Below are 144,179 nucleotides of genomic sequence, written 5' to 3' on the forward strand. Positions count from 1 at the left end.
TCAATGAACCAGCAGGAGCCACATGTCAATGAATGGGGGACCCTGTAGCATTACTCTTCTACAGACACTAGTTAAATGTATTCTGTATTATGAACCTGGCATTTCAGTAGGCAAGTCTGTAAAGGCTCTTTTAAATCAACAGTGGAGGTATTTCAGTTTAAAAGAAATCAAATTAAAAGTACAAATTTGCATAGCATATTTGTTTCTTGTTGTCGTACTTTCCCAGCAAAAAGTAGTGATGAGGAAACAAAGGTAGGCATGGAACCATCACACGTTTATTTTTCTACATCATTTTTCTTCTCACAAATGGAGCTGATTTGATGCTTTTTATTTCTATGCCTTCCACCCCTCCCCAATGCAATGAGAGCAACTTCACTCAAAACTAAAACTAACCCTATAGACAGGTGAACTTTTGATCTATTATTATCCAAAGTCCATTAATTTCTGATTATAGTTTGACCCATGTAACATTTAAGGACTTAACTTAAGCTGTGTGGCTGAAGTAAAATAATGTGTCAATCACATGGTGCCACAAAATAATGACTAGTTCATTTTATACAGTGCAATTTTCTTATTAGTCTTGTGAGCAAGGAATCAGACACGAGGGAGGATTCATGAATATATTTTCAGAATCTAGATGTGGGTTACAAGATGTCAAGCAATATGACAGACTGTTGACATGCAGTTAATTTGCTGACGGAAATTGGAAATAGGTCAGCGCATTTACTCTGTGGACACTGAGTTTTGCAGACAATGCAAAGTGGCATTTGTGAGAGTACGAAGATGCTGCAGAGCAGCGGACGTCCGTTTATTTCAAAGAACACGCAGACAGACTCGAAGCAGAAACGTACAGCAAGCGAATCATCAAGTGGCAGGAGGCCGTAGCAAAGTTCCTTCCAAATTCCTCCAATCCTTGCGAACCATCGAACTTTTGTCCACATAAATTCTGGCAGGCTACATGGGTTAGCATTTCAGGTAGGAAATAATGTCCTTCTCTGATACAGTGCTTTGAATGCAGGACTTCAAGGTTAGCCTTCACCGTATGGCACATGTACTGACTATTAGAAGCAATTCCTTACATCTTTACATATACTGGATATGCTGTTCTGCTGAAGTTGCGTTCATGAATTCCGCTGCAAGTTAACCATAAACCCCAGAACGATATTCAACAAGGAATAGTAAGTTCTCGACCAAAACACTGCAGTCTTTAAATCTTCACAGGTTCCTCTCCGGGTGCTAATGCATGCACGTATCACCCCGGAATTAAATATCACAGATTCCCCGCCTATTCCGCTTTGCAAAAATGAAACACCATAGGTTTTTAGAAAGCAATTCAATTCACCACTTTCAGGCAGCCGGTCTTAATAAGGCTCTGTTTCCACAGCTACGGCAAACAAATCCGAAAGCAACGACGTTTCAAAACCATATTTGGACTTTATTATATCGGTTTTTGCCTTTTGAGAGATAACCTATAAGAGTGAGATGAACTTATGTTCCACCATATGTGTTTGTTATTTTTTTTTCTGCCCCCCACCATTAAATCTGGGTTGGGAGCACAAGCCTGCAGTAACTCATGTTTTATTTATAGAGAGGACGTGTCGGCTCTGCTCGTCTTCAGCTCAGGCTTTTTGATCTTCTTTCATTAGAGGATGTTCAATATTTATCACTGCTGTTTCCCATTATTCTGCCCACGGACAGGTTCAACTCTTTTACCACTTCAGAGCCGGGCAGCCGTCGTGTCTTTCGTAGAATTTATAAAGAAAATGATACCATTATCCCTCTAAGAGGCTCCCGCGTTATTGCATGTTTTTTCGGCCAATTCTTTTAAATCAAACTGACATTTTATGAACTGTTAGGGCTTCCTCTGCAAACATCAGGGGCATACGATTTATTTTTAATTGGTTTAGTTTTACATTCCGTATTCGGTTTGCCCTTATATTTTTGCGTTTAATTTACGGAAGAGGATTAGGTCCACTTAAAAAAAGAAAAAAACTCAGAATTCTCAGAATCATCAGAGCAATTTAGTCTTAAAACTCTCGGAATTCTGGGAGGAAAAAAAGAAAAAAAAAAGTTAAATCTTCTAATTAAAGTCATAACTCTGCGGTAAAGTTATCGGCACATGCAACATGTTCTATAATTATTTGCATATTATTTATATATTTTATTGAAAGTCACTTAATTTCTCTTTGGGATCAAGAAAGTTCTTCTGAGTTTGAATAGATGTGCACAAAAGGCTGGAAAACAAATGGATATTCTCAAATGTGCCCATTTCCAGCCTCGTTTCTCAAAGCTCCAGTTGTTTGAAATGTTCCATTTATTGCCTCTGCCTGCAAATACGCGCAATGCAGCAACATGCACATTCGCCCACAAAAAACTTCAACTCAACAAAGTGCAGAGCCAGTGACTTGCGAGTCATAATTGCCCCATTAATGACTTCAGTTGTGCGATTGTCCTCTGTACGCCATAAAAAGCCTGGAACATCCAATCATGTTTGGAATAAGTCCAGTTTCCTTCCACTCGAGCACTTTGGATTGTTTTGTCCTGGTTGACCGAGAACACACACCCGCATAAAATCAGCAGTGGACGACAAGAATGGATGGATGAACGGCTACGCGAATGGATAAATAGATTAACAGATGGATGGATGAACAAACAAATGGTTGGATTGATTAACAAATGGATAGATGGAGGGATCGACAACCAATGGATGGATGGATGGATAATCAAGCTTAGGCTTGGATTGTTTGATAAATGGGGTGAATGATGAATGTTTAGAGGGATTTTTGATGCATAAGTTTTATTCCCTTGATAAAACTTTGAATAAAGTCTGGAAATACAAACACTTAGTATTTTCTGTTTCCTAATTTTGAAGGAACACTACTGTCAGACGTTAATAGATGTGAATTTCTTAAAATGTGTGTTTTCTTTTCCCCTGAGATGAATACAGTCACTCAAATTACAGGTTGTAGTTTTGTCGTTTTCGATTTCCTTTAGTGTACCGTCACGCTGTTGAAAAAACAAAAACTATTTGAAGCGTTTTCACTCCTTTTTTTATTTTTATCATGTTGAGGCTGCTGCGTTCTATCAAAAGAAAGTTGACATTCGGGTACAATATTCAGGTTCTGCTTGGGCTGCTCTCACCTTTTCCTTTGTTCTGGTGTTTTGCTCTAAGGTCACCTCTCGTTGGTCCGAGCTGTTGCTGGTCAGATAGCCGTGTAAGCAATCAGACCCAGCTGGCAGCCTGACAGCCTGGCCCCCATCAGAGGTCAGGCCTGGCAGCGTGTCACCGAGGGTCCGATGTAGAATAACAGCACCGTGGGAGTGGGTGGGGGGTGCAGGGGTTGTAGATTTAGCCGTACTTTCACAGCTTGGAAAGCGGGGGGGTTTGGTGTTGCAGTTGACCAAAGTGGAACTTTTGAATCTCTCTGAAGTGGCAAAGTGCAAAAAATTGCGTGCAAAGTGTAATGGAAGAGCTTTACCAGAGATTCGCCTTACAGTGGCGACATTTTTAGATCCGTGTTCTCGGCGCGTCTAATCTGGGGTGGTTTTCAGAAGTGGCCATTCTTAGCCTGGATTAAATTATTGTGCTCAGCAATTTTGTTATTAAAGCGAAGGAGTGGGGAGGGGTGGCGTTGGGTGTCCTTGAAGTTACAGTGAAGTACCAGTGAGAAGATGATGAAAGGAGTAGCCTGATTGAATCAGACTGGTCGGATCGCGCAGTTCTAAAAAAACACACAAAAAAAAAAACATGCTGAGTTGTAGCGAGCTGTTTGACAAAATCTCTTGATCTAAAAGAGAAATTTAGTGGAAAAAGCAATTAAATTAGCTGTTTTCAAACACAAAACAAACCCTAACGTGCTTCTTTTCACTCCATCTTAAAAAAAAAAAAGACAAAATACCTTGACTGTGTAACATTTTGTACCTGCCAGCCACTGCAGTAGGACAAATTAGATTTGTCAGGAGTAAAGAGACTGAACAATTGGGAATTTAATTATTGAACAAGGGCGAAACATTTTTATTTAGACAGCAGCAAAGACATTGAATTTTTTATCAAATGGCGTTGACCTAAGGTCGATCTTGAAACATGGCCTCAAATATCATCAAACCAAACGAGAGAAATGTGCATAGAGTTCATAAAAATAAATTCTATGTACACATAAGCAATTAAAACAACATGGAACAACATTTAGAATTTCAAATTTATGAAAATTAGAAAACCCAGAAATCATGTTTATGTAAGTATTCACACCCTTTGCTTATTCCTTTGTTGATCCACCTTTTGGAAGCGAGTAAAAAAAAACCCCAGCAGATTCTTATTTAAAACAATTAAAAAGCGTCTGATGTGGTTGTCTATAGGGCAGTTTGGGGTAAACCTGAAGATCTAAAAAGTGGTGCAACAAATTATTAAAACTAAATTTCCAATCTAAAAGTAGGATGTGGGTAAAAGTGGGTGTGGAGTTCAGTTGTTTGGTTACGGTGATTTTTTTTTAAAATACTTTTTTTGCATTATAATTGCATTATAGCTGCCTCTGTCTTGTATTGATCACATTAACTGAATCTATTGACAAAACAGTTGCAACAGTTTATTTGTTTGTGGCAAGACACATTTCTCACTGTCCAGGGAAAACGGATGAAAAATGTAGCGATTTGGCTAATTCTGGCGCATTCTCAAAACTGTTAATTAGTGTGTGGACTCTCCCTGCCAAATACATTGATAAATTTCAAATCGAGAGTCTAAGAAGTACTGAAACAGTCCATTGTAAGAAATCTAGCTAACTGAGCAAAGCTGCTCTTAAGTAGACAGGCTCAGCTTGTCTGGGTCTGAGTCCAGTGTGGATTTAAGTGACCAGATGTTCTCTGATACTGATGGATGAGTGCTAAGAGGCTAAAGCACCGTTTGTCCAGACTCCCAATGTGTTGTTTCTATTAAATCAAACAAAAAATATATATATTCAGTTCCTCTGCAAAGAATTCTGGGAATGAACAATGAGTACTGGCAGGTTTGGCAGAACTGTCTTTCATGATATTTATTCTTTGCAACACTTTCTTCCTATTGCCAGAAGTTTAAATTTATCAGATGACAGAAAAAGCTTTTTTCCCCCTTCTGTTATCCACTTTTTATTGTTTGGATGGACTGCAATCTGCTTTGTTGGAGTGGCAGCATCCTCACAGATTGAAACATAACTGGTTAAAGCAACTGCGAGCGCGTTCAAATCCTCTCCAGAGTCATTAAACAACAGACCCCAGTCATGCAGCTCAAAGCTGGCCCTCATCACTCCCACTGCTTCTTCCTTCCAAACTCTGATTTAGCTCAGACTTTGAACTTGGCATCAGCACCATGACACTACGGTCTGAGAATCCAAGAGGCGTTTGCGCCAGGGATATTCCCGTAACACAGGTCCAACACGTTGTCGCTTCTAGTTGGTGTTGTAACGTCGTAGCGCTCCAAACTGGGGAGGAAGATGGCAACGTCACGTCTGTTAAAATCCCCCACTAAAAATACCAGCTGTTCTCCCGTATGGCAGAAATCTGTTTTATCGGTCAGCAGTATATTCCGGTCCTGGAACATAAACCGGAATTATGGTGATCTGACGGCAGGTAGTGAGATGTTATTATGACTTCATCATTCTTGTTGACAGCCGTACACAGTTCCTGCCTCTCCAAGCCAATATTATTATTATTATTTTCTGTTAGATAGGGACAGATGTAAGATCAAGACAACCTGATGTGCACATATTAGTGTTTATAGCCAGAGCTAATTAGCAACACCTGCCACTTGAAGAAACTTCAGCAGTTGGTTTAAGTGAAAAGATCAACAGTAAATGTAATAAAGTGATCAAAAGGAGTTATGAAACATTTAAATCTGCTGAATTAAAACAAGTACAATATTTATAGATTAGTACGGAGGAGGCGTGCTTTGGGAGTGGGCAATATGAACTTAGAATTTGATCGCAATATTTTGTGGTACTACTGTGATGACAATGATAATAAAAAAATGCTATTTATTGCTTTGTTTTTAGGTAACTCTACCGCTGTGACTGCATGGCGCCAAAAAACACAAATACTTCTTTAGAACGTCCCAGTCCGAGACGTCATAATCTTAAATAATGGTAATTCGGAGAGAAAATGAATCTCCTAGAATTAGAAAGACGAACGATTTCTTAAATTACACACACAGATGTAACAATCGCCAAATATCGAAAGGTTTTGATTTTATGGTGGAAAAATGTCCGAGTAGATTTAAAAACCGTTTTGTACATTCTTTGCGAGTGAAACCGAACACGGCGTTCTGATTTTGAAGAGAAGCACAAGCCTCGCCAAAGCACTTGCGTCTCCTTCATCCCACCTCTTTCAACTGTCGAAATCGAGTGGTTGCCGCACAAAGGGAGGCTAGACGGAGAAATAGATCCAAAACCCAGCAGTGGATCTCTGATGTTTTGAAAGACTTCTCTCGGATGTTCTTGCAGTAAAGTCCCCCCCGCTTTGAGGCTGAGCAGATTTGGTGATGGCCCCCAGAGATTCAGCTATGCACGACGCTGGAACATTTTTATTCTTTATTTTTTTCCCCTCCTTCAAAAATACTGAATATCAGTGAGTTTTTTAGAGCTCTGATTTGGTCCTGAAAAAAAAAGGAAAAAATGGATGACAGTACTGACTAAATCACTTGCTGCAGTGATGGAAGAAAATAAAAAAAGAGGGGTCTTAGTTGAAGATTACCTGAAAATATGAAGATAGTTCCGCTTTCAACTTTATTAGTTAACGAATATCAAAAATGAAGCTGAATTGCTTTAATCGGTGACGCCTTTTGTGTGAGATGACCTCGAAACAAACCTTGCTTTTGTGTGCGGAACGGGTTTGGTCAGAGTCATCATGGGTTATCAGCGCATATCACTTTGCCTCCGGCGTCAGCAGATGGGTGAAGGAGATGGGACGCGGCGTGAAGGTTTGTCTTTACCTCACGTGAGGTGACTGACAATAACCGCATTTTGGTGCTTTTGACTCCAGTTGTTTTGCGATCATTTCAAATTTCGTCTGGATAAATATCGTACAATTTGAACCATGTGAAAAATCTTGTGGTTTCTGTTAGTATTCATTAACATTTTCATTAAGCTGTCCAAAAATGTAGCAGGTTGTATCCTTAGCTCTAATTACACTTGTATTAAGGCTACTTATACACTATTATTTCATAAACATTTGAAATGCTGAACTCATTTCAACCATTTTTGTGCATTTCATTACAAAACCACACTGCAAAAATACAAAATGTCAGCTTTTCTTTTAATTTATTTTGTAGAATAAACATCTATTTACCCTTGAAATAAAGTAAGTTTTCAGCAAAAACTAGGAGCTTATTTCAAGTAAAAAAAAAAAAAAAAAATCAATATTGATGAAAAAGTAGAGGTCCCACTGGGACATTATTTCACTTGCAATGTGGGAATTATGCAAAGAAATACAAAAGAAACTCTCACTTTGCTTACAGTGGTCTCAAATAAGATTTCCCTGACTAAATCCAGTCAGACGAAGCCCATTCCTGCAGTTTCATGGCCACACCGGAGCACAAAAGCCTTCCCTCTTCGGCTCGGCGAGACAAAAAAGGGTCACTTGGAATCTAATGAAATAGCAATTTGAAAATGACAAATTGAGTCTTGATCCCGAATAATACAATTTGTGCACAAGAAGGCTACAACAGCCGAATGTCTACAGATGAATATGTCGTTTTTTTCTTGTAACCCAGGAGACGCGACAACACCTCTGAGTTGTAGAAAGTCTAGAGGCATTTTCATTTTTTTTTTTTTACAAACTACCTGGTTTTATTCCATGTTCAGTAGGAAAAGCAGTGATTAAACCGAGAACCTGATGAATTGATTCCATTGTAACACTTGCTATTCATTTAGTTAATGCAAGAGAGACAATAATGTAGATCTATAGTGTCAAGAGCATAACCTTTAGATATGTCATGCTGACACAGATATGCATTATATCATATTTTGTGTGCATGGATATTCATCTGTACTGTAAAAAACACTTTTCTTTTGTTTTTTACTGATTCTACAGTTATGACCAGAGTGACTTATGATCTGTAAATAGCATAAACTGGCTGGTCTTTACAGGTTTATGACTATAATGCTTTGTATATTAAGCTTTTATGATGTAATCAGGGGCACATTTCAGATCTTAAGTGCAGGCCATTACAGTGAATTATTAATGCTGTCCTATTTGAGACAGTATGTTATGCACACTACAAATGCAAATCGTTAAAGAGAGGTATTTTGTACGCGACTATGCTGCACTCAGTTGCTGTGCATATCGAAAACAACTTCTTTTGAGTCATGGATGCCTTGAAATTGGCCTCTGTCTCTTTAAGAACCTCCTACTCTTTCCGACATGCCGCCATCAGCATGTCATCATGATCTTTCTCCATGCTGTCCTTTGATGCTGCATACCAGCAATCTTAGGAGCAGCATGGTTTGTACGATAAGCAGAGTTCCTCCACATGTTTGCCAATTGTTGCTGCCACTAGTCTAGTGGAGCAACACTGCAAAAAAGGACATTTTGCCTAATACCTATACTATTTTGAAAAATTCTGAATATTTTCTTTAACTTTTATATTGGTGGCTCTTGAAGCAAAATTCTCTATCATCAATATGGCACAAATTGCTAAGAAAATCAAAGTGTATGTTTAGGATGAGTCTATGTTTAACATCTAATATAGCTTTGAGTAAAAATGTAATTGCAAGCTCTTAAAGAAGTTGATGTGAAAAAACCTCAACGCCCCCAAAAAATCCAAAATCATTTGTATGCAGACAGATGCAGCGCGTATCGACTGCAGATCTATTATGCAACATCGGGGGGAAAAAAATTAAAATATAAGAAGGCTGTCTAGTTACACGCCCTGAATAATATGAGTCACAGCAAACGTCAATGTTCGAGTTCAGTTCGCATGTCAAACATGCAAAGAAAAAAAAAAGAAAAAAACATGAAATATTGGCAAGTGTTGATGATTAGGGTGTCAGGAAAATTGGCAAGCTAAGTACATAAGAGCTTCACTGAAACGTAGAGGCAGAAAAAAAACAAAAATAAAAAGGTTGTAAATCATATTCTTGCAGACAAACCTGTGAAGGGAGACCTGACATGTTGTTCCGCGTGGCCCTTACCCAACAAAACACGAGGTGGGGGGCGGGGGGAGGAGAAACATGTCGTACCGATTGTGACGCCTTGTTGTCTCTTTCAGGTGGACTCAGCTGTACGGCGCCAAGCCGTAAATGAAATGTCAAGGTCGCACGTCACAAGCTCAGACGCTTGATGTTCTGCTCAGGGACACTTTTGCTGTATAAATCTTTTTGGAAACACTTTCTTGAGTCTGCTCCAGCATACATTAAGGGGGGGTGACATCCTCGGCGCTCGCATTAGTCCCCACAGTTTCCAATCAATCTGACTTTGAAACTGGAGGAAGGAGTCCGGGGAGAGTAATCAAATTCCCCACAGAAAGAGCCGCAGATGGCGCTGGCTTCCTATGAGCCGGTGCTGCTAACCGCTGCTCCACCCTCTGTGGTTGAAAAAAAAAGAAAAAAAAAGTCAAACTATTCTGGTTGGAACACCTGAGGACTCCATCTAACCTTTTATTTTTTTTAAAGAGATCAGAACAGATACATGCTTAGACGCTCCTTTGTAAATTTGGAGAACTCCCCCCCTTTTCCAAACAAACGACTCCCTATACATCCTGAAGCACTTTAAAAAATAGTTGATGTGCCGAACCTCTACCTCCACAATTAGTTTTGCTTGATGTGGCTCCCCCTGTGGTATTGATCCAGACTCTGTGAAGGATAAGGGGCCAGTAGATGAATAGCTTTGTCCCGCTTGCTCCATCAAATCCCTTTAACCCCGTTTGGCAAAATTACCCAGCGCTTTTGAGCAATTAAATTACAATTTGTCCAGACACACAATTTCCATCCAGTGTTTGCTTGCTGCAATGACTTGCAAAAATATGTCTGTGGCCTTTTAGGTTACAATCACAAACCTAGAAGTATTTATTTTGTGTTTTAGGAGCTTGACCAACGTAAAGTAGTGAAAAGTTGTAACTTACAGGCACAAATTGTAGTCTTGCTGGTAAGAAGCCAAAATAAACTACAGTTTATTTGTAGATTATTTACTGTTGGTGTAGAAAGAATGACAAAGACCAAAGTTTGTGGTTTGTTGCATGTCAAAATCTAAAGTTAAAGGGCTGTGAATACTTCTTGTCGAGGTGATCTGTGCAAAATTTCAAACCTGCTCTGAAATTATAATTCTGTGCTCTTTAGCAAATTTGTTCTCAGCATCCCTTTTTTAACATTTATGCATTTTTTAGAATCCCGAGAAGGATGAGAAATGCACTTTGGTTTCTCTCCCCTAGCAATATCGCTTCCAGTTTATTTGATTCAATATATTATTCATCGTTTTCCCATTGTCTTGTCACAACATGAGGCACTATAACAGCAAACTTTGTGGGCTGAACCTTCCCCCACTTCTTTCTTTTTATCTTTTCACCCAACATCAGCAGCACTTTGATTAATTTAGCGAGAGCACTTGATGTATTTAGGACAATTGGATGACATTTCTGAGCTACATATTGTCCAGGAAAAACGTTCTCTTAAGAGTCTGTTTTAACTCATGAAATGTGTGAGACTATAAAAACTGATATAAGATGAATTTTGCCTGGACCAGTCAGAAAATAATTAAATCCTTTGAATTTAACATTTACGTCAGGCAATGGTTCTCATCTGAATGACATTTAGGACACCGATGTGGTAAGTAATGACTGGATTGCTAAAAATGCCCATTATTGGACACAATGAAAGTCTTGATAACCAAAGAGGATTCAGATTTTTCCATCTACCTTGAAATTAATGTTCACAAGGAAACATCACGGCAACACTGTGCGAATTTACTGGTTTAGCGAAAGTTGAGAGAGCAAGGCTGATATAGACGGATCAGGAAGTTTGTCTCCATCCGGCAAAACTTAAGATTAGTTGAGAAAAAGGAGCACATAAAGGGGATTCAGCTTCAGAAGGCAAGGAACTTATTCAAAGTGAAACTCCTCCGATGGTATATCGCGGGAACAAAAAGCCAGAATGAGGAAAATTGGATAATGCGGGCATTAGTAGGAATCAGGTAGGATAATGAACAGAGCATATGTGTTGCCAAATTGAAGTGGACAGAAATTGAGATTACTCTCACCGCGTGGACGGTATGCGACTGGATCTGAAATGTCGAAATGACATGTTTTACTGCACAAACAGTAATTGCACAGAGCTAAGCGAGCGCAAAGACGGGCTCAAAGATATGGAGAATGGAGATTGAAATAGGCAATGCTTTCCATGGTGATGGAAAGCATGCAAAAGAGGGATAATTAGGATACTTAGCATGGAGACGGTTAAAAAGAAGGATATGAAGAATAAGTCGGCAAAACAGGCTTCTGCAAAGTTCATGAGGATGATTTGAAATGATGAAGATAGATGAAAAAAGAAACAAATGTGAAAATGTACTTGTAAGGGAGATTGAGGTGTTTGAGTGGGGGTAGAAGGAAATTTAAACACTGTATGAGGTTGTATAAGATAAGGAATTAAGTCTGGAAACAAACTTCAACTGTAAGACGCTAATATTAATATCTGTACTTATCTAGAATGCCTAGAAAATTCTGTAGCAGTGATTCATTAGACATTTAGTTGTCAGAATACTTTATAACATGCCCAAAATATCCACCATGGCCTAATTTAGCCATCATGCTGGAGAGTTAGTCTACGTTTCGTCTTCGGTTTAAATGTAAGTCAGATTCCCCAAAGTTGGATGGGTTCCAAACGTCAAATCTTTTGGTAACCCATGACAACATTTAGGTCATGTTATCACCTTTACAACTTTACAATTTACCAGTTTTCATACTGTTCATAGGACAAATCCTGGCCGGTTAAGTGAACTCATCAAAAGAGCCCAGTTGTTGACAGAAGCTTGCTGTGGTCGACGCCACAAGACCCAAAACAATTTCACAAAGTGTCTTTTTTTTTTTTCTTTTCTTCTTTTTTTCCCAACCAAATCAGAAACCATTCACAGATTACTGCCTCAGTTTGTAACTTTGCAATACTGGTAAGTGGACAAGAAATACTGTGTTTTTTTACAGACTCCCATTAAAGCATCACAACCCGTGACATCGAAGCTGAGCCTGCTCAGCCAAGTGGATGCAGTCGAAAGTTCGGCGCTCAGCAGTTTGTTTTTTGTTGCGTTTTTTTGCGCGCGGCAAAGGTTAATGACTGTATTTAGCAGAGCAAAAGAAACTGTGTTTGCAGTATTAAGCCGTTTCTCTGATTCAGCTCCTTTACTGGGTACAGTGAGACCGCAGCTCCCGATTGTGCCGTTGCATGATTTAATTACGATTATGCTGGAAATAAATCTGTAACCGTCATAATTTGTACACAAAAAAAAAACAAAAAATAAAAACTTTTGATTATACTCACGAGAAGATGTCTTAATATTGGTGCAACTGTCACCATTGTAATAACCACGGCAGATGATGAAAATAAAAATAAGGAAAATAACAACAAGCTGATTGGCATTCAGGGAGGCTCCTCATTTTAGTCATGACAAGAGTGTTGCAAACAAGTGGGAGAAGCACCGCAACCAGAAGGAAAGTGGCTTTTCTTTTTTTCTTCTTCTTTTTGTTTTGTGTGTGTTGTTGGGTTGTTGTTCTCATTGCTGTGCACACGCCTCAGCTAGGCTGTCGGGTTGCATTTGCGTCAGGTCAGGTTGACAGCCTAAGACAAATAAGAACAGTCAAGCTGACAATGAGGGTGGAGGGCCTTCGGAGCGGTGCCTGTGGTGTGAACTCGGCATATGTTATGCTTTTCTTCATAGCCGCTACTTTTACTACATGCCGTTTACTCTAAAGTCAAGTGGCGCTTCCTGCTCTATAATCAGAACCCCGAGGTCACAATTAACCGAATTCAACCGTTGCAGTTATTTGGGACCCACAAGAACGATACTTAAGTCCTTCTGAAGAGCTTAATCTTACTATTAAGGCTAAGAAAGAAAAAAAAAAGATTAAAGTTAAAAGGCTGCAGCTTTCACCTGCCAGTTGGTTAATTTTAACCTTTTTGATGAAAATGAAGAAGAGCCGCCAGTGTTTATGTAGGTCCAGATAAGAGTTGAGCTACAGACTTTATAGCTCAAAAGTTCTTGATTCTTGAGCGTTAGAGCACTGCTGACACTCGTGTTTGAGGAGGAACATGTGAAGAATAGAATATGAAAAAAAACAACAACAAAGACTCAAGGGTTGGTTGAGGTTTGAACTGTGTGTTTTTGCTGAATAAGAAAAAAAAATATGCTGCCGCCAATCAATAACTGAGAAAGGAAAGCACTTGGCTGAAGAAACACTTTTTTTTCGTAAAAAAAAAAAAAAAAATACAGCACTTCACACTCATGTAGATGGAATACAATGAATGCATCACATGCTGACAAAACGCTGAATAAAGAACCACGTGTGACACTGCTCTATACAACAGGCTTAGGACCTCTGCGTACGACGACCTCAAAATAAACGGTTGTTATGGAGACTCGGTGACCCGATGATGTCAGTCTTTGTTGTAGTTCTCCTATGGTGAACATTTAATTTACCTCTAAGACATTAACCGAATTCAAGACTACTAAAAACAGCCACCTGGGCTACTTTGAAGACAGGTTCTCAGTTGTATGTCTTTTAGTCTTCAAGGTCAGTGAACATCAGCACACTATACATGTCAGTGAGTCTCTCTCTAATGTATTTTTACGATCATTTTTGGAGGTGAACCTTCTGCAGGCTATCATGAAATGACTCAAAAATCTGCGCGACGTCCAATCACATTGATGGAGCTCAATATACCTGGAATCATAAAACGGTGCAAGCAGGCGTCGGATGTTTTACTGCAGTTCTGCAGAAAAGGTCAATAATTTTGCATGTATGGTACCTTTGTAGAACCTAAACCTAGATGAATTTCATTTATGTTGACATATACGTACATAACAACCAAATATTAGTGACTGAATGTATTGGTGATGCTACTGTTTTAGCATGTTTTATTGCTCACAGCCCATTATAACATGACTAATTGTTTATTGCGAAGAAGGTAACTGTGACCTTGTTACTCAGGACGCTGTAAATTGTCACTGCTATCCTTATTTATCCAAAGTCTGATCGGCCAGGATGGAGGTTATTGACATTTCTGAGCAGAGTCTTTCAAATATCAGAGCTTGGGATGTTACCAAGTGTCTGGTTGCTGATTTGTTGCAGATAAATAAGAAAAAAATAAATAAAAATGCTTGGATTAGTCTGAAAACTCATTATCCATTTCATTCTGTAAATATCAAATTGAACAAACCTATTCTAGATGAAATTATTGTATTTCACTAGGTACAATCAGGAATATCTAAACATAAATAATTTCAATTCTGCATTTGGGATGCAGCATTCTAAAACGTGCCTCCATTTTATAAAGTATGCTGCTGGTTGTATATTTTGCTAATATTAATGTACTTGTTTCCTATAGTTCCTATATAAAGATGCTAAAGGCTATGCAATTTTTAGTTTTTTTAAGTGACTATAGTTTGATTTATGTGATTCAATAACAGCCTAAAATTAGACGCCATCTGAGAGGGATAATTTCACATAAAAAAAAAGAAAATGCTTGTATGCTGTAAAAAATGTGCTTATGGCCATAAAGTAAATACAGCGTTGCTTTTATTGCACTATTTAGAGCTGGTGAGGCAGCTTCGATTAATGACTGTGCACTCTGGAAAATATACAGCACTCTGTGTTTTTTGTTCCCTCTCCCTCCGACAACACCGTGGGGAGAAGCGTGGGACACTACGTTACAGCTACGCAAATACCAGTTTTTAAGGAAAGGGAAAGGTTTCCGGCGCCGTCCTGGTGCTGACAGGATGCGAAACACAGTAACCCCAACGAGTGACCTCAAGCTGTGATCCGAACAGCGAGCAGTCAGAACCAGCCCTGGAGATACGGGAAAGCAGAATCATGACCAAGACGGCGTGTGGCGCGCGCACGTGGCCGGAGCCGAGAAGATCGCCTGGCAGCGAAGCGTCGTCACAGGAAGACCTTATGTGACGGTTCCACACCTTTTCCTTCGCGAGACGAAACGTGGCGCGATCCGTCAGAGGAAAACGATATTATTAGAGCTACTGCTGACCTGCTTCGCTTCGGGGAATAGTCCAGGCATAAAAATAGGAGTGTTGGTCAAACATGTTGCTTGGCATGAAAATTTCACGGCATCAAACAGAGGCCAGTCTCTGCTTAGATATATATATGTATATATATTTTAAACCCATTCATATTTTAACTTGCCTCAAGCGGAGCAAAGCCTTAAAAAGGAAACCAGTTCTGTTTGTGCTGATGCTATGAATTTGTTAATTAATGCAGTAGGTATTAAATATAGGCCATACATGCATTTTATAGAGCACATACATTAAAGCCAAGAAATATGGGAACAATGCTATTTTCATGGGAACTATTACTTTCTGCATTAGGTATTCATGGTGTTGGCGCAAGGGGAAGAATATCACTAAGACAACCGGATTCCATACTAGAAAAACTTGCTTCTTTTTTTTTTTTTTTTTTTTTTTTTTACAGAACTCTCACTTTAATTTTGGAGGATTAATTAAGCACTCCAAGAAAAAAAGTCAAAAATCTTAGCTGAAAATCCAAACTCTGAGAATGATTTTCCATGTATTGATTTGTATCACATCTATATTCTTCGGTTAAGCATTTGAAATGGTTTTCAAACCAGTGAGCATGTCATTTCGTTTTATGTTAATCACATATATTCAATAAATTAGAATATGCGTTCTAATGTTCTTGTCTGATTAAAGTTATTTTCTCTAAATAACATTTAACCAGGTATTTAAAAATGTTTTTCATAAGCCCACATTTCTTTATAAAAAATTCAATATTTTGTCTGTTTTGTTACAATCTCAAATGTCATATCTCATAAGCTGTCTGGAAAAGAATCAACATAATTAACCAAAGACTTGATCAGTCTCATTTATCAGTGAACTGAGTCACTAAACTAAGTAAACTTTTAATATTATAATCCAATGTCTTAAAAAAGATCTGTGGCAAACTTGAAAAGTTTCTTTTTTTTTTCTAGAGTTTGCTGCTGTGAAATTTTAGAGATTGCTCAAAGGTAGAAAAAAAAATTTGACTCCGGACCACAACACTGTTTTTTGCGCAAGATGAAAAGAAAAGAATATTTGAGATCTACAACTCAGATCCAGCAGGTTGCGGCTGGTACACTGAATGTTACGGTTCATGACAGTACAATTAGGACAACGGCGAGCCAGTGTGGTTTGTTTGTCTCATCTTTCTAAAAGGAACATGACAGCTAAGTCCAAATAAACAGCAAACGCCAGGAACTATATCCAGTGAGCCATGAAGAAAGAGCGGAGGTGTTCGGCAAAACTAAACAGACCATATCAGGAACAATAACTGATTGTGAGGAAAAGAAAAAATAAAAGAGTTAAAGTCACACACGATACATCTGTGAAGGCAGTTCGAAAGACTGTATACTAGAATATGTGTTCACTTCTTACCATGACTCTTTTCTATAGTTCAATTTCTCCAGATTTAAGTTGCCACAAAAATAATATTTTCTGTCTGCAGTGAGTGAAGCCGCGAGCCGGGGTGGGAATCACCACGTAACGCTTTCTGACAGTCTTAAAACTGAATATCAAATGGAGCTCCACACGCTGCGTTCGTAGCCAAAGCAAACACGTTGGGTTTGTGTTTGTTAATCAATAATTCAGAACTAAATAAATCACTTCACTTATTTGCTTATATTTTTCACTTATTTTGCAAGCAACTTGGCATTCCGTGAAATTTCACAGACTCAACTGGGCTCCGGGTTTCAGGGGAAAAGCGTCAGGCAGCAACCAACCAACAGCCTCTGGGTGTCAAAATGACACCTCTGAAGCCAAAGCTGATAGTCAGGCTGGGAAACAAAGTTTGTTCCAAGAGAGTAAAACCATCTCTGAACCAACCGGGCTCCTTTTCTCTTCTCGTCCACCTAAACTTTAATGCAGCAAACCCCAAAAATCACAAAAATTACAAAAGACAACGTCACAAATTACATGAAAGACGAACCCCCTTCGACTCCGTCATAAAAGTGAGCGACTTCAATCAGCTGCGCGCTCTGAACACAGACGGAGTGACAGACGGCCGTGCCAATCATGCCTGCAGGTGACGCCATTTGTGGGAAGTAACAATAACAAATTAGCACCTGTCAGAGGTCGTCACAGGGCCACGGAGCTGGGTCAGCAGCTGCCGGCGATGTGATGAAAGTGGCTGCCAAGTTGAGAACAAAAAAAACAAAACAAAAAGAAACCCCGACTCTGAAAATAGACTGGGACTTAATTAGAGAAGCGTTGGAAGCAAATCACGTCTACGCCGAGTGGAAAGGAAACATTAATTCTTAAAATCTATTTGAGGTGAAATCTTACAACTGCAAACTACAAAACAGGATTATCTTTTCTATCTTTAATAAAAGAAGCTTACAGACGTACTGCTCGTTTAATCCAGAGGCTAGATTAAAGAAGTAAGCTAATTTACTCAGATAACAGCCCAGTTTTGGCATCATTTGACCTCCGCACAAAAGAAAACTCTGTGGAGAGCAGGATAAATCCTTGTCATCAACAGTTTCCACTTAAAGTCATAGAGATGCGTTTTGATGGAGAGCAGATGACATGACTTATCAGGGTCCTTGCTGAAGACGATGTTTATGGTGACTGATGTTCGCTGCCCACGCTTCGCCGGTCACTCAGAGCCTTCCGTCTAAATTCCCCCCTAAATCCCATTTTCATTGTGATCGGAGGTCATCAGCGGAACTGTCAGCATGCAATTTCTCACAGAAAAATTGCCATCTGCGCTCGCGGACAGACAAGCAAATGGAGTGAGTGCCATGTCAGTAAACGAGGCAAAGACGAGACGCGTAGCGATGAAAATGATCAAAACTAACACGTGTCTTCATAAGTTGTTAACCGCTTTGTATTCAAAACACAAACTCCACGAGTGTGTTTGGGTTCCGCACTTATGACCCATCAACATTGTGGATTTTTAAGTGGAAAGTTGTGGGGGGATTTTTTTAGCCACGAGAAAAGTGCAAACAAACATTCAAGGCGTTGTTTGTCGGAGTATTGACTGGTTTATAGTGTTGACAAATGAAGCCAGTTTGCCATGAAATAGTATTTACCTCGTCACAGATTCATTCTGGTCTTTTTCCATTTCATCACTGGTGGAAAAATAAAAAGTGAAGTGAAACTCTTGATTGCAGTTGTCATCACCAAGGGTGGCGAAACAAGTTATTAGGCTGGAATGTCATATTTACCCTGACAAACGAAAGCATCATTTATCACTTTTTTTTTATTTTTTATAACACTGGATGTATTTAGTGTGTTGTTCATAAAAAAAACTGCTTTAACACCAGCTGCTCTGCTGTGACTTTTACCATCTTTCTTCTAATTATTGGACACTTTTATACCACATATCAGAAGTATAACATGTCAAAAAGTGCGACAGCACCGTTTCTGGTGGACGACTGGCAACAGTCTCTAAGGTGGCCCAGAACGCCGCAGAGACGGCCAACAAAATGCAAAAGCCACAACACAACCGCAAAAATGGTTGATAGAAAGGGAGATGAGCTCAAATAACCATTCAGCCCAACCAAGAGATGTGGAAAAAAATGTCTGAGTAGATCACAACATGAAGGAGGTGCACCACTTTTCTATGCGAGGAACAGGACACTTAGCCTGCAGTTCGGAGACGGAGGTCAAAATTGAAGAATGTTACCGAAAATATATTTCAGGGTATGATGAGTATAATCAGAAATTGCAGCCTTAATACGGTACAACATGAAAACATGCATCACTCCTTGCCTTTTTATAAACATCCAGGCAGTTGGTGGTGTAACGATGTGGGGGATATTTTCTTGGCACATTTTGAGCCTCTCAGCTCCAAATGAGGAAGATTTAAACAGTTTTTTTTTTTTGCAAACCATCTCCATCTCTACGGGACCGCTGTGTACCCATCAATGAAATGAGGCAGAAAGTTTGATTAAAACATACAGCGGACCAAGGCATTCCTACCTAATCAAAGTTTTGCTATAAAAAAAAAGCACCCAAATAAGCTACACGTCTCTGTGATTCCAGAGGGGGCAGGGAGGGGAGTCTTACGATATGGTTTGTAACTCTTATCTACAAGATAGCGGGGAAAAGTGGTCAAACCGGGTAAGAAAAAACATGTTTTATCTCGGCAGAACAAAATACACATATACAAACTGAAGACACCATCTAGGAATCGAGCCAGACTCACATTCTCTGATAAAGTGAGCAGAGATATATTTTTAGCTGATACATCAGAGCACCTGATGATAAGGCGATGTTGTACAAAGCAAAGCTCCCATTCAGGGGAAGGAACAATAAACAAAGGCATCGCACTTACTTTGCCTTCTCCCCCTCCACCTCCTCTTTTGGTTCCATTTCAAGGCTTCCACTGAGGAAATATGCATACGGTATGCTAAGAATATGCACATAACTCCACTGCGATAACAGTGGAGCTTTTTTAAACCTTTGTGTTGAATTAACACAAAAAAAAAGAAGAAAAGTGCATTAGCTGGTATTCATTATGCAAGGCAATGACTCATAAGTAATGTGCAAAATTACTGGGACTTTGCAATCCGTTATTATGACTGACTTTCACCCCGGCTGAATAGGAGCGGAGTAAAATGAAGCGAATGAGAAATAAGATGAGACCGCAGGAATGTATTTAGCATCTGCTTGGAGAAACACAAAAACACAAACGCACCTTGAAGCCATCTTTCTTCGACTGTCTTATTTCTTTTTTTTTTTTCCTTTCGCAGCAGAAAACATGTCACATCATGTCTGTGCTGTTTTCAACTCTGCGTTCGCATTTGCTCGCTGTCAGTTATTAGCAGAATCACACTGCAGCTCCAACCTGCTGCAGGCAACATGAGTTATTTAAAGAAATCAGAGCCACACCAAGTCTCTAAATTAAGCAGAGGGGGGTGAACGAGGCCAAGACGGGGGAGGGAGGGAGGTTTAGGAGCAGGTGAGGGAAGGATGGTGCAGGGGGGAAGGACTGTGGCAAGGTGGAGAAAGATCAGAGAGGGGAGAATTATGGAAATCGGGAGATGCAGAAGAGTGGGTGACTTGCAAAGTGCTACTAAGGCATTTGAACGAGAAAGATGGAGCTTCTCTCATTTTGTTTCCAAGTAGAAAAGCTAGACACCTTCATATAAAAGAAATACAGTGCAGAGGTCTTGCAAAACACAAATAAAAAAAGACATGAATTTAGGCAAATTCCATATGTTTTGTATTTGTAGCAACAAGGGTTATGGAAAACAACTTTACATTTATTCTCTGTACACACAAAAAGGATAGATTGAAAACCAAAGCTGGTTTCCTGAGCTCATTAGGGTTGGACACCATGAGTTCCCATCATCATTTTGTGCTCTTATCATGTTCCGATTTCATATCTCATCGTCTGTAAACCATAACCACTGAAATTACAACAAAGAAAGGTTTGCAATATTTCACTTTATGTACAATGAATCTATTTAATAAATGAGTTTCACTATCTGAAATCTTTTCACATAAAGTTGCAGTACCTCATAGTGTCAATAGCTCTTTTTTGGACTTTAAAATTCTCCAGAGAAAAGTGGAAGATAAAACTAAACAATGACCTATATAAATGTTTCAGTAAAAAAAATAAATAATAATAATATTTTTTGGGTTGCCTTAATCATTACAAAGTCAATGCATATCAACTCAGAGTTTGCTGATGCAACTAGGTGACACAGAAACAAATACAGCATATCAACTTCAATTTGTACCAGCATCTCCACTGTACCTGCGAACTGTCTTCTGTGACCACCACTCTTAGAAAATGGTTCAACAGTAATTGGTCAAGACGTACTTTATCCATTGAATGTATAACCAAGTAGGATTAGTCAAAATTTAAGCTAATACTAGCATCATTTGAGCTGCAAGATTTAATAGGTTGAGTAGTTGAGGCTTTAAAAAAAAAAAAAAAACACCACCGCCTTATTATTGGTGCTATCGACGCTCCTTTCTCCTATAGTCTGTCGATACATGTTGAACATAAATGTTCATGTTTATGTAAATTCTGCCTTAGTCTATAGAAGTGTTAAGACTCTGCAACAGCAGAGACTAATTAGGCAGTCATTAGCATAACAAGGCAGTATAGTGCGATTAATTAGAAAGCTGCTCCAGCCTCGTGCTTGAGCAGCCAAGCAAAGGAGACGCTGTAAAAGCATGCAACATTCAGATTGTTTCACATTTTATGGTAGCTGTGTCTCTAGCAGGATTTCATGGCGTCGCTGAGGAGAGTCACGTTTAGTGCAACATTGACAAAAAGGAAATAAATTGTAAATCCTAGAAGTTGAATCTGCACTTCCACCCATGATGGCATTGATTACTTTAAGTGGGATCCATCCAGCCGTAGTTTATTCCCGCTTATCGTTGCAGGGAAACGGTGGGTGCCTATCACCACGGGAACCATTAAAGAATTAAAGGATTTTAAAAAAAGTAACCGTAAAGGGAACTGCAAAAAACTTAAACCTATTAGATGGAGAGCAATACTTTACAGTTATTCCACTTGCAGTAGTAGTTTAATTGAAGTCGGGAAACGCAAAGAAGGATTGATTAGACTACAAAAATAACAAGAAAGGGACAAAATTGTGGTAAGTTTCCAAGTAAAAAAAACAATAATTATGCATGGCGGTTCAACGGATTACTAAGAGGCAACTCAAGGTCTCAGGTTGAAACCTTTGAATGAGAAAATAAGGCTAAAAACATCCTGACTAAACCGGCGTTTAGCAAAGAGCAAAGGGAAAGTCTCAATCAAAACTGTTTCTTATTTGCAATTGCAGCTTTATGCCCAAATCGACTTTGGTTTGGGACTAAAGTGACATAATTATCTTTCCTACTGGGTTATCCCATGTGATGAGGTTGCCTCTCTAACACAGTCATTGTAGCACTTAATTAATCGAGACCCCAATTCATCCCAGGTTACTTTTGTATACAAAGGCCATTTTTTTCCTCTCTTGTGAATTAAAAGGGTCTTATAATACCCAACTATATTTTCAATCCAATTAAAACTACACAAAGCCTTGCTTTAACATAATTACCACATGCTAATGGCATCGTTTAAAGTCACATTTTATCAACCCGTCTCCAGATTGTTGAAAAAAAAATACCTAGGGAGTAATGAACCTTTTTTAAATCACCATTGCAAATTGATGTGGATGTACGCGAAATCTCAAGTTGTGAAAGTTTTCTTTTTGTATGAATACATCGACTGTAAGCATGAGTAACGTCAATAAGTCTCAACTCTCACATGAGGCAAACCAACTGAGAACATTAGGAACTGTTTTTGTTTTGTTTCTGGTATTTCCAATAAAATATCAGTTTAAAAATATCTCAAAGGCCTTGAAATGCAAAAACACTGACAAGTTTAAGTGCATTCCCATAATTTTACCATCACATCCATCAAAGCAGGAACCAGCTGTTGTACTCGGATGTAATACGGTTAGCTGCGTTGTCAATGATCCTTAACAAGAAAAATGGTATTCTATTTTTATTTTTATAGGCAGAGCATCAATTGTTACGGCTGACTAGGGCGTTCTGATTCTTTTCCATGGTTCTTCTCTTCACACTTCTCATGAGTTTGTCGTTTAGTGTACAGAGATCACACTGAAAAAAAAAACAACAACACGGCACTAAAAGGCTTGTAAAATTTCAGTGAACTGAGCCAACCGAGCGCTCCTTGCTGCAGAGACTAAAGTTTTAACGTATAATTCGCAGCGCGAGACAGAACACCGGCCGAGATGAGTCCCACAAATCATAATGGGATGCGACGAAAAGAGTGAATAAATTTCACCGTCCTGAAATGACACGTTGGGATCTGATCTCAGCGATATTCGAGTGCCGAAAGCAGAATGAAGCCGTGCGGTAATGGGCTGATTGAAATGCAAAGAAGACGAAGAAGCAAAACGTGCAGCACATTTCTTGGATACTGGCATTAAAAAAAAAAAAAAAAAAAGAGGAGCTCAGGGATTGGGAGAGGTAATTAAAATTTCTATCTTATCAAAGTTCAGCTTGGCGAAAATATGTACCGGAGTCAGTCACTCCATTATTACGACTTATAAGTATTTAAGACATTATAATTAAGATACTGTTATTATATTGAAAAATTAAACTGCCAACGCACCAAGCAGCATGCAGACTCTTCATTTTGTATTTTTTTTAATTTCAAAGTTATCTTTAACTGGATGACACCATCAGCTGAATTATGAATATCAAACATCTTTAGACAATCGCATCAGGAAAACAAACAAGAATTGTGAACAGGACAGCACGTCTGTTGGTTTTACAAAGTACGGAGCTAATTTAGTTGATGGAAGCCAACACTGGTGTCGCCCTTTTAATAGGGTATCTGCATTGCAAATATTTGCAGAGAGATCGCCCGTAAATGAGAGAATTCCTTCAGTTTTCATGAGGCGTCTGGGTCTTTTTTTTTATATTGATCGTCACAGTTTTCTTCTTAATTGATGTTCTCGAGTTATACGACATGCCACAAATACTTCCTTAAAAATACTGACTTCTCTTTTCCTTAAAGTAAAGCGACATCACGTTCAGCACATATTCAAGTATTTATGCAAATTTAGTAAAGGGTTATAAAATTAGTACTGCGTAATATTTGATAAGACTGGCCAGTAGGAAAAGCTGGACCGACCGTTTGAAGCAAAACAAGACCATCTGCACTAATCAAGCTCTTTTTTTTTATTACCAATTTTAAATTTACACACACTTTGGCTCAAACTTATTTATGCCTGGCAGAAGAACGTGATCATGCATCTTCGTTTCACCAATCAGTTTGGTTTCTGACAGGAAATGGTACCGTCATCTCTCAAAAAAATACTACTACAGCATCAAACCTGTATGTTCAGACTATTTACAAAAAAATAGGAGATGGTTAATATTATTTACCCCCTTCTCTGAAATTACTGGTCCTATAATTCCCTTTTTTTTATGTGGACATTTTATGTTTGCTAATGAGCTCAAAATCGTTGAAGCTGGAACGTCTCAGCCACATTTTAAGGCTTGGACAAAGCAGTAATGCAAACACATCTTGAGAAAATATTCTGCAATTTGAACCCAACACAGATTGTTGTTTAAATATTCCAGATACATAAACCTTCCAGAACTTAATTTGTGAGTAAATTAGGTAGAAAAGGACAGAATCCAATCCTTCCAGACACAATGTCTAAACTAGTTCTTTCTTTTTGTCATTTAACAAACTTAGTCCTCATGAACACATAGCTCTTCACCTGGCGGTATATGAGTAGGTATTCACGATCTCAATTATGAGATGACAATAATTCATTTGTGACCACCTGTTGATTAAGTAGAGCCCCGCAAATCAGGGTCTCAGGGGTTGCACCACTCTAAACAGTACTGACTATAATTACAGATGTGCCATGGCTGAATAAGAGCTGTGCAGTCTGAGCTCCTTCACCACATCGCATCGCATTTAGCTCACACTGCATAAATAAGCAACATTTCCAGCCATCTTGGACAATTTATTGACAGGATGAGTCTTCAGATCGACTTACTGTTGTCATAAAACACCTTCAGGATATATTAAAGGTTGTGGTTGCAACATGACAAAATGGAAACAAATGTAAAGTGTGTGAATATCCATACAGGAAGTTGCATGTGGTTCCATTTAGTGCAGATTTGTATCCATTCATATGACTTTGCCCTGCAGCTCAAGCTGCTGTGTTTTCACTCAGATCCCCTCTTTGTTTGTTCCAGTTTATCTCCAAAATATGAAAACTTTCATTATGCGTAATCATTTTTTTTAAGAGCCTAAAAGGGATTTCAAAATTACAGTACAACTCGCAAATGCGTGACATTTAAATTCGCAATTTGAAATGCTGCCAAAATCACACCTAGTTTGCAGACAAACAAATGCACTTCAGAGAAATTGTCGCACGGCGCTGAAATTGGAACTACAAAATGCCAACGCCTAAACAGTTTCACGGAATGAGGTTCTTTGTCTGCTTTTATTGCTGGGGTAAGATCGCCCAACCGTGCATCGCAAATGGGAGCGCTTCTTGTTTCCTGTTAATGAAACACTGTTACGAAACACGGCAAAGCCGAGCTGGAGGTGGCTCACAGAGGGAGCAAAAAGGAAAGCACCAAATTATTACAGAGAATTTCTGACAAGGATGACGGCTCAGTGAAATAGAACATTTCTATTGCTAAAGCTTTTTTTTTTTTTTTTTGGAGTTTGGAAGACTATTAACTATTTTTTCCAGATTTATCAATACTCTTGTGATACATCCTGGTAAAGGAGAATAATGAAGAACAAGCTCAGTGTTACTTAAGATCACTTTGTAATGGACAAACAGAAGCTACATCAACTCAGACATCACCAATTGAAACACAATTGGTAAAAAAATAATAAAATCAAAACATAAAATCTAAAACCACTCTCTAAATACACTTCATTGACAAGCTACTCCATCCGGAGTGTTAAATATTAGCAATTACAAATATAACCACAAGCAATACAAAATGTATTTAAAAATCTAAACGCCAGTGTGCTATTATAAGTAACATCAGTGTAACCTAAATTTAAAATAAAAACATGAAATAATCAGCATGTACATGGAAATAATCTTGCAAGACCAGAATAATCGATCACTGATCACTAGATCATCTTCTTACTCTCTTATGAATTGTGGTCTTTCTCCCCCATTTTTATTTCCAACATAAGAAAAGCAGAAAAGAATAAGGATTTTAGTCAAATAATAGAACAAAAGTATATGTTTTTTATGGTTTTTTTATGCTTTATAACCTCTACACTTGCCAGTCTCTTTATACAATAGGTATTATCTCATTTCCTGTGCACGTGATAACTTAGGTCCAAGTGTTTTTGGAAACACGACAGATTTAACCGGACAGAAAACGGCTCTTATTACAACCAATGCTCAACACTAATGCAACAATAAGAAGCCAGCAGACTTGACGCTCCCACAATTGACTGAAACGAATCAGTCGGTGCCATTCACACTCACTCCAGGTCATCTGCCTTTATTAGAAACGGTGACCTTTTCTTTTCTTTTTTTTTTTTTTTTTTCCATTTCAGACGTGAATTCTGCTCGTCTCACGCCGGGCCGTTAGTCAGCTCCAGAAAAGACGACACAAAAGACATAATCTCACCCATAACATACTTCAAAGCACATTATGTAAGGCGTTTAAGAGCCAGACACGAGGGCACATTATGATTCTGCCCACTTACAATCATCACAAATGATTCCACCCACTTAAAAAGCACCGAGCCTTCGCCTCTCGCCGAAACAGGTCGTCAGCCGGAAAATGCCAAACGCGCCGTGTGCCCTGGAGTATTTTACCTTCCGTATCTTAAGTCTCGTCGCCCATGGCTCGGCGTGATGACACGACCAGAAGCGTTAAAATCAATAAAAATCTCATTTAGATAAACTGACAGGTAAGCCTTCCCTTCCAGCCAGCATTGTGGAGAGCATATCGCGCATTACTGCATGTCAATGCGGCTTTGCACTCAATATCTGATGAGTGATGATGCACAAGGCAGTCTGGGCCAACTGGAGGCAGAGGGACGTGATGAAAAACTCTCTGGTATTATATCCTTCATGGTAGCCTCTAATAAATCATCTGACAGTATTGCTTTTTAGTGCACATTTAAATTAGAACTATATAAATGACTAACAGTGAGTTTCAGTAGTTGATCCTATGTTTAGGGTTAGCATTACTCTCTTATTCGAAACATTTTCTCACCGCATTTTTCTTGATGATTAAGTAATATTGGATACTAAAGTATTCGCAAAAAACTTTTTTGTTGCCCGATCCGTGTTCCAGAAGAAGCTGCATGCTGGTTTTCCTCTTGATCAAACAAAGGAGCCCATTAACTTACCCTTTGTTTCGGAGATCTGTCACAAATAAACAGCTTCTTATACGCCACCACACAAACACCACTGCTTGTTTTTTCTTTTGTATTTACCCATCAACTAAATCGTCCCTGCTCGCTCGTCAAACTGATGAAATGCTCAGAATTCTGCTGCTGAAAAAAGGGAGAGTAGATAATTAGACACCTTTGGTTTCTTTAGAAATCCTACCTGTCTTGTTGTACCCCATAAAACCTCTAGTGACAGAACAATTTAGACGGAAACATTGAACACTGCCTTGACCAAATTACTGCCACAGCGCTGGGAACCAATAACCAATTTCCAACTTGTAACACGGCGGCTTTGTTCTGAGACTCATCGGATGGTAATCAAGCCGTCCCCACCGGGGTCCACCGTTTAGCCTAAGCAGACCCAACACAAGACAAGTCAAATGCAAAGACCTGCTTGTGACGGAGAAGAAACAGACCGGACTAAAAAGCACTGCCTTTGAACTGGCAGATTTATATTCACCTTTACCAGGATCACCATTTCCCCGCCTTGATCCTCTCCTCCTCCTCCTCCTCAGAGAAGGAGCAAAAGGAAGAGGGTTCACTCAGCTGTAACATTAAGTTTCCCAAGTTTCTATTACTCTGCTTTAGAAGCGGTATAAGTAAAGATTGGTGATGCGACTCAGTGACAGAAACTGTCAGAGATCCACAAAGACCCACAATCTCAGGATATCAGCCTCTGACAGGGAGCGAGACTTGATAAATGAAAAGAAGGAGAACAAAAGTGCAAAAAGTGCGAAAAGCACTTCAGTGAGAGGTTCCTCCTCCGAGTCCTTTTGACATGTCGACAGCTGATACTCAGACACTAATGGGGGTTCGACATAGGGCTGATGGGCACCCAGCCTTGCAAGACGGAGGTAAAAGGCTTGTCCCATATGGCTTGCTGTAGACGTAGCAGGCGGCAGCTGCTGACAGGAAGCAGATTAGGTGTAAAAACTCACTGTGTGGAGGGAAATTAAACCAACAATTGCTTGAATTTGTGGAACATTAGAGAGACAATTCAGAATTTTCCAAGTGATGTTCTGATTATGTCTTATAAGCGGTAGGTAACTCTCTTGGTGTCGTCTTTTAGCATAAATCCAGCTTAGTTGATCCCTGAGGCTAAAGCTAGCTAAAGCTAGCACCTAGGTAAGCAGAACCATGAAGAAACTACTACTACTCCACTCTAATTCATTCACACCAGCTCTGTTTAGTCCACTTTAATCAAACTCTCGTTGGTTTTCCTAGAAAGTCTGGTTGACTCAAAATAGTCAACTCTATTTTTTTTTTTAAAAGTAGAACAAACTCTTAGAGAATGGACAGATGCAGACTGGCATTCAAGCGCTATTTTGAAGGCGCTTAAAAGCCAGTCAAGCGCCATCTTGGTGTAATAAGAAGTTGTGATGAGATTTATGAGGATGATTTCAAGCGAGTCGAAGAAAAGCAGTTCTTGTAGGTGAAAAGACAAATATGATTTGTTTGAGTGCTTCAAAATGTTCTTAACCGGTGAAGTTCCTAATTGGGCCCATTTTGCATTGCCACAATCCAATGACCGGTCATAAGTAAAAACAACCCCATCTGTATGAGATATTGTACTGATCCTTTTTAAAAACATCAAACAGACTGATGTTATACTGAGAAAGTCTGTCTAATTCCCCTCGGATCAAACGATCCAGCAGCTTCTGATGAAAAGCCTAGAAACTGACTAAGGCTGCTGTTGACACGACACAGTTTTTAACCCACAGAAGGTTTTACTCCCTATAATCCGGACTGTATCTGACGTTGCATAATGTAACAAAGCTCTCAAAAGGCACCAGAGGAGACTTTAACATCCAACTTTGCTTTCAACTTGCGGCTCCTTGTCCTCAGGGGCACACCATCTTTAGCCCAGTGTTTAAAACTTTGAACTATCTCTGGGATCGCTTCTTTCATCTCCCCGCGTTTCCACAATATGCTTCGGCACAATTAGCGAGATGGAATCTAATTTACACTCAGCGGTGACAAATGGTCAGCGAAACGTGAAATGATATAATTACCTTTCAAAAAGTACGGTGGACCTCATTTAACTGACGTTAATTAGTCTAACTGTTGGAAACTACAGCTGAAAACCGTCCAACTGTGAATGGCCGTACAAGTTTTACTTATAATTAGCCTCTCCGCTTTAGGAGGCATCATCTCCAGAACCCGATGCATTTATAGGACTGTTATCTTAGGAATTGTTTTAAGTTTCAATGGAAGCATAGATTTATGCAAATATGCGAATGGAACATTTGAGATAAATGCTCAAAAACTTTTTTTTTTTTTTCTTGTTGCTAATCACTTAATTTTGGATCAGCTTGGTAATGTTGGAAAGATTTTATTTACACTGCCGGCAACAGTTACTGCTACCATCTGTAAAAATGTGTAAAGAGCTTGAAATTGTATTTTTTATCTCAGAGAGGTATTTCAGACTCAAAAATTTAGAAAATGTATATTATTATATTGTCTTCAACCAATAAAATGGCATTCTGTCTTCTACAGTGTTCAAAAAAAGGAACGACTGAAGAGATTCAAGATTTTCAATTGCACTTCGATCTGAACTTTGACTAAACCATCAGTATGAATATACTTGCTCAACATATAGATGTCCTGACCTGATGTGGATCTCGACTTTGAGGGGAAATGTTTTTTTTTGTTGTTGTTTTTTTTAACTACCATCTCAACTTACAACACGGATGGTGTTGTAAGTTGAGAGACTTTCATTTCCAATTTTCTTCCTCATCTTAAGCTTACCAATAACCTCATCTGGTTCTTGCTGCCAACGACCACCCACTCACACCCGCAGCAACACTGCTTGCTCAGCGTCTTCCTAATTCCTCAGATTCTGGTCGAACCACATCACTTAAATCGTTCGTTGTCAGTTTCATTTCCTTTTATGATTCCTGAGACTTTTAAAATGGCCGTCGGTGTGCAAGCAGCCATGTTACGACACAAGTTGACCAAACTTCTTCATTTTTCAACCGTTAATCTTCTTAAGTCACCTGGACAAAACAAGAAAATAATTATTTTTTTTCCCCATTTCATCAGTTCATCAAAGAATTAAACACCAACACTAACTGTTAGATGCACATTGGAGCAGCAGCCACTTCCTTCCAGGGAAAGACTTCACCAATTTCGCCCGTGGACAAGACACGGGGACTACTATTAGCTCAAGCGAGGGGTCAATTAAAAATTAAGGACGTCGGCTCAGTTTTGAAATGACTGCTTTGAAGATTGGGCAGAGCTGCTGGCTAATTTTAAATTATGCAACAGCAGTCTTGAGGAGTTTTCACCACTGTCATATTTTTTCTCTCATTTTCTTTTGGGGGGACCATATTATTGGATCGCAGTTTCTGCAACCATGCCACGGTCTTTGTCTCCTTATTGATATTTTTGACCAATTCTCCTTATTGATATTTTTGACCAACCAATTGGTTTTGATCATTGCTGAACTTCTTTCACTTTTATTTTAGAATCACGGTAGCTTGTGAATAAATGTCACAAAATATCACGTTGAAATATGGATAATTCTGTTAACATTTCCTCAAAATCATTTGTACGATACTTAGAGAGTTACAAGTATAATGCAGTCTTTTAAACAGTATTTAAGGTTTAACATTGCAACATGTTGTTATTTTTTAAAACATTGAGGGGAATAATAATAGATTTTTCTGTAAAACTGCATCTACTAAAGGATATGTTTCCTCCATTTTATCTCAGAGACATTAAATTATGATCTTATATTGCAAAAAAAAGAAAGAAAAAAAAGAAAAAGCTGCACATTTTTGGCTCACCGTTCTGCCATTTTCGTAGTTGACAGTCTCCCGGTACTGATGGGACTAATTTTGGTGTCTGCTATGATTACCCCCTCGGTTGGCATCCATTACCCAGAGCACAACTCTCATCCTGAGCCAAGTTATCCCCAGCTTCCACATTATGAGACAACCAAAATCCATTCCCAGCACACAGCTAAATCAAACACTGCAGGATTATAAGCACAAAGGACCCTTCATGGGAGGGGATAGACCACCATCCATCAGTCTGCACCTGCACCATTTTTGCTTGCAATGAACACAGATGGCCCGTGTAAATCTGGCTAGGAGAGTTATTGAACAAATGTCGTTTGGTATTTAAATCTTAAGGCAGAGGACAAACGTTCCACTGGCCTATATCTCGATATACCAAAGTTGAGATCAGTCATCTTTAAGCACTGGTATAGCATTAAAAGCCTTGAAAGAACTGGATTTGTTTGGCATACAGTTAGGCAGACGTTCTCAAACTGTGGGACACGCCCCCTAGGGGGGGTGCCGTGCCATTGTAGAGGGGGTGTGGGAAACCGTCTGGATGAAAAAAAACAAAAAACGAACGCTGTATGCGATGGGTTTTTACCTTAGAGTGGCCAACTCTCTGTTCCTCTGTCAATTTGATACAGTAGGGGCTTCCACACTTCCCATATATGTGTCCTCTGCCGCTTTTATCAGCAGTTAAAACTGTTTAATCCGTTAATATGTGATAACCTGTTTTTCCGAGCCGCCTTTAAACGCAACATGAGCGCTACGACACTCGGGCTGGGTTTACACCTGAAGGAGGCCTGCTGCTGCTGTGCAGAGCTACGCAGGTGCGTTAGAATCATGGCAGCAAACCAGCAAAACCCAAAGAACTTTTCACAGTTTCCGCCCAAACTAACAGACTGTTGAGTAAAGCTGTTGGATGCAGGTGAAGTTAGCTAAAAGATGACTAGCTAATATCAATACATCACCTTAAGCTTAATAAGTAGCCTGTAGGGCAGTGGTCCCCAACCCCCGGTCCGTGGACCAATTGGTACCGGGCCGCGCAATAAATAATTGAATATTTCCTTTTTATGTATTATTTGAGTCTGGGGGATCTTTTATTTTGAAAATCCTTTAACCGGATTCTCTCGGTTACTTGCGCGCCAATGCTGAGCCCACAAGCGGCAAAATGAGTAAGAAACAGATCAGATGTCTTTGGAAAGTTTCTTTGCAAAGGGGAAAAGGCCCAGAGAAGAGACAGGAGACCAGTAGGTGAGTCCCACATTACAAGCCCGCTCTGCGTAACATGCGGCGACCGGCTGCTAATGAGGCAATGAAGCTTCAAGCTGTTTCACCACGTAGAGACCAAGCAGGCTGTGGATACAAGCAACACTTCAGGTGTTATTGTCTCTCATCACTCCCAGATGGGACTGTCTGGTTGCAGAGAAACAAGCTCAGGGCTCCTATTAGTCATTATCGTAAGTTAAAATTTTCACAAAAGTAAAATGTTAGTTTTTGTGGCGCATCTGTATCTTATTTTGAAGGGATATGTAAACGTTACCATAGCGACCAGAGTCAGAGAGCGTTTGGGTAGTGGTCAAGAGTTAGCTCCCTCCCTGTTCTTAGAGACAGGGAGTCTCTAAGAATCCTCTCTCTTTCTCCCCTCCACCCCTCACATGCGTCATTCAACCAGACAGCCATTTGTAATTCATAGGGGGGGGCCCAGAAAATGTTTGGAAATCACTGGGGGGGCGCAGGAGAAAAAGTTTGGGAACCACTGCAGTAAGGGAAGATTATAGAGGTATCTGCTCAAAACTACCTTGAGCAATACAGTCTGAAGAAACACCCCAAAATCCTGGTAATGTCAATTTAAATTGAGAGAAGGGAAATGAAAAGATATACTTTGCATTCTGTTTAGGGTACAACAAACAAAGCAAACACAGTCATGCCTTAGAAGCCGTCCTGTCCTTCTAGCTAACTTCATCTCAGTTAGTCATGAACTCATTCAGAGCGAAATGGTTGAGATTTGTACAAATCAATGTCACGTCTCAGAAAAGTCTTGCCAGAGGAGTCACACAGAGACAAATTTCCCTTTCTGTTTTGCATAAATACCACAGCTTTTTTAGCGGAGGCAGTCGGAGACCTTGAAACAGTTTAGGCTCCTTCTGTTTCTTGGAATTGTAAGTGTGTCTGCCTAAAGCTCAGAATGACGCAAAAGAAATTACAGATACAAAGAAAAAAAGCCACAGTTTGAAGTTTCACATTCTGGCCTGACTTGCTATTTGTTGTTTGAACAAACTGCTGTAAAAAACGGATGGAAGGGGGGAGAGGAGGCTAGAATTTGCTCACATTTAGCAAAATGTGATTTTTATTCTTATTATTATTTTTTGTTAGTTAAATTTTCTAGACAGAACAACAACCAAAATTTCAGAATGGTACATTTCATAAACGGTCAAAATCATGCCACTAACTGAGGTGGGTATCTGCTCTCTCAAAAAAAAAAAAAAACAAAGCTTGGGGATGAAATCTTTGTTGGCAAACACACTAGCAAGACATTTCCTGTAGTTGGTGTGTATGCATCTCACGATGGATGGAAAACTCTCCAAATCATTTAGCTGTTGCTTGGCAACGCAAAAATTTAAACTCCCTTGTGCTGGGTTTCTGTAGGACGAAGGTGTGGAGATTAACATAGCCACTCCATCAACATAATTGGCTTCGTCTTTAATCAAATTTTCATTGCCTTGGTGGTACTCCGTTTACTGTGTAGAGTTACATTTGACCCTATTTACTATGTAATAGAACTTTAATTATGTTGGTTACTTTCAACCAAATAATGTACCCAATAACATTTTGATAACTTTTCATTAGGATTCTTAACAGGTGGGTGGTATTGACAGCTCTTTGTAAAAATTGGTTTAAAACGGCCCACTGACATCTTTATTGTTTGTTATAAAGCCAACCTGAGGCAAGACAAACAGCCATCCACACACACTCACACACGCGCACACACACGCGCACGCACACGCACACACACTCCTGTAAACAATTTAGACAGCACTTAACATTCACGTTTTTGGACTTTGGAGGAAGCCTGAGTATCCTGAACAAACCCAGACGTGCACAGGCTGCAGGGAAGTGTGCTCAAAACTGACCTTGAATAAGATATCGAACTAGAAAACATTATTTTTTGCTTTGTCTTTGTCAAAATGATAATAATTTCAGTTTGTTGTTCTAAATATTGCCTAAAACAAGTATTGAAAGGATGTACGCAGCATTTTTCCTCCAAACAACCCTCATTGAATTTATTGTCAAAGACCTTGACTGAGTTTGATCTCATCCGACTCTCTACAAATCCATTGGTTTTCACTGTCCAATTTAAGCTATAATAACACATTTATACAAGGCAATGACCATCACAGACACAGGATATGGACTAAAACTGTAACCTTCCTTGTGATAAGCTACTCCTGAACCAGTTTTCTACCCAATTTGTTTGCCAAAGATTGAATGCTTGGACAAAAAACTGCTTCAGTACCATGAGAAAAAGTGTTAAAAAAGTCACTTAGATTCATGCTAAGCACTGCAAGAAACTACCTCACAACCCAAGACAATCCAAATCACTAAGCATGCAATGATATCAAAGCAAAGACCTTCCAGCTGGTTGGTAGGTACAACACAGTTGAGAATCAAAAGACAATCTGCTCCTGAGCTTGTTCATCAGTGGGCGATAATTATTACAAAAAGCTTTGGTGAACAGGCAGCAGAACAGATTTCTATTGTAATTACTTTAAAAAAAAAAAGACAAATGAGCACACCTTTGTGGTTGCAAAATTGAATTCCTAAACAAGTATATTTTTGTTTTAGGAAATTGCCTAAATTGATTTGAGTTCTCCTAATTTCCCTAAAAGGGAAGCACATTTATTATTTGCAAAGAGGATGTAATTATTGCAGCAATCAGGCAGCTGCATGGAAACAATTGGGACAGCACAAACTCAAAGCTCTCAAACTGGGTTTAGAACGCCATCAGGCTTTTCCGCTAAGCACTACGGAGGCAACACATCAGTTTGATCCAATGCACATGGTGATCGTTCAGCAGCCCGTGAAGGAAATTAGAGGACCGGATAGAACGGAACGAAGGAGAGCGATGTTTACCGCATTACTTTTTGTTTGTTTGGGGAAATCCACGCTCACTTCCGTACATTTCCAAAACACCAACAATGACCTTTTGCATTTCACCTGGCTGCACTCATGCGGAAATGCAACATCAAACCTTTAGGTCACACGTAAGGGACAGTAAGGAGGGATTTATTCACAGACTGTTGATGTGGAACCTTAACTATAATGAAGACAAAATGTAATTTGGTTTTAAGCTGAAAAGGACTGACATGTTGATTATTTAATTTTTTAGATAATTAAATAATTTAGTGACTATTTAGTCACTAGGATATCCTACACAAGCACTTATTAGCCACTAATCCTGGTGAATTGCTATTCACTGCAAAAGTAATTTAGAGGTCAACTTAAATAATCCATATTCAGTGTGGAGAACTCTCAAATTCTGTGTTTTTTAGGTTTTGATAAGGCTAAGAAAACAGTGCTTGAAAAATATACTTCAAGCTTTCTTTTTTAACAAAATTCTCAGGTTTTTTTTTTACTTTTTAGTATCTTTCACTCATCATATACTTTCATCCTTAGGTCATTTCTAACGTTCATAATTGCGTTCGTCTTTGCGTTCTAACATATTCCATATAGTATCATCTGAATATGTAACAAGTTTAAAAACATCTATGCATTGATCTCAACGACGTATGTGAAAACCTTTGAAAAGTGATAAACAATACGGTGTATTTCACTGGTTTTCGGAAAATCCATCCCTTTTCTATGATGAAAGACGTCTTTCCAAAAGCCTAGAGGGTTGGCAAGTAGGAATTTGAAAGTACTTGCAGACAGGAAATGCTGAAAATTCCTCTTTACCCCGAGTGTTTTTTCTCGACAACATTGCATTTATTCTACTTACCCGCACTGGCACCTTTGGCTCAGTGATATGAGTGGGCTATGAAGATGTCCAAGTTGCCAATGTGACTCTTTTTATTTATTTTTTTTTATGTTTGGAAAGACTTTGATGGAATGAAAAAGCTTTCAGAGGGTTGAAATCCTCCCAAGTTCCCCCATCAAAGTGTCCTACAGTAAGAAACATTTTTTTTAGTACATAACATTCAATTTATTCTTGGCACAGGCGCCTTTCCTTTCTGGAGGCAACACAAAGACCCGCAGCACAAAGCAAATTCAAATTAGCACCAAACATAACCCACACGCATAAATAGGAGCTTAATAAAAGCGTACATGTTTACAATGGTTGCTTGAGGGTTATTCCGGGTTGTTTGGGGTTTTATTTTACATTTATTGGCTCATTTTGTGTCAACAAATTCCTATCAAAGTTGTAAACTGTATGAGAAAGTCGACTAATATTTTTTAAGGAGCTAATTTCCTGTCTCGCTTGCTTCAGAAAATGTGAAATCCAATATAAATTTTTTATTTTATTTTTTTAAAAAGAGAGAGAGAGAGAGGGAAGCCTGCATTTGTGGAAAACAAAGTGCATTTTAGATTCATCCTGACTTCGGCCCATCCTCTCTCTTATTACACAAATGTAGTGCAGCATTAGACAATATCCAGCACTGTGTCTTTCAAAAGTAAAGAATGTACAGTTCCTTTTTTTTTAAGCTTTAAGCAAGAGAAAAGCCCTCTTTCGAACAGGAAAGAAAAAGTTCACTCTTCCCCGGAAAATAGCGACGCAACAGCCACCTGCTTTCTCCAGAAGCGTTCGCATTCAGAGTGAACAAAGGGACCTTTCGAAATCTTCTGAACTTTACAGCACAGTCTAACAATTTCCTCAGCGCTTTGCCTCAGTGCACAGGACTGCACTTTGTCTAACATGTTCTGCTTTTACTCCGAATACCGCTTTTTTTGCTTATCTGAGCAATAAAATAAGTTAGTCTGGTTCTAAATGATTAAATCTTGTTCCATCACCGTCTGTCACTCCGTGACTATCATGCTCGGTTAGCTGATTGTACTAAACAATCAGAGAAGGAAGAGCTTGCAAATTAGTGGTGAAGTGTCTCCACTTGTAAAAGAAAAATTGATCCTGATTAGTGATATTGGATGGAATATTTATGCTGCCATGTTGGACAAAAGATGGCAAAGCCAGTCGGACTTAACATTATTAGCCAGTGATAATCTTAGTTTTGAGGTTATTTTAACTGGTAGAACCAGTTTGTTTTGGTGTAGGACTGACTTAAAACAAGGAATTGTTCATTTCTTTGCGTGTGTGTGGTCAATCTAACACAACTAACTTCAACTACAGGCCCCTCAGGCTCTTTCATAGAGTTAGCAGTGACATGTTCTTTGCTATCCTTGAGGATCATTTGCAAGACAGCAGTCATGCATGTTGTCTTTTCATGATTGCGCAGGACACAGAGTAACATTTCTTTAATAAAGGTTATGTTTATGAGTTTGGGGGGATTTGATAGCTGTAAGCCTTAATCGTAATAATCAACAGAAATAAATTCCTGAGATATATTAATTGGTTGATCACTACAAAGATGGTATCTAATTACATAAAAGGAAGATACAACAACTGAATACACATTGATTTGTTCAACAGTCGTACCATCTCACTGCGGGATTTTATAACTACGACCATTTCGCTAATCTGATTGTATTCCTTTCCTGCAAAATTTTATTACGACCGAATATCCATTTACCTTAAACTCTTTACGTTTTATTACAGTAAGTGTGCATTTGGCCTTAAGTCTCCAGCAGGCCTGCATCAGCATTAATTCTTCACTTGATTTCATTGGCTGAATTAGAGCGATGAGGAAGTGGCTGAGCAAAATGGCCCCTTGTTAGGAAGGCAGAGAAAGAGAGACGAAAGGGGAAGGGAGGCGGCTCCCGCGACATGGCAATGGGCCAGGGTCGGTGACGGCTGACTAATGACTTTCACTGAGGGTGTCAGCCTCAGATTTATGTTCCTCTCTTTGCCCGAATCTACTCTCAGTATCTTAAAGCAAGAGTTATTCATGAACTACGGGAGCGCGCGCGCGATCACCCCCTCGGAGATTTGGGGACAGAGCCGTTTTCTGAATCAAGTACGAACACGCAAGCAAGCAAATAAAAGACAGGGCAAAACTACAAGCACCAGGACGGCTATCGTCGCAATGCATCGAGACCACAGATATAAACAGATGTCGTTTACTCACTCAAGAAAGCAGTCGTGTACACACCCCCAGCCCCGGAAGGACCAAAGGAGAGAGTGTAGAGATTGCATTGACCTTTGAATCACTAGAACCGGGACACACTGCCATCTTGGGACTGCTTTTCTGTAAAAGTGTTAAGGAAAGAAACTATAAAAGTGTTACATTAGGTACTAGGGTTTAAAGTTTTCAAAATGATAATGTTTTCAAGCTTATGACTAATGCAGTTTACGTTCAACTTCAACTTCAACCACAAACACAAAACAATATATATATCCCTTTTGTTAATTTATAAATGAACCATGATTAATTACATCTTTTTGTTTTATGATGGCCGTCCGCAGTAATGGTGAGCAACTGCATCTTGCAAGTCTTTTTTTATTTCTGGAAGATCCACTGTTAGCTAATCATGTTAGCTGACTGAATAAGCAACGAAATAGAAAGAAACGGTACTTATTAACGTACAACTTATTGAAAGATGACAAATGATAAAGTATCACAGATGCATAAAATTTGCAAATCTACATGTTTCGACTACATTTATGCAATGCATCACAGGTATCAGTGCATGAAAAGTCTTTTTGTCATTCTATCTGCAACTGCGAATCACTCTTAGCTTACCGTACACACTTGATAAAGCTCAGTGGTATGTGTAAATGAGAGCTCACTGTGTAAGGGAGATAATCACTTGATTTGCATATAGTGTCAGAGTCAAGCATCATGTTGTATGGTACTTTGGTGCAGAGGTACCTCGGAGCATAAATCGGGAAAAAAAATAGACCTTCACATGTCACACTTGGCATGTGCTTTTAATCCAAATAGCTTCCTGGTGCCGTGAGCATACAGCAGAAAAAAAAAGGGGATTAGCAACGAGGTACGCACTGAGAAGCAAAGTAGGGAGGTGGTTGCTGGCAAAGACATGATGACTCAATTATCCGGGAAGCGTGTGCACCTGCATGTTACTAACTGTCTGGTCCACCAAGCCTTCCCTCGCTGACCCTGTTATCGGCGCAGGTTAAAACGCCAAAATGGTAATCAAAGTGGAATGGTCTCATCGCCAACCTAATCAAGACTGGCACCGAGAAGAAGGCAATCTAAATGTTTTCACTTGGGGACCATCAATCGCACGCAGGGTCTCGCAACGAGAAGAAACCGACACACGTATCTGCGCTCGATAGTCGTTCGTAGGAGGAGATTAAATCTGATAGACGCGCGCACGCAAACACACGCCCGCGCAGATTGGTGGACATTTCCACAGAGTGATTATGAAGCACATAAGGACATTTGAGAGTGGAGGACTGGAGGGCCCAGCCGGTTAGTGAGAGTTTTGGCACGCAAGGTAGGGGAACTATGATTACAGTATGAGAGCCGTTTCACCATCGACCCCCAGATGGCTAATTGAGAATGGTTTAATGACACCATCATTTTGCAAAAGACAGAAAAAAACTAAACGGATAACATGTGCTGTTTTAGAGTTGAGTCGCTTGGATTCGAGTAATGAAGAATCATTGAAATTAGATCCTATTGGAGACAAGGAAAAATTAAGAAGTTAGTACTAATAAAGTAGGTTCTTCCAATATTGCTATTAAAAAAAAGCCTTCTTTCCAAAAGCAAAAAATGGAAGACTGAGAGTAAATGGAAGTAATAAACTAAAAGTCTCATCTAACCAAATCGCTTTTTTTTCCAGTAATAGAATGCTTGAGGCATGCTTAGCCCTTTTATATATATATTATTAACATACAGATGCATCCAATAAGTAGGCATAAACTGCTCTTTAAAGTCTCATCTCACTAAAATAACTGACTTACAATTGTTATAATGGGTAGCGATTATTCTCAAGCCTCTATTCGGCCTTCATTTTCACTAAACATAAACATCCACGACAATGAAACGAGTTCTCGTAAAATACGGCGACTTCGATGAAAAGAAACCTCTTGGTGCTAATGACAACAAATCTGAGCTACAAGCCGTTTACCTTCCGGCATTCCTCCACACCTCTCAAGAGCTTCTGAAGCAATGGATCATTTTCTATTAGAGCAGAAATCTAGTATCAGCCCGTTAGAAAAGCCTGTCTTCATTTATCTTCCTTCAGGTAGCCATAGGGCGCGCCCCAGGGATGAGTTCCAGGAGCCCTTTTTGATTCACTTGGCAAAGATTGTGCCAAACGTTGTTAATTTGTAGGTAAATGTCCACTGTAGCCCTACTACAGACATCCAGTGTACATTCGATTCTGCTCCCACTATGTTGTGGTGAAAAAAAACAATTGATAGATTATGTCATGTCTTCCAAATCTCTTCAAAAGACCAAATGAGATATGGAACTATGTACTAAATGTGGATCAAAACGAGTCTGATCCACATGCCATTCTCTTCTGGGATAAGAAAGAAAAAAAAACTGGTTTTGTTCGTAACAAAGATTTTTTTAATTCAGGTTCTTTTGTTTCCTGCAAAAAAAAATAAAGGCTTTTTTCTTTCAGATCTTCAAAGATCACTAGAGCACAAGATCAAGTGAAAGAGCAAAGCAAGGAATTAAAGTGCTTTGCTTTTATTTTGTACCAGTAAACATCACCCTTTTTTTTGCTATCTTGTTGACTCCAGAGGGTGTCGTACAGCAACCGGCATCGTGCAGCCATGACTAACAAGACCTCCAGCTGATTGTGTATGAAGAGATTTTCAGGGGATTCAATAATAAAACAAAAATTATGGGCTTAGTCATACATGCATACTGTACCTTGGAAAAATGATAAATGAAATTCTAGTCCAGAATTTGCGAGTATTTTCCATCACCAGAACAAACGTTATAGCTCTGCTGATGATGCAAGAAGGAATTAAATGGTTTTAACAAGCAGATATTTCATCCAAGTTGCAAAAAAAAATCCAGTAGATGCTACGTTTAAGGGCCCAAAATAGTTTTTACTACAAATTAATAGAAAATACTTGCCTTCAGGCCAAATTTTCACAAACAACAATGGAAGGCCATCCTCAATTATATTGAAAAATAGAAGAAAATCCAATACAAAAAAGTTAAGCAATGCAAAACAATCCAGTATCCATTCCAAATCATTTTCTCACTCATCAGAATCAAATGTCATTAACAATAATGTTAAACATTGGGTCTAATTGGATTTTCTGGCTTTTAACAATAACCTTTGTAACTATTTGGCGTTAACGGGTGGCTTAAGATTTTATGATCTTTATCTTCAACAACTGAACACAAATAAGTAGCTTTGTATCTATATACTGGAGCACTGCGTTATGTGCTCACAAAGATGACGTGAACATAAAAGTTTAAGGCGTATTTAGCCACTCTTTACTGGAGATGTAGCGTGACAGCAGGTTATTAATTCATATCTGGTGGTCAGTCCCTGAAGATACATAAACTGTGCACAAGATAAAGTTCAGTCGACCACATGAGGCCAAAAGGGCCATAGGAGGGGTCTATCAAGAGCTCAATTTGACAACTAGACATGGCAGATTAACTTAGGTCAAGGGTAGAACCAAAGTTCTCTTCCCTCAACAGCTTCGTCTTAAGATTTACCCGCTTGCATTTGTGCCAAAAACACCCCTGAATACATGCACGACAAGCGCACACGCCGCCGTCACCCTTCGTGGTCTAAATTTCCGAGTGAGTTCTGTCACTCGTGCTTGTTCAAGTGTTGCTGCGGGAAGCACGCAAGAGGAATCGGCAGTCATCTCGCAGTAAATGTGACAGAGCCATGCGCAGACACATGAACACAGCCAGATCGTAACACTGCCTGCCAGCTGTACGAGAGAGACACATTATTAAACCCTTGTGGTGATGTACCGACCCCCCACTTGTCATCCGAAGCTTGTATTGTTCCAGCTCACTCTCTGCGGATCAGTGTGCTGGGTTGTTGTAAGGCTTGCACATCCCAAAAAAATAAAAAAACAATCCAGCTTTTTCATCTTTAAGACAAAATAAAAAGAAACGGTTCTTCATTATTTTAAGATTTAGTTTTTTCAGGTTGAATTGATTTTGGGGACTTCTGATCTGGGTGCCTCTTGTTTACAAGTCTTTGGAGGATTGGTGGGTGACCCTGTGGCAAACACAGAACAAGCTTCAGTGACTAGATATTTCTTTGGAGATTTGGAGCGAGTCCCTGGGGAAGAAGATGTCAAGGTTTTCCCCTCCTAGACCTGCTCCTCTCAGCTAACATGAAGAGATTGGCTAGAAGCACATTCAATGCACACGCAAAAGACTTATTGTGAGGTTTCGACTTTCCCTTGCATGCATCTTTCTTTCAGGTCTATATAGATTGTCAAAAGATTAGATTGTACATTTGCTGACTCCGTTGGTGTTATTTCTCTGCTCTATTTATTGTACTTTGAACAGCCCATGATGTTTTCCCAAAGCGCCTAACAGCTAAAGTGGCATATTACTTTTAATCAGTATATTGTGTTGCTCAAAACACAATCGCTCTTACCTCTCTAAAGCATTCACTTGCTTTGTTTGTGTATAAATTAGTGATTCTGTTATGCCAGGTAGCTTGTCGTGAAGATGTTGAGGGCTGTTAACTGGAATAGGCTGAGTATTTATGAATCCAGGTGATTTCCGTCATCTAACCATGATGAACATGTCTAGTCACAAGTTGTTTATTGACGTCTGAAGTCATAAAGAAAAGTTATCAAAAAGCTTAAAGCTCTCAGAGTGCCTCAAAGCCCCAAGTCCCAATATCAAGTTGCAAGCCAAGTTGCAATGTCTTAGCCTTCATATGACTTAATCTCACATGATTGCAAGTTCTCTGTGCATGTCCTCCTCTGTCCTTCCCTTCACAAAGTAGTTCCAGAGTTTCCTCTGGCTCTGCAAGTACTGACAAAGATTAATCTGTGTTTGTGTGCGTGCGTGTGTGTGTGTGTGTGTGTGTGTGTGTGTCTGCTGATCTCCATCTGTCTCTAAAAGAACCTCTGGTCCCATGAGTAAGTGCGCTGACACACAAAAAGAAACAACTCTCGCAAACACTGAACCTATATATACATATTGAAAAAACACAATGATGTGCACACACAAAATATACTTGAGGCATGAGTAACCCGGGCTGAGGGGGATCGGAGGATGACCTTGCGTCTAGACCTCAATGCTCTTCTTCACAAACGATTTGTGTCCAAAAGCCACGGCCGTCCTTCATTACACCCACGATGATTCTCCGGGCTTCTTTAAACGGAGTCAACTTTGACCCGTATCCCTTGTCTTTTATTACTTCTTTGCGGAGATTATTTTTGTTCCCCGAGCTGCGGAAATGTCTTCTAGGAGAAGTTGAGCTCCGAACCAAATGTACCTCGAAACTCCAGTGTGTTTGTGATGCAACTTGCCAAGTTTCAGAGAAACTCGCCATAAAGATGTTTGGCTTCACACAAATATACATGCTTCGCCATAGGGCGAAGCATGTGAAGGTCATAGCACCAAAATACACACTGTTGTGAATATACCATACAAACTGACTTGCGGCAGAGTGGATGTTAATGGACTGTCACCAACCTTTGAGATGTAAAGTATAAGTGGCAGTCATGGAGATGCAAAGAGTGTACAACACTAAGGATTACCATTTGTTTCACTGATCTGGAGGCACAAAAACAGAGTCTCACACCGAATTATCTGTGTAATTGAGTATATTTAATATTTTTAAGCCTGCCTTACCCAAAAAGTGTTGGGATACGACCTCACTTCCATGTTAGGAAGTGGTTTGGACCTCACGGCTAACATGTGCTCCTGTTCACGCCGTTTTTAGCCGAGCTGAATGGCCACATTCCACTCAGAGTTGCAGTTCTCGCTACAGTCTCTTACAGGGTGATAATGTGTTTGTTTATACACCGTCTACTTGAGGTGACGAAAGGGAGAAAAAGTGAATAGGAAAAAAGATCATTTCTCACCAGATTATTGATGCAGTTTTTCTATCCTTGTTCCAGGAAGATGAATTATCTACACTGGGAAAACAGCAAATCTTTCCTTAGAGTTCCCTTTAAAAAAAAAAATAGCATTTTTATCCCACTTTTTCTTTTTTTTGCTCATAATCTGACGTGCCGTTTTTATTCTCTGCTGTGTGTCTGGCACTATCCTCTAACTGGAAGCAGACGTTTCCCTGGGGGCAATCGTTGCCAGTGAGGTAACAAAAATCGGAGGTGTAAGCAGGAGTCCACAAAGACCCGTTTATGACCCAAGTGGGCAGATGCAGGTGAACAAAAAAAGTTATGTCAAATATCAAGCGGACAGTGGGGCACGCCAATTTTTTTGTTTTTAAGAGAATTTAGGCAAAAATGGTTGGTCTGAAGTGTGACCGCCTCTTGTTTTCTGTAACTAAATTTATTGTAATGGGCTTCAATTTCCCTTAGGACATTTATAATTTGCAAGTAGGGACATGGTATCTCACTCTCAGCTGCAAGTTTATAAAATATATGTGGTGTCATAAAGCATCGACGCGAGCACTTCGAATACCAATTTGCATAGGACAAACTCGGTATAGTGATTCTGTTGTTGGCCGAGGAAATGTTTAAAACTGAAAGGACTTGTCTCCACTTCCTGCCAGAAATGACTTCTTGGTCCTGTTTAGGTGTGAACGTCCTTCTGCTGGCTGCGTATACAAACCGCCGCCTCCGTGACCCACAAAATGACAAGCTGCCCTTGCACAAGTCAGCTGATGCTGGTCTTTTTTTTTTCTTTTTTTTTTAACGACATCGCTTGGCAAGTCATGGGCACACCAGAGGTTGTCTGATGTCAGCCCCCTCTTGTTGCATTTGTCTTTGCACAAATGATATGGAGATGGCAAAGGTGCCCTCGTCCTTTCTGGAAGTGCTTTGTGAAAGGCACAACTTACAGATTGATTTCTCTGAATTTTCACTTGTGAAAGTTGCAGTAGTTGCCTTCAGGAACAGTACAAAAATCTGGGCGATATCCATATGTCAGCTGAGGGACACGAAGGACTGACAATTTGAGCTGGAAACAATTTGGCTTTTGACGGAATACAACTCGCAATCTTCCAACTGCAAGACTGAGCCACAGCTGTACTAGCAGTAATTATCCACCACAGGACCAGCAGCAGGGCAGCAGCTTTTATTTGTGGGTGTCGAAATAATTTCCTGATGCAGGAGCAGACAGAGTATCAATAAGAAATGCATCCACTGTGAGACTAGGACAGAGAAAAAAGCTTCAAATACAAGTTGAGACATGAGAAAAAACAACATGTTGGAGTGGATGGTAAGGAACCGAGACACGTTTGCTTAACATTTGACATTTCAAAACAGGACGATTTGACAAGACATATACTCCTTATGAAAGCCATAGAGAAGTCGAACTCTACTCACAGCACGGAAATGGCTTTATAAAACATACCTCAGAGAGAAGGAAGAAATGAGAGGCCAACTAATGAAAGGATATTCTTATTGGAGGACTAATTATTAAATAGCATAACCTTTGCTTCCACATAGCCAGTATAAGTGTAATTTATTTTTGACATAATGAAAATGCACAAAGTGTAATATCTGAAAATGTTTTCACACTTTGAGTACAGAAGACCCTGATTCTGGTGTGGTCATTTAACTAAACATGGCTAATGGGTCAGCTCAACTCGTGCAAAGCAGTCAACGTTTGGCAAAAACTTAGAAACACGAGGTAATTTGAAAATGCAGAGTGGGTTTCCAACTCAGGAGACAAAATAATTTGAAAAATCAAATCTTGAAACTTGGAGGCGGGGGGATCACTGGAGGGACCTCAAAACCAATCCAGGCATAAAAAACAATTTACCAAATAATATTTTTCAAGAAAAAACCTTCTTATCTTGATTTATTTCTTAAATTCTCAGTAGGACGGAACATAATCAGTTTAACCCGACTTCTTGTTTTCAATAGGTGTTTTTTTTCTTTTTAACCACTTCTTCCAGGTGTCAATTGCCTTTTGTCTTAGATTTGTTTTATTCACTCTGCACTAATGGTTTACCCAGCTGGTGCCGTGCCTCTCCGCTCTCAGCGGGTCAAATAAATCCTTGCTTTCCTGACACGCTCAAGCATCTGAGCAGACTGCTCATAGACAACCCTCAGTAGATATCATTGATCAAGTGCTGGAGAGGCGCTGATCTGAATAACTTCACCGCCGGTCGTGCTGGGTTGCTTTTTCTCTGCGCTTCCCTTTGATTTCTCGGTGCATCAGCCATCAGCTAATCTCGCGCTGCCGTCGTTTATACATCACGAGGTTTCCCCCAGCAGAGCTTTAATCACATTCCTAAACTGCAGAGACACTCACTGTAATTCACATTTTCAATCATATTATCAGCTTAAATCGAAAAGCGGGTAGGAGGAGGAGGAAGAGGAGGAGGAGGAGGGAAGGGGGGCAACAGTTTCACTCAGAAAAACATATCCATCTCCTTTAAAATGATGTAAAACAGCTGAGGACTGCAGGAGGTGGATTACTTATTGTAAATATTGCTCTGCGGTTTAAAGTCCAAACGAAAACGTGTTTCAGCGTTCCCAGCTTCATTTGAAAAAAAAACCCAACAAAAAAACCCCCCACATCTCTACCTTGAGGCCTGAGATTTGTTTATGTTTTCCTGCATGTGAAAATCGTTGAATACAGAGATCTGACTGGAGGCTGCTATCCAGCTGTGAGATTTCTGGCTAGTTGTTCGTTTTGGGCGCTCTTCATCAAAGCGACTGCCTTTGACAAAGGCGACAAACTTTAACTTTGAGTTTGAAAAACATTTTATTTTTGGAAACCTATTCAAATCAGGATCATTTTTAGCATTACTTTATCTGTTTGAACAAATACATCCCTGCACCCCCATGCTAGAAATAGTTAGGATTTTGTTTTCGAAGTCGGGGATTTTACAAGCATCAGCCCTCGCATTTATTTCACATTAAACAAACTGAATTTAGAGTTTATTAAAAAGCAAGCAAAGCATGTTTACTTTCACATTTGATGGTTATTTGCTGACATGTGTTTCAACCATACATGGTATAAAGCAAATAAAACTAGAAGATAGACTAAAATGGATACAGAAACAAGATTTTACCAATTTAATGTGTTTGTTTTATAAGGCAATAGTTCATTAATATTGATTTAAATAAGTGCTAGTTCCACTGACAAATTATTTCACTTATAACTGGACATTTTTCCCATGTTTTAAGTTCTCATAGCAACTCTATAAAACAAGTTTTTAAAAAATATATATACCTCAACTACCCCTTTAAATTACCCAGAACAGAGTCAAGTGAGGACAACGAGACTGCCTGCGGTGCCAGGTGTTCACTTCTTGCGGCCGGACATTAAAAAACGAGCAGTCTGGATTCTAGTAAGAAAGATTAAATGGGTTGTAATAAAGTTTTGTGATGTATGATTTCATATCGATTAAACAAGGTCATGATGAATGGCCACCACAGTGGCCTACTCACTGGGGAGTGATGGCACACGGAAATACCTCAGATTCCAAAAGGTACGAACCCTTTTCTATTGGCACAACGACAACAACAAAGCTGCCCCATAGCAGACAGATGTGCATTCGCAATCATAATTAATTTGAAACTGACTCTGAGATGGAATTCAAAACAGTTTTGATCCGGCGACAGAAAGCACGCTGCGTCTCACGCGGGGGTATTTTTATCCACGCCAGTGAAAACAAGCGACTCTTGGAAACGGGATGCTTCATTCAGAGAAGCTCTCTGTGCTCTTGTCAGGCTTAATTTGCTCCTGTGCAATGGAGCCGCACACAGCAGAGTGACACTACAACCTCTGCCAGCCACAGATAAACCCGTAATGGAGACCTCAAATCGGAGCGTTCGCCAGATCGAGCAGGTGGGAGGGATCACCTCAAGTGCTGGACTGACTCTGTACGTTTGCAATGCATCTTTTGGCGTGACATATTTAATTAACTAATAAAGACACAAAAAAACAAAGGAGAGCTTTTTGTGTTCAGTCCAATAGGTTGAGCACATCACGGTAATTACATTTGCAGGTTAATTTTTAAAAGTTGAATAAATTATGCTTGATTGATAGCTCCGAGGTTTTCAGTATGCATCGTTTTGAAAAGATTTTTGAGAAGACAGGAGCAGGGAAGCAGTGAAAAAAAGAGAAAAAAATAAACAAAAAAGAGAAAAAAATAAACAGACAAAAGGGTTAATAAAAAGAGCTGTCCTCATTGATTTGCAGAGTATTTCCTCAAGCATGATGCCTGTTGTTCTAAAGGTCAGATGAAGAAAAAAAAGATGAAAGTGCAATGTCTCCTCCCAACTCAAAACGAGACAGGGGATTATTGATTTCAGGCCTACGGAGTTGAAAACACAGGAGGGTATGAAGCAAGATCGTAATCTTGTCATGACCTTGCACATTTTTCGTGTAAGTGGGCCACAGTCTGGTGTCATGTACTGAAATCCCTCCCAAAAAAAAGAAAAGAAAAAGTAGCAATTTCAAATACACTACAGATTCTCAAAGTGTGGTTAAAAAAAAAAAAAACATTATCTTTCAATACTGCGGATTATTTTGTTGAACTTATCTACTTCTCTTCTTCTATGGTATTTATGAGAAAATTAGAGAAGCTGAAAGAGCTTCCTGCCTATCCATGTTATGTGTTTGTTACAAAGAACATAAAATAGCCATTGTACTTGCTAATTTTATTGCCGAGTGCTTTTACACAGACATGCCGGTTAAACTGTAAGTAAAAAAAAAAAAAGAAACAAAACGTCAATATTGCAATATTCAATAAACATAAACTTAGACATAGATTTAGGAGCTTGGCTTGACTTGACTAGCCGGTTATAAAGCCAAGTTTACTCTTAGAACACTTCGTAATATAATAAACACCGGCATTCAAATATCACAGTGCAGGAAACAACAGCTAGCATTTAGCTAAAGAGCTCTAGCAAATTCACCAAGCGCTTAGAAGAGATAAAAAACTCATCTCTCACCACGTTGGGCAACACTCATGAACAGCAGTAAGATATGATTTTATGGGAAATTCAGCTTGTTAGTTTCAGCGAACAGCAGCCTCAGCACACTACTGATCTGTCAGTTTTCTTCCTCTACACGTTAATTCACGTACCAATACAAAGTAACTATAGAGCCCTCTAGTGGAATGGGAGGACTGAATCCAACAGTGTTAGTTCAAATTTTGCAAATTTAAAAGGAAAACTGAGACTCTGCAACACAGAAGATCTCTTTTCTAAAAATCTTTCTTTGGTCACAATTAACTAGAACTACACTGAAACATGCTAGGAGGCTTCAGGTCACGTTAGCGCCGATTTAGCAAAAACATTTGAGCTGGATGTGGATGCGGTTGAATCATGTGTATCCATAATTTACTCATGATGAAAATTAGAGACATTAGAGGAACTGGAACTAAAGTTTCCAGGCTCTGCCTTGCAAGCTGTTTTCTTACTACAACTTGTGCTGAAACAGGACATCAACGCCGAATTAAGGCGTGTTTATGTGCCGTCTCTGCTTCTGCATCATCACAGAATTGCAAATGAGGCTCGATGCTGCAAATATGCTACCAGATGCGGTTCATCCAGCATTAGGACCAGGAGCAATCTAAGGTGGATTTGCATCCATAATCTAAAATGGTTAAAGGAAGTAATAGTCCATGTCCTGGATGTGTCTGAGACTCTGCTGCTGTCCCTGTAGCATGTGTACCTTTTACAATCACACATTTCTTCCCATGAACTTTCCATTAATATGCTTGGCGATAGCGCTCAGCCTCTAAAGGAATTACTTTTTTGTGGCTTACCTTCATGGAGGGTATAAGTGGTTTTCTGCTAGACAGTAGAGCATAAAAAAGTTCTGTACTCAAAAGGATTTTTTACAGCGTTACATAATATTTAACCCCTTAACTGTCGTAATGTCTCATAGATGACATACAAGCAGTTTGAAGGTTAAGGTTTACTTTTATTCTCTTTATTTTACTATAGAAAGAGCCTATTTTTTTGTTTTTGTTGTTCAGCAATTAACTATCAATTATCCATCTCACTCCAAATTAAAATCACTTTACTTCCATCCACTCTCTCTAAATCCTCAATACATTGCAGAGCACTGAGGGTCTGGTGCCTATTTCCAATGGTCATTTGGAAAAACATGGGGCGGTCCATCACATTTAAAAGTTCATTTTGATAAATTAATATGTCTGCATCTCAACTTTATTTTTCCTAATTAACCACCACCGGAAAACAAATCTTCTAAAAACGAGTTTGGAATAAAAAGACCATTTAAAGTACAAGAAACCATTGTCGAGGATCTAACATGCTGCAGCTGTGCTATCCTGCCTCTCCTACAGGAATAAATGAAGAATATATTTTGACATGAAATAACTACCAGGCATTTCAGATTAAAATGCAGCATGTCAGCAGGTCTTAAACAAGCCGGCTGCAAGCTAAGGTCTTGAATACTTCAACAACAAAACAATCCGACGCCTACATCCAGGCAGCAAACTACTTATGTTTGAATCATAACCTAAAACCTCCTAAGAGCTGAAAAAGAAATGTCTGCCACGGCTGGTTTTATTCAAGACATCTCTAAGGTCGGCTGAGAGTATATGGGGTTTCTGCTACAACACTTTAGTGCAAAATCATTTGGCAACATACATATTTTTATTTTGTGCTGGCCTTTTTTGTGACTAAGCATTTCTGATAGAGAGGTAGAGAGAGAGAGAGAGAGAGAGGGGGGGGGGAAGTGACCCGATCGTACTTGATGATAAAAACTGCCATCAACTGTTGGACATCACAACTTTAGATCACTCTGGAGGAAATCTGATCCATTCAGAGGTGGACTTTCTGCTTTGATAGTCGTTTTTACTCTTAAACTCTCTAAAAAAAAACAAAAAACTTCTGAATCACAGCAAATCCATGACATAGGTCGATTATCGTTTATGTTTTTTTCATTGTAACTCATTTAAAATCTATATTTGCCGGGAGACAACTCAAAATCAATTCACAGACACTAATAACTGCTTCCAAGGTAAGGCCAACTCCTACTGCTTGATCAGGTTGTTGGATGCCTTAAATATTCAGATTGCTCTACAATTTGACAGCAACTCGTTTGCTTCCCTCCGCCACCAGATGCCAAAGTACGTTTTGATGCCGCCCGGGTAGCTCACAGCAGGTTTTGCGGCGAGAAATGGCGAATGCCTTGCGGATCCCTCCGGTGTTACCACCCTAAACGCTTGCCCCGAGACTCATTTACAGTCTTCTGCTGTCACATTAAGTCACTCGAGAAAACCCGGTGAGAACTATGTGGCGCATTTAAATTTAGCTCCCATTAGAGCTCCATTAAAAAGGCACACCGTATGTTACGGAGGAGTTTAAAAATAATTGACTTTTAATTAGTTAATTTAATATTACTCACTGTCCACTATTCTGTCAAGAGATCAACTGGCTAATGAGTCCCCTATGAGTTGTCAATCTATAATTACCCTGCCATTTTTGGAGTTTTTTTTTTATTTTTTATGCTCTTCTCTGCTCTTCTGACCTCCCAAATGCATCGCTGTGGCAAGGCAAATGTCACTAAATGCCAGACCAGGCCAGCCCTCCCAAAAGCCAAATGTTAGTTCATCTGTGATGTCAATTTCCACTTAGCCTTACCAGCTGTTCTTCTAGATTGACTCTTTTTAACCTCGGTGACTGAAAACGAGATTGACACCTTGGCCTATGTTGGCTTTCAGTATATCAACAGAAGCTGTGGACAACAGAGTACTTGTTTACGCCACAGGGTTCATAGAAAAAAAAAATTTGGTTGCGGTATTTGCCATGTCTTTAGATTAGTGTACTATGTAGAAAACACAAACCTCAGCCGGTCTTACTGTGAAAAATGGAGTGCACTTGAGTCTTAAGGATGTTCTTACTCTATTTTCTCTCATGGTCAGAACGAGAACAAACATAACGGAAAACATCCACGAAGATGCTTTGATCTGTCTGGATCAAAGCATCCAGACAGAAAATAACATTTGATAAAGATGTGACAGCACTTGGGATTTTCAAGATTGCGTTGCCAGGTTTTTAACAATGCCCGACGTTTCAGAATCATCCCCCTTTTCTACAAGGAGGTCCCCAAGTTTTATGCCAGAAAATAGCAAAATTGCGATTCGGCTATTCACCTCGACGGTGGACACATATATCACAAGGGTTACCACAGGCATGCCGACGGAGTACAAAGAGCAAGTGAGGTTCCAAACAGTTGCCCTGCCAGTTCTCAGATGCTTGGCTAACATAATAGCCCTGCCAGAGGAGGAGATGAAGGCCACTGATACCAAGAAAGGAACACTCTTTACAATGCATGGAGGAGTCCATCACCCTCAGAATCCACATTAAGCTTGAAGGAGAGAAGCAAGAGAGTGTGAAAACTACCATCAAGGATGAACAAGATAGCCCTAAGCAATGAACTGCTTAGAGTCTGCATGTGAATGTCTGGGGCAGCAGAAAGGCTGTGGGAAAAAAACAAAAGGGTAACTTTTATGAAAGGATAGGCGGCTGCAAACAACATACACCGTCCACACATTGAGGGAGTGGCTGGTATTGATGAAACCTGGAGAGGGTTAGACGGAAACTTTGGATCAGACATTCTCACTTTTTGAAAACAATTGCTTCAACTTCAAAGGCTTCAGAGGCAAATTTGACCTGCCAACGGATTCTCTCACCTGCATCTCCACAGGTTCCTTGACTGCTTCTCTCGTCACTGCTTCACCTTAGGTGGAGGGCCGTGTCTGAGTGACGTACTCGTGTGACGCACTCCTTCCATGTTTGGACTCTGAAAGCAAAGGGTTGATGATAAATGGACAGCAGAGTTTTCAAAACCTTTTTGATAAATTCCTCAAATACACAAGAATCTGTTGACTTTTCCTGGTGAATAGCAAGTTCTAGTGAAATTGTGTTTACTTCATAATTGTAAACCAACAAATTACAAAAAAAAAAGGTCAAGTGGAAGACATTTTGTGCAAGGTACTCCATCACATTTAAGGCTGAATGAAAACTATTCTAGATTATGAGAGAAATGAGGCGACTCCTGCCAAAATGACTGCCTTGAGAGCAGCCGTATCTGGCTAGATCGCATGCCCTGTTAGCTAGCTGTGAAGAGAAGATGAGCCTCCCCCACTCTGCGCCTTTCAGTCTGACAAGTATCTGCAAATGGAGTGAATCGCTTCAAGTGCACCCTGGGTAAAAGTTCCCTCTCTTCCACTTCCTCTCTCCTCTTCCACAGTGACACTCAACATCTGTGGCTGCAGTGACAGACTCCGCTAGTAATCCATAACCATAAATCTGACGATGCCTCGTCTGGGCGCAGAGGGAGGGGGAGATACACGGTCGGAACGCAGGGTCTAATATCACCGTCCACTAGTCAAGCATCCCCTGAACATCCAGGAACTTAAATGTAGAAAAACCCGGTGGCGGATACCATCTGCGGACATTTTTTAGTCGACTGGGAAAACCATTTATCGCTTCACCTCCCAATAAATGACATGAATTTCAGATTTTGTGTAGTCTGATCTTATGTAATCAATGGTATTGGATACAATATGAAGGCCCTTTCCTTTCCACACCTTTTACATCTTTTTCCACTGAAATTGATTCACAAAAAAATTATACTTTATGTATTTCTCAGCAGCTTTAATGGAATCCGTCTTTAAATTTGTACCAAATCTTGCTTCATCCAACTGTTCAGTCAATAGATTTGCTTTATTCATTAGGAGGAAACCCAAACTGTCTCTAAATAAAATTTACAAGTAACTGAAAACTGACTTTTTTGTGTCCTTTATCCATTTTTTCCTTCATTTTATTCTGCCATTCCCTTACTTGTCTATTTAACATTCTATTCCTTTTTTTGCGACCTGCCTCTTATTTTCGCATGTCTATCACATAGTTTTACATCACAATGTGGTTTTAGCTGGTAGTATATCAAAAGCCAAGCATAGCTCCAGCTTCAATTAACATCAATGAATAAAAAGGTAAACTAGGGTGTATAATATAACTTCATAATAGTCTTGTGAACAAGCCATACGTTAGCTTCAGGGTTCTGATGCTGGACGTGATTGGTTTGATCCAGCCATGTTCCAACAGTGGAGGTCTGGGAGATCGATAGGGAGGATTACTTTTATGTAAATGGGGCCTAACAAAGGGAGCTACACATCATTGCTTTTTAAAGGAAGCTGATCTACATAGAAGACAATGACAGGGGAAAATATAATGCTAGAATTTGTCATTTTAATAAGGTATACAGGTTCTTTCTGCACATAAGCCCCCCGCTCAGCCCTTCAATTGACCAGTATCATTTTAAGTTACAATGATTGCATCCATTGTACTCTGTTACCAAGCTCCAAGGCCACCTCAGTGGTCAATAGCCTGTGATGAGCAACCTTATTATGTCTGATGCTGCCAAGTTGTCACCACCTGTGAAGTACCACCGCTATTAGCAGCTAATGGTGGCCGCCACAAAAGACAGATTTCAAGCTAATGCTATTAAGTCTTGGGGTCAAATACAATGAGCGCGTCTCTCTGTATGTGGCTGTATTGTATGAGTTACCATTTCATCACAACTGGTGTCAATTTAGCGAGTCCTTACCTCAATGAGTGCCACACTAAAACCATTATTTTTTTTCTATAAAGAATAATATTACCTCAGATAGATGGGTTGGGACTTGATACAATTAGATATTTCTATGCTAGTTTAATAACAGACTGAAGGTTACGTGTCTATGTCTATTATGTTGGTTTTCCACTTGCAGCTAAAGAAAACAAGATATTTGATATTAGAATATTGCTGAGACTTCTCTAAATGTGTGTCGACATTTCAGTAGATCTTGAACAACCGGGCTGCAACAGAGATACAGACAGACGGGAAGAGTGTGTTCAATCTTTATTTGTAAAGATAAAAATGGGGATTTCTTTAGTGTTTTCCAAAAAAGTACTGTCTAATGTGAACCAGGTATAGTGTATCATTTCATTTTGTGGGCTGACGGTGTTGAATCCCTAATAGCATCAACATTTATAATACAAATAAAATCACTATGAGGGGAAATGAAAAAATATACAAATGAGTCATTGTCAGTATATGATTTTGCAAGTTTTTGTCTAATCTCTATTTTTAAGATTACCGCCATGTTTTAGCTAGCAACATCATTTTACAAACCAACCAAAGCGGAGTTTGCATGCAAAGTTTACTTTTCATTCTTTTATCTCTTTGAGTTTTCTTAAAGTTGAACAACAGCAACCGCCGGACAGATAATGGCTCTAAATTGACCAGGGCAGTGAGTTTGTGGATGTGCGACTCAACTAGACATCGTGTTTTGAAACCGAATAAAGGAATTTTCCGCTTGGCTGAATCATGAAGTCTGAACAAAAAAAGAGCAATTAACCAGTCTGCATCCATAAAATTGACTTTTCTTCTTTTTTCTTTCGTCCATTTTTCTTTTCCTCATAAAATGTTCAGACTAATCGTGTGATTCCTCTGTTGGTGCAAAGAGGCCTCCGTCTGTTTCTATATGACATCAATGAATTTCCAATTTATGTATTCAGTCCCAACTCACATCTTGGATGACCTGTTGTACTGGCTACAGCAAAGGCTTGTCTAATAACAATATACCATATACTACAAAAAAAGTGGGAACCAAGGTCTGAAATTACAAGCAGTGTGAGGAACGACTTTACTCTTTGTTAACCGGCTCAGTGATTGGCCAAATGCTGCAGAGTGAAAAGTTTTATCAGGTGATATATTAATCTTAAAAAATATTCTTTGATGAATAGGTTACCAAGGATGCATTACTGAAGGCTCACAACATGGCTTTAGTGGGGAGGCACATCAAAGGAATGCAAATAAATTGGAAAAAAATAAATTAATTAAAAGTTGGTCTATTACTATGCATCAGTGCAAAGTGATCTGGGTATCTGAGCTTTAATATCAGGGAAAAGTATCTGTGTGGAGAAAAACATGGAAGAGGTCAAAGCAGACGTCTGGTTTTGCTTGGCCTGCGTTATACATACTGCAGTCGCCCAGCAGACTTCAATCACATCCAAACATCAACAAATATATAACATGGTTAAAGTCAATGCTGGTGAACAAATAAGGCACTCCCAAGTAAACAACCTTTCAGTTTTCCTCTTTTTTGGCACCTGGAAGCAGAAAGTTAGAAGACAAGCAGCTGGGAAAAAAAACACAACAAAAACTTTCAACAAAAGTCAATAATAAACCGAACTTGACTCAATGTTTTATAACTGATATCAAGTTGGGATGTTTGTAATTTACTTTGAATCTTTAAGACTGGATTGAATATAACAGAAATGTCTATGTGCATAAACTGTGTTTTTCTTTCCTTAGAGTGTCTTTAGATGACAATTGTTTTGAAATGACACTACATAAATAAACCAAATTAATCATTTTCTACTCGGCATGTTGTAAATCTGGGTGTGAGATGAATTCCATGTATAAAGTATGTTTACAGTAATAAATAAACTCATTTCGATGGGTAATTTTACCATATCTGCTCAGATACTTTAAGATGGAACCATAAAACATGCACTGAGTAGACACAAGGCTATCCCCCCCGTTGAGAAAGAAAGATGCATTATTTATTACTTACACAAACATGTATGCGTATATTTGCAAAAGCATGAGAAAAAAATATTTTCCTTCTAATTGAAAGGATGTTTTTTGCTATAAAATTGTAGAATCTTATTGGAAAACAGTGTAAACATAAAGTACACTGCTTTGTATGATAGTGGAAAGGTTTTTTTTCTGTCAAGATGTACTAAAGTAACATTCTGAAACAACCAATTCTTTCACCCAACACACTCATGACTAAAGGCTCAGTCATCATCAGTTGAATTGTGTGGCCTAAAATCTCGTACAGACCACAACATTGTCTGGTAAATGCTAAATATTTGGAATAATATTTTTACATTAAGGTGGTAAAAAAAATTAACTTGTGTGAAAAAGGTGATGCCTTAAAACAAGGATGTCATAATCCATTGTTTAGGCTGCATCCTGTATCCAAAGCACTTAATAAAAACAACTGAAGTCCCTCTGCAGTCACTTGGCTTTAACGAGCCATTCATATGATTCAGGTGTGTTGGAGAAGGATGCATCTAAATGTTGGAGGAAGGTAGCAATAAAGGACTGGACATGCCTTGAATGCTGCTATAGTTGTTTTGCAAATCTACATAAAGTGTCATACCCATATCTTTATGTAATCACTGATAGTGTGATACAAACCCCTCAACAAAAAAAAAATCATTCAGCAGCAGCATCACATTTACAGCACTACACAACTCTCATAACAGAATGAATCAGCATTTTTGCTGCAGGATATCAGGCTTTAAGAGACTGAATGAAAGCAGCCCTCTTGTTTGGTGTCACGGCAGAGCAACGGAACAGAGCCAGGGTTTGTTTGTTTGTTTTTAATCTATCGATTGTGCGTCCTCAACAATTTATGACCGGGTTCGGTTGAGGTAATGTTGAGAACGTATCCTCTCCTGTGATTTCCAGGAATGATCAGTCTCTGTAGGGGGTGCTGTTTTCCTAATCTGGCTAATCACAGCCCATCTCTCTTATGCACCTGAGGGGAATGAAAATCAACCTTAGACAAAGTAAAAAAAACAACAACAAAAAAAACAGGTACTTGGGGTTGGTTCCCTTATATTTTTAGTTTCTCTCCTATAAGTTTCAGCCGTCTGAGCTCTCATGAGTTTCCTTTTGCTTTAAATGAGAGGAAATAATAATAACAAACCCTGTTTTGGTTTTTTAGGTCTCAGTGGTATACTTGTTTCACTGTTGCTAATCCATTTCCATTACCCTTTTGTAAATTTGCAGCGTGCCTCTGTGGGGACTTCTTTAATTGATCAACGGGCTTTTGGCAACGTTATTAGCGCTGACCTATTGTTTATTTTGTTAATGAAAGCTGCAGCCATAATCCTCACATGATAAAAGGGGGGAAGGGGGGGAGGGCTATCTTGTTAAGTTACCAGAGCAGCTAAGAAGCTTAAACAATTTGCACACTTGACCAAATTAGATGACTGCATAACTTAATCTCCTGCAAATGAATTATTTGTCACCTCATAGCACCTGGTTAGAGAAAACAGCAAGCCTGCGATTTTAAACGGAGGGCAGAGAACATGGTAATGTGAAGATTTACTTGACATATGGGGGAAGCTACTGTATCAACCACATTAGGTCAGTATCAGCTGAAATGTCACCAAACTGCAATGGACGTTTGTTGTGTGGGCGTGCTTTGGATTTTAATTAATTCTGGCATTGGCTTGGTTTGAGGGGGTGTCTCTTTTTCAACTGTACAGTCGGATACGCTTCAGGGAAACTTGGCCGACACAGTAACTTCTCCATAGGCTCCACTTACTTACAGTTAAGAATGTTCACAGTGCATTACGGCTTTAATTCAAGTCGGGGCGCAGTACCGTTGACCAAAACTATCCAGGATAAATGTTTCATTCATCTTTAAGATGCTGGGTCATTTTGTGCAGGTCTTTTTGAAGCATCTTTTGTAATGAACTATAGCTACGGGAGCCCAAATACGTCAATGTTTTTCATTCCACTAATTATGCTTTTCGCTGTCCTTTTTCATCCGTCCTCCAGACTGTGACCCATAAAATGATGAGTTTGTTACAATCAAGGGTGTTTTGCTTAATCTCAGAGGAACTAGTAAGAAAATGAAGGCGTCTTAAAGATGGAACAGCCAGAGCATATAAAGAATACATAAGAGACATCTCTGCAAGTTACCTTTCAGGAGGCTTTTTTTTCTTGTCTGCAAAAATAAAATGCCCCAATAGACCAACTCAGCTATGTGGTTGTATATTTAACTGTCCTAAATTGTCTTAATGGGGACAGAAAAGATATTAGACTGAAGCAATTATGCAACAGTTGAAACTTTTTAGTATACAAATAATTTCCATTGCTAGATAACTTCTAGTTTATAACTCATACCCACAGAAAATCATTATTTGAAAACTTCTTCATTTCTATAGGTTATCTTTGCCTGATAACATTTTCTTGTTGATCAGAAATGTGATTAAAGGAAGAGGAAATTTGAAAGGGACAGATGCAGCTTTACCACACTGTATTTTCAAGCCTAAATGTGTTCAAACAGATATTCGTGTTTCCAGGACTTTATTCGACAGAGAGGTTTGTGCAAGGTTCAAGGACACTGATAGGACCATACTGGTATGTCTTAACAAGTAAGATATGTGAGTGGTAGAGTCTCTAGAGCAGGACAGAAGCTCCCTGGTATATATATCCGGGAGCTAAAATCAATGCTTAAAACAAACTTACCTAAACCTAACGTGTTTTCTTGCTATCCAACATTGTTGACGGTAGCCTTGAGAAACTGAAGAGCTCAGAAAAGCACCTCTATGTCTACGTTCGTCATTATTAGGCATCATCAACATGGATTAAAAGACGACTACTCAGCGGGGAACCAGAGACGTCATCCTGATGATTAAAGGCGGACGGGCAGTGACTTGTCAGCGATGGGGAGTGTGCACTTCCTGCCCCCAGACTTCATTAAAAGGAGATTCATGAGGCTTAGCCCGGAAGACCACTCGCTGACAGGAAAAGGGCGATGAGGCAAGTGCTCAGCGGAGCATGTGCTGGCAGATGTGGATATCATGCAGCCTGTGATGTGTAGTTTAGGGAGATTTCTCTCAATGTGCATTCTTGTAGTGCTTTAGCTCAACAGCTAATTAGAAATGCATTACCTTCAGTCTCCGTAGCTTTGCAACGAAGGTCTAAAATGAAAGACTGGGCCTTATTATAATGGCAAAAGACATTTCTAATCAGTTGTTTCGCCTTACCTTGGATTGATATCAATTAGTTGGGGAGATAACATTTGAAAAAAAAAAACAGCTTGCAACACTCAACAAGGTTAGTCAAGGTAACCCGGAAAGCCGGTAAAAGCTCGTCCACTGAGAACAGACATTCCTCTGAGGAGCGACAGCGGCATCCGTCACAGCTACATGGCAACCGACTGCATTTATTAATGGAACTTTTCCGGCTCCTTCAATTCCATGGTTGTCTTCCAGATGCATGTACGCTCAGGTCTCACTGCGCCCCGATGTGAGCCCACGCCAACAAGCACACCTGCTACCCGTTTCTGCACCGTTCCACGGTGAACTCATGCTGCACCTTTGTCACGAGGGGACTTCGAGCCCACCCCCCGTCATTCCATTGACTTTGGATGTGATCCATCTGCCTCCGGAACGCTCATTTGATAGGTTGAGTAGTCGCCGAATTAATCTGTACGCTAAAAGATGTATTACCAGCCAATATTATCGATGAAGCCACATAGACTAGCTTGAAAACTCAATATTATACATCACATTTGACTTTGGGAAAAGTTTTAGAACCGCACACTTTGTTTCTTTTTTTTTTTGGATTCATAAATTAATGGATTAACTGTGAAAATGGTCAGATGAGGCAAATATTGCAAGTAAACACCAATACAGTCCAGAAACAGAAAATATTGGTTCAAGCCTGGAGGCACTCACCAGGAGGAGAGTCTTAAGGAAGAAATGATGGAAGGAAGGTAATAACGCAAAGCGAGTCTAAATTGCTTAACCTTCAACAGCTCCACTTAGTCCACCCGATGCAAAGTTCATTCAAGGGTTGCTGGCAAGCTCTCAGAGGCAGTTGACATTTGATGAAGATGTGGAGTATTTCCAGCTCTTGGTTCCACATTAGCATGAAGTAAGTTAATCTTTCAGAGCTCCGGATGCAAAGAGGCAGCAACAGAGTTTTGGTGCTACACTCACCTACAGCATATGATGCCAATTAGTATTTTTTTTAATCGACCAGATGGCCGAAAAGCTTTTACCACCAGTCATTATAACATATTGAGAAACTGTTAAAAAAAAAAAAAAAAGACAAAGAAATAACAACAATGATATGGTGTGAAGTGCTGATTTTAGTAAACAAATACTCATTGGTTTAGAAGGAGCTCTATGCTCTTTCCCCATGTACTCAGATGGAATCTCAGTGGGGAGCTGACAAGCTGGATGGCTAATTTCCTGACTGGGAAGGCTCACAATGTCAGAACCATTCCATCAGCAACCTCCCCGCAGAGCAGTGCACTAACATTTTAATTCCTGTTTGGTAATACGGGATCCGGCTAAATTTATCACATGTAAACAACTCGGTGAGTCCGACTTGGGACCTGCCCTGGTAAAAAGGGAGGCGGCTGTTCGCACACGTTAAGCTCGTTTTGAAACGGCAACTTGGAGGAAAGTCTCGTTTTAGTGGGTCATCTCTTAATTCCTTGACATTCATAACCTTTTTTTTTTTTTTTTTTTTTTACCAAAGTCACTACATTCTGTAACATCCAAATTCAAAATCATCTTCAATAATTTAGATGATTAAGAAAAAATAAATCAAACAAGAATGCAACACCCCCAGTAAGAAGTGTTGGTATTTTGAGATGCTATTATTTTTGTCCCTATACGTCTGAGTTGTTATAGTAAAGTTTGAGACTTGAACCTGAAAAAAAAAAAAATATAACATCTTTAGCTTATTCACATTTCTGTTTCTTTGAACATAAATTTGACATTAACCTTCATTTAGACTACACGGTGTCTCAATGACTATGTGATAATTTGTAGCACACATTTGTATGAGGTAAAAACGAAACAGATTGTTTTAAAGACTGAAATGTGTATTTCTGAATTAGCTGCAAGTGTTACATAAAACAGAAAATACAGCAAAAACATGTTAATGCTAATTTGCACATATAATCTAAAACAAAAAAACGGACAAGTGAAATGCATGTAACAATGGTACAGAAACGGATACGTGTCTGAGATAATGACTCTGTCCAGCACGTGTTGCAGGCTGAGCTTGTTCCAAGACTGGCATAGGCCATTATTTACTGGGAATGACACAGCTGATCCATAAATCATTTTCTTTGTCAGCCAGTTGAACTCTGCGCAGATTCTGCCGAGGCCAAAATGCAGCGTTAGAAAAAATGTGTGTAAAAAACATAAGTGTAAATGTCTCGAGGTTTCCTCTCAAATTCAAACAATAAATTATTGATTTAGGCCAATAACAATGGACATTTTGGGAGTGATGATGAAAAGACGAAGTGTCTTTTATTGCTGGTATTTTCTCTGGGCGTTTTGTCCTGACTATTTCTCTGACCCGAGCGAACACGGGGGGCTTTACAGATGTACTTTGCCGCCTGGTCCTCTGCAGAGAGCAGAATCTGTGCGCGTGGAAACGCACGCTTGGAGGTGAGCCAATCTCAGATGTAAAGCTAAATGCCTGGAGGGTGAGCCGGCAAAATATTCCACAGGAAAAGATCATACGATCAAAGGGTTCATCCGGCATGCCTGTGGAATATGCGCACATTGAGCTTAAAGGCAGCAGGTCAGCGAACAGCCACACAGTGTCTTCATGTACTATGCTGTGTCGACTTGGTGTCCTTGATTTCATAATGAGACAGTTTGGTTATATAAATATATTCATAGCTGGTGGGTGGACCTCATTATTGACATTGCAGGCAATGCAAATGACTGGAGCTCCAGTGTTACAGGAATCAGGGACAAACGTTGAATGCTGATACAGATTTTGAAATGAATGGACATTGTGGGCTGCTTGAACACATACTCAAGGACATGTCTCTGTCTCAGTGAAGCTTCTACATCTGCTTTTTGTCCAATTTTGTTATTGAAATGATTTAGTTGTTTTTGCTAGTCTTATTCTATAATAAGGACGCAAAACAAGGAGCTTCTGTTACTAGTTTCACAATTGGTGGCCAAACTGAGATGTCCCAGTTGGAGATCTGTCAATATTTTGAAGTCAGAAGACTTAAAACTTCTGAAACTATTATAGATAAAGCAAACAAATTATGAAATCATGAAAAAGAAGCATTTTGATGACATATTTGGAAGATGACATATGTTCCAAATTGCACTGCTGAGTTTGAGTCCTGATTGTCAAAAATAGAACTTCAAGACATAATAAGCAAAAAAAAAACAACAACAAATTGTTTATAAAAGTTACTGCAGCTTTAAGGAGAGATACACTTTCTATGTCATATTCACATAAATTTTAGCCACGCCCCAGCCAATAACCAAGTGTACCACAACTTAATGTTGGACTCCTTTCTTTTAAGAATTATATTCAGAGGCGTCTGGTCTGGGCCTAGAAGCTAAAATATCTCTAAAGAAGAATCATAGAGAAGCAGTACGGGAGGCCCTTTTTTTTTTACATTTTTTTAATACTTGAAGCATATTACCCATTTGTGTCAATGCACAACCATGAAGGGCTTCAGGAAAAGCATTTCAAATCAGTATGGAGGACCGACGTGCAACTCGTGTAAAAACTTGGGGGACACTTTTTTTCTGCTTTCCTCTGCGCTCCCAGTGAGCAGCGAAGCCATAAATGTGAAAAATCAACTCCATTTTCGCTTTTTTTGTTGAACACATATCAGGGCACTGCATTGCTGAGTCCCACACAAAGGGAGTCGTATTTTACTGCATGTTCAGTATAAAATGGGGGGTGGCATTAAGCTGTGCAAATATTGAGTTCTGAAAGCGGCTGGGTATGATGTAATTAAGGCAAAACTGAATCATTATAGCCCCCAAACATTGTGTAAGAGAGAGTTAAAGCGCTATTATATGAAGCAGTGTGATGATATTTAACATCGCAATGGCTGATTTATTCTCAATAAGTTAAAATGAAAAGGTTAACTCAGTAAACTAATCAGTTCAACAGAAAGTTAGGTGGAGGGAAAAAGTGTGCCTTTCAAATTTTTAAAAGTTAACATTTTGGATTTTTATTAGCTCTAAATTATAAACAAACATAAACATTTGAAATATATGTTTAAGAGAGGATTTTAGTGTTTAGTGTTTTGATTTATTTTTTAAAATAGCCCAAACTATTAGTGATGACCTAATTTATTGGTATGCACTTGTTGCATAATTGATAAAAAAATAAAAAATCGACAGTTCTCCAATTCTCAAAGTTTTTCCTTTTGATTTTTTGTTTTTCTTAATATTTTTGTGGATCGCTTCCCAGATGGTTCACGCTACCAACCATCTGTTTGGACTGGACTTTCAAGCCTACCAGGGTTAAAGTATTTCTATACTTTCCATTAAAGTTACAAAAAGAAAGAAAGAACAAATCTAGTAATTTAGATTTTCACACAATTAATTGCATCCATCTTGAAACTTTAAAAGACAAAAAAATAAATAAATAAACAAACAATTTCCCTTTTCACAAAAGCAAGAGCGGGGTGGTATGAAAAATCCCCATTTGATTTCCTTTTATCTCCTCTTGCTTATTTTTCTTTTTACCCTCCATTGCTCCAAATAGCTTGCACACAAGTTCATCACAGTTGCATCTTTTTTGTGTTCTCACAGAGGCACTGTTCATCATCCAGATCCCAGCTTCCTCAAGCTGAGTTTTTTTTTTCGTTTGTTTTTTTTTCTGAACTCTCCGCCCGTTTGAGCCGGCGCCGAGCAGCTCGTTTCTCAGCTTGAGACGATAACTATCTCTCTGCTTCGCCCGGCGCACACGCGGCCCCCGAGAACTCGCCCCGGGGCCACGGGAGCGTTATTGATCGCCGAGTTTTCTTGATAACGCTTGTTGCCGTTTCGCTGTCCACATTCACACACACACATGTGCATATATACAGTATGTGGGACAGGAAAGCTACAAAGACGCTCCATGACAACAGATTGTAATGCAGGATTTGGATTAAGTGAAACTACTTCTACAGCCTTTTTATATATTTGTCTCCATTATTGTTTGTTTCATTTACTTTATTATAAAGCACAAACTTCTATTATTTTTTTTAATAGGGCTGTAAGCGCAACAAAAACAACTCGTAAAGGCCTTTGGGGGAAGCGGCGCTCCGGCAAAACACAGACACGCCTCCCACCCAGCTTCCCCCCACTGTGAATTATTTATGGTTGCATTTCTCTGGTAGCCGTCTGGGGGTGAATATTTCATGCAACTTATTTGCCCCCGCTGTAATGGGTTTGACTTAAGTCTGACTCTGCTGTTGTCGACAGGGGCCCCCTCCTTGCCAATTGCGATGCTAACCTCGATCTGCCCCCAAAGCGTGGAACTTGGTCCGCGGGAGGCGAGGTGAGGCGAGGTCTTATTCTGTTGGATGAAATGCGATGTGGAGCACGGCCCGGTGAGGAACTCGTCCAGGCGGACCGCTGCGGAGACCCATGTGCTAACTAAAACTGTTTTTGTTATTTGTTTTTTTTTCTTTCCTGGGCTAAAATCCAGATAGGAAAACATTTCAATAAACCAAACAGTGGCCTACACGCTGTGTCGCTTTTCATATTTAATAGACAGTTTAAATGTGCATACTGAAGAGGATAAGATGCAGCATCCTATTCGCTCACAACTGGACAATCCCATAGAAACACATCCATCACCTAGAAATGGTTTGTTTTGACTGATGACTAAAAGCATCGGAAGCTGCCTGGAGCATCTTCACAGCTTTCCTTTTCTTATGTTTTTATCTTATAAACAACAACTACATTGCTGTAGAAATAACATATAGTCTGGCTGAAAGAAAGTGATGTTGACCTTTGCTCGGATGCCACTATATGTACTTTACGTGGTGAAAGTCATGTGAGGTCAATAACAAAACATGGTTTGGAGATTTAAAGATTATTTCTAAAGTTGTCCTTTTCACATATTTTTTTTTCTTTATACATTTCAGAGTTTGTGTGGAGAAAAATTCTTCCAGAAACCACATCAAGATCAAAGTGTGTCACATGTTTGTGACACGCAGTTAGTGGCTAAATCTTGAGTCAAAGGTTAAAGGTTAAAGGTGTGTAACATTTTGGACATTTTTCAGTATTTTATTATTGCAGCAAAAGCTCCTTAAGATCTGTTGGCTATAAATATTCAGAATACAGACTTATGTCTCTTAGAATATTTTAGACATATGCTCAGTAAATAAGAATGATTTTAAAAAAAGTTAACCATACACAAAAAAATGTGTATTTTATAGGATTGCATTAAGGTTTGATTTTTATTTAATTGTATTTTATTTTACCATATCATTCTTAGCTGGTTTAAACATAGTTTGGTTATACAGAATAACATAACTTGCAACACAAAGATTTTCTTTTTATGGTTCATGTACAATATGTTTAATAGCCTGATAATGGCAGATAGTGTTTTTAAAGTCACTGCCTCTTTACGTTTTTGATATTGCGGCTTTTTATCTTTACATTTCAAGTTATGTTAGATGCAGTTTATCTAATTTTAATGTTCAACCACAAATTAGATTTTGTGGTTCACCAAGTTACTTCATTCCTTTGCTTTATAAGTGCTGCACCATTCATTTGAAACAAGTTTATTTTCATTTACTTTTATTACAGGATTGTGAAAGTATTTGCCCTCTTGCAGATTTCTGATTTTACTTTCATCTCCTTCTTAAATGTTTCATAAAATAGTGATAATGTGAGTAAATTCAAACTAACCTGGCTGCTGCTTCTTTTATTTCTTTTAGTTTAATTATAAGACACCTCTCAGAATCTATTGCTGCCAGAACCAAAGAATCACTTAAGTAGGATCCACTTGACAACATGAGGTAGGCAGAAATATCTTAAAAGTTAACACATTGTACCCTCAACTAAGAAAATTCAATAATAATAATGTGACTGACATCTAGCAGACCCTATAAATGAGAAGTTTATAAAGCCATTTGAACTCCACTCAAACACTCTGGGTACCTCTGTTCCCTTTGAGGATATATGTGGTGAATTTTGGAGCTACTTCATTTCTTTATTGTTTTGATAACTTGGCAAAAAGCACAGTTAATTAGAAGCACAATATTCTGAAGCAAACCGTAAGTTCACATCTGAATGGCCCTAAAAATAAAACATGAAGGTTTTGAAATTACAAAGTAAAGATCTGGGCTCAAATTTAATTGAGAGGCTATTGTTATTTCCTTATTATGGTGGAAAGTCATCCAGTTAAATAGGATTATACAAAAAAAAACAAGCTTAGCCAACAGTGATGTAACATTCACACACTTAATGCAAATGCTTGCTGGCAGTAGTTGGCACTAAGGGAGGAAAATCCAAGAGCCAAGAACGGTTTGGATAGTTTTTTCATCACAATCATTTTTTTTAATTACCTTATTGTATTTTTTATTATTATTAATATATTTTAATTTGATAGATTAACCAAAAACATCTGGAAAAAAAATAAAGGGAGAAAATACTTCGAAGAATATTTGTTTTCTACACTACTGATCAAACCAAAGGTAATGAGAATCAAACACACGAAGCCTCGCGAACCAGTCATGCGTTGAGTCTTTCCAGCACAAGAGACCACGTAAGTCTTTGGGTAGTTCTGGAAATAATCGACATAAAACCTTGACAGCATGTTGACAACTCTACTTTGCCTAATTATTCACATTCCTGACGACGTTTGCAACAGTTCATAAACCTGATTTTGTATACTTATTATTTGCTTGACATGTGTGTGCTGTTGTGGAGCTGATTTCCTTCTCCTACCATTAGCAAAACAAAAGAGTCGACTCCGAAAGCCCTCGTATCTTCCCTCGTGTGACTTTTCTGCTTTTTTTGACTCGCTCCATCCATTTTGCGGTGCTGAATTCAGGTCAGGTCGGCGAGTGGAGGGAGAGCAGAGACGCTACACTCTCCTCTGAAACGTGCTCGGTCCCTCTGCGTTTCCAGGCCAAGGAGAGATGAAATCCCTCCACTGAGTTTTGGGTCTGCCTTGGGTCTACTCCCAGCTGATCGTCTCCAGATCACCTTCAAAAGCCAGGCACTCGGGGAGGCATCCTAATCAGATCGCCTAAACCGCTCAGTCGATTCCTTTTGATTAAAAAACAGCATCGGCCTTATTCCAGAATCCCTCTGGAGGTTGAAGTTCCTCACGTTAGCTGAGTCTGAGCCTATAGTGACAGAACAACATCAAGATGTAACTCTGCCAGCCAGAACACCGAGTTGATGAAGGATTGTTCCCAAAGAACGTCATCGTCAATAATTTGTAACTTTTTCGGAGATTCCACACCAGACCTCCCGATCCTCAGCTCGACAAATCATAATTAAAATCATCCAAGCAAAAGCATGAAGGCTTATTAACAAAGTTAACGATCCAGAATGAAATGGGTTTTCTGCTGCTGGTTTCTGTAAAACCACAACAACCATCACCGCTGAGATTTTCTTTAGATTGTAAGGACAATAAATATAATACTTAAATAAAAAAAAGTCCATGCTTTACCATAAGGTGGCAACAAAACGCGAAACACGGATGAGGATGATATTACAACCTTTATAAAGGTTGTAATATCATCCTCATCCGTGTTTCAGACAAAAAGGGATTCATTTAAACATCAACAAATGCGACACAAACTCTGACACGTCTTTGTTGGTAAAACTTTTATAGGGGAACTGAAAGAATTTTACGTCCTTCAAACTGTTTTTTCTGCTCATTTTAATAATTTATTCTTACAGTTGCTGCACAATTACGTATTCTTCCATTTGTTCCTTCGCTTTAGGTTTTTCTCACCATCCGATGCAATTTCGCAGCGACTGAAAAGGCAGGTAAATGGGCCAGACGTGAAGTTAATTATTCGCAGCAGGAATTGCACAACTATAAAGTGACGTCTTTGCTTTTTTGCAGTTTTTTTTCAGGATATGCGAGTAATTGCTTGTTATTGTTGTTCAGAACCTTGACGATCCAATGACTTGTGATTGCAAAGAGGTGGGGACTCAATTCAGCAAACCAACATCTTTAACGTACCTTGACAAAGTGATTCAACTGAAGAAAGGACTCGGATACAAAGTAATGACACATTTTTGGTATGACTGGCAATATGTTTGCCTTTTATATAAAAGCTAAATTCAATGCGTATTACTGGAATCTTGTGGGAAATGTATATACTTTGTGTTAGTTGGACGGTCATGTCTTTGTCAGAGAAGAATTCGTTCGACGTTTTTCACATTTTCAGCCAGTGCACAACATATCGTTTAATTTTTGAAATCCTAACCTAAAACTGTTTTTGACAATATCACCAATGTAATATTTTTATATAGTGATTTGAAAATACATATTTTTTACTACCAATTTAAACTTGATGGCTTTCTGTTTCCACGGTGCAAATATGATGCAACAGAGCCCAATTTTTTTCCAACTACATTCAAAATAGCATCAAAACATCTATTTGGATCAAACGTGTTCATATCTTCATTTACTAAAAACAAAATTTAAAATGAATGGAAAAGCCATGTTCTAAAAAAGTGAAACATATCCACCAATTTTCAGGAGCTTAATATTTGTAGCTCGGTTTAAGTGCTTTTTTTTAAGCTGCAGTAATTTAAAGGTCAGTTCAAAGTGATTTACTCAGCTAACAGAATCTATCCCTGAGAAAACTGGCCAACTAATGACTGGAGTAAAAAAAAAAAAGAAAAAGTAAGGCACCCACTGTGCAGAAAGAAACTTTTAAAGACCCATAAAACTCTTGATAAGTATAACTTTAATGCCACTAAAAATATAATTGGAAGCAAAATGTAAAGTACAAAGTGTTGGACCGTGAACTTAAATCCCCTTATATTATATTATATTAGTCTTATTTCTACAATCATAGATGCTGTTCAGACCTACAAGTTTATATTCCTTAATCTAAACAAATATTTTATGTTTATTGCATCATCTAGATCACATGTGTCAAACTCAAGGCCCACGGGCCACATGTGGCCCGCCATGTCATTTTATGTGGCCCCCCCTGCGTTTTATAAAATAGGTTTTGAGCATGAATTGACAACAAACTACATCTCCTCCCATAATGCATTCCGATTGTTATCAGCCAACATTATGGCTTCTCACCTCTAGAGAGCAGCAGAGTCACCTCAAGCTGCTTATTGATTTTCCCAGCGAATAAAACTGAGACATCGACAAGCTAACATCAAAATGTCCAAGAAAAGAAAAATTGATTTACAAGTAAGACTGTGAATGAAGATGTGTGTGTGTTGGTGTCAGGGCGGCAGGTGGCGCTAGACTTTTTTTGTTATCGTTATCTTAACCAACAACATAAAAAAAATCGTTGATGTACTATTTTTATCCATGAAATTACAATCATATTAACATCGGCTATTTAGTCGCATTTTATGCTGTTTGGCTAATATTCGCCGTGAATCCAGATCCCATTAAAAATTAAGCAGATAAATGTATCTTCATTTTCTCCGTAGTGACATAAACCACTGTGAGGCCCAAATAACTTTTAATTAATTAAATTAAGCGACTTCACTTAAATTACCAGGACTTAACACTTCCTCCTGGTCCCCATCTGCAGAAAAATCTGCACTAATTCATCAGTCAGTTGGATATGCCTGATCCAAACAGATCAGCTGAACTCTGTGAGTGTTTTACCCTGTGTGCGGTCCGGTGTGCGCTCTAACCAGAATTTATTTATTTTTTGCGTAGTTTCGCTTCTCCGAAACGGACAGATGTTACGTCTGCAGCTCCTCCAGAACGCCGCTCTCCTGGGTAACGTGTACCAAAAAGGCTCCATTTGTTAAATCCGCTGGATGAGTTACTTCCAGCAGTTTTTAATTCTTCGCAGCGGCGGAGCTGCGTCCGCAGTGGTTGAGCAGCGGACTGCGCATGCTACAGTCTAATTAACTTCTGCGTCGTGATTTATTTCCTCAAGATAAACTGCCGGCTCCTCAAATGGATTAACACAACGTTGCTTTCTCTTCAGGTTTCTCTGGTCTGTAATGGAGACTTGAATTTAACGCGCCATTTCAACCAAAGTTTTTGAATGCGCTTCCTAACCAGACGCTCCAAAGCGTTATTTAACAATATGAGGTGTTGTTTAATCTATTTTTAACATTATATTTTCATACATTTATGCTAGGGCTGCCCAAGTCTAGTTTTCCAGAGCTACCATCTGCTACTTTAGATGCGTTCTTTCTCCATCACACCTGGATCATTGACTCATTATAAGCCTCTACAGAACTGAGTTGCTGCTGATGAGGGAAGTCAACCTTTTGTCAGGTGTGTTTTAGCAGGGATGCATCTAAAAGTTGCAGTCTGGAGGACTGAACCTGGGAACTCCTGATTTGTACCGTCAATGTGTCCCGTTGAGGGTGGCCAATATGCTGAAGTGGGCCTCGGTGAAATTGAGTTTGACACCCCTGATCTAGATGCTAAATCCAAGCAATGATGGGCCTGAAATGGAGTAAATCTACATTTATGAGTTTATTAAAAGAATTATTGCAACCTGGTATGAACTCTCTTAGAGCTGACCAACTCTGCTGTAGATTTAAAGTTCACAAATCCGCAGTTTAATCAGTGAAGTACACATGCTAATGCTAATTAGCTAAACTGTAACCTCATGAGAACAGTCCATACAATTCACTGTCAGACTGCCCAGTATAATAATTCAATGAAAAAACTCCAGATGAATATATTTTAACGTTCATCTCTACTGACATTACAGACAAATCTCCATCCTTTTCTTTTAAGTGATTGTTGCTTAGCAGCGTGGATCTGACACAGCAAATGAGCAACGCTCTCCGACTCCTAGATGCAAATGCGTCTTTTGAGTGACTGTGCGTGAAAATCCGCTTATAGTTTGCAAAGAATCACGCGGTATGTTGTAGCATTTCTTCCATATTAGATTCCATAATAAATTAGTTTGTTTACTTGCTTCCTCATCGACGCTGTTACTTTAAAATATCATGAATGATCCGTGGTTAAAGAAAAACAAGTCTGTTTTTAGCCTCACAGTCACAGATGTGTCAGATTGATCCAATTAAAAGCTTGCAGTTTGTCATGAGGTACTCATCTTTACAAAACACCAATGATATTTGACTTCTTTATTAAAAGGAAGTACTTAAATAACAATGTCAGTGATTCTTTTTTTGGGTAATTCAATTCTAAACAAGTAAACGCAGACAGAAAACATAAGCTTTAGCTTACAAAACGTCTACCTTTAAACACATTTTACTGCATAATAATGTTTGCAGTTGCAATTACACTACTCCACGCCTGTAGCCGCTATAGATATTATAAATCATGTTTGCTACTTAAATACCTGTGGGTGCAGCAAGCACATTTTGTTCATCCATTGTCCATTTCATTTCCTCCCTTTTCCTTCATCTTTTTTTTTCTTCCAATTTTATTTGTCTATTTTATTGTGATTGCCATTGTCGTTTCCTTTTGTCCTCCTAGACATTTTACGGCCTGCCCATTTGTTGCTTTAAAAATGTGCGTCCAGCTATTAAACCGCTCCAGCAGAAAGAATCTCTCAAACTGGAAGTTAAATCTGAAGTGACTCTGCAGTGAGAAGACTGGATATGGGATCCTCCCTACATATATTAGGTCAAAGCATTGTGAGGTCAGGTTTCTAAATAAAAGATAAATGTGCCCGGGGTGCTAACATCCGCAGAAGGAAAATCAGTTGAAATGTGAGAACAGATGCTCTTAAAGCAGGAAGAAAGCACCTCCTGTGCGAGAATTCAGCTTTGCATTGAACTGCAAAAAGAATAAGCAGGCCTTTTACACACTCCTAACCGTGAGGCAGATCAGACGGAGCGTAATCTCCGTTACCTTGTCTGAAAACCAGGCTGAAACAACAACCTTCTCCAGATAAAAGTCTGTTTGATCCCCTTTCAAACGTGACCTCAGCTTTAAATACCCTCCCCTGCCCCTTCTCCGTCATTTCACTCGCAAGGAAGCCGTTTATTTTCACCTTTGGACAAAGTCGCGATTGTTGTCCGGTATCCTCTGAAGCGGAACCGGCTGGACTTATCAGCTCCGTTGGGGCGCGAGAAGGCGAACCGGCGCGGTCCACACGCGCCTCCGCGCCACTTTATCAGCGCCGCAGTGGTCCAGCCCACTCCGCTTTCATTAGCAGCTAATTAACTTTTCATGAAGGCCATCGTCTTACGTGTTTAATTAACTGACCATCCCCCGTTTCTGTGAACACCAGCCTGCCCTGAGGGTGGGGTGGAGGGGTGAGGAGGATACACCAACAAACATTTATCACTCCGTCTCTCCGTCACCGTTTTCAGCAAATAACATCGTGTTTATTACCGATGTCACTACCGATTGTGCTTAAAAGTTGTGGATGTACCTTTAGACTTTCTGCCTTCCCCTTCACTGTCTTCAAGGGGAATGCTTGTGTGTTTGCTTATCGCATCTTATCTCCTGTCCTCATTCATTCATGCAGACAATCCATGCCACATAAACAATCATAATGGACTTAAATCACAGGAGCGCAGCCCTATTAGATTAACCCACATGATCTATCATCACCCCCTCCCGTCTTAGAGGGGATGCAGGTAGAATTTACCCTCCGCAGCAGCCATTACAGCCTCGAGCGGCGACCCTGTATCTTTCTCCTGGATGAAAGGGACCTTCAGGAGCCAGCAGCGTGTGGAAATTAAAACACCCGCTCCCTTCCCCACCCCACCCTTCACCCCAACCCCCCGCCCCCCTCCTTCTCCTTTGTTAGCTATGCCGGCGTTTTTAATCAGATACGGCCGATGGGAAATAAAGATCCCCTTCACGCCAATCCTACCGCCTCATCGCAACGGCAGGCGTTTCCATGGTAACACCAGGAGGGACGTCATCTAAGCGGTAGGAGCCGCTGTAATTATGACTGATCTCGGGGAGATCTATGGGAAAAAGGAGAGAGGCTGTGAAACCTTTGGATGTAATCTTGGCTAACCCTCTGCAGAAAGAGGCAAGAAGGCAAAGGAAAAATGCTGGTGTAGACGCTTCATGTCTCCAAAGTGTCTGATTGTTCCGTGATTGGTTTTTGCTTGCACGAATACCAAACAAATACACTGATCATCTCAATGAGGGACCTTTAAATCAGTGTTTTCCATGTGTAGAAACTGGATTAATTTTGACAAAACTGACAAGTCAATACAAGTCAAACTTTATAAATTACTAAAAGAAAATGTTCAGATTTGTGTCTGAATTTCTGTTAAAAAAGGATGAAACTAATTAGTGAAAGTCATCAAATATAGGTGAATGGAGCCAGTTCCAGTTATTACCGCCATTAAGCATCATTAATAAAAAGCCAGGATCTATCTCACAACAGAGACAAATTCTCTTCTGAGCTATTTGTAGGAGGGGGGGGAATAAAGTCAATATTCATTAGCTGAAATTGTGTGAAGAAACATAATTTCAGGCAGTGAATTGTGTTAAGTCATGTTTCACACATCATCTGAAGTTTTTATGTTTGAGAGAGTTTTCATCTTGTTTGCCAAGTCCAAGAAATAAATTTTTGCAAATCACCAAATCTCCTTTCTTAACTTAAAAAAAACAAAACATCATTGACACCATGATTTTTCTCTGCCTGTGTCATTAGGATTTTATGTAATAAATGAAGTAAAAGCTTTTCGTTTGGCAGTCACAGCTGCAAATTCAATCCAGATGTATTTTTATACATTACTTCATGTAACCAAAGTGCCGCACAGATGACATTACACAAACAAAACATTACACTGCGGGTAATTGTGGACGGTACAGTACGATGACTGACAGACGTGATTTCTAATTGCTTAGGAGACGCTTCATTGTCAAAGCATCAACAAGATCTCCAACGTGAAATCGCTTCATTTTGAAGCGAGGCTGGTGAGATTTGATTAGTTGGTTACTAAATAAGTCATATAGATTTGCTGTGTGACCCATTTCTGCTCTTTCAATGTCTATTTCTCTGCTTTGTTGGGTGTGATAAGAGTCTCTGGCTCGACTACAGAGAGTAAAGTCTGTTTGCCTCCCGCATCCAAGAGTCACATTATAAAGGTAATTGGACTCAGAACAACAAAACACCTTTTGGCACAAAAATATCCACTTTTAGCATCTGATATCTTAATGCATTAGCAGACTGGCAGCACCGTGTGGTTCACCTTCACGGGCCGCATTGAAATTCACCGAGAAGCGACGTGATCTAAGATTCCCGCGTTCCTCGCGGTGTCTTTAGGCATATATATCCGACGTAAATTTTACATGGACAGAGTGTAATACATTGGTGGTCTGATTCATTAATTGGGCCCCCTACAGACTCACATCACAGTGAAACATAGAGCTCATTACTTGGAAATCAAGATGGATCCAAGCCAAGCCTCGCCTCACCTCCGAGAGCTCTTGCGATGAAAGTGAACCGAGCGCTCCTGGGCAGTACTAAATATACGCCGACGCGGTTTTGACATGGCAGATGGTACATCACGCAAACAACAACAAAAAAATACATATATATATATATATATATATATATATATATATATATACCATCAAAATAGATTTGCAAAATCGGGAATCAGGGTAGAGAGCGAGCCTTTCATCCCAGAAGCATTAATATAAAATTAGGAGAGCAGATGGCGGAGCGGACGAGAGTCGGGCTTGAAACTTTCCAAATCTAATAACAGAGTTGTTGTATCCTGCTTAAACTTTTATCCGATCTGACTATGTACAGTATGCTGAGTGAAACGAATTGAATTCCTAATATATACTTAAAGTTGACATGTTTTCAGCTCTGCGCCTCAACACTTATTGTAAGAGAACTGTAAAATAACGAGAAAGGTCAAATTACTACCAGAAAAATAAATTAATGTAGACGACAGGAGGCCGACTTCAATAAGAAAATGGAGGCTGCATTAGCGTTAGTGCACTTATATTAATTACATGGGCTACTTACTCAGCTGATGGGGGTTTAAATGTATACGGGCGGTCTCGCTCAGACGACTGTTGGAAATTAGTGCCGGACTTTAACCGATCACTCCGCTCAGTTTTGAGAAAATACGGAGACAGCTCAGCGATTTCACTGCTTTTCATATGTAAACGTCAGCAGCTTCGGAGGAAAGGCTTTCAGTGTCGACGACGCAGCGAAGAGAGAACCGACCGGGATGCCAGACAATCACAACATGTGACACTAAAATTAAAAAAATATGAAAAATATTAAAAATATTAAAGTCATAATAATGCCAAATAAGATCTATTTTGAGAATAAAGTCATAATAAAGCCTGAATTGCTAAAATATTTGAAATAATACTAGAATAAAAGTGTCATATGACTTTATTTTCATATTTTTTAGATTGTATTCTTGTATGATTTTATTCTCGTAATATGACTTTGTTGTAATTTTATCACTTTATACTCATTTTGAATCATTTTTATATATTTTTTTCTTCATATGACCCTAATAATCCTTCGCAAAAAATTCTTAATCCATGGAGAAAATGATCAAAAATCTAAACAACCATCAAAAATCTAAACAACCAAGATAGTACATAAAGATGGTCATTAGGCTGTTTATCAAAAAGAAAAAAACAACAAGCAACAACCTCAGTCTCTAGATGTGCTAAAGCTGGTTGCTCCACACTTTGGAGAACTGCAACCTCAGCAAAAAATTTGTTCTGAAAAGCTCCGACTCAGGGTGATTTCTACAAGACATCCTCTACACAAGCAAAGCGTTGGAGACAAAGCATTCCCTTTCAACAGGAAGAAACCTTCAGCAGAACCGTTACCATCTGTTGTGGCTGGCAGTGGTGCGACCAAAGCCACGGCTTTGAGAGAGCCAAGTCGGACTCGAGTCTCGGGGTCAAGTCCGAAGTCATTCAAAGTTTTAAACAGGAGATTTTAATCGGAGTAATAATAGAATTAGAGGTGAAGAAAGAATAAGCAAACTGACCAGTAATGACAAAAAAAAATACTACTTTTATATTTTTACAAGACATCAAATGTGTTTCTACATTACTGTACAAAAGAGAATGTCCTGGTCAAGTTGATTTTATTAGACATGATTTGCTAGGAAGCATGAACTTTGTTTAGGCTACTTACTTAAATATTTAATAACCACAGGAAAGTATTAACTTTAAATAAGCATGAATAAATCACTATCGGCCTGTCTGTTGCCAGCTGTTAGCGTGTGACTTCACTATCGCAAAAATACCAGAAAAAAAGGTCAACATTGAACTTCATCAACTTTTATTCATTCTTTGTGTAAAATTTAAACGTCTAAAAGAAGTTGGGTGCTGCGTTCGAGTTTTTGAGCATTTTGTAATCCGAGCAAACAGAACAAAGAATTCATACTTTTCTTTTTTCTCTGTTGTGTCTTTATAAACTGGGAAGGAATTAATAAGGTCAATTTTACCCGATTCAAGACAAATACAGAAGAAACTCACTAACGTTATTCCACAGCGTTGTACTGCATAATAACTCGCTTATTGTTCCCACATACCTCCATAGCCTCTTTTTTTAAATGCAACCTACACGTCTAAAGAGTCACACAACTCAAGTCAATGTTGGCTGAAGAAGGTATTATCACATAAAAGTTTGGAAAGTTAAGATGAGAAGTGAGGGGGGGAAGCATAACAGAGGCAGTACATCAAGAAGTAAGTGATTGTTAGTTAACCTTGCAATTCATCCAGCTCCCTGGATGTCATTTGGGATTTATTAGTGTGTTGCAAAGTACAATGATGTTCAAGAAAGTCAAACCGGGATCCAGACCTGGAGGCATTAAAGGTTGAAAGTAAAAGAGCCAGAAAACATGAGAATCTTCAAAGCGCAAAAAAACATAAATAAATCACTTTTGGCCTTTTCTGTTGCCGGCTGGTTTTTAAAATGCACCTTTGCGAAAGGAAAATAAAGAACAGGAGCATTGAATCGCACTAGAGCAGGAACTCATTTCCATATAAAGCTCGTGTCTCTTCAACAACGGCACCTTCCTCCAAAGCTGTTGACAGGCTTTTTTTTTTTCTTTTCTTAACTAGACCTTTTTAGCAGGATCTTTATTCGATCTGTGGCTGCATATTGCGACATGTAAGGATATACTGAGCATTTCGTTGTTTTTTTTTTGTTTAAAGATGAATTTTAGATGAAAGATCAGCAAACAGAGAGTAGCAGACAGTTACAACATAAGTCTACTGCAGCTCATAAAACTAATATGCTCCAATCTAATACTTTTTTTTGCCTTGAAAAGATCCGGACAGTGATGGAGAGGTGCTTTTGGCGTCTGGAGTACCATCACAAACCTGTCACCTGTTTGTGTGCGAGTTGTGGGACTAAAACGGGCCATGAACAGAGTGTGGCTGAATCTGTCTGTCTTTGCAGCTGCCCTGTGCCTGGATGCTTTGAGATGGAAACAAGACTCTAGGCTGAAATCATCAAATCCGAGTCAGAGAAGTGCAATAGATGAAGAGCATGCTTGCATAATCGCTGATTCTGGGTATGAAGCTGCACGTCTGGAGTGAAAACAGATCCTCTCCCCACCACTACTTGCCAAAAAAGAATAGCAATTTGGACATTTGTATTTCGTGGCCAACTGCAGAAGTCAGACGTACCTTAAAGGTTTGACCTCTAGCAAGGATGTTGTATTTAATTTAAGCTTTCTGAGCATTTCAGAACTGATGCAGTTTATCCTTTAAGGTAGTTTGTAAGATATAAAACGCCAAATCATAACTGATAGAAACGACTTGACTGATTTGAGTTTGTTGAATTGCTTTTATTGCTTTTTCTTCAAGCACATCCAGCAATTTTACCACCCTAAGTTGTGTAATCTTCTGTAATTACCAGACCTAAGCATTGGCAGAGACGGTCATCTTTCCATTACACCCGGCTGCCTCATTGCGTGTAAAATGTGTTAACGCTTGTGAATCGATAGGACGAGAAATCTTTTCAGCATCCAACATTAGATGCATGATGACTTTTTGTGCTCCTAAAAGTGCATCTCAGAAGATTGGAATATCAGTAGAAAATGGGTTTGTCAATGTGGCGTCGCAAAGAGGCAATCAGCCCGAGGCAGCAGTGAGGCGTTAAAGAAGCCCAGGTTAATCGTGGCGTTCAGCACATCTGCACCGTTGGGTCTGGTGTATCATCTTCTGCTTGATGACGCTCGTCGGCGTTCAGGTCAGCGATTCCATGGTGATTAAACGGGTTTCTGGTCTTTCCAGCATTGTTGGTAAGTCTAAATTTTGTTAAATTCATGGCTGTTCATACCGACATGCTGTATTTTTAGGCCGTGTGCAAAATAGCAACAAAGGCATCAAATTCCATTCATCATTTTTAAAGTGGGGTTATGTCGAAGATCAACAATCAACAATCCATCACAGCCCAACATAAAAACACTTGATCCAGTTAACCCAACATGCAGGATTGGGTAGTTTCTCATTATATTAACCCATTATATTAACTTGAGTCACTTTGTGAGAGAAAAAAAAAGACTTTGAGGAGTATTTTTACTACATTGTACTTTGTAATGTTGAGTAATTTTAGCAAGCATCGCTGTTCTTAAGTATATTTTTTGGCACCCCAAATTTGGGGCACCACCAAATTTGGGGTGCCAAAAGTTAGATGTATAAGTAAATAGCTAAAGTTCATAGTTTTTTTTTCTTTTGTCATGCCTTGCACAAAAAGACTGGATTTGGAGAAAGTTGGGAAATAAACTTAAATGATTTCTCTGCGTGTCCCTCTCACTCTTGCAGAGTGACGCTTATTAAAAGATGGACCAGACACCAGTCAGTTTGCTGCATTCGGACACCCTTCTGCTTTTTCCTTCTCCATTTTTTCATCTCCCAGCTGCATATCTAAATAATATTATGCTAAAGCCGCTGAAAACAGACTTAATGGCACCATTCATATTGAAATTTATTCGGGTGTTCACCTAACCTAACTAGATCTTGATGCTTTCCTGCGTCTTGTGGATTTAGTCGGTTAGTGGAGCAGCGTGTGAGGAAATGAGGCTATTTACATCAAAAACACTGAAGGGTAAAAAGAGTTCTCGGGCTAAATATAGCCTCCCATGTCTTATGTGTTCTCCTCAACCTACATGGCTCCTTCACCTTCCCTACAGGAGTGAGAGAAACAAGGTGCATAATAAAACCATTATACCCCTGAATTTGAAATCGAAGCTGCTATGCTTGGCTAAATTGCTCTTATTAACCCCTAACAGCGAGGATTAATCGCCGTACAAGGGAAACTTTGCTCATGTGAACGCCCGTCCACACGTGAAACGAGGCCTCGGTGCAGATAAGGCCAAGCCGTGTATCCGCTTGTAAGGTGCGGTGATTAGTCTTGTCATTTAGACTGAAAAAAGCATAATGATTTCATAATTTTGACCTTGGCTGCAGGCTTGATTATACACATGGTCCTAATGAGCTGAGGCAAATGATGATTGATATCGGTAACGACGCCTGTCACTCACAGCTCTGAAGGCCGACAGGATTCCAGGTGGATGGAATCTGATTAGGCTCAACAAGAGGAGGAAACCAAATTGGGCTTTTGCACCAGTCTCATGTGCGACACCAAAAAAAGTAGAAAGAAGAAAGAAAAAAAAAATCAAACGTGTCAATTCTTTGCTGAATTTCTTGTCATTTGCTAAAAATGTGGTGCAACGCGGAGCAATACTGGCGTTCTTTTTCTTTGATCTTTCCAAAGTAAAGGAAATATGTATGAAGGGATTCGTACCGAGCACAAGATTACTCACATGGCCTTTCATAAAAACTATTTCAGTTATTACGTGAAGCGATAACAGCCGGAGAAAGACGCTGGCATAAAAAAAGATTTACGAAAGTAGGAATACTTTTCTTAATTTTGTCACTGAACTTCGAGAATCTCATTGGAAAATGGACAGAATTTGGCATGTAAACCCAGCACTCAGATCTCATATGTCATATTTGTGTGTTTTCCTGTGTCACCTGCCATCAGACATACCCCACTAATAATGCCATCTGGCTTTTATTTAGCACCACTACACATTTAATTAACACCAGCAAACGATTAATAGGTGCCACCTGAGGTGTAAATTTGTCAAGCCACTCAGAGAAAATACATTTGAGTTTGAGATTGAACCGATGCATTTCATTTTAAATACGTCTGCGTACCTAAATGAGAAATCTCAAGAGTGCACAGCAAACCTTTTTTTTTCCGTTTTATAAATCTGAGCATGAAGATCATTGCTTTAGTATTTGATGGTCTTTCTTTGCTCCTTACTCCTTTGGATGAGCACCGTTTAAAATCACTGGCTGTCAAAATCAAAGGGCAGGGTTACTAATTGAGCTCCAGCAGGTGTTCACCACCTCTGCTGCACTTACAGTTTTGAAACACCAGGTGGTACCTATTAAACGTCTGCTGGGATTTATTGAACGTGCAGTGATGCTAAAACGAACGCTAAATGGGGATTTTAATAGCGCTCAGACCTAATGTGAAGCTGGAAAGCAAACAATTGTTGTCCAAAATGGCTTTCCATACACTCAGACAGGAACGAAGGTGCTCTATTTAACAGCCTCTTACAATGGGGCTGTTTTTCTTTACCAGCTGGATGGAGGTTAAATCATTAATAATTGCATTAATATCTCTTCTTTCCTTTCTGTATCTTATTTTTCTCAAAATAAATGGTTTGGAACTGAAACTATGTGGAAGCGAAGCTATGAAAACAGTAGACGTTTTCAGCTAGAAGTTCAAGGGGTGTGAATATTTTGCAAGACGCTTTGTCTGTTTTTCCTCTCCCGTATTTCTCTGAAACGGTTGCCCAGGAGAGCAACAAAAACCCCGCTCCCCTGCCTCCGCCCTGCACACACCCCTACGATGCCTCTCCTTGTTTCTGCAGGGCACTGAGGTGGAAAAGCATTTCATTTGCTAAACAAAGTGAAAGGCTGCCACAACACAGGGGCGTAATGGAGAGTGATGGGTGGCCCCCATACCAGGAATCATGAGACAAAGCATAATTACTCCTCCTGTCAGCGTCGCGGCATCCATCACTTACCGCTGTCGCCCCACTAAGGGTTGTGTAGCTTCCAAGAAGAGTGAGCAGACATATTTGTATGCCAAAGGCTGCGCGGGCCTGTTGGGTTTTTCCCGGCAACATGTCTTTCAAGCATGTAGCCGTCCAATCTAAACCTCACAAGCAGTCGTGTGTATTCCTGTGTTGATGAATCCTCGCAACACTTCAAAATGAGACTTTGAACCCGCTGAAAAAAAAAAGGGGGAACAAAAAGGATGAAGCCTTTGAGATGCTGATGACTTAACTCAAAGCACCACCGAAAACAGAAGAATACTTTTTTTTTTTTGTGCCCGACTCAGATGAATACGTAACCTGAAGACATGCGGTCGTCGTCCTCGGGATTCGAAAAGCTCACTTTTAAAGGAACGCACCGACGCCATCGGAGAGGCTCGAGTGGGGCGGAATGCATATTTAATACAAGATTTAGATTACCCAAACTTTCCTGGTGCCATCTTACTGAAATATTTAGTAAGTAAAAAGCAGCCACAACAAGCAGCATCTGTGATGACTAAACACTGGATTTTTTTTTTGTTTTGTTTTTATTTTGTTTCACAACTTGAGCCACTCACAAACTCCTGGGTTAAATACGGCCATAATATAATTGCATGTCTATCACTCATTTCACTTCTTTTTTAAACCAAATGTTAGCAAACAAATGGAGCCCAAATATCCATGCCACATATGACCAATCTCCTCCAAAAACAAATAAGATGGAAATAAATGTTGTTTATATCAAACACCACCGGCCTACTTTTGTTTACAGGGGTGAAATGCGAAGAAATGACTAATATCGGCTGATGCCGATGTTGTTGCTGATCTGTTGCATTCGGAACCAAAAACATCACCTAATTATGTAACCTGTTTATATGCATAAAACATAGTTGCAGTTATATTTAGACAGTTTTTTGCAAAAGGAGGGATTTTTTCCCCCCCCGTCTACATCACCTCAAATACACTCTACAGTTTTTAACATGCATCGGTTTTGGCTGTGCATGATGGTGAAGTGCATGTCCCTGCCCATGGCGGTGATCTCAACAGGGGGCTATTATTAGGCGTGAGCTAAATATAGATGAAAGACTGCACATGTATATATTATTCCTGACCAGCATTGAAGCGTTCCAGATGTAAACCGCTCTCGGTGCTTTATATATATATATATATTAACGTCACTTCTTTTGAGCCTAAAGCGGCATGTTTATGCTGCGTCTGTCACGGTTCGTTGTTGGATTTGTTTTGCATTTTCTCATTTTTGAAAAAAAAAAAAAAAAAAAGCGCGTCTGTCTTTCCAACGCACTAATGAGATTCCCTTCGTCTGACCTTTACTGTAATCTGAACAAGTGTGCTCCTCTCGTGCGCCACACGAAAATGGCAGCAGACAGGACAGTATTTTTCATAAAAAATAAAAAAAACTATCTTAGGGCAGCTATTTTAGTGACGGGAACTGAAATGTACATTTGTCATGTGTGACTTGTCTAAAATTATTTTATGAAAAATATTCTGCAATGCAGCTGTGGCTGCAGCATATGTCCCCGCATTATTAAATGAAGACAAATTTACACTTAAGGTTCTTTGTTTCCGTCGTACTCATGTTGAAGAAATTCCTTTAAGAAACAGCCCAGATCCTCTAATAGTGCAGGTGCGTCGCCAAGAGAAATTCCCAAAGTGAAAGACACCTATAATATAGACATATTTCATACAAAGTTATTTATTTTAAATGCACATTTCTGTTAATTTAGGCGATTATATTCTACTGCTATCCCAAAATGTGGCTTCATGGGAAATGCCAATCAAAAAAGGATTTTAATACAGAAATATTATATTTAGATGTGTTGAGCAAAACCCACGTTAGACAATGGGACATTTCCACATTCAGTGACAGGTTTATAAATAATGAGATTCAGTTTACACTTTTTATCCTTTTGGTTACAGATTTCAACCCGACCAAAAACAAACACCGTCATTTCTTCATAGACTGTGTTGTTTTGTCAAAATGAAGTCGAAGGACACCAGAGGCAACACTGTAGATTACTTAAGCTATTAAATCAAGTTTTTTTTTTTCCTTTTAAATGTGCATTTGATTGCTTTTTTAATGAACACAGCCAAAAACGGGATAACAAAATCCCCCAGAGGAGACTGCACGCAACCCTCATAATGAGGGTAAGCACGAAATAAAAGGAAAAGCAAAAGCCTGATTTGTGACTCGTCTTCTTTAGTCAGAGTCAAGGTGGTTAGTTACTCCTGGCTTTAAGGCCATCTTCTGTCTCAAAGCAATCTGAAGCCGCCGTGAGAACAGAGCAATTATCCTCTCCCTCTTCCCCCGGCTGTTGAAATGAAGGATTGACTCATCTGGCCCGTCTCTAGGGCTCCGTATCTGTCCAGGCTGGAGACGCCTTCTCACCAATTGTCACCTTCCCCTCTGTATCATTAAATCTTTTCCAAGTCGCTTACAACTCGCCGCCGCCTGCTGTTCTTCGCTCGGACAGCCGCGGTAATTAATTAGCAAAGGTCAAAGCTCCATTTAGCTCCAACAGGTGCAAACCGGCACTAAAACGGACCGCCCCGCACACACACAGGCTGCAATCATTTCCATTTTGTGGCTAAGTGTTTTATTCGTGTGTGTTTCACATCCTAGACGTGATAGAAAAGCGCCAGATTTTCTGTTACGTCCAGATTTAAATCTTTGCTTGCAGTGGAATAGAACTGTAATATTCAATATCACAGAGTTTAGAAACCTGATACTTTGATCATTGGCGGTTTCTATTCATCTGCATCTGAAAATAATGTTATCAGATTCCATATAACAAATTATATTGTATTATAATTATGTCAAATAGTCAAATATTATTTAGCTGAATTATTTAGAAGAGTCTGTTCCGTTTATTTTATTGAAAAGTTGAATGTCTCCGCATTAGATGGGAACCATGTAGACAATGCAATATTAGTCATGGTGGGGTTCAATGAACATTTTTTTTTGGAGTTAATTGCAGGATTTGGAATTACTCAATCATAATTAATCACATTTTAATCAAAAAAAGCATACATTGACAAAATAAGCAGCATTCAAAAACACTTTGTGGTGCCAACCTTTTAAATCAACACCAGCTCATCAACAAAGAGTGATTATTTTTAATATGTTATTCAAACACCAGATTAGTGCAGAGTACTTTATACACTCTGCTCTGCTGGTCGCTGTTGTCTAGTGCAAGAAATCCTGATGGTAAAAACTCCGATCACCTTCAGACCTTTATCAAGACGTCATAGACGGTGCCAATCTCCCAGTGTGTCACACAACTGCTCAATGTTTTTTTTTAAAGGTTTTTGTTGGCTCTAGTGGCCTTTATTTGAAAGTAGTTTGACAGGAAAGAGGGCAATGAGAGGGAAGACCTGCAGCAAATGTCACCAGGCCAGGAATCAAACCTGCGACCACCAGCATGAGGACCAACGTCTCAATACATAGGTTGTGCTTTGCCCCTGCGCCACCACAGCTCACCCAACTGCTCAATGTTTTTAACATGTTAACGTCAATAAATTAGTCAAAATGAACACTGTAAAGTCCCAGCACCTAAATATGAGTCAGTGTCCTTCCTTTTCTCAGGAATAGGTGCTTTCACTTTTTTTGAGACTATTATGTACAGTGCCCTCAAACCAACGACTTATCCGTTTTTCACAATTAGTTAGACCCATCTTTAAAGTGATTCAATTAATTATTTATGAACCAACATTTCTCTGCAGTGAAGGCAAAGGGAGAGCAAGGTTACCTCCTTGTTTTGAATTTCTGAAAAAAAAAAAAAAAAAAAAGAATAAAACATACCCTCTCAGTGCCCTCCTTATGACACACACCTGAGCTGTGGTGCATTAGTGGTTCTTGAGATGCTTTTAAGACATAATTGGAGTTCACCTTTGCCTCCCTGAACCCACAGAGCTTAATTAAGAAAGCACAGAGAGCTTTCTATTTAATGCCTCAATTGTTGCTATATGTCAGGGTGAAAACTAAGCCTCAAGCTTGTGGCATGGCTCATATTCCTCCAAGACCTCTAGATGGGATTTTGCCATTGCTTTTAAATTACGTCACAGACTGAGCACAGCAAGTCCAGAGGCTTTCACCATTTTTAAAATGGTTGAAAAATCACCTCCCCCTCTAAAAATAAAAAAAAAAAATACACCTCATATCTATCCAGGTTGTGCAAATATTCAGAAACACCAGTTCCTGTTGTCTTTGGAAGCAGAAACCCATTGGTTTATTATATAAATTTGCCAAGTCATCTAAAATTCAGCAAGAGTATGAAAGTCATTACTTATTACACAATCGTGGATCTGAAATTGGAAGCCTTTAAGAAACTAAGTGCCCTCTTGCTGCTTGGAACAGAATTAGGATTCTGTTTGTAGCAGTACGCTGTGCTGTGAACCTTTACCTCATTACCGTCAGTCATACAGGATCCCGTCGGCTCCTCCGTCTTCCTCCACCTTCCCACTCGCTCCTCAATTCCGAGTACGTCCACCTGTTCAATGATTAAAGTCTGATCCTCACCTACAGTCATGAAAGATAGATCATTTTATTCTTTCGTCACTGAAAGAAGAGATCCTGAATACAGGCGGCTACGATGAGCTTCCTTCAAATAGCGACCCGGGTCACGTTTCCAGAATCTCAGTGATTCAGCGGGAGCTTCGAGTTTAGACCCTGCTCCTCACTCAGGTGAGTCTTATCGGGATTCCTTCTGGGTACTTCTAGCTATGTCCCACTCAGTGAGGCTTTTCAAATACATTTCTAAGCTGATTTCTTTTTATTACCTTCCTTCCAGATAAACAACATGCCGTGTGCAAACCTACTACTACAGAGTGCCATTGCAACCTTTCATCCGGCCAGGTTGGGTGAACATTTGACGGTCAGTCGTCGACGTTATGTTGCCTTCTAAATGTAGAGCAAATATTTTCAAAAAATATTTGCTTGGGTTTGTTTTAAATGACAACGTTGCTATGTTGAGATTCTGACAGCAACAATGTATTAAAGAGAGTCGTTACCGTTTCAAAGCTTCTCTACTCCATTGTCGTTTCTTAACTGATTTGTCCAAGAGCCAAAAAAGGATAGTAATTGGATGCTGTCGAAGTTGCCAGTGTCATTTGACTGCCTGTTGTTCATATACCCAACACTTTTGGGGTTCATTTGCATTGGAATGTTATCCATCATTTGCCAAATTCACAAAGCAGAACCATCGTTCGTGGCAGATTTACAAAAAGGAGGCCAGCTTTAAGACGGAGAGATAAGCAGCACTACTTTTGACTTGGGGAGTTAAAACTATGGCTGTTTGGCCGATTGGAAGCATGAAAACAAAGCCCTATCCTTTCCTTCAGGATTCAAAAAAAGTAGAGAAAACGATCTGATCGCTCACTAACACTTTTCCTAACTGTGACTGAATGTGGAAGCAGTCAGAAAATCCTTAGCCTTATTAGAGAACAGAGAATTCAACAATGGTGGAAAAAATTGGTCAACAAGACCAAACAGAAACTGGCTTTACTGTAAACAGCATGAATTTTGAAGAAAAAAAAAGACTTTGTAATTTAGTTGTTTTTCGAAAGGGTTGAGACGATCTCTACCCGTGATCTTTAATCGAGTACGGCACCATTTTGAAAATAAGACCCTATAATGGAAGTTGCAGAGTATCTGATTTGCTAAATGTCCTCAGAACGTGGAAAACACTCAAAATCTGAAAGTATTTTAGTCCAGAATCTAATGTAAATATGTTAGTACACTTGAAATAAGACAAAAGTAACTCAAAAGTAACCTTTTATCAAAATATAGAAGCTTGTTTTAGTTGTTATTGTACATCAATAATTTCTTGACTGACAAAAAAGTACAACTTCTACAGCAGATTATTTCACCCAAGACATTTTTTCCATTTTAATAGTTAATTAACGTCCCGCAACTTGCTGAAAAGTTATTTTAAGTTGGTTTTGTCATATTTTAAGTGGTAAAACTAGTAAGATTTTGTGTTGTTTTTTTTCAGCGATGTCGGCTCAAACTAATTGGCAGAGTGAGCAGCTCTGCGTACTGTTGGAGCTGGCAACGGCGGAGGAGGCCCCGGCCTCCTTCTTCGCTTCCTTGTTCACAAGTGTTTCATAGTCTGTAGCAGCTAAACGGAGGAGTTCATCAATTGCTCTGTTGAATTTCCATCCATCTCCGTGGATGATTTCCCCTGTGGTCTCTCCCGTTGTCTCGTCGGGAACGAGGAGTTGTGGGTGGGTTCTCTCAACACCCTCCGTCAGCCGTGTCTCTTCGTCTGGAAGGACTCCTCTGGAAGTGTGATTGAGTGCTGAGTTAAGTGGTCGATGGCTGGAAGGTTTCTTGGCTCCTCTGTCTGATGAGGTTAGGTAGGGTGCAGATGCCAATTTCTGCACATGCAAGCAGATGTGCCTTCGCACCGGGAACGCTTTCCTTTCAATTAGTCCCAGCAATCAATGGGATTTGTATTGCACCGTCATTCTGGCGGTGGGGTTGGGGGGAATGTACTCTGCGAAAGGAACACAACCGAAAGCTTGGAAACAGTGAAATATCAGAAAGAATACAGAAAAAGTAGGAGAATAACTAATCTGAAATAAACTTAAATATTTCGTGGTGTTGGCTAATCCCTCCTGATGCCGAGTAGGAAACGACCTTGTTAACAGAGTTGTTAGCAAATCGTGTCGATATTCTGAGAAGATATTCTTAAACATGTGAGGAAAAAGTCTGAGAATAATCCAGAACTAAACTGGTGATACAGCAAAGACACTGGAATGATTTAAATGATATATTATCCATGAGCTATCTTTTTTAGTAGTTGTTATGAAACTTCAAAACAACTACTTTCTGTCTCAGCTGTCACCAAAGCCTAATTCATGTGCAATTTGGAGATGTATGTGTAGGCATGATGAAGTTGTACCCAAACTGAACAGCGAGATGAAATGTATCCAAGCCAAATATTCATTTGCATCTTTTACTAAACATTTTCACAGCGTTGAGCTTTTGTGTTAGGTGAAATTAAAGATATAAAAAAAATTATATGGATGGATTTCAGGGGAAATAAAGATATGCGCAAGTGCAATATTCAGATTTTTTTTAGATTTAATGCTAGACTTTAAAAGACACGGGTATTGATACTAGCACACCGAGAAACAAAATAGAGATCTGGGGAATATATTGACAAATTCTACTTAATCACAGATCAACACACTCCAGAATAAAAACACTCCAGCATGGTTTTCAGTTACATTTAAAGGTTTCAAATTTCATCTTATGTGAAAAATCTTACAAATGTGAGGTAGCTGATCAACGCATAAATGTTCTGGAGAGGCATGAACAGAAAGCTCGTCTTAGCAAGAAATCCTAAAATGTTAAAGGGTGAACACAGAGATATAGCTCATTTCGCCGAAATATCCATACAAATATCACCATGCATCATGCTAGAGCCTCAGTGTAATATGCATCTATCATGATCTGAAAGCAGATGCCCGGGAAGCAATTTCACACTTAGAGCCACTCTTTTTTTATTATTTTTTTGCCTAGAATTGAGTCAACTAAGTGTGAGTGAAATGACATGGGAAATTAAATGAAGTTTTTGTTGGTGCCATTAATCTAAAAACAATGCAGACAATACCACAGTAGACGTATCACCGTGCTCGTTTATTATATTTGTGTAGTCAGTTTTAATTGCCTTCTCCACATGACAGCAAACTCCAACTTTGGCTCTTTTCTTTCTTTTACATCTTGGCTTCAGTACCAAGGAGTATTTTCTTTGAACTTAGGAAGAACTTCTCAATTTTTTAGCTGAGTGGGGATGAGTTCGATGGGAATTTGGTGTGTAAACTGGGTTCTAGAGACATTATTAAATTATACTCAATTAAGCTCAATATCAAATTTTTATCTTAAGGGTTTGGAGTTTGTGTGTAATTTTTCTTTCTTTTATTTAATTCTAAGTATATCAAGGCAAATTAGGAGCTTTCTGTCTGCGTCACACAGTTATGGAATTTACATTCACCCGTCTTTCCAATATTGATCCTTACTTTTGTTCGTTGACAAACAACTTCCTGTTTCACTCTGGAATGTGCAATGACCATGGCTTCTGTATATGTGTGTGTCTAAAATTCGGAGCAGCAAAGATGGAACAGGAAACATGATTTCAGATTTTAATCGAATTGTTTTTTTGTTTATTTTTTTTAATTAAATGTTCAATAGGTTTAGGAGTAGTTTTAATTTGTTTTTCTGTGATGTAATGCGTGTTTATTTTTATGGAGGCTTTATTCATGGCGTGTGGAAACAGCTCAATTTGTTCTTCAGGCCGGTGCAGGCCAAACATCTTCCTAATATGCACAACGGGTCACCAGCTTGCCGGTGAGTGATGGAAAATCTATAATGCTTAGTCTCCAGATATAGACCAGCGAACGAATCAATAACGCGCGAGCACACGTGCAAACGTTAAGTGCATTCATACAAACACTTTTTTTTTATTCACGTCATGTTTACGCCATAAATGCTTTATGATGGTGGTGTACTTGGTGTTTGCTGGAAAAAAACTTGGGGGAAGAGGAGGAGAAATAGATTCAAATGAGAAAAAACAATGTTTTCAATGTGGTAAAAGTGCAATGCCAAAAGTTTCAAGATGGCAGATGACTTTTTTTAATTTATTTTTTTAACAACTGTGCCTCAAAGACTAGAAAATAAATAAGTAAAATAAATCTATTTACTCTCAGTCAACTCCAAACCTCATCATTCCTATCCTGCCTTGTAGCATATTGAAGTTTAAATGTATTGGCCGTGTTATGTTGCTTACATCAGTCTACACATACAAACAAATGTTAAAATAAAAGAGCTAATCCAAATGGTCAGATTTAAGGAATATTGTGTCATCTCATATTTAGAGAGCGTTTAAAGGAAGGCTAAGGAAAGAGCTCCAGGAGATTTGTCAAGTCTTATTTGATGTCTTGTTCTACACCATAAACCGGTACGTGCATTCGAAAACAAACCCTGCTGAGCATACATACTTTTATGTGATTTATACTGCTGTCATGGTCTCTTTGTTCTCTGCAGTCTTCCTGAGCCGCCATTGCTGACGGCGGAACCACTCGCAGCTTAAAAAAGCCCTCGCCAGAATTTGGCGAGTGTAAACAGACTTGCAGGTCTCATTCCTGTTGCAGCATGAATGAGACCTGCAGCGGTGGCATCGACGTGGAAAACTATTCTACTCTCTCCTGTCCGCAACGTCTGCGTGACCCCAGGGTCGAAACTTCTTGGGTTTCTTCTTTTATCACTGACAAAGAATGGCGCAGGAATGTTTGGTGATGGAACATGTGGAACGCTAAGGTATAATTAGAACTTATTTTCAAGGATTTTTTAAAGTAATTACAATATAGAATTAGATGTATGTTTTTGTACACTTGAAAAGATTTGAAGGATTTTGAAACATCACAAAGGTATGGAAGTGTGTGTGGAAAACACGGTGACATGTTTGGCCACTGTGCTAAAATTAGCTGCAATTCCCTTTAAATTTGCACATTTGGCTGTTTGAGTCAATGTGGTCCAGCTGCAGAAAACCTGTGAACTGTCACAGCCAGAGCTGTTTGTTTAAATGATGTGCTGGCCTTGGGTACAGATTTTTTATTTTTATTTTTTTTATTCCACCTGCACAGCGTGATGAATTCCACCGAGAAGGCAAAATCGGCAGAAATCAGCTGTTTACACACATTGATGGAAAAAAGACGCAAAACATTTTCCCTCCACTTTCTAATGTAGGTTTAAAATTAATTCTTACAATTTGAGGCCAACAAATAGTTTGGATTAGCTAAATGGACGTTTGCTTTTTATTCATTCACGTATTCACTAAAACAGAATCTGTGCTAAAGTCCAGGATGCTTTTTCTTCATTGTATGCCAAGTCTTTAAATGTCTCCAGATTTTAGATGAAAGTAAAACTCATCGAGTCAAAAGATGCCACCAAATGAACAACGAAAGCATTCAGACACAAACACACCTAAACCTTATCAAAGTTTTCTCAAGCAACAAATGTACTGATTTCAGCTTTTTACAAACGTACAGCGTGTTAAATGTGAGCTGTTGTACCTGCACACACACCTCCAATCACATCCTTCGACATAAAAAAACGTTCAAACACTCCTTCCAAAAAACCTGCTGTAGCTGGAGAAACAAGTCAAAACTCCAAACAATGGAGTCTTTTTTTTTAAAGAAAAAAAAAGTTACGTTTCCCCACAAAAAACGTTCTTTTATACAATCAACGTTTTCTTTTCAAAGAATCAATGTGTGTCAGAAGATGCTGCAGTAACCACCGTGATGTTATTACTGTGATCCAGTCCTTGATGCAGTAAATGGCTGTTTTTGCTTCCTTTGAATATAACCTCTGATGATGATGACGATCGAAAGCGAACATGTTTCAGTTAATTAAATTTCACCTTTACAGTGCGAGTGTACGTTGTGAATAGTTGGATAAGAACCTGTACTCCTTTCAGTGAATCAAACTACCACTCTACTTGACTTCCTTTTACTTTTCAGCATGAAATGTATGCATTAGAGACCTTTTTTTTTTTTTCACCGAAAATCATATGCAAGCCGTTGCTTCAAAGAAGATTGTTCAAATAAAGGATTCACAGTCAAGAAATCTTTTTTTTTTTTTTGTTCTGTCTTAAAACTCAGCTTCTCAACGTGATGAGCAGTCGGGAAACTACTTTGTCCGCTTAAACTGTTTTCCTGCAGTTGTCCGTTGTCTTTGCGCCATCATCACATTGAGCAGCGCATAGACGAGGATGATTGCAAAAAGATTAAAGTTGCATCGTAACCAGAAATTATGATTGCCACGTGCTTACAAATTCATGGTGTAGACCGATGTAGAATGTGAACAGAAAAGTAGAGGATAAACAAACATGCAAAAATCTAAAAGGTTTGGAAAGTTTTGAGTCGTTGCAGGAAAAAAAACAAATAAACTCTCCCACTTCAACCTTTGCTTTTTCTCTTTAAATCATCCAAGTCATAATTAAAAACTGAGCTTCAACAGCTTTTATTTAAATTGCATGCATGCACTCATCGGTTGATTTTATTATTATTCATTGTCTACTGTAGCCCTTTTCATTATTGCCAAGGTTGAGTTCGGCAAACTTTTTTTTTTTCCCTGTAGATATCAAACAAAAAAAGCGAATCTCTTTTATCTCCCTCTTTCTGCAGCTCGAATTCAGACACTAACAAAGACCATGCCATTATTAGTCGGAGATTCAGGTACGCGACACAAAGGAATTCATCCTTGCCGCACTCTTTCAATTTTGACAATCTGGCATGCCGGAGGGGGCATTGTTCCAAACGCTGCATTCAGCCGACAATGTAACTGGCTGCAGTCGGAGACTTCAAGAGAAAGATAAGAGTCGGAGCCGGTGCAGGGTGAAGGATGATGACGTTCTGTAAAGACTCAGCACAAATTAAGGCAGTGAGGCCTTTCATCTGGTAAGCTCGCACAGAAACGTCAAGTCCCCTAAAATATGAAGAACCAACACCGGGGACAATGCAGTTCTGCTTTGCCAATGTCCTTGTTTCATAAAAAAAAGAGGAACTGGGGGCATTACAATAATACAGTTTCAATCTTCACACTGGTTCCATGAAACAACTTGATACTAAACTTCATTTTAGGAAATAGGAAGATGAAAATATTAAAAGACAAATTGCGGTGAGTTTTTGCAAGCTTATACTGGCCTAAGAGAAGTCACTTTTTAGAAACAAAAACTCATCCATCCAGCCAGACAGATGAGATGAACTCTCTTCTTCGGGGTCGTTTCATGGTCGCGATAATTTGCGGTCTGTCCTCTGAATTCCTACTGGTCTGCTCTGCGGTGCGTCTCTTTTTCAACGCCCAACACCAGGAGGCGGTCTCAATCTGATGTCCAAACTTAATTACCACGGGACTCTCTTTGATGCAGAGAAGCAGGGGCTCCAATTTAAGCTCTTCCCAGATTCCTGACCCTCTCACCCTCTCACTATGGATGTTCCTGATCTCATTTCGGTTTGGTGATCTAATTATTTTTGGCCATCGTCGGCCAGCAAGTCAAAGACTCAACTTCCCGAGGTTAAAACTTTTGTTTTGCTCCCTCGTACCCGCTTGTCAGGCACACAAGAGGAGTTCTCATCACAGCCGCAGTTTTGCTGCAGGTTAGTTGTTCCCGAGCTCCAATTAGCTCATATTAGCATCAGCATCCATGTGTCTGCGGATTTGTGTTTGCTCAGTCAGTCAGTCCATCATGGTCAGCAGTAGCCGCTGACTATTAAAGTCGAAATTAGCCATAGTGAATTCACAGGCTAATGCGTTGGAATTAGTTAAAGGTCCTTTTGCTCCCCATTTTCTGACAATTAAGGATGACAAGGATACCTCTGAGCTGCAAAACCCGGACATAAAAAAAAATGTAATGTGCAATATATTCATATAATTAAAACAAATTTTTACAGGGGATAGATTTAATTTAGCGAGCATTTAAATTCGTCCAAAGTGCTCATGGTGAGAGAGGATAAATCAGAGTTTGCTTGATAGTTTTTTAATCAACGCTTTTCTCAAACTGAGTCATAGCCTGAAGTTTTCACATGCAGACAGACAGAAAAGAAAGTATTCACACCTATTAAGCTTCCCTGTGCTTTGTCATGTTGTAATTGCAAACCTTAATGTAATTTATTTGGATTTTATGGAGCTGTTTATGAGTATGTTTGGAATTTATTTGGGAGTTGAATATTTTCTATTTGCCAAAATCTACAAAATAAAAATAAAAAACCTCAGCTATATATGAAACGATGTCCTCATGAAACACATCCGCGGTTGTGATGTGGGAATGTGAAAAGTTTCAGACACACTTTTCGCAAGTTTCTGTAAGGAGGCATCGGGGGCGGGGGGAAGAGTTAAAGTCTCAGAATGTTCCAGTTCAATAAGGTTTGTAGGATTATTTATCCCTGACAGAAAATCCCCAACACTGCTCACTGATATTCAAAGATGTGTGCTCGTCACACTTTAGCCAGTAGTTTCCACGCCACTTTAAGAGTTTCAAGTCTGCAAAAGTTACTCTCCGCGGCTTCGTCGAGGGCTCCCTTTCGGCTCGGGTTGTTGTGGACTTGCAACTAATTAGAAAAGATGTCTTAGATTAACACAGACCCGGGGACACGCTCCTAAGACTTTGTTCTCAGGGAAAAAGGGCACTTTGTTGATAACCTTCTGAAAGCGATTTAGTCTCTGGCAAAGGGAGTTGGGGGACTCTTTTTAGAATTAAACTGCGGACACACTTCCTCCTAATTTATGTGCCTAACAGTGATGAAATATTATATTTGGATTTAGAATTGCGTATATCAGCACCGAGCCGGGGCCTCCTCTTTTTTCCATTTCCACCCTTGTGGGTTAGTCTCATCCATTTTAAAAGCACATATTGGCTTCTGAAGTTATTGCTGGCCATGAGACATGAAGATGTGCTATAATGTGTTTTCATTGGGGTGTCCGCCGCCGCCCCCCTTCCAGTCCTGACAGCATATCAGAGTGGCGTGGCTGAGACTGTTTTGTGAGGATGCCGGCGCTGCCTCTTGGGACCGTGTTATTTTGGCTGGAGAGTCGTTCAGAGGAAAATAACAATGTGTCTCTGGCTTATTTGCATCGCTGTACAGCTCGGCGCTGTGTTATGGGATCGGCTGGCCATTTCCTGCAGACAGCGTAATAAAAGTCGGATAAAAATAAAGGCCTGCAGCTGCTACTCCCACAACAGAAGGAAAAAGAAAAAAGAAAAAAAAAATAGGTGGCTTTTTATCCAAGTCAACATTTTCTATTATTTGGCTTCTTTTATTAAAATTGTCACAGTGCTTCTGTGTCCTTCTGCATCAACATGCAGCATGAGGCTGAATGCAGCTGACCTGCTCTGTTTGTCTGTTTTGGCATTTTGCCTCCTTTCAGTTCACCTGCCCCGACCGACTGACCGCCTGCAGCTCGTGTGATATTTGGAGATCGACTAAAGCAGTGAAGGGAGCCCCTGCTGTTTGCGTTCACTTTTTGCCGTCTTTGCTGTGTTAGATTATAATAGCAAGCAATCTTAAAAAGATTCGTCGAAATGCCTAAAAATAAGCATTATGGCAGAGCATAACAAAAAAGTTTTGACGTTCCGTCAAATTCGGTGAACAGAAACAATAGCGGGTTAGGAGTGCATATTAAATGGGGGGAAAAAAAACATGAAAATATTGAGGACTATTTTTAATACTATTTCATGTGAAAAAAGCCAATTTTAAGAGAAAAAAACATAACTAAGTCGTCTCATGACACCCTTTCTCCATATCTACCATGTTTAGAGATAACTTCTGTTAACTTTCAAACTGCAGCATCTTGTTAAAGTTTCAAAGGACAACTAACATGATTAGATTTGTGCAGCTGCTGGTTTAGAAATCTAATCATTGTAATTTATTTTTCTTAAAACCCAAAGCTACTCAGTTTTGTTACAGAAGGTGGCAGAGAAAAAAACTTTGCCATTGTTTGCAACAATTTGGTAAATAATCGCTAAAAATTGGTTAAAATTTGGTTTCATTTTGTTACAGGAAAACTGAACAGGTTCAGAAAATAATTCCTTACTTTCCCAGCGTTTGAAAAGCCAAACAATGTTTCTGAAACTTTTGGTTTAATTGGAAGAAGTTGCAAAAAGTCAGGAAGGTGGTAGAATAAGAAATGAATGTCACCATGGAAACGGACCTGTAAAAAAACTATAAAAATTAAGGATTACTGTGCGACAAAATGTACGACCGAATTCACTGTCATTGAAAACCTTTTCATTTTGTTGGTATGGAAGATAGAATTGTTGAAGATGGACTTTAAAACCTGGAGAAAAACAAAAACTCATCAAGTTGCTAAAAGTATCTCTTGGTCTGAAAAGGGTGGGGTTGAAAAATGCATCTCAAAGCAGGGAAACAAGCTCCATCCAGAAATGACAAGCTTTCCTTTTGTCAGCGCTCGCACTTAAAGTGTGATATGTTTACATTTTCTTGTCAGGCGGCCTGTTATGGTCATGAGTAATGACCGTCTTCCTGAGGAAATTTACTGCATTTTTGGGTGTTTTTCTCCTCTATTCAGTGACCTTTAGTGAATTGCAGAGTGTGAAGCAGCTGGGATGGGAGACGCCTGAGGCCAGACTCTGGAAGATTGGACATTTCCCTCCTTCGGGTTAGAAATAAGCCGCTGTTGTATGTCATAAATTTAGGAATACGACAATATTTTATTTATTTATTTATTTTTTACACAAATAATCCCTCGCAGTCGTGTTTTCTTTTATAAATCAAAAATACAGTGCTCAACTCAACATCGCATGGGATAATTCATAATTTACTTTCACGGAGGGACACGCAAGAACCTTAATCTGGAACCGGAACCGCTACGACTCAAATGCGGGGGAAAGCAGAGCGGCGAACGTATTTAATGAGTGTGAGGATGGAGTGGAAAACTTCAAATCGTGACATTATGGAGCTTTACCAGACACATGCAATTGCTGCGAGGCTCAGGCCAAATTGTGCAGGTTTCAGAATACCACACGGTGCGTCCAATGTGGCTTGAAAATGCCTTGGGGACCCCTTTGGACTGAAGCTTGAAATAGCAAGCCCGGGCAGTCATGGCCGATTTTAAAAAAAGACATTAAGCACCGCACTCTAGGACTCCAAAAATAGGTTTAGCCGTATTGCAGCGGGAGCGGAGAAAATGGTGCAATGTTGCACACCACAGCAAGAATTCATCCTACGTGCTTGGGAAACGCACGTCAGAGGCGTCTGTGTCGCAGAACGAGACGGGTTCGTACAGGCGCCTCACCTTGGTAGGGCGTATTTTTGGGACTGGTCTTTTGGATAACGCTAGTTTCCATCGTCTTGTACTTACAAAGAAGAAGAAAACATTGTTCTGTTACATGTACTCTTAATTTCATTTAAATTTCTTCTCTAAAAAGCAGCGTTACTTTGAATTGGCATGATCAAAACTAAACGTCTTTCTTTCATCTCATGAATGGTGTTAGAAAAACAGTGCCCTTCTGAATGCCTCCAGTTTTCAGAAGGTATTTTTCAAATAATGAGGTGGAAAGCAATTTGGCTCGTCCTTGATAGGCTTGGAGACGATGTCCAAGTTTCAAATATTTTCAAAGGGAAAGCAAAGTGAGGCTTGGACAAATAAAATAACACTGAATCTGGGGTGAGTGTTTTTCTTTCACATGCAGAGGCAGGTCGATCCAAGGACCTCCAGTCTCCTGTGAGGGTTATTCAGCTGGGAGCGTCGCTGCCCTTGTGATTTTACAGCAAAAGGGTGCTGCTACTGGGAAAACACAATTCTCACCCCCCTTGATATCCCCCCTTTTATTTATTTTTTTTTACCCACAAGTAGCTTTTCAATTTTTTTTTCACCTTCTAAACTAATCCACAAATGTTAATAGTTTTGACAGATCTGCTTACTAAGCTCAAACGGCTTAGTGGACCTTTAGTGCTGACAGGGAAGGGAAGCTTTGAAAAGCTCTCCACGCACATCAAACTTTCATTTTCATTCTCGTCTTGTAAAAAAACGGCGCACAACAGATAGACGAACACCGCTTCCTGAAATATGTCCTGTCAAGATAAAGCCCTCGACGGACCGTCAGACCCGGTCGAAGAATAATGCAAGAAAGAGATGTGTTTAACGATCTGAGGCTGTGTAACCTACAGCAAAGAGCATCATGGTCCTATGATGGTGGTGATTACTTTGGGGGCAAAGAGAAAAAGAAAGAAAATAGAACATTCATCGTCTACAGTACATTTGTAACATGCCTCAAAGCTGCATGAGTTTCAAGTTGGAGACGATGATGTCATGGGTTCAAATGAGGTTTTGTTTCGCTTCCAGCTGAGCAGCAGAAAATGTGCACATATCAGGGTAAAGTCACCATGTGCGCCGTCATTACGCTCTGTATCACTGTTTCCACGGCGGCTCCGGGGCTTCGCTCTCCGTCACGACAGCGCGGCTCCTCACATGTGCAGCGAATAGTCGAAGGATGAATTAGTTTTATATTAAAACAATGCTTTCCACAATCTAATTTGAGTATGAGATGCAATAAAATGTCTGAAATTACAACAGTCTCCTTCCAGGTGCCTGGCCTTTCTCATCTCCCAAGTTTAAAATGAATTTCTTAATGTTTGCCTGTATTGGCCATCTCAAATTGGATTTTGACTTTGACTGGCATAATGACAGAAGCAGCTTTAGATTTTAAAGAGTTTGGTGTTGTAAATGAAAATGAGTCTTGGATTATTTTCTAGTTGAGTTAAACAGTTAGTATGATTGTGCTGGAAATTTCAGCAGCAAAGCAGACATGGTTACCACATTGACCCATAATGTGCTTAGCAACACTGGAACGCCATGTTTGCTTGCATTTCCCATTTTCAGCATATGTAATTATAGTCTTTTGTTACAGAAGTTGCAAATTAAGGAATTGTTTGGATGCTTTGCTGCCTATATTTTGAAACTCTCCGTTTCCACGAGCGTAGGAGTCTTTAAAGTCATCTCTCGAGTGCCACTGGAGTCACCCTCACACATTTTAATACTTAATAACAAAGATATGACACTTTTTTTTTTTTCAGAAATTGGCACCTCACGGTCACAGAATGTCCACCATATGCGTGACATATGGCGGCCAGACTGCGTTGCCCATCACCTGAAAGCTCCCTGTGGCAGGAGCATATTCTGAGTGGACAGAAAAAAAATTTAAAAAACGTGGACAATTCAGAAGATCAAGAGATGCCGAGCTGAGCTCAGTGACGAGGATGTTTGTTATTCAACAGGAACGTTCCCAGAGTGGGAAATTAAGACTTTCTTAATTGTCACCCGCTGGCTACTTCTGAGAAAGACAACACACACTCACAGATTCACACACTGTTGTTTTTTTCCCTCCTTTTCTCTCTGTCTTGCTTATTTCTTCACCTTTGCACCTCCTACCAACTGAAACTGAACGACCCACACGCACGCACGCACACTTTTGACAATGCTCACCAAACACCGCCTCCTTCTCATGTCTCGGCAAGGACACAGTCAGGCTGACTAATTCAGAATTGAGCTGTCATCTGTGTCACCTCAGGCTTGTGTTTGAGAGGCTTTTGCGTGTCCGCGAGAGTCTGCTCGCTCGCTCGCTTCGTAAAAGCGTCACCTTGGGCCGGGAGTGCACATGTGGGAGGTTACTGTCAACATGCACAAGCTGGGCAGCCTGGGCGACGGGACTCGATTTGGCCATCGCTTCAGAGATGGAACGAACGCGACTAATGCGCTGATGCATGTGAGAGAAAGTCCTCTCGTTTCCAGAGAACATACCCTACCCGCCTACTCACTTCTCAGTGCATGAACACGTTGGAGCACTCACAGCTGCGTCACAAAGGAAATACATTACATCGAAATGCGTATACATATGTGCATTTTCAAGGAGGAAATAACCTATAATCGGCTCAAAAGAGCACCATACGCTCCCATACACCTGCTGCTATCAGATTACCCTGTTGAGCACCTTTTATTTTCCTTTCCCCCCTAACACAACACGTACACAAACATATGCAAAAGCAAAACCTTTCTTATGAGCATCTGGGCAACAGACAGGCCTATTAGCCCGTGCGGCCTCGCAGTGCCAAAATAACAACTGCAGCATATGCCTGTGTAATAATTGCATTAATGTTGAACACGTCTCTCCAGGGGGTGGCTGTGTTCGAGGACTTGGGGGAAATTAGGGCTTGTTCTCGAAAGCATGAAATGAGAATTTAGCAAACACCAGAGTGGAATCGGTTAAGGCTGATGATCAGTAACTACACGGCGATGGATGTGCAGTTCATTTCCAACATGGCGGACCATTACCTGCAGCTCGATACTTTAGTATCTTTATGATAGCCGATCAAATATTTACAAGTCACATTTACTGAAAACCATTAGCCAGTTTATTTAGGCAGAGCAGCGACTTCTGTTTTCCTGCGTTCTAAAGGGGGCACGTTTGTTCTTGCATGTTGCTTGTACCAAGCCACAAAGTCTGTAAACATGCTCATGGATTATCCAGTTAAATCCCTACAGATGGTCCAGAATGCAACCGTGCACCCCCGCTGTTTGATCAACCAAAGAAATACACATGTCGCTCTTCCGCTCAATCTAGCCCACTGGCTGCCCAAATCAAGTTCAAGTCACAAATGCTAACTCGGTCACACGTGCTTACACTTCTTCTTGATTGCTGTATTCCTCTTAAGAATGCTGTGGGGCATCATCATACCCAGAGATGAGCAAAATCATCATCTGGAGCATGACATGGAGGAATGGGAAAGCAAAAGACGCCGATATTCAACCACAAAAAGAAAAAAACTTTCCAGCTTCATGTCCTCAGAGGGAAACCACCCTTGAAACAGGTCTCCTTACTGGATTGAAGCTTCAGTCCAATTCCTCATATGCATATACAATGAAGAGTGATGAATATTTACTGCTTTACTTTGACATGACTACATGTTGCTGTGACAGAAACAAAAATCCCCATCTGAGCTATTACTAATGGACAGATGGTAAGCAATCATCAGCTATGAACATCAGCCAATGAGCAAAAAGCAGATGAAACAATAAGGGATGTATTTTATTCATTCACCAACTAAAAAAACAATGTTTTTAAAATCAAACAGATTCATAGTTACTGCAACATGTGAGCAGACTTAAGCAAATTTGCAAAAAAAAATTAATTACAGTTCTCATTAACTGACACTGTAGTACTGTCATTCAGGGTAAAATGAAATTCAATACAATTGGTGCATTTGTGAAAGTCCCATCACGATCATAAAGCAACCAACCAATTTGTCAGTTTTTAATCAACCCAGAAAATAACCATCAGTCAATCAATAAAACAAACAATTCAGCAAACCAACCATTGCATTGATCAATCAGAAAACAATTAAAATTGATGATCTCAGAGTAATATTGACCAACTAATCTCCTAGCCAGTGACACAAGTCTTAGCTTGGTCATACAATCACTGATGGTGCTGCAGGACCTTTCCAGTTAACATCCACCAAGTCGGAGGAGGCAGATTTTCCATTTATAGTCCCAACAACTTGATCAAACTATTTTTTTTTTTTTCAAACCGGAAATTTCCAAGTGTTTTTTTCCATCTTGGGAAATAAGAAGTAGCAGGAGGGACATCTGCTGAACTGTAGACACCGTGAGTGCCCGTTTTGTAATACAAGCTCCCTTGTGAAATATTTCTTTTGTACTTGACTGACGTGCCTTTTTATTCCTTGCTATATGGCAGCCTATCACAACATATCGAGGGGACTCAAACCAAATGCGACGTGACATCTGAGCTCTAGCGACGAGACTTCTAAAAGGCATGGGGGCCTCGTGCTTTAAAATGAAACCCATCAGCTGCTAATGCATTCCCTGTTACTTTGATGTAGCTACCGATTTACCTCAGAGGTACACCCGGCATTAGGCTTGCATTTATATGATTTATATGAATTTCTACCTGAGACCTATGAGTATGAACAAAAACAGACTGGATGCTGATTACAAAATCCTTGCCTGACTCTTCCCCCCGATGAGCTCGTCTTGACTATGCAGTCATTGCGATGCGAGCCGACGCACTCAGAGGGCAATTTAACATCCTGTCGTTATGATAAACCATTTAGCGTCGCGAGGCTAGGTGGGAGCAGTTAGGGTAGAAGGAGTCGTAGCCCCCACCAAAAGATTCCATTTAGCGGCTACATCACCTTGTGAAGATACAAATTGTTTTTGTGCCCCGCGGCTAAACATAATGAAGATTCAACACATGCCAGGGAACGTGGCGACGTGTGTCCATGAACCTCGCACAGACGAGGCGGAACGCGTGCGCGCGGCGGACGGCGGGCACGCACGTACATACGGAAGTGCTCGCATACCTTCCCTTTTTGGCTGCTGAACACACATGCACACATTTCTGTCTGCCTGGTGGACATTCATTAGGAATGCAATGTGGAGGGATAATGTGGTTTATGCAATCAAGGAGCTGGCAGACCAGTTCTCCTGCTGAATTAAAGATAAGTCCAAACACCTTGAGACCAGATTATAGGCCCATATGTGGATTTGCCCCCAAAGCAGCCAAATGTGTGCACAGCGAGTGCAAGTCTATCAAAGATATTGCTGTGTTTATATGCTTGCACGATATTAGATCACATTCATGTTGGTTTCTGGGGAAGGAAAAATGGAGTTTAGCTGTCATGCATGATACAAGATGCTCCAGCTGGAATAAACCGCTTTAGGGAAGCTTCTATATGTTACACAAACTCTATTTTGGTAAGATACAGATGACTTTAAAATGACACAGACGGGGAAAAAAAATCATGGCAACCTCAATCCATTACACTATCCACATGTCTTTATTTTAAAACTTACTTCCAATAATACACCTCGTCTAAATTAATTATTCATTGTTAATTTCCTTTAAATAAATAACTGGAACATCTTTTTTTTATTACAATTTTTCATCACTTTCCTTTATTATACCACCATGATGTATTGTATGTTTTTTTTTTTTCTCAACACAAAGCACTTTTAATTCCCTCACTGCAGGAATAAGCCATTTAAATCAACTTGCTTTGCCTTAGGCGTCTTGTAAATCAGTTCAAGGTATATTGTAACGATAAAAAATAATAGATGCTTGATTGTATAACAATTAAACTATTACGATTCATCTTGTGCCATATGCAAGCAAATTCACTAACTTTAATAATCATTATTGCACCACATTTAATTAAAACCTGACATCTTACAATTGTTTGTTTATCGGTTCGTGTGGTGACGGTGCTTAATGCATTCTACCGGTTTGTTTGGTAGCTTCTGATAAAGATGACGTGTCAGGAGAGAGTAAATAGGTTACCTTGGAAACAAGCCCTGAAGCGTCGGGTCTGAATCTCAAAACGTAAGCGACTCATAATTTTGCTTCCTAATTCAGTTTAATTAGGTTGTCCAGCCTGCATTTCTCCAGCGATAAGACTGGTGAGCTTAAAAAAAAAAAAGAAAGAAAGAAAGGGTAACCTCTTGTTGCTAAACCACTAATCAAATATTTTATTCAGATCCTAATGAGAAAATAATATGTGCACACATTTCAGTTTAGCGGCAATTGTGTTCAAAGAAAACAGAATTGGAAAAGTTCAGGAGTCACTTTTTATGAACAAAAGAACAAACATCACTACTATATCAACGTCTGACACTCAGTCGTTTGGGAAACACCTTTGTTGAAATCATATATTGCACAGCTTTATAAGGAACATGATTCTTCTGTACAAGGTACAATATATATCCAACAAAAATCCATGCCACTTCAATAAACAATTATTTTAGAAAGTCAAAAAATGTTAAGTAATATCCAGAAAGTGCATTAATACCATTTTTAAATGATACGAGTAAGATAAAAGCTTTAAAGCGTTGTAAAGACAAGCAGCTATTGTCCTAAATGATAAATATTAATGAAAAACTTGAGGTAAGTCTTTGAGGCACCCCTTAAAAACAGAAATCTGCTTTCAAAATACTTCAGATTAGTTACCAAATCCACCAGAACTGCCTGTCATCCCTAATCCCGCATGTGTTGTAGTCGTGGAGAGAAAGGTGTCTGGTTTAGAAACCTCAAGATCTCATTTTAGCTTCTTGTGGATCAACAGGTTTGATTAACTGAGTGGGTTGCACCCATTAAACGCAGCCAAATAAATATGTTGGTCAGTCGCTCTGGGTTTGGGGTCAGTCTTCCCAAATGGTGGAATTCAACTTTCTGAACTTTTTGCTCTCAAGTGATGGTAAAGATGGAGCAGAAGATAAATATGTTGACTGGGGCCTCAATTGCTAATGGCATTTTCAGTTTGTTTCAAGAAACTTAAAAAAACATGAACTGAAAAAGTTACAGTCTTAAAGCAACGGCTAAATGGTGTCAAAATACAACACAAGCCAAAGTTCTGTTGGGGGAATCTTGCTTGTTGCTCCTGCTGCTCAAAGCAGAGAAAATCCTCCTCCCAGTGGCTGTTCTGGGGATTTCCAAAAGGGATTGAGGTTGCTCTGCCTCTTTAAGTAACTGTTGTGGTGTTCTCCAACTGAACCGTGTTCCTGAGCTCTCTGAGCGCCTCCATACTGATGCAACTGCGGTGAGCACTGGACACCGTCTCTTTCCGGGTCGGTCTCCTAGCGGCTGCGTAGAGCTTCCTAAGCCCGTGAGTATCTCTGTAGGCCTCTGCTTGATCTGAGTCACCCCTCCACCCCCTGGAATGGGTTCTGTTATGATCCATTGGATTTTGATGTTTCGTGGCGTTTTTTTATGACCTTCATTTTCAATGTTTGCCCAGGTTTAGTTGGTTTTACTGATCCCGTTGTTTTCCTGTGTCAGTTTGTCATTTTATTTCCGTCGCTCCAGGCTTGCTTCCCAAACCCTTAAGTCTTTTCAGTACAATGTAACAATCAACCCCTTATCTACATTGTTCCTGAGATACAGAAATCTACAATGTTGAGATTTTTTAAAATGACTTACTGGTTTCGTTATTTACCACTCATAAGACACATTTATTGTGCTTATTGCATCTCTATCAGAGGATAAAGCTCTTTCATTGGCGTCAACCCTATGGAAAGTAATTCTTGTACTTGTATATCAAATAAAAGACTTCTTTTCCTCAGTTGTTGAAAGCATCACTTGTACCCATTTTGAATTCCCCCAAGTGTTTTGAAAAGAACATCTCAGCCCTGCATGACTTTCCTCCTACAAAACAACAGATGACGTAATCTTGCAGAATACTCCCCTCCTATTTCACTTTGAGTGGATTTGTTTCCCCCCCCCCCCGCAATCGTTCGCGTTGCGTCTGTTCCAGGGAGCGAGCGCCGTCGTGTGTGCCGCCGTGTTAAAGAATTAAGAGGTTATCAGTCTTTATTTCTCCAAACTAGGGCAGGCTGCATTATGTAAAGTGCTGAATTATATATCAGATTTGCCTAGCTTGACCAGAGGGAGATTGGCGAAAGAGAAACAGACACAAACACACAGATGTAGTCCCCCATCTTCCTCTGGATACACTCACGTCAAATTATTCATTGATATGTTTGTAATCCATATAGAAAGAACCATGTGTGCAGTATGTGTCTCATGTAGCCTCGGTACTCACACACACACAGAAATACTCCATTTTCTCTCAGTGAGGCACACTTGGGCTGACAGATGGGAGCACCAGATGATGAGTGCCACCAGATTTGTGTCTCACGGTGGGAGCCATTGCTGACACCATTAAGGCTGAGAGAACAGTCAGACTTACATTAGCGCCCTTGCTGTATTTGTGTGCACACACGCACGCTTGTATACATGGGTATGCATTTTGTGAAGTGAACAATATGTCAGAATGCGCTGCTTGTGCTGGTTTTTGCTCGTACGTCGAGCTCCAGAAGGCTATAGGTTGTTGCATGAGTGCCGTGCCCCAAGTTAACATTGAACTTTCTGGAGAAGCACACACAGATTGCTCATAGTCAACTATGCTAATGAACAAGTGGGCTTGACATTCTCTCTCTTTTTTCTTCTTTTTTTTTGTGCAAGCTGCTTTCATCTTGGCGATAAAGAACAATGACCTATTAGCAAACCCTTTCAAGCACACGCTGGACTCCCCGGGTCGGTTCGGTCTAAGCTCGTTGCGTATTCATATTCTGCTCCCAACCAGCCGCTTTCCTTCGCCTCCTCTCCCTCTTAGCCCGCTCGCTCCCACCGGAGCCTTTGTCTGAGCAGCGGTCCAAAATAAACTTCACCAAACTAATCTATAGGAGAACGAGAAACAAGCGCCTTCCTCCTCACCCTCTCCTCCTTCTTCTTCTTCGCTGCTTCCTCCAGAGACACCGCTGACATTTTGCGATGAGAAAGTGTGTCATATCGGAGAGGGAGGGGGGTAAACGAAAGGAGTGGAGCGTGCAAGAGTCGACTCAACTCGGAGTGAAAAAGATTCAGCAGGGACCCCCGTGCCCCCATTGGAGTCTGGCAGCTCTCAATGAGGTCTCTCTGGCAAATAATAACCTCTTACCCTCTGCTAATATCCCAGTGTGCACCATTGGGAATACCAAGTCACTACAGCCTTGACTAGTGCGCAAAGTGGTCTCAGACCTTACTGTTAGCTGGTCAACGTTACATGGACCAATTATGTACTTTATGTACAATGGACATATGATTTCATCCAGGCTATACACCGTTGCATTGACATTTGCTTTTGTTCATACAACGCAGTGCCATGCTTTGACAGGAAAGCTATTTGAAGGTCTACTCCTGTTATAAATTTACCATCACGCTCGCTGAAATTGTCTGAAAATCTCGAGAACCCAGCTTTTTAGCTATGGTTTCCATCTGGATAATTTCAGATAGAGTTGGTTATGTGTTGTGAAATTGTTTCTGAGTTTCTGATAACAGCCTTGTGGGCATTCACAGTTCGTCACAACATATTTGCAGATCTATTTTTCAAGTGCGCTTAGCTGGCATGTCCTTTTAGCAATTTGCAGAGATTTCGAGTGCATTCGTTCGGAGGCACGGTTCGAACACACACCAAGACGCCTAAGAAAATAAGAGCTCCATTTTGGTATAATTCTGCTTATTTGTAAATCTCCTTAGTTGCTTAGATGCAGCAAGTTTTGTCAGAACTTTAACAGATAAACACTCCATTAAGTGGTTTTAGGAGGAGAACTTTAATATTTGACAAAATGAGACTGTTTACTAAAGAGTTATTTCTTCACACGGAATACGAAAAAATAAACTTAGTGGTAATGTAATTGAAAATTTAAACACTATACCAACTCCTGACTACCTGAAATAGTAAATGGGACAAAGTAGAACTTTTTTTTTCCATAAACTAAATTCAAGGTCAGATAGGTAAAGGACAAAGAAACGGTTGACAGGAATGTATCTATTATATATTAAATGGATTCAAATGATTGGATTCACTACATTACGATGTTCCCCATGCCTCAGCCAGGGACCACGAAGCCGTTGAACCCTCACTCTTTAATGTCCTGTGTGAGTATTTGGCCAGACTTTGGGATGTATCACAGATTTAAGGTTAACAGCCTCCCATGCTCATATTGCTTACAGAGTAAAGATATTATCTTCCTTGGGCCCAAAAGCTGAATCACATCGATCCTATTGATGCCCGGCTTTTCTCCAAAGCACTGAATGGTAAAATGGGAGCTTGCTGGGTGTGCTCAACAGCCAAGAAAGTATTTTGCAATTGTCTCTGCCAGTTCATATCTATTTTCTCTCGCCGCACACACAGTGTCTTGCTTGCCTCCGAAATGGCCCTCGGAATGGCCTTAACCGTGCGCCTCGGCAACAGTTGTGATTTATACCCCGGCGGAGTCCATCTCTCTACGGGCTGTATCGGACTTTGAATGTCAGTTCCAAGCTGTGCCAGATCCCATCCATCAAGAGGAAAGCAGTCTGACAACAGGCCTCTTCGCCTAGCCAGAGCATCCATTTGAACAATTTCAGAAATAGAGCCAACTTCCTGTTGAGGAAAGAGGCATGCCCTTGTGAACTTTAAAATCGATTCTACTCTCAATTCACAAGTGTACATAACTTTTTTTTTAAAGAAAATATATATATTTTTGAAATGAAATATTTGTCAATGACTGTCTACATGACCAGAAAAGTAGCACTTTTTCATAAGCAGAGCTGAGTCGGCAAAGCCACAAGTTAATCCAAACCGTTGTGCAGACTTGCACTTCTTTAACTTAAAGGAACATTCCTCATGGTTTTATGGCATTTCCAATAATGAAATTCAAGTCAAAGTACGCTGCAAAATATCTTGGCTCGGATTGTAATCGTACAACTTTGAAAAGCAGAAATGGAGCCTCCTGCACAACCAACAAGAATTCAGCCAGTAGCTTCTGGATGATAAATCAACAGCAAAACTTTTCCGTTAGCTATTGTCCAGCGCATATAGCAGAAAAACCAGTTGACCAAATATCCTGGTGCTTTTGGAATCACAAGTGCCTGCGGATTTATGATTCCAAAAGGTTTTTATAACAAGATACTAAAAAAAGTATTTCCACAAAATGTAAGTATAAAGAATGTGAATTTTGCACAATATGTCCCCTTGAATTCCTCCAAATTATTAATAATTTAATCAATAACCCACTATCCATTTTATGAAAACAAGTAACTCCAACTAATCTACACTTAAGGTTATACTAATTATTTTAAAAAATACCTGAAGAGGAAAAAACCCTGAGCCACGTCCAAGATGATCGTCACTCCAGGGGTCAAGCTGAATGGATGCAGTTCTACTTCAGTCCCAAGTCATTCTGAATGAAAAATGTAAAAAGTACACTGACAAAAATTGTGAGTGAAAAAGAATTGTCTTTTTGCGCATGAATGTCTCAGGAAATAACATTTTCTAAAGTGCCTTACGAAGACGTGTTGTGAAGTGGTACTACATAAATAAACTGAATCAAAAAGAAGACAGTGGAGGATGAGTCGAACCTGAAACAAGCTTTAAGTTTCCTTCTTGAAAAGGCTGGTTTCTGGAACAGAAGCTCCTCTTCCTCCTCTGATCCAATCACAACTGAACCTCCATTATTTTCTGAAACAACAGCTCAAGACAGAATTAGACAAGTTAAAGATATATGAGAAAACATTTGAAAACAGAAAAAGAAAAAAATAAATTATATATATATATATATATATATATATATATATATATATATATATATATATATTATAAGCAGTTATACAGAACTCAAATCCAAACTTGAGTAAATCAGGGAAGTTGTCCTTTTTTCTCTCCTTCTCTCTCTTAGCTCCCCACTACGACAAAAAAACATGAATTATTTTGAATAAACAGAGAAAAGCAGGAAAAAAACCTTAAGTTACAGACCGTAGTCTCTCTAAAGAGCTCAGTTAGAAGCTGGAAAGTAATTGCGCACATCTGTCAACATTAGACCAAAATGAATAGTAATTCTAAAGCAAAAAAACAAATGTTCATTTCATTCAAGTGTGCTAAAATCTAAAAGATGCACAAACGGAGTTCAGCTGGGAACATGTTTAGGTCATAGCCTCACAAGACGATGTCACAAAAAATAATAAACATCCTTTTTGAGACTATTGTGTGCAGAAAATCCCATTCAAAAGCTCCGACTGGGATATTTGCATTGTATTTGACTGCTTAGCAACATAAACTGGTGATTGAGCAAATAATTCAATGAGATGTTGCCAGTTCTAACTTGATGTCAACAGATAATTGTTTCAGTTTCCTTCGTCTTTCAAGCATGGTTAGCTTAGCCAGCTAACCACGCTAGCCGTCTTTATCACCAAGCTAGTCTGTGTCCTACTTTGTGAGGGAGGTGGACTAAATACAGAGAAGAAATTGGAAGTAAATGTCTGCTGAACAGGACTTACAGGAACTGGTAAACAACGGACAGGAAATGAGAGAAAAGGGTCAGGAAGGCCTGGAAAGCAACTGATTTTTAAACTATTGGGAAATAGAACGAGTGGGAGGAGAACCAGGTGAGACTAATTAGTGGAATGAAATGCAACTGAGGGAGAACCTGAGCAGTGAAGGTGACATGAGGTGTTTAATTAACAGTAAATAAGCACAGAATGAACAAAACAGGGCACAAAAGGATCCCACAAACCAAAACCGATAAAGGCCAACTCTAGAATGAGGTTCAAACCCATACACAAAGAGCACAACGCAATACAGAACCGAGAACACGAATTAATGAACCCGTATGGAAAATTATTAGTGTCAAAAATTCAACATCCCTTAATAGAATGAGCTGAACTCTAGAATGAAGATCGAAACAATAGACAAGAGCACAACACAATGCAGAACTGAGAACACACAGGAATGAGCCTCTATGGAAAACCATTAGTCCCAAAATTTCAACATCCCTTAATAGAATTAATGTACTTGCTGCACTTTTAATTTAATTAAACAGAGTGTTCATTTCTGAGAGAATGCTCAGAATTAAATTAGACTTATTGTCAGTTGTACTGGGATTTTTTTCTTTACTATACAGCCCATTAAAAATTGAGACTCCTGATTTTTGGGACTCCTGATTGTGTCTTCACAATTTTAGTCCAATAACATTTTTAATGGTTTTAGAGATGCATGGCAAGAAATGCTCACTTTAAAGCTTCTTTTTGCAGTGTCGACTCACTTTGTCTGCCTTTCATGAATGGAATTACTTTCGTACTCGCGGCCATATTTAACTCAGAGCTGAGTTGAACCAGAGTTGAGTTACCTTGTTGATATCTCCTGTTCTGAAACCCAAAACGCTGACAGAGTCGAGCGAGTGTACTCAAATCCTGCCTTCTAAGCAGAATTTGTTGGCCCAAATGAGGCCATCGGTGACAGATCCAGTCCCAAAAGAAAAATCCTTCTAGACTAATTACATTTTTACCTGTTTAAAAATGTATTGAACTTTAGGTGACCTTAATTGAACCAGTTAGCTTTTTTCCCCCTTTTATAACTTCCTGGAGAACTAGAGATGTAAAAATAAGCTTAAAATAAAAAAAAAACATTTTGCGGATTTTTTTTAAAATTTACTGATGAATGGGTTCTGCTGAGGATTTGTGACAGCTTTACAATGTAGTAACAATTACTTGAAGTAGAGGCAAGACAGTAAAAAAGGCAAAACGTGGCTAAGTTATTTATGCATATTTACTGATGTTACACTAATAAATATTGGTTAGTAGCAACTAATACGAAAGTTCATATAGAAAATGTTTTTATTTAGATTTGCATTTTCAAAGTGTAAATCAAACACCTGACTATAGCAAGAAATATTGTGACATGTTAATACTGGACAATTTTGAGCTGCTGAGAAAACTATAAAGTGAAAGCCTAGGAACTATAAATTATGTTAGAAAAATGTGTGTAAAGAGTCTCTCCCTAATTTTCTCTTGTATAAAGCAGCTGACAGAACAGATTTACTGTTCCTGCATCTGAACTGACACCGCGTGAATTATTTCCGCGAACATATGGAAGATAATAACCAGCCAGATTAATTCTCAGCAGTGCTTTCATTCCACCTTTCTTTCTTTCTTTCTTTCTTTCCGTTTTTTTTTTTTTTTTACTAAAACAGGGCTGTGAGTACTCCCCCTTCCCTGTCGTCTTTTGAAGCATTAATGTCGAAAATAAATGCCTTTTTTTTTTTTTATCATCATTACCACTTTGTCTTTCAGTCCGGGTCAGTTTCAGCATTCATCTCAGGAAACAGAGCCAAGGGAAATAATTGCTCTTGGGTAACAGGAGAAAAAAAAAGTTTGAACTTTTCATTAAACCAGACTGGAAAATAACACCACATTAATGCATAACACAACTTTCTAATTTGGACAGGCATGGATTTAAGTTTAAAGAAGTTTCTACAAGCCACAAGAGTTTCGATCACTTTTTCTGGCAAAGCAGGTCGACAAAACCCCCCCCAACACCTTACAGTCTGGTGGAGTCCAACAAGTGTGACATTACTCAACTTCACCCTCTCACCCAACTTGCCGCCGCTCCTGTGTGTGAAAGACAAGGTGTCACTGCCAGCGACACACACCTCCGGCCTTGTCCATTCCCATCTCAACTGTCCGAACAGAGACAGCTCGGGTGGGAAAAGATAAAAACACACACAGTGGAACGTTTGGGATGCAGACGAAAATAGTCTCCAGCATCAGTTATGTTGTGTGTGTCTATGGAGCAATTGAAAATTGGGCAAATTGGGGAAAATTTATTTGCTTAATGGAAACACGGCAATTTTGAAAAAAAAAACTCTTTTTTTCTGATAAAAGTGATGCAATCAGCAACCGGCTGTTACTACTGGCGGAAAAGACGAAGAAGACGACAGGACGTGGTAGGAGGATGATGGTGCGGCGCTTTTCTTTAATGACGTATCGCATGAACAAACTTATTTAAGACTGATTTTAATTGTGTTTCTCACTTAATGGAAACACTGGAATTGTGAAATACAAACACAACGTTTGTGCACTAAACATTCACACTCTCCTAAAATAATGACCTATGTCATTTTTTGTGCCAAAAGTGTTTCTTTTTTCCTCTTTTGGCAAGAAAGAAGATGTGATTTTATTTTACTTCTTTTCTAAAATCCTTTTTGGCAAAAAAAAAAGGAAAAAAAAGTCTTGGCCCATTACTTTAGTTGGGTGACAATATGTCTTGCTTATGCACAATAAAAGGACACATGGCATTGTACACTAAACTTCGCACTTGACGGGGATTTAGAGAAAACAAAAATAACTCGATTTTTTTTCTCTTTTTTCTACTGTGAGAAGAAAACCGGGGAAATCCCTCAGCGTAGCAGTGCTAACCACAGTGTTATGTGTTTCAAGCAAATTATCTTCTATGTTCTAATTATCTTTTCTATCCATAGGCAGCATCGAATTAAATTTTTCTTTCGTTTTAGCATATTGTCTCAAACTGTGCTGGTGAGAATCAGATCCCAGCCTCAGTGTCACAAGCAAACCATATTGTGGAGCTACATCTTCCTACAGAACTTACTCTCTGCTCAACGCAGCGGCGGACCGCGTCCCCGCTGACTTTACATGGAAATAAGCAATTGAAAATCCATTAGGACTAGAATGAATAGAAAACGTCCTGTTTTTCCCCTTGGCTGCCCGTTCCGCCCTCCAGCAGAACGCTACCATGGGTGGCGAACAACATTGCTCATATCACAAACCACCCCAACTTCTAAAATGAGTTTTTTAAATGTATTTTATTTCATAACATCTACTAAAGTAGTATTCTTAGTGTACACCAATACGATTCATAATTATAGGCAAGGAAAAACAACTTCAAATGACAACAAGCGAGTATTTCGACAGATGAGACTCAAAGTTAGGTTCGTTCTCACAGCTAGCTTGTTACATACTCAAACAAACAATATTTAGTGTCTGTTTAATGCGAAGCAAGATTGAAGATTTGCGATTTGTAGGAGAAAATGCAGCGCTTTTACATTCCGTACTATTTGCATAGCAGATCTATAGAGCCGAATCATTATGAGCTGAAATGACAGCGTGATGCTTGGAAACGGCGGGATCAACACTTTGAGATAATTAAACAACATCACATCCTCAATGCCAGTGTTTTCCAGGTAACCAGCAACAGCAGAATTTAATGAATCAGTCAGTCATTGCTGAAGCGGTTCTCAACGTGGGCGGTACCGAATGGACGTCATGCTCCACTGGCCTTACCGGCCCAGAATTGTTGAAGATATAGTTGAGCAATGTAGAACGGCAATAAATGTGCAACTGATTTCTCTAAGGAGTGCTTAGAAATGTCCATACATTTCTATTAAACATGTTTCACACTGAAACTGGTACTTTAGATTTAACGGATAAATAAAGACAAGTGTGTTTTGTTTTGATTTTTTTGTACGCAAGTTGATGTATATTTTTATCCCCTTTCTGGTGGGTCACAAATCATTAAAGCCAATTTTTTCAGTAAAAAGGAGACCTCTGTCCTGCAACTTCATGAGCAACATGACTTTAAAATGTTACATCGCCGTCCCATAGCAAGCCAGACTGCAGTATGTCTTGGTGTGTCAGAAAGGCTTTCTCGCAAGCCAAGCGAAAAGCACATTGTTTTAGAGTCTGTACATATGCGCTGCGGATTGTTCTTTGAAGAAAGCAAAAGTCTGTTCTTTATCAGATGTGCGGCAGCAGCTGAATGACAAAGGAGAGATCAAACAGAGATTAACTGTGTAATAGAGTCTCCTGTTCGCCCATGAAAAATGGATTTGCAACAAATGTGTGTGTGGGAGCAGACCTCACACCACACACAGCGCGCAGATTTTCTAAAGGGACAGAAAGGTAGAGGTCTGAGAACACTTTAATCACTCTTCTCAGAAGTGTAGTACCTTGATGTTCTCCATGGATCATTGTTACACAGACCAAAGAAAACGATCTTTTGGTTGCTCCACGACCAGATGAATATTAAACGCTGCTATGCACATGATATGTTAAATATCCACTACATACGTATCGATATTTTATAACAAACTATTTTTTTAGTGCACGTGCCAGCATGTTTGTTTGTGCTGTGGTCAAACTTTTCCCATTTTCAATACATTTCAGTCACTTTCTGCATTAGTAGTTTACAGGTCACTAAGAGATTAAACCGTCTCAGATTTTCTGTGTTGCTGCAACAAATTAAATCTTATTCATTGGGTCCTTTTATGAAGGTTTGCATTTATGTCTTAGAACCTTGAGGTTCTAAAGTAGCGGTTCTCAACGTGGGCGGTACCGCCCCCCAGGGGGCGTTCAGAAGACGGCAGTGGGCGCTGGCGGACATTTTTACAAAAGGGGGGCGTTTAGTCGAAGGTAAACTTTACACCTTAAATGCACAACAATGCCAGTTTAGACTTTGAGCAACTTGGTAAAACTGTATTGTGTAACATTAAACTATGGTTGACTGCAACTGTATCGATGGCAGCTCTTCTTCTATTCAGTGTTTGTTAGCTACTGTTAGCTTCTTGGCACAGCTACGTTCTCCTGCTACTGGTAGCTAAAATCACGATACCCTCACTGTGTATCCCTCTGAAAAATGAACCCATTTAAATAAAGAAATCCCTCCTTTGGTGATACCACGATAGAGAGCGTTCATTTTATAGCATTAACACCGGTGATGTAACTGGTCCGGTATGAAACGGGGGTGATAGATCAACGGTACCACAACACTTTTAAATTTCAATAATCAGAATACTGAAATTGTTTCCATTGTTTTAAAAGGTTTATGTCAGTCTGCCTTTTCCCCATCGATGCGCTTCCTGACCGCACTGCACCTTAGGGGGTTTAAAAAAAAAAAGACGTTCACATTGCGCAAAACTCTGAAACAGGAGAAGCGGGACATAAAACAGAGCGACAAACTAGATGTGAATTATGACATAAAAACAGAGAATCCGATGCTGAACAGTGAAAAAATCAACACATGATGTGAAACACATGACGATTAGGCGGCGCAGCAGGTGATGAGTGAAGATTACTGATGGTGAGCGTCAATAAACGATAAAATAAAACTAGCAACAGGAAAGAAACTAAAGTGGACATAGCAATAAACCAAGAGAGGATAAAACTAATCAAATGAAACTAAATGGAAATGAATGAAGAACAAAATGCAAGAATAAACTAAGAAACTAAATACACAGGAATAAGATGGTATGGAAAGACCTTTCGAGCAATAATTAATACAGAGGACTGTATGGCAAGAATAAACAGACACTATTTCCACATAAAAGGTAAAATAATATTGTTGAAATGTCATGGGTTTGTTGAAACCACATCTAGTACTGAGAATAAATATAAATATATCTTACAGAGCATAACAGTAAATAACTGATCACTTATTCATGTTTTTAATTAGATTTGATATATTTATTTCTTCAATATTATTTTTCATGTCAGTGTTAATGTCATTAGGCTGATGACTCCATGACACTTTCAATTTGACTCATTAGGATTTGATTAAGAACCAGATTTGTTCTTTGTAATTTCTGTCCAGTAAAACTATTAATCTATAAATCAATAGACAGGTTTATATAAAAATATAATCCATGTTTCTGTCTCATATTTATATGGCATTAAAAGGACCTGTAACTTTAGTTTTTCCACTGAAAGCTCTGGTTTGCACAATAAATGCCATGTGGGTGAAGTTTTATGGATGATGCTCTAATGTCCCATTCTCCTGAAGGCAGCACAGAGCTGCACCACCAGATACCCACAGAAACACTGAAGAGAAGAAGAGCTATGATTAATGTAGTTACAGTTCTATCCATGTTTTAATGTTGCAGAGCTCAGTCATTTTGCGAAGGTTAAACTGGCATGTTGTACATCTTTTATCTGGTCATTTTGTGCAAGATTTAACAACTAGAAAATGGCAAAGAATAAGAATATTTTTTCCACTCTGATTGGCTGCTGTTAGGCCTACAAATTTTAACTTGAATGTTTGTTGCATTTTTTGTAGACACCTGTGAAAATAATTTATATTACCCTGACTTTTTTGTTCTCTGGGAAATTATTTTTGATGATAAATACAGAAACAAGCATAAAAATCAAAACATCTACAATAGTGATAGTAATATTAATGATAAAATAATGGTCAGTGCAAAGTAGCCTGCAAATTCTTTCGTGGGGGGCGGTGAGGGACCTGGATAAAGGCTAGGGGGGCGCTGGGCCAAAAAAGGTTGAGAAACACTGTTCTAATGAGTTAAGTTAGCCTGTTTGAAATGCTTAGCCCACAGCATTGCAACACTAAATTATTATTTTTACAACTACTTAAACCGGATTATTTTTGCATTGTGCATTGCAGAATTTTATAAAATTATAATTTAAAGCTGTTTTTTATCTTTGTAGATTATCTCTAAAGCTTGTGTGTGTGTGTGCGTGTGTGTGTGTGTGTGGGTGTGTGTGTGTGTAGAAGCATCTTCTATATTTGTATCCCTGCAGACAGATAGCAATAAGTGATGCAGGCTTATGAATCAGAAACACTGATTCACCCAGCGAGAACTTTAGCTTTTGCTCCTTCCCGACTTTCTGCTAACACACAAGGTTGTGGGATTTTAACTAGGCTAATAGATACACCTCTATGACTCCCTGCACAGCTTCAGCACACGGTTGAGGGAGAAACAGTCTCTTCCTGGATGAGCAGAACTGTGTTTCATCATTTGCACTGAAAATAATATTAGGAAAAAGTTGAGCTAAAATAATTCGGCAAGTCAGTAGACTTGAAAACTTTGAGCAAGTAAAATATATCGTCATGGGAGAGGAAAAAAAAACACACCCTTAAACACCGTTTGCTAAATCCTAAGTCATCAAAGTAATAAAGCAATTTCTAACAGAGCGTGAAATCACTGTTTAATTTCAACAAGTTCTAAAATATCGTCAGAAACTCTGGAAAATATGTGAAAATCAAATTTTTCTTCTAGTAAATGAGCCCTTAAAATTTGATAATGGGAGAAAAGAAACTAACCATGACTACTTCCCAACATTACTTCTCCTCTGAGGTTTGCAGGCACGGAAACATTAACATTAGGCTTATGGGCAACATACACGATGTGGTAGAAAATGAACGTTTTAGCCGAGAAAAGAAAAAAAAAAAAACAACTTAAAATGCAAGTAAACAGTCTAAAAGTCTTCTGCAAATAAAATCCTATGAGGCTTCTTCAGTTCATATTCTGATGTGACCTTTGCTAAACTACAAATGCTGCAAATGTTTATCCTCAACAAGGTGACACAGCAGGTAAATGGCCTTTAGCAACCAGACAAGTTGCTCCAACGTGTCTGATAATTTATAGTTTCTGATGATCGCAGTCGTTTGTAGCATTTCCAAGCAATTTGTCTATTCTCTTGTGAAATCCCGGCCATGTGAAACATAGTAGTTTCTGTTATGGAATCAATTATGTTGAATGTGAAAAAGGTTCACCTCTTCCATAGGATTCATTTGTGGGTCTTACGAAATAAGCAAGTGCCCCATATTCCCAGCTCTGCCGTTCAGGTACGTTGTGCAGACTAAGAGGACGCCTGTAGCCTCGACACGCAGCATAAAGGACAGAGTGTGTGCCTTAATGTCCACTCCTCACACAGTAATGTTCTCTGGCTGGGATGTAGAGGCAATGATGTTACTCATCACTGCTGGGAGTTTTTATTGCCTGTTTTTCTAATTCTGAGCGATGAAATTAACTTCTATATTTCCCAGCGGGTTTGCCATTTCTTACCACTGGGCAATTTTAAATCATTTTCCTGAAACTAATTTACTACAGGAGCTGATTTATGAATCAATGATTTTCACAATATCACCTGACTCCAGACAATAAAAGTCAATAAGTCATCTTCATTTCCCTCAAAGCGACCTAATATTCTGGAGTAAGCTTCTTTTTTTTTTTTTTACCCTGCTTCACAACAAGTCTGAATGATTCCTTAATAGTGTTTAGTTATTAAACTCTGGGTTTGATTGGCCAAGGACATGCCGGCATCTAATGGGTGTCCTTGGAAATGGAGGATTTTAATAACCAAACATCAATTACCGAGTAACAGGCAGGACCAGTTAGCTGAAGGTAGCGTGGTAGTTAGCAGTTTGACAGATTGAGAGCATTTATCTCAACAGTCAAGGTAAAGTCTTTCCCAGCTGATTCAGACACCAGGCACTTCACACAAAGTGCGCTTCTGAATCAAACTCGTATTCAAATGGCCTCGCCTCTTCACTAATGACAAAACAACACGTTACACATAAAACAACGTAAAAAAAATTGTCAGTCCTTTCAAATGCTAGGTGGAGATGGTGTCATAAAGTCAATTTAATATTGTGTTAGCTTAAGCTAAGTGAGCTACAACATAGAAGTAGGGAGAGTTAGGGCTTCACAGAGGGTTGCCCCATGATAGCAAAGAACTACTTTGGTTCTCTCATCATCAGTCAAACCAGAGAAGCCGCTAAAGTGCTAATCTGTCTGATAGGAGCAAACCTACGAGGACCTTAAGGCCAAACAGGAATCTTTTAAGGGGACAAGCCTGGGGCCTCGGAGTAGAAGTAATGCCGCGCGATTAGACTGAACTGATAAAGGTCCTTATCATACGACCCGACAGGGAACTATGAAGAGAGAGTTCACCTCCCTCTGATGAACCCTCTCTAACGTTTCCCGTCTCGGAGCTATAATTAAACCGGCTGCCCATTGTCTTGATTCATTAGCTCCACAACCTGCTTCACCAACCTTGATCAATTACGTGACCGACTCTCTCTCAGCCAAGCTCTTTGGTGAACACTCTCACGTAGCTTCGTCGTCATTTAAGTGACACCGTCAGGAGCGACACTTGGTGTGTGTGCGAGGCGGCGTGCGTGCGCGCGTGGGAAAGTCTGCGAGCGAGCGTGGGAGGCGTTATCACGACATTCTGTGATTAGGGGGAACCTTAATAGATGTCTCGAAGGCGGCGACGCTAAGACAAGAGGAGCATTTAGCCCGTGTCTAGACTGAGGGGGGTTTGTGTGAATGGGTGTTTTCTAGTGAGGTCAGGTCACTAGAAAGTGAGGTCCAAAAAATATATATATATTTTTTTTCCCCCTGTCCTATCTGGTGCAAATAAATGCAGCGACGGTAATTAATGTACTGTTTTTACACAGACATTTATGGAGGGCACATAAAGCGAGCGAGGGTGGGTTAGGTGTTGATGGTGATCCGAGGAATACTGTGTAGGTGGCAGATCACTGTTTGCCTCAGAGATGACACATTGCGGTCCCCAAAACGCTCTCATACATCTTTAATGAAGACCACTTAAGTTGTCCGCGCTCAATAAAAATGCACAGGAAGAAAAATTTAAGTCCGCAGAACGCCTCCTGTCGGGATTCAAACCAAGAATGTTCTGGTCCAAGGTTATATTTGACTTTGGATGCATTTCATAATAGCAAATGGGGGAAGCACGTTTAAAAGAGGCTTTCATTTCACTCTTCATCTTCTCCAGGTTTAATATGCTCATGCCTGTGAATATTACAGACATTAATAATTCAGGCTGGGTCCAATGCACGCCCGGCTGCAGATGTTCTCCCTCGACTTTGCTCAGATACTCTACAGTTTTTCTCCGAATGTGTTAAACAAACAGATGCTAAAGTGCTAACACATGCTAATGTTGGCCATTTTGCTATGTCATGTTTCCCTCAAAGAGGTCTTAAAGAATCATAGGCAGGTTTTGTTTTCTGTACCAAATTTGCCAATCCCAAAACTCCTGAATAAAATATGAACGTATAGCAAAAGAAACTGAACAAATCTATTGGCTGACATATTACAATAAATTATGTTCATTTTTTATCTATCATTCCTAAATTATGGCCCTGAGCAGATAAACTTCACCTCACCCCCACCAAGAACAGGTTTTTATCACAGGTACAGGCAAACATTAGTCAAGGGATTTCTTTTAATCAGTGCTTAAATGTCAACATATGCATCGGCTTTCTGTTGCTGTTCCTCTATTCTCTTTCAGCAAACTGCATTCAAGGGCATGTCAACAGAAAGTTTACTCTGAAACCCATTACAGACGGGACAATTTGGACTCTCGTGGTTCCGACGGGAAGGTTTTAGGCAGAAAAAGGGTCCAAAGTGGCGAAAGGTTATCATTTAGTATTTTCCTCGCGAAAACGTAACTTATTTAAATGTAATTGAAACAAGCCAGTGATAGATGAAGGTAAGCAGATGGCTCTTTCAGTCCTCTGCCAAAGTGTGTTTTGAGTGGTTAGCCATTCATCATCAAGCTTGTTGTTCCAGACTTTTCCTCGCAGTACATTCCCTCGCAGCCTCATACTGATCATCCTTTGGCCAGACAGCTGACATGTTGGACCTGCTAAAGCCAAATTTAAGCACTTACTCTGGCTCTCTATCCAAACAGTGGCTTTTGGACAGCTTGATGAACACCCACAAACCCTTTTGTTGAAGCCCCCAAAACCCCAAGCAGATTTCCGAGCTTTTCTGCCATCGCAATCTCCACATGGCCTCTGAGAAACACATTTGCCAAGCAGATAGGATTGTGAGGACTGCTGTCATTTTCTGATAATCAAATCTGATGAGAGTCTGATGTGGGAGCAGAAACAGCATGGATTTATATTTTCTGGAAGATTTCACCACATCTATGCATTTATGTAAGGATAATAAACTTTTGAAGGCAGCTTTAGCCAGACATATCTATGTTACATACCAGGGATTCTGAGCCGCATCTAAAAGTACCATTGGTTTAAAAAAACAAAACATATTTTGTTCTATTTTGAGATAATTATCACAAGGGGCCATTTCATCCATACCAACCTTGATCAGAACCCGATCAAGAGACAATAAACTCCTGGAGAGATTAGCAGGCTGGAATTAAAAGTTTATGTGACGAACATGACCCAATCTAGTGAGCTGAACTTTGAAAAAGTGTGAAATGAAATACAGTAAATCCGGCAAAAATAAAACAGAAAAAAGCCTCAACATGTTGGATTGACTTCTTGTAATAGATTCAGTCAAAAAAAAAGAAGTATTGTAGTTGATGCATGAAACTATGCAACACGTTCTCTTAACCACTGAGCACCATTAAATGCTGATGGCTCTGCTCCTTTAAATTGACCAGACCAGTAAAGGACCATCATTGCATCAAATGATTGTAATCTGTTTATCCAAATCCCAGCTGTTGGGTTACAGGGCACAGGAGGAATAGATAGACATCCGGGTCCCCTTTAATGTTCTTCAGCTGATTCGAGGAGCTCAAGGAGGATTGGCCTCAGCGTTTCTCAAAGGAGGAGCCCAAAAAAAATCTATGGAAGAAAGAAAAAATGAAATTACCAGAAAAATTTGCTGTTTTTAGTGAAATTAAGGTGTTTAAAAATGAAATCAGGGGAAAAAACTACCTATTTTTCATATCATGTCAAGGTAAGTCTGTGGTTCATCCACGCAGCTAGAGCGCCAGAGAGAGCTAAACTTTCAGGAGATAATAGAAAGGCTGAAGTGATTTGAGCTTTCAACATCTAGAGCTAGACACGTTGGCAACCTTTTAGAATACACCAATTTATTTACAATTTATTTACAAGTTTCTACACACACCGAATCTGAATGTAGTTGTACTAACATAGCTAATTGGTAATAGAAGCTGACAAAGACTGTTTAAAGTGTGAAAACCCTAAGTTCTATCAACAAAAATCTATATTATTTGACTCCTCTGTCTTACATGTTGTGATGTTTCATAAATAACTATTGAGGGTTTGAAAACAGTAAGTTCCAAAGCTCAAAACCAGCCAAAATCTGTATGAAAGGTGCAAAAATGAAGATTGGATAGAAAATTCTGAAAATCAGGCGTCTCCAATTAGTAAAGTAATACATGAAGAGATTTGCTTTTTGGTTGGCGGTTCTTCATCGCATCACATCGGAGTGCACAAAGCCCCTATTAATTCACCTGCCTCCCGCTTCATCCCATCATAACTCAGGAACAAGACATCAATATTACTTGAGCTTCTCCTTTTCTTATTTTTTTTTTTTTTGAGGAAGAGCTGCACTGAGGTGAATTTGCCTCCCCATTTTTCATTTCCAGGCACATCGCAGTCCCACAGAACTCTTTAATTTAAGTCAATCTGCTACTAAATCAAAGATTAACCATCTCACAAGGTGCACATGCTAATTCTCCATCAAACACAAGAGCACACGGTAGGTCATAAAACGCATACAGATCCCCCCTTCCCGCCGCCCCCTCTCTCTCTTGGCAGCGTGACGGAGGGCAGGATTGGGGAGTGATCAATATGTTTCGGCTATAAATAGCACGAGGTGCAGCGTGGTGCTAAGCAGAAGGAATGCAGGGGCAATATAGACGATGAGAGGAAACCCGGTGTTGCTCGGCATAGAAATGTTGCGGCGCATTCACAGAGCTTAGCTATTACAGCTACTCATTACCTGGATGAGTCATTGATATGCATTTCAAATACAGGAACCTGGAGGGGGCATAGGATATGCTGCTATCGAAATAATGGAACTATGAGGAGCTTTCTTTGCTGTGTCAGAGAATAATAATAATAATAAACGACGCCTGGTGTAATTTAAACATTCACTCAACACGCCGTGCACACTGAACCGCTTGATTGAAATGCAGCATGATGCTGCAGTTTGGTTGTCAATGAGGTGATATTCGTTGTGCAATAAAGTTGAAAATAGCCACACGCGTATAAACACAGGAGACAGATTTTCAGAATTCAGGAAGTGATAAAATACTGCTTGCATCATTTGTAAGGATGTGAACCTTTAAATATGTATACGAGTTTCACACAGAACATCCGAAATTTAGTATCTACACAAATTAATCTCTTTGGTAAAGGTGACAGGCTATTGCTTCTCTCTAAAGACAGTAATAAAATAATAAAAATGTGACTATGGTATAAGGGAATGGTGAGTCAAATTAACTCAATGTGCTGCCATGAGAGCGAGAAATGGGGAACTAGAATTAAACACAACTACCATCCAGCACAGAGCAAAGCTACACCTTCACTGCTTTTCCCCCCGATGACTCTCAAGTGGCGATTGTGTGTATTTTGAGTCATTTCCTCCGAAACGCACACTGGGATTCTCCCAAGAATCCAGACAGTTAGCTTAACACCAACAGATTTGACACTTTTAATGGCACCACCTGTAATCTCGGCTGGCAGTCAAGCAGAATGTGTGCAGAGCTCCAGCCGTGTATTTGCTTTGGAGCATTGGCTGAAAGGAGAGAAACTCCTCGCTTCTCCCCGTCCCGCTGCATCGCACGCACATACAGTAATACCAGCGTCTTCCTCGGGGAGGTCTGCCGTAGGTTAACTGGCAATCATGTCTGCAAACACTCTGTAAATTTAGTCAATCTGACAGGAATGACCTAAACAGGCCAAGTATATTTCTCTAGTCGGGTGTCAACATGGACATCACAGAAGCTGATGTTAAACCCCCCACTCCCCTTTTATGTCGTTTTGCTTTAATTTAGTCCATCCTAAAATCCACATGAATTAGTTTAGCTATAAGGCAAACATGTGTTAGGATGGATAGAGAGCTAACATAAAGTAAGATGTTTTAGAAAGATGAAGAGGTTGTTTCAACATGGCCTGCCCTCTCTCAAAATAAAAAAATAATAATCAAAATCCCATTTAAAAACCTCACGTCTTGGTGACAACAGAAATGTTCGACTCTTGGCTTGAAGCTGATAAAAAGCAATTGAACATTTGAGTTCATAGCCAAAGGCTGCAGGACAGACATCAGCAACCAACAACGTTCCTCACAAAGACACTCTAGGGAGCTCTGGTTGTGTCAAAAGAGTGAAATAATTGCCTGTTTTTTTTTTTAACAAATATTTCTGAAAATATGCTTTACCTCAGCTGCATCAATCTTTCCACAGGTAATATCCGCAGGTGGAGCTATCCTTTCCAAAGGCTTGTAGCCTTATTTATGATCTTTCTAAAAAAAAAAAAATTAGATACTATATGAAGCAAAAAAAGTGTGAAAAATCCTAATAATTTCATGGTGATGTGTACACATCTGATGGAGTCTCCCAAGTGTTCGCTTTATATTGGTATCAAGATTATTGAAATTGAGTTTGTAATTGCAGAGAAAAACTAGATTTGGGTATCTTATTCTGAACACACTTGAGAAAATCCTGCTGGACTTAATTTAACAGCATCCAACAATTCTGACTTAATGTCGTCTTCCGTTTGTAAAATCAACACTTTCGCCTTCACTTCAGTCGATGCCGTGTGATATACAGCGTTCACATACCGGGTTTCAGAACGTCTTCTCACTCACACCTAATTTGGTGGTGTTGATGGTGTGAAATTACATTGACCTCTTGGTATTTAGAATATACCAGATGACAGAGCTCTGTTTGTCCCCCCATTATAATCGTCCCCTGATTTCAACACAGCAATAGGCATGAGGAAGACTTTGTATGACATTACGGGTTTTCGGAAACACTTCAGTCAGACATGTGGCTCGGAAAGGGTAGCAAATTGAATGAAAACAGAATAGAATTTTTTTTTGTATTAACTTTATTTAAAGCAAAATTTAAGTTAAAGCGCCACTGAATCAACTACATTTATGCAAATATGGTTTATGCGTACTGCAATCACAACAGACAGGGCCCCTCAGGGGGCATTGACAGATGTCATCCTTTGATTATGAATGTCAACAGAGAGAACAGCGCTGTCCCAGCTGCCCAACTGCACTTCAGGCTGGGATTTTTTTCCCCATCCACACACAGGCCAGTATTTATTTTCGTATCAGCGCCATGTAATCACCGCGTTAAGTCTCTCTGTCACCGTGCAAAATTCCATAATGATTTCTGACTGATGATCCCTGCAGCGAAGGTTATAGAAATCATCAACGGGTTACGTCTTAAAAGGCAATTAGCAGGACGGCGAGTCAACCAATTCCAGCTTAATTTCTTTGCACTTCGCAGAATCGGGTTCCTCTTTTATGGTGTTAAAGTTTTGACATTCGGGCTGAGACGGTTTTAGTTGCCCAGTAACCAAACTAAATATACCTGAAGTGTTGCCATTTTAATGTGAAGGGTGAAAAAAATTTGGTGAAGTGCGTCACAGATTGCGAGAGAAATCAGGATAAATCAATGGTTATGCCAAACTTCGTTGAAATAAAAAACAAAGGAAGATTAATTTTAATCAGTCTAAGAATCTGTAAATGTGTTTAAAAAGATTGTAGATAATTAGTTGTTCAGGACTGGACTAAATGTTTAAAGTTTCACAAGACATTGCCGTTTTCCTCAACTGTTAAGCGTCTTCATCAGTGATTTGAAACACTTTCCTTTACACACATGAAATGCAACTTTTTGGCTTTTTTTTTTTTTGCTGCATGTGAAGTGAGCAGTGCCAACATTCAAAAACAGCCAGGCTATCTGGCTGACTTCTCTTGAGAGTCAGTAAACTATAGCGTGACTCACTTTCAATCAGCCAAGCAGTCTGTTTCAAGAGTTACTTAAAGTCCCTTTCGAGACATGAACTATTTATTGTGGCTTTAAAGGCTTCATCAGTGCATCTGAGCAGCAGCAGTCAGTCATTTAGACACTTTTCCATTACTATTGTTCTTGGGGTTTGTGTGAGAAGCAGCAGTGTCAGTTATTCAGAAGGAAATTATAAACCTAAGACAGTCGTTTTGAATCTGCCCAACATAAAACGTCTACATCAATCAAATAATAATTACAGTCTCTTTATTCATTTTTCACTGCAGTCAAATGTTATACTGTTGTTGAATTTTTCATCTGTAATCTGTAATACTCGTACAAATGTGATGACCACACGGCCTAGTTTCTCTTAGGCAAAAAGGGAGAGTGTTCAGTGGTCGTCAAACTCCTTCAAAATAAGAACAATAAAACATTTAAAACTACTGGAGCCGGACGAGAACTCAAGCTTTCCAACTACGCAAAATGAGGAAGTTGGAGGAAGAGGCGAAACCAAACTGCATAATGCTCTGTTTGTTCTTTCATGTCTTTTTCCTGCTTATTTTGATGTCATTCATTGCGCAACCAAATCAGGTAAATAAATAGATTTAGTTCAGTCCAGAAGAACATCTTTGTCGTTAGCTGTGTTTCCATTACAAACATGCAAAACGTTTCTAGCATTTTGCTAATGTTGAAAAAAAAGCATAATTTGTAATTGTGCTGCTGTGTCTCATTTAGAAATGCCAGAAAAAAATTACATGTGAACAAGTCTGCAAAGTGGCTTGTGTGATGTAAAACGTTTTGTGAAATACACAAATTTTGTTACGGCTGAAAAACCACTTCATCAAAGCGCATAAACTTTTGATAGAAAAACATGAGTTTTGTTGGGGGTTTTTTCTAACATGTTGCGTTTCCTTTAATATATTTTAATAATTAATTTTGTAGTTTACAGTTTTATAGTCAACGGAAATGTTTGGAAGCAGGCTGTGCTGACAGGTCTTAGCTTTGCGCCACACTTCCCTCTATGTGCCTGGCACGTTTAAAGCAACTCTCTGGTGTGGACCTGTGTGGGCTCATCTGGATGAAAGCTTTTCTGAACACGAGTCTTTGTGTAGGATATTAGTTTTTAAATCAACGTGGTGGAGATATTCATTTTAATAAAGACGTGGCTACATGTGTACAAGGTCTGAGTCTGGGTTAACAAATAAGGACTCATTTTTAGCAAAACCTTCAGGCCATAACATTTTTTATGCTGTTTTTTTCCAATTAAAATTTATTGTAGTCATTTTTTGAGGTCTTCTAAATTTCCAGGTTTTTTGGAGGTCAATCTTTTGCTGTTTTTTTTTTTTTTTTACATCTCGATTTTGACTTTTCTAAATAAAAACACCAGAAACTCTGCACTGTAAGTGTTTCAAGGCCTGAGAACGTATCCATTTCTTGTTTTTATACGCCGTGACTTTTCTGTTGGTATGGAAACGGCTGTGATGGGAGAAGCGAAAAGAAACAGATTGCAGAGGGAATGGCTTTGGATGGAGGAAAGAGGTGGAATCTTAGTTAGGGAAGGCAAAAAAAAAAAAAAAAAAGGTTAAGAAAGAGGCAGCCTAAATCCAGTCTGAGCTGGGTTATGTCCCATTCAGCGATTCTAAGCTCCTCCTCCTGCTTGATTACTGGCCCATTCATGAAAAAAAAAAAACAACAGCTGCATGCTTCACAACCCAGGCTGCATAGATAAATGCTTGGGTGATCAAACTAATCCTTGCCCTTTGGAAATAAATGCGGCATCCGTACCAATACAGTGCATTCACGTCACTGAAACCCACTCAGATATGTCGTAAATGACATTAAGCAGCGTGTAGGCATATTAACTCGACAATCACAACCTTTTCTGCAATTCTAAAATCCGCATAAAGGACAGGTGTCGCTTTAAGTGTTGCAGATGGTCTTACAAAATAATGCAGCCTTCGTATAATCTGGTCAAGATAATCTCACGCTACAGTTTCAGAATATGCTGAGGGAGTCATAATTCATTGTGGTAAAATAACGACAAAAACATACAGCTGTGCGTCTCATTTGTTATCCATTGCACGATTTGTTTGTGCCTTTGCGCTCTCAGCTGGTATGAGGCCCATTTCATTAAAGCTTGTTTCAGAGGTGGATTACGTTTCTGGACTGTAATCCCCCCCATCTTTGACCCTCGGAGTCTGCTGCATTTAGGATGTCACAGGGGGAATCTAGGAATGTCTTGTACATTGAGCTGTGGCCGCGAGGCTGTCGCCTAGTCGTGTAACACAATTACATCAGACTGATGTTTCTGTGCGCGTGTCGCTTGTTTTTAACAGCTCAAGTAGGTAACCCGCTGCTTCATTTTTCCCTCAGGTTGTTTTGCAGCAGAATATGTCGCGTTTATTGGGCCGTGTGACTCACTGGCGGTTTTATCACATTCGCCTGGCTTTGCTGTTTCGCTTTCAGATTTTGGAAGGAGTGTGTTTTTGTTTTTTTGTTGGTTTTTTTTTGGCTAATGTGATGCTTGTCTATTATTTATGTAGAAACTGGGATGAACAACAGCAACAAATGTGTGGTGTTTAGATGCATTCACATTAGCTCAACAGAATGAAGCTATAACGCTTTAAAGATACGGTTACTACCCTGTTTTGCAGACTGTGTGGCTTTCAAAATTTTAGAAATCTGTGTGAAGAGAGCTGATTATGTGATACTGATGTGTTGGGAGAGGAGCATGAGTTGATAGGCTACAAGCCAGTTGACTCTCCAGAATGTCGCCACATTTGAAGACAAATTTAATGAAGGTGACTTTTGGAAGTCAAACTTTTGTGACAAAAAATAAAACACCAACTATAAAGTCTTAAAAAACGCAAACATTTTTAAAAAGACTTAAGTAAGCAATGCCTAGCATGGTGGGGGCACAAGTGAAGCCTGGTGGCCCGCCAGGCTTATAATAAACTGGGGGAAACCCTGCAGTTATAGGGAAGCACTACAATTGACTCACTTGTTGACTTGAATCATAAGCAGTAAAAGAAAACACATTTTTAAAAACTTTGACTTTCTGTTGTCTTCTCATCTTCTTCTAAAGCCAACCATTTCTTCCACCACTTGTGGATTTTGCAGCCCTGCGCTGGTCAAGCCCTTGTCATATTTTAAGAAATCAGTGTGAATCTGCCAATCAAGTTACATAAATGGCAAAAACCCAGCCAAGAGCTCTGTCAGTCAAAATTAAAGTGTTATGGCAAACCTGCCTTCACGCTTGCCTCAAGGATACTGTGAAATTCTCAAAATGCATTTAGACTCTAAAATAAATTAAGTTCAAGGGTGTCCTCCAAACCACTTAGCAGTTAATTTCTTTTTCATGCTAAAGTTTCACAAAATGCTTGTAATTTTATAAATTTTAATCATAGGAGAGGTATTGATTGCTTTTATTTATTATATATATATATATATATATATATATATATATATATATATATATATATATATATATATATATTGTAAATATGTCTTTCTTTCACTGGCATGGCAGTGTCATTGCTGAGGTGCCTTGCCAAATTTAAAACTTCTCCGTTGGCACTAAGGACAAACGGGTTGAAATTTTTCAATTTTCATGGCGTTACGAGGAGCTTGTTATATAGAATGCCACAGTCGTTCATCAGAGTGAAGCTTTGCCTCTGTGCTCCAAGCATGTAATTATCTTGTCTGGTAAACTTTGATTACAAGCCTCAGATATGAAGGTGAATCCTTCAGGCACATTTTATAGCCCTGTTACAGTAGATGGAACAATTATTCACCCACTAAGATGCTGATTCATTTTAATAAATCAATCACAATGAACAGAATTTGTATTCTCTTGTCAGAAAAGCCAAAGAAAACCGTTTACGTTGTGAAGGAAACTGATTTCTACAAAATACCAGCAAAATGTGAAACATATGTGTTTTCTGTAAATATTCACTCCCCTTCAAAGTGGCTGAGCTAATTCAACAGAGGTCCAGTCAATCAGCACGACTCCTCACAGTCAGGAGATTATTTGAGTTATGTGATTTTGGAAGATGCTTTCACTGGTTAACTCCTACAAGAATACATAGGACACTCCAAGCAAATCAAAGAAATGAGTATTGAAAGGTACAAGTCAAGGAAGGTACACCAAATGTCCAAAGCACTGAGCAGAATGACTGAAGAGTCCAAACAATAAGTGGATTGAACAGTTTGTGAAAACAACTGCTTCAATGTATGTTTTTTATCTACAAGGTACTTATAATAATTATTATAATAATATCAGGGTTAGGTCAGATGACAAAGTGCAAACAATATAATAATTCAAATCTGATTCCGTTTCAGCCAGTGAAATTACAGTCAGATGAAACACATACAACCAAGCAGCAACGATGCCTTTCAGTTCATTCTTACATTCAGGCAGTTTGAAATAATTCTGCCTTTCGTAGGGGACGGTGTTATCATTTAAAAAACTGACTGTCACTTCCAGAGTGGAAAGGCCTTGAATCTGAAACAGACTCTGCCTTTTTTTAATGTCGTCTCCGGTGGCGTCCTTTGCTTTGATGGCTGCACCCCGGCACACCGCAACCGATGCTGATTAAACATCTGGAACATCCTGTTGCTTAGTGGGGGTAGATGGATGGATAGATGGATGACTATTAATCCCCAGCGGGAATTAATTGTCACTATTAATTCAGGCAGGCATCCAGTCGCCGTGAGGGGCCTGGATGCAACACAGAGAAACAAGCCTCCTCATTGTCAGCTTGATGACTAGATAATGGGGCGATGAGCAATAACGCCCTATAAAAGTGCAGGAAAACACAAACACACACAAAAGAGGGACATAATGTTAAAAGCTGCTGCAGAAGGTCGATGCTAGCATGATGAGATTTTTAATAGACATTGAAATGTCATGTAGTGCCCTACAAAAGTATCAATATTCCTTTAATGTTATTTTATTCTGAGAATTTACGTGACAAACAAAAAGAGGTCAAACTTTTTAACAAAATAAGTCTGTGGGTTTTTTGGGGGTTTTCTTTGTTTACTCCGATGCATCTTTATGAAATCTAACGCAATCTAGTGTCTTTGTAAGTCACTTCATTAAACTAAGTTTACTTGAGTCTAACTCAATCTGTGCAATGCAGCTGTTCTCCGAAGGTTTAAGATGTTCGTTGGGGGACATTAGCGAACAAACAGCGCCGTGAATGCCGCGGAACGCAGGACGAAGTTGTGGAGAAGTTTAGAGCAGGGTTAGGTTCTAAAACAATATCCCAGAGCACTTTTCAATCCATCATCTGAAAACGAACTGTTTGCTCACTTGAAGTGACAGGCAATACTTCAGAGCGTTTATCAGAAGAGCAGCTTAGGGGCTTGTGGTACATCTGGCTGCAGATCAGGTGGGGAAATCAAGTTGGAGGACAGAGGACCTCACATAGTCTTATTTAATCCATCATCCAAAATGGAAAGAGTGTTGTACACTTTTAAAACTTTTAGTAAATGGCAGTCAACTGAGAACCCCACAGGGATATGTAGAGGAGGACACCGAAAAGATGTTAAAGAAGAGTCTCTGGGCAAGTGAAACCAAAATGTTACTCTAAAAAATCTCTAAATTTGAAAATGGTGCTGGTTGCATCATGTGGTGGGGATGTTTTTCTCCAGCAGGCGCAGAGCAGCTGGTTAGACTTGTTGAGAAGAACTTTAAACAAATAAATTACTTCTAAAAGTAGTTCTACTGCACCAAACACTTTAGTTCTGCTTGAGTAAAAACTACTCTGAAGTATTGCTACTTTTACTTTGTAATTTCTGTAGCCTAAAATGCAGCAGGCCTAATTAAACAACACAAGCTACAGACACACTATTAAATCTTCAGATGTGAAAAAGTGGTTCTGCAATTTATCAATGCAGGTTTGCTGAAAACGAATGCAAAATGCAAACCGTATTATTATTAATCGACTTCACAAATGAGAATCTTGTGTTGGTCGGTCATGTAAAATCCTTGAACAATGCATTTGAGTTCATAGCCGAAATGTGGCAAAATGCAAGAAGGTTTGAGAGCACTTCATACTTTTTTTTTCCAAGGGCACAGTATTGTGCCCATGTAGGCAGTTGATTCAAGAGTACAAAGACTCAAAGCAGTTTTTACAAAAACAAAAACTTCCAAAAGTATTACCGGAATTCTCTAAAACAAAATAAACAAAAAAAAACTTCCTGAACTGAGGGAAAATCTTCACAAAAATAATGACATTCACAGCCACATCCATCTTTATTCACATTGTCTCTGATTACGGTGAAAGGGTGCAAAGTCGACACGTTGATCAATCATCCCAAAAAGCACTCGAGGGAAGATGGACGACAACTTAAAAGCTTTGGATCGCCCACTGTCTCCCTGTATATCACGTCTGCAGCGCTTAAACTTTGAGGCCAAGTGGTAGTACAATACAAAAAGCTAGAAGTTGGGTCGACTGTTAAGGAGCACCTATGGAAAATCGTGTCGAAGAATTGTTGCTTTTCTCCTTCCTGAGCAGTGCCCGACAGTGTCACTTAGCCACTTGCTTCCTATAATCCTTTAGGGAGGGTCGCCGTGGCAGGAGGTCCTCACAGGAAGCGACACTTCCCTTGTTTCTGGCACCTCCTGCGGGAGTTCCTCGAGTCATTAGGGACAGCTGTGAGACATTATGATCCCTGAAAAGTCCAGGGTCATCTCTGGGTTCTTCACCCTTTGGGATAACCGAAATGCTTGCCCACAAGAGCCTAACAGGCTAGAAGCGCTGGGAGCTGTCAGTCGGCTGGGTCCGATTCAAGGCGATGCCGATTTTCGTGAAAGGACGACCTTGGGACTTTAAGCACTCGATGTGCAGTCCGGAATGTTGTTTTTTTACAACACGATAGGCGTTAAAGTAAGATTTAAAGATGTCAGCGTTATGATGGTGTGAGATAAAATCAAAAGAGGAACATTGGTCACCTGGAGTCATAAATGTCAGCAGTAAATTTAAACACCCAGTTGCAAATCATTCTGACTTAACAATCCCCTTAGCCACTTTGGCTTCGTTCCTTGCCTGCTCAACACCCTGCTGTCCTCTTGGGTGTTTCTTTTTTAATTATTTGCTTGTGTTTGTGAGTTTTACCCCCTCAGCTATACTACTTTTTTTTAATGCCCTTCCCGGCTGTCCATCAGATCTTTTATAAACATCATGAAAACACGGCAAATTGCTGAGGATCTCACCTGATGAATAATACTGTCATCCAGAAACCCTTGGATTTGATGAGAGGTGGGAGAGATTCCTCAACAGAAGCGTAAGCTGGTTCTCTAAACTCCCCTTTTGAAGACCCCCCCCCAAAAAAAACTTAAACTTGCTTTGGTTGCAGGCCCCACATACACGACAATTCCACATTGTACGGACAATAAAATGAACATCTTTTTTAAGTTTTGCCCTATCGGTTATACTTTAACATTTTGCATGAATAAAAAGCGGCATCTTTCGACAACGAGCTCTAAAGTGAAACATTTGAAAAACACAACGCAAAGTATGTCCATTTAAATAAAGTCGTATTTGGAAACGATGCTCGTTATGACATCTTGCTCTCGCGCAGTTCGAGCTAGCTGTAATCTAGTAAAACTCCTTACGCTATGCTTTACTTTTTGTATTCTTAAACCAGTTAAAACTGTAGTAGTTTGAGTGTTGGTGTATGACAGTAATGGTTGCAGGAAAGAATTTCAGTCTGCAGCTCAGCAAAGACAGCAAAAACAAACCCCAAAACTTGAAGGTGCAATTGCAACAAAAGGTGACTCTAAACAGCACCATATTAAAGGGCTGATATGGATCCATTCTGGCTTATAAACCTTTAAATTGGAGCGGAAAAATTCTTGCTGGCATGTGGTGTCTCCGCTTACCTACCTGGGGCTGATAACATATTGTTCTCCCCTCAGCTCTCCGCTGGCTTCCTCAGCGAAGCGAGATATGATTGGTAAAGGAATGGTGAACAAATTGGTAGGTCTGCTTCATTCAAAATGTCAATACTTATATCTGAATGTGACGAAAAACAAATGGATAGGAATGGATATGGCAAGCTTGGTACCTACGATCTTTTTCATGCATCATCTTAAGTGACATTTAGCTCAATACGTGTAATTTCCTTTTAGGGAAGCTACACACACACACACACACAATGGGGGGGGAAAAAAGGTGTCATCTTTGAGAAGAAATGAAACATTTATCATAAATAATGGGTTAGTTATCGAAGATGTTATGATTCCTGAAGGGGAACTCCAGATTACTTCTGTTTCATGCTTTCATTTTACCTCTGGTCCTTTGCTTCTGGTCGTTTTCTTTGTAATTAACTGTCAGATACTGAAGTTATAGTATGAAAGAGGCATTATATGTGTCTACATTTGGCTGAAAATAGCAATTGTTTTAAAATTCAGCAGTGTAAACATACTACGTTTATACTAATTGGCTTTATTTTTGTACCTGCCAACTGAAAGCCTTCTCTGACACGCCGAGTAGTAATACATTTGAGCTGAACTTGAGTGGTGAAAGGGCTTAAATGGGAAAAAAGAAAAGGTTTTACATGTGAAAAAAAGGTGGTAAAGACTTGGTGCGAGAGGGAAAGGTGAAGCGGAGAAAACGTCGAGGCTTCTCCAAACTTCTGCGATAAGTGTGTGTGCATGTTGTTGCTTGTGTTTTTGGGCACTGAGCTGTGCTTACTCCACCAATCATCGAGCGGGGAAAGAGAGAACCATTTCAAGGATCTGCTGATGCCTTCTACGCGGCTTGACTTGAAGGTCACGGAATCCCAGGATGCACTTTGCCTGCTCAGGTGTCTGAAAGTGTGAAAACCGAAATCGCCTTGGTGCCGCTGGATGATTTCAAGGACTATTTTTTTTTATATATCAGATTTGTTAATTTGAGTTTGACATTTTCGTGTTTGTACTTTAAGGATACCTCTCCTGCAGTCTGCTAGTGTTGTGCTCTTAGATTTCTAAAGCTTCTTGCTAATAAAACGTATTTTCTGAGAAATGTTTTTCAACCCGGTGCCAGTTCGTAGCCGTTGGTTACCAGCCACCCTAAGTACAAATAAACGCAGAATTGCTTGAAATCATTTATGTTGCTTAAACATGAACCTGAAAAATGACGCTTAAGGTTTCCCAAATGTCAACTAGGATCAAACAGTTTGTTGAACTCTCATGTGTTTGGGCGTCTGGATTTTCAACTGTGAATAATTCAAGGTTATTCCCTTTATCAAACAATTCAAAATCATCTTTAAAACACTGTATAGTGTGTATTTTTTTTTAGTCATGCTATAGCTAATTGTTCATGGCTGACAGTTTTTGAGGCACAACAACATGCCCCCCCCCATGTACGCCCCTCCACATCAACCATCTGAGCCATTAGAATAGAAACAGCTATTACTGTCTATGAGTGCTGTAATAGTGTCGATAATTCTGCCATGCAGCCCCTCTATCCAAGCTGTTCATCCCTCAGTATTTCAATTTCCCCCCCCCACCTCCGTTTCACCAACAGGCTAAACAGACCTCATTACTCAACCGCTAGTCTCCCCACAACCAGATGCTTCTATTATTTCCTTTTGTGTTTAATTGACAAGGGTGATGATCTACCTGCTGGAGTAATAGTTTCAAAGTCAGACAAGGCTCTTAACCCTGAGTTAGTGACTGGTCCCGGCGTTGTGAGTAACAAAACATCGTAGGTAAAGTTTCCCCATCTCTAGTCCCAGTCCTGATTTTATAGACTCTGTCGACAGCAGCTTTAAACTCCAGGCACATCCTGGCTAATAACCACTTCACCTCGGGGCGTGGGGTGCAAGCAAGCTTGAAAGAGGAAGGGGATTAAAAAAAAAAGTCATAAAATAAGGGAGATAAAAAAACAAAACAAAAAAAAAAAACATCTCACCTCCTGCCCGCTCATCACAGGAAGTGCAGCCTCAGCAGCCGCCTATGCAAAAGCTCTCTGGTGATTATGCAGAGACCAAAGAACGCTCGGAGCGCAAACAGCTGGCCGGGCCCAGCCAACAATTGCGCGGAGTCCTCTGATCTTTTTAATGCATTCTATAATTACTGATACGTATTGACAGTGCGTCTGTTTGTGTGGCGGCAGGTGAATTCTATGCGCGTCCTTGTGAAACACCGGCCACTACGCAGAGCTGAAATCAGAAGTTTAAATACACAACATGACAACACATTTGCACATTTATTTTACCCCTTCACTGCCTGACATTAAATCAGACCAGCTTCACCTTTTTTAGGTCAGTTAGAATCACAAAGGTTATTTCTATTGCCAAGTCCAAAATGTTTTTATATTCATGCATATTCTGCTTAATAAAAATTACCCTAAAATTTCTTTTTTCTTTTTCATTTTTTTCTTTTTAACCTTTTTTATTTAGATAAATATCTTTTTTTTTTAATTCAAAACACCTCTTGAGTTTTGTTCCAGTGAATCGTTTCTTTCAGCTTTTGTAAAAACAAAACCTGGTTGGACCCAACATGGCAAAAGTATTTATCCCTTATCCATTATTTTCTTAATAATCAAAAATAAACCATCCAATTCAAACTGTAGAAACATAATTGCCCTTAAACCTAATAAATGCACATGTGATCAAAAAAAGAAACTGACATGGGAAAAAGTACAATTATCTCACAATGGAACTAGCAATTTTTCATCAATATTATAGTATTATGAACTTAAAACAAGCTCCTATATTGTACTGTAAGTAAGTTTTATCTGATTTCAAGCGTAATAAAATATTTGCACTAGAAACTAGCCAAAAATTACTTGGTAAGATTTTGTGTTTTTTGCCATGTTGGAGAAACAACACCTGGAGGAAGACACTACCTGCTTAAAACCACTCCACACAACCCCGCTTCAGCCCCGTTTCTTCATGCGTTGAGCTAACAGCTTGATTGAAAGCATTTTCACTTCTGTAAACATTAGCGTCCAGTCAGGGTTGCACTTTAAAAGCAATTTGCTTTGAGATCTATTGGTTTTGGGTGATAGATGCTCCGTCACCTGTTTCCTTTGCTGATGCTGTGGAAAACCCAATTATATCGCTTTTCATTCCGACCTTCAAAGTCACTACTAAAGGCACAAACATGAATGCGGGACAATTATTTAAAACAATTACCTTTGTTTACATAGACTTGACAGGAAAGCCGTTGTTGCTGTCTTCCTCCTCTTGGGAGCTTATGATTGTTTGATTGGACGTGCCTGACAGCCTTTGCTTAGCGTTTTAGCATCGTGCCAAACCTTCATCTCCTGAACGCCGCGGCTGCGCTAAAATTCGTGTCAGCCTCTTTTTTCATCTGTCCATTTCATGTTAGTCTAACAGAGCCGATACGCTCCTTTTTAATCGCTTCAGCTGCCTGCACACACAGCGTAAAGTCTATTTTTAAACCCACAGCAACTACTTTCTTTTTTCTGCATTTTATCTTGTTTATATGCAACGGGGGTGTTTTGTTGAAGTTCAATTGAAAGATGTTTACTTAAAATGTACCAGTTTGTGTGTATACTGCTTAAAAACTATCCATTCTCATTTGGTTGTATTGCCACCAAAAAGCACGACGGTGAAGAAGACCAAAAGTATTCACTGGTTTCAAAATTTTTTTAAATTATCTATTTATATTCTGCCTCCTTTACTCTGATGTCGCTGAGATTCTGGTTAAAAAGCAAGCCAGAGTAAGCAGAATCATGGAGATTAATAAATACTGACAACAGGTGAGATATAATGTGGAGAAGTTTAAAGTCATATAATCCACAATCTAGGGATGCACCAATCCACTTTATTCACTTCTGACATCAATACAGATATCTGAGGTTTAGTATCGGCTGATACAGCAATATAGTGCAAAGTTGTTGTTTTTTTTTTTTTGTTTTGTTTTCTTTTTACAGAGATTTAAATATATTGAATTACAAAATTCTGTGATAACTCTCCACCAGCACAGCACCCTTAAGTACACGAATTGTTTCACAACATGTCTTTAAATACTAAGGATCTGAAAATTACAAAAGTGTCATAAACGTTGAAACGGATATGAACTAAAAGCTCTGCGAGGAAGCAGACATCAGACCAAAAGCAACACTAAAAGTTTGGAAATTTCACTTAGTTCAGTTTAATCAGCAGAGTTTGGTTTACTTCACCTAAAATTAGCTTAGTTTTGTCTCTTTGTTTAGCTTTTTCTAAGCTAAGTTTGTTCACTTTTGTCTAACAAACATTTTGTTTAAAGTGGTCCCACCTAGCATAGTTAGCTAATATTTATTTTGCCTAACTTTTTTAGATTTAGACTGTCTATCCTAGATTTGTGAAGCTTGGTAAACTTTAGCTTAAAATTGATCAACTTTGACTATGCATTGTGTTAGTTTATTTAGGCTTAGTTCGGCATATCTTTTTTAAGCTACGTTAGCTTATTTAGCTAACATAGCTAAAGCTAAACTAAGTTTTGCTAGCTTAGTTTATCTTTTTGTATCTTAGCTCCTCTTAACTTTTATTAATGACTACTATTCCAGAGTTCACTGAAAACAAACAGCTGTGTTGCTATATGTTTCATGGAAAGTATTGCAGCATCAGTATACACACACATGCACACACGCAGACACACAGATACAGAGGCTGAGTCAATCTCCGAGACCTCAATCTAATAGCAAGTTTGAGACTAAACTTAATATTTAATAAAGTCATTTGTTATCTCATTTATAGAAATTACTTTTCTCTTCATCATTTAGAGGATTTACAAAAGCAATAAAGAGGGAGGTAAATATTTTTATAAGTGTTGTACATACTAAAAATATATGTAGACATTTAATTCTTACTCAATTTTTTGTGTGAAACGTTTCAGTCTTCTGGGTCTTAGCGGCGCGCAGAGCTTTGTCTATGGAACCGATCTTAAACCTGCAAAGGCGTCCTCGCAATGGCCTCCATTTCTCTTGTCTAATGTCCGAAGAGCTCCACAGCAGAAGCATCACTCGTAAAATAAGTTCCAGCCATTGCTCTCTTTGTTATCTTGTCTCGGGTTTTTATGGGTCCGGGCGCAGTTTTGCTTTGGTCAGGTGATAACAAACCGGGCAGGAGAGAGTATACATCTGTCGGACGTTTGGCAGAGGGGCTGTTGCTGTGAAACATTGAGTCAGCTAAAAGGTTTGAGCTCCGTCAGCACCTTGCGGTGCCTTTACAATTTAATACAAAGAGCCGAGGCAAGCTGACAGAGAGGGGTGCAGTGGAAACTTAATAAAACACACATGCACTCCTTTACATGTGGACGCACACACACACACACACACTTCGTCTATTCTCGACTGAGCTTTACATGAAACATTCCCTCAAACACTCATGCTAAAGTACACATGTACTTTCCCCATAAGTAAAAAAAAAAAATAGTAAGATTTTAACTGACAATTTGTAAATACACCAAGGGCTGCCAGTCCGTTTGATTGACTGCTACCACACATTACGGTCTTCTTTCCTAATCAAAATGTACGTCATTAGATTACAAACTTGGTTTGGCTACTCCTTTTTGACAAGCTTTACAGGAGTCAATGTGGACATGGGTTGTTTTGACGTCCATTATGGCAGAGTGGGTCAGAGTCCTTCTGTCTCCCACCACATGGACTGGGTCGAGAGAGCATCCGAACACAGAGCTGTCTTTCCTGATAAGCTCATGTAAGCTCTTTCTCTTAGCTGGAGATAAGCTGCTGCTCCAACATACTGCACCATAAAAAGTGACTGATGGCACCACAAAGTCGAAGAACGTCCGAAAAAGTGCCATCTGTATTCCAAAATACCTCAGCAGGTAGAGTTTGCTTTCTGTAAAGCACATCCCTGTTGTGAGTCCAGTCCAGCTGATTGCTAAGGTGAACACCTGGGTACTTATAAGAGTCCATTATCTCAATCGCCACTCTGTGGGATGTGTCTTGGTGTCACTCAGGTGGGTCTGCACCAGTGGAAGTTCACTGCCAGACCCTTGGTTTTAGCAACATCCATCAGGAGGTGATTTCACTGCTTCAGCATATCACTAGAAAGGTCCTGGCTAGATGGTGCTGGAAGCACATGAGAAATCAAAGAACATAATTCTCTCAGAGCTACCAGGCCTCACCAGGAATGTGAGAGCTTGGTGAAGAGGCAGATGAAGGTGTCATCCACCCCAATGTCAGGCTGGTAGGTGAACTTTAGAGAATCCAATGAAGACCTCACCCCATCTTGATGTGTTGAGGACCAACACATCAAGATGGGGATTTCAAAGCAAATGGCCTGTAGCTGGTGAGGCCCTTTGGTCTTTAGAACCGGTATCACCCTGGAGGTCTTCCACAGTTGTGGTACTTTCCCCAGCTTGAGGTTCAAGTTCAACATGTTTCCCATGATGCCACATGGCACAGGTCGCGCAGTCTTTTGCACCTTGATCTTTTGTAGGTCATTCCTCACCTGAAGTGAGGAAGGGGACAAGACGGTGGTGGGGGAGGAGGCTGTGTGATGGAGTTCTCTGAAGTGACGGAGGTGAATGACGGCTGACAGTCGAGATGTGTGAAACTCCGGGAAGAAAAAAACAAGAAGTCATCACAGAGAGTGGAGGGAACAGCAGGGGTCTCCTTGTCCAATGCTTATATATTTGGCTGTGTCTGACTTCTGGAGAAAGGATTCGATGAGCCTAAAGGTGAAATCAATGATACTGATTTCCACATTTGTAAAAAAAAAAAGAAAAAAAAACTGCAGCAGCACAAAGAGTTCACAACAATCCCAATGATGGTCTTTGTCACATCAGGTAGTGGTGGGTAACGGTCCATTTACATGCACACCTCAGTAAAATCAAATCATTTAGGTTTACATTTTAGGTTAAACAGTGTAACAATGTGACACTCAAAGACACCGCCCCTCCGCCTCACGTATGTCCATGAATTTTTCAGCTCACTGCTTTTGAGGTATCCCCTCCTGGATTCTCTTTGTACTCAGCTGAGTTTGTGCTTACTCATCTCTCGAAGCTTCAGAAGAGCTTTGTATTTTGTGGTTGTCTGGGAACGTCAGCAGGCCTTTAAGTGATTCAGCCAGCTGGCGTTGTTGCTTTTTTTTTTTTTAATGGTGACAAAGAGGAACAAAGTGAATATGTGCTCGTTTGGGTACATTTTACTCCTTTACTCTCGGTTTTGTTTTTTCCTGATGGAACGTATACTCACATTGGTCATGAAGGCTGTAGTTTGCATGGTGAGTAATAGTTATTTAGGGAATTCTTTTGTGATAAGAAAACTGGACGGACTTCTTATGTGCATGATATTGAAGATCTCCAATCTCCACATACATTCTTTGAATCAGATTACTTTTTATTTTTTTTTGTCCAAGAAAAATATTTTTACACTAATAAACATTAAGCTTTTGCAAAAAAAAAAAAATCTAAAAGAATGAGGACACAAAGGGTTGTGTGAACTCTCTCGTATTAATTTTAATGTACATATATTTGGAATTGAATAGAAACTTTTCTTAAATCATTTCCTTTCTTGACTACCTTCTTAAAGATGCACTGAATACACTTCAGTCTAGCAGTTGTTTTTTTTTTTTTTTGCGTGAATCACAAAGTTGACCAATGACGGATGTTACTTCAAAGCAAGAAGGTCAAAGCACACAGGTTGATGGTCGTGTGCCAAAAAACAAGGCTACAAAATGGAAACAGGACTCAGGTGGTCGTGGCTGACATATCGCTTTAGTAACAAGGACAGCCATACAGGGATCTGGTCAATACCAAGCCAGAAGGTCGACTCCACTCTTACGTGGGGAGTTTTAAAATTAGTGTTTGCTGAGAACAGAAGGAGAAAGAAAGAAAAACTTGGTTTGAGAGAATGCCTTATCATTTGGAGAAAAAAAAATTAAAGTGGCTTCAATCTTGAATCATCAGAAAATTTCTCACAAAAATTTCAATCAATTTTTAGAGTAATAGCCATAGTTGATAATATGGTAAGTAGTAACAGTACCAAAACAGTAAGAGAGAGTGTGTGACAACAAAGTCCTGATGTTTTAATAAACATCATTATGAAGACAAAAGTTTAGCTTTCTAACTTTGGACTCATTTTTGTCAGTTCAGTAATGTGAATTGATTGCCATAACATTATTGTGGGAAGTTTTATGCATGTATGCAGCATAACATGCTGAGTGAAAAGTTTTCAAATGGACCTGATGGTGAGGAATCATGTCTCATCGTGGAACAGAGGCAAACTTGAGCTCAAACTAGATGCATTATGTAGAAATTACTGCAGAGAAAGCCCCAGCATAGCATTATGCTCAGTATTTATCAGTAAAATTTTAAACCTAAATCATTCCTGAATTTTGGAAATTTGATAAATCCATAAATACCATGCATTAAAAGGAAAACAAATAGTAAATGTTCCAAATATTTAGCATAAATACATATCTAACATGTATTTAGTTTTAACAAAAAGCTTTTTTTTTATTTCCTAAACTGTTACACAACTCCTTGTTTTGTGCATAACTGCTTACTGTCCACATAGCAATGAGTCAAAGACATTTATGAGGAAGGTTTGCAGATCATATATGACCAATTAATGTTAGCCACCTGGACCATAAATAATTTCCACTTAAAATTCTGGAAACTACATATTCAGAAATTTGGGAACTGGTTCCAATTCCAATTCCAAGAGAGTATATTAGAGCATAAGCGCCTGTTAAGGCTTTGGTCTCATTCAAACATAGTTGTTTTCCTTCTAAGCACCACAAATGTGATTGCTGTTGAATGGAAAGCACATTTCAATACCCAGAGACAGGTTGCCTCCAAGAGGAAATCTGCTCAGGCTGGCATCAACGCTTTCCAGTTGGGACCGCCTGCATTTTAGAGGAAAAACAAGCTGGTCAGTAAATAAACTTCTAATTCATTTGCGAGAAAGTGAGTTATTTGTAAAATTGCAAAGACAAAATTGACAGGAATACAGAAGGGTCAGAAAGCCAAACAACTCTGCTTAATGACAACCCAAAATTGTACGTCCATATTTCCGAGGGATGGTAAATATTTAATTCTGCCCATGTCAGTTTGTCATGCTTGAAACCTGCAAAATGCTAAAATGTTTTCCAACAGTACTTTGCTTGAACCGCCATGAGGAGTTGAAGGCATTTACGTACTATTAAGTGTTGAAGACTAAACAAGCAGCAATCAAAGCCCAACTGTGGAAAACGTAAGACACTCAAAGCTGCCGCTTGGCAGCTGCACGGCTGTGGTTTGATTGGATAAAGATGGCGGAGGTGTGACAGTGGAGCGCAATGACGGTCATCAAAATCAGACCTGCTCTACTGCACAGAAAACAAAGAAGAGACAGCTGCAGCATTCTCCATAACGTGCTGCTCTCGCTCGACCTCCACATGATCACAGTAAAAGCAACACTAAAAGACCAGATCTCTGAAAGAGATCAGCAAATTACAATGCATTACAATTTATTAGTTACATTCAAACAACAGCATGTTGTTTGCTGTCTAGCAGATTCTTAAGTAAAAATAGGTAATTTTAAGATATGCATTTAAGTTTTTACTATTCAAGCAAGCAAATTACAATTATAACTTTGCATAACTTTTCTTCCTAGATGGAAATACATATACTTTATGTGTAGAGTATGCATCAACCAGCACTGGTTGATGAATGGTGTTTTAAGCCAGTCATGGTTTGAGGTTAACCGAGTCTGCAAGACATTGAAATGGATAGATTTCCTACAAATTAGGTTTTCTCAACAGAAATTACACAACATTTTTTCATTAGAATGATAATCCTATGGTATAGTGTTAAGATTTATGAAGAATAACAATTACCTTCGAAAGAGCTACACTTGACTGAGTTTGTTTAAAAGACATAAAGCTGCATATGGTTAGCTGTAGAGTTTTAGAGTCTACTTCCCCTTTGCTCTTCCTCAGCGCTGGATAAATAATACTTTTTTTTTTTAAATCAT

The 144,179-nt window shown here is 39.4% G+C and overlaps 1 long non-coding RNA gene across 2 annotated transcripts; it reads right to left on the minus strand.

Annotated features, from left to right (window-relative positions):
* Positions 1–51,850: 51,850 nt before the first annotated feature.
* Positions 51,851–109,490, minus strand: LOC145555295 (uncharacterized). 2 transcript variants are annotated; one of them, XR_014091407.1, is made up of 3 exons: positions 109,321–109,490; positions 109,049–109,142; positions 51,851–52,853 (listed from the first exon to the last, which is right to left on the minus strand). It is a non-coding gene; the product is annotated as an uncharacterized LOC145555295 (long non-coding RNA). The 2 variants fall into 2 exon arrangements; XR_014091406.1 differs by lacking the exon at positions 51,851–52,853 and adding an exon at positions 77,899–88,341.
* Positions 109,491–144,179: the final 34,689 nt, after the last annotated feature.

The sequence above is a fragment of the Poecilia reticulata genome, chromosome 2 (genome assembly GCF_904066995.2).
Source record: "Poecilia reticulata chromosome 2, P_reticulata-male-v2, whole genome shotgun sequence".
Taxonomy (NCBI): Eukaryota; Metazoa; Chordata; class Actinopteri; order Cyprinodontiformes; family Poeciliidae; genus Poecilia; species Poecilia reticulata.